The sequence below is a fragment of the Rhinolophus ferrumequinum genome, chromosome 25 (assembly GCF_004115265.2).
Source record: "Rhinolophus ferrumequinum isolate MPI-CBG mRhiFer1 chromosome 25, mRhiFer1_v1.p, whole genome shotgun sequence".
NCBI lineage: Eukaryota > Metazoa > Chordata > Mammalia > Chiroptera > Rhinolophidae > Rhinolophus > Rhinolophus ferrumequinum.
The window spans coordinates 25083088-25226527 of NC_046308.1; the positions used below are offsets into that span (position 1 = coordinate 25083088).

A 143440-nucleotide genomic window follows, 5' to 3' on the forward strand; every position below is an offset into this window, starting at 1 on the left:
CCAAGGACTCTGCACTATGAGGTAGATATTATTCTTCCCCATGTACAGATAAGAATGCTTAGAAGTAGAAAATTATAGAACTTGCTTAAGATCACAGAGTAAAAGTCAGAGTGGGAATTGAACCTCCCTCTGACTTCTGAGTCTTCACCTTTAACTACCACACTCAATGCCGAGTATAATACTTTAAACACAATTATGCTTCTTTATGTAAAAATGTAACCTACATTAATAATACCAGAGAAAGATGAAGAAACAGTATTGTAATCAATTTTATTTTTTAAAAATAGTACATACGTATGAATTAAAATTGTAAATGCCACTAAAAGGTTAATAATAAAGAGTGAGAGTTGCCTGCCCCAAGCAGCCCCAAGCCCAACTCTGTTGCCAAGAGGAAACAACTTTCAAATCTTTTGTCCGTTTCCTCTGGTATTTGCCACTGTATTTCTCCATTATGTGCTTACGGTGTTCTTTGAGATGTTCCTCTTTAATTATTATTCATAGCCTGTGATAGGACAGCTCACAATAATTATTCATAAATATTCGCTGAATGCAGTGCTTGCATTTAACCTAGATGCAGAGTCATCTATAACTTCCCCATCCCAATTCCTCTCGCTTGTCTCCCAAATAGTTATACTACAATTTTTGATTCTCAGTACTTAATGTCTGAGTGTTAGAACTCTAGCAATGCGGACTTCATTATCGTTGTTAATTCATCACTGCAGAGCCAAATATTGCACTTTTTATTGTGTTTAACTACTACTTGTACTACCTGAAATTTTTCCTGGAATTGTGATACTTGTCCGATACTAAGTATCTCTCCTTTATATTTTCACATGCTCCATGGTATCTGTCAAATACCCAGTCATATTATTTTCCAAATGTCCAGACATTTGGGAAAATGTACCAATTTCATATCTCTCCTGAAGGCCTCTGTCCTCCACCCATTCTGGACTCATGCTGCAGACGTGAGGCACGGCTTTCAGCCTAGAATTCTCTTTGCTGCTCTCCTGTGTCAGATCCCTCTGTCCTAGGTCCCTGTACTGTCACTGAGATGTCTGATGGCATCCTCGTCTCCTTTCTGCTCCTTTATACGTGATTCATTCTCTCTCCATTGATAAAGATATAGATGTAGATGTAGGTACAGGTACAGGTACAGTTGTAGATGTAGATATACAGATATAGATATAGATATAGGTATAAGTATAGATATAGAAACAGATATAGATATAGATATAGACATATATATATAACTGATGTTTTCAAAGACCAGTTTCAATTTCATTGATTTATTTCTGCTGTTTGTCTCTGATTTCATTGAATTCCATGCTTATCTATATTGTTTTCTTCATTATGCACTGTTTTTGGGGTTTTATTAAAGTTAAACCTTAGATTACTGATTTTAGAAGTTCCTTCTGTTCTAAAATAACCATTGAATGACAAGTTTCCCTATTAACATTGCCTTAGTAGCATTTTCAAAATTTTGATTCATGGATCTTCATGCTCATTCAGTTCAAAATGTTAATTTCTAACTTAATTTGTGACTTCTTCTTTGACCCCTGTGATAGTTAGGTGTGGTTTAATTTTCTAATATTTGAAGATTATCTAGGTGTCTTTCCATAACTTATTTATAGGTTGTATCTGTTTGGTAAGGATTTATACTCTACATGATATCAACTTTTTAAAGGTATGGTGCTTATTTTTGTCAAGAATAGGTTGTATCTAGAAAACTGTTCCATATGCACCTGACAGATTGTGCATTCTGCTATTTCTACTTGGAGAGTTCTAAAAAATGTCAATTTGTGAGTATTTTCTATGTCGTCATTAATTTTCCCACTAGTTCTATCAAATAATAAAAGAGGAGTATTTCAATCTCCAGGTAATGGTGAACTTGTCTATTCCTCCTTTCAGTTTTGTCAGTTTGTATTTTGAAACTCTGTTAATAGATTAACTCACTAGGAAAATTATGATGTGTTGATGAATTAATTCCTTTATTATTATGAAATGTCCCTTCTTATTTATACTAATATTCCTTGCTTTGAGTCTACTTTTTTAATAATGATATAGTCAGTCTACTTTCTTTTGATTGATGTTTGCATAGTATATCTTTTTCCATTCTTATAGTTTTAGCTATCTGTGTCTTTATATTTAAAGTGTGTTCCTGGAAAAGCATATCATTAGGTAGTTCCTTTTATCTAATATGACATTCTGTGCATTTTAATTAGAATATTGAAAACGTTTGCATTTAACTCAGTTATCAATGTTTCTGAGTTTAAGTCTAACATCTTGCTATTGGTTTTCTGTTTCTACCAACTGCCCTTTATTCCACTTTTTCTTTTTTCTTGCTTTCTTTTGCACTGCGTGTCTTTGAAGATTATATTTGATCTCCAGGATTGGCTTAATATATATAGCTATTTTTTATTACTTAGCTGTTCTAGGTTTTACAATATTCATCCATTCTGGATTTGTCCATTTGGAGTGTGGCATGGAAAGTTCCTATATGCAGGAAGGCTGGTGCAATCATTGAGCTCCCATTGTTTGTCTCCCTCTTCTAAGGAATCTGTTGGGGGCTGCCTGTTGTCAAATGTAGGAAAAAAGTTGTTTCATATGCCTTCTCTGGTTTTCTAGATGTTCATGCTGCAAATACAATTCCAGTAGAGTTCATTCTTCATGGGTGGAAGTAGAAGTTCACTCATTAACCATTCTGAATAACGATGTTTTGAAATCCTTCAGATTAAAAAAAAAAAATTACCTTTTTCTCCCACATGGAACTTTTCTTTGCTCATCCATAAGGTGGAATAATAAAAACTAAGGATTAGAATAATTCTTTTTATTAAAGTTTATTGGGGTGACAATTGTTGGTAAAGTTACATAGATTTCAGGTGTACAATTCTGTATTAAATCATTTATAAATCCCATTGTGTGTTCACCACCCAGAGTCAGTTCTTCCATCACCATATATTTGATCCCCTTTACCCTTGTCTACCGCCCCCCACCCACCTTACCCTCTGGTAACCACCAAACTATTGTCTTTGTCTATGAGTTTTTGTTTCTCATTTATTTGTCTTGTTCTTTTGTTCTTTTTGGTTTATATACCACATATCAGTGAAATCATATGGTTCTCTGCTTTTCCTGTCTGACTTATTTCGCTTAGCATTATATTCTCAAGATCCATCCACGTTGTCACAAATGGTCCTATTTCATCTTTTCTTACCACTGAATAGTATTCCATTGTGTATATATGCCACAACTTCTTTATCCATTCATCTATCGAAGGACATTTTGGTTGTTTCCATGTCTTGGCCACCGTAAATAAACCTGCAATGAACTTTGGAGCACACGTCTTTATGGATAAATGTTTTCAGATTTTTTGGGTAGATACCCAGGAGTGGGATTGCTGGGTAATACGGTAATTCTATTTGTAATTTTTTGAGGAACCTCCACACTGCCTTCCATAACGGCTGCACCAGTCTGCATTCCCACCAACGATGTATGAGGGTTCCTTTTTCTCCACAGCCTCTCCGACTCTTGTTACTATTTGTCTTGTTGATGATAGCCATTCTGACTGGGGTGAGATGATATCGCATTGTGGTTTTTATTTGCATTTCTCTGATGATTAGTGATGTTGAGCATTTTTTCATATGTCTATTTACCATTTGTATGTCCTCTTTGGAGAAATGTCTCTTCAGGTCATCTGCCCGTTTTTCAATTGGGTTGTTTGTCTTTTTGTTGTTGAGTTGCATGAGTTCCTTGTATATTTTGGATATCAGCCCCTTATCGGAGGCACTGTTGGCAAAAAACTTTGTCCCATTCAGTTGGTTGCCTCTTTATTTTGTCGATGGTTTCTTTTGCTGTGCAGAAGCTTTTAAGTTTGATATAGTCCCATTCGTTTATTTGAGCTTTTACTTCCATTGCCTTTGGAGTCAAATTCATAAAATGCTCTTTGAACCCAAGGTCCATAAGTTTAGTACCTATGTTTTCTTCTATGCAGTTTATTGTTTCAGGTCTTATGCTTAAGTCTTTGATCCATTTTGAATTAATTTTGGTACATGGTGAGTGATAGCAGTCCAGTTTCATTCTTTTGCACGTGGCTTTCCAATTCTCCCAGCACCATTTATTGAAGAGGCTATCTTTTCTCCATTGAATGTTTTTTGCTTCTTTGTCAAAAATTATCTGTCCATATTTATGTGGTTTTATTTCTGAGTTCTCAATTCTATTCCATTGGTCTATGTATCTGTTTTTCTGCCAATACCATGCTGGTTTGATTATTGTTGCCCTGTAGTACAAGCTAAAGTCAGAGAGTGTGATACTTCCAGCATTGTTCTTTTTTCTGAAGATTGCTTTGGCTATTTGGGGTCTTCTGTGGTTCCAAACAAATCGGATGATTTTTTGTTCTATTTCTTTAAAAAATGCCATTGGGATTTTGATGGAGATTGCATTAAATCTGTATATTGCTTTGGGTAATATGGCCATTTTAACTATGTTGATTCTTCCAATCCATGAGCATGGAATGTCTTTCCATTTCTTTGTGTCTTCTTCAATTTTTAAAAAAAATGCCTTGTAGTTTTCAGCATATAGGTCTTTCACATCCTTGGTTAAGTTTACTCCCAAGTATTTTATTCTTTTTGCTGCAATTGCAAAAGGAATTGCTTTTTGTATTTCTTTTTCTGAGATTTCATTGTTAGTATATAGGAATGCAATGGACTTTTGTACGTTGATATTGCAGCTGGCAACTTTACTGTATTCATTGATTGTTTCTCGTTGATAGCTTTTTGGTGGCGTCTTTAGGGTTTTCTATATGCAGCATCATGTCATCTGCAAATAGTGACAATTTAACTTCTTCATTCCCAATTTGGATGCCAAAGAATAATTTTTAAGGTCATTCATCTAATGACCAATTTTGTTGAAAACTTGAGAAAGTTCAACATATGTCAGGCAAGTGATCTCTCAAAAACTCTTGCTCACTACTAGACAATTAGTCAACAGAATCTATCAAATTACTTGTAGCCAATTTAATCAAATTATCAGAAGCAAAATACTATCTGCTTTATAAATTATGTTTTCTTCCTTTTTTTTTCTTTCTCATCAGGTAGAAAAGACAAATGAAGGAAAATCATCATAAGACAATGCAAAGCCCAGGGACAGGAGTTGCTTCTCAAGACCAACATTTAAGTGCCATTTGACTTAGCTGCAGCAAGATTCCTGCCAGGGAGTCTCTTGCGTATCTGTGTATAATTACCATCAGCTACAAATCGTTTCTGCATTGGTCATTAGTTGACATTAAAAACAGACAAACAATAAGTAGTAATTTGGAAATCAAAGGCATAGAAACAGAAATATGGTGAAACAATGAGAGAGAATGTGATGATTCAGAAGATACAGTTGGTGTAAAGAGAGAAATTGGCCACAGATAAAGTGACCACAAAGGATACCAGCATTTAAGGGTATGCAAAGAGGGGGCATAAGAGAAAATATCCATTTCCCACTCAAATCATTTGCAAATTGCAGTATATTGTATTTCTAATTCCACCTACTTACTCTGCATCCTGATTCAACCTGAATCTTCCTGAGGTTACTCAGCACATGGAAAACAATCAACCTCAAATTGTTCCTCAGTGTCTTTAATTTCCTCAGGATAAACTGCATTTAACGCCAAATTTTCAAGATACGAAATTACTCTAGTTCCAATAAACACAAAATTATAAAGAAAACAAAACCTTTACTATCTGTAGCTGAACTTTACCACCTGCCCAGAAACACAGAGCTCAATGCCCAGAAATACCACAGATCAATAAATCAGAATTACTATAGGAGGAACCTGACATCAATATTTTTTAAAACTCTTCGGGTGATTACTAGTATAACTAAAACTAAGAATAACTATCCTAAAATCCCAAGCTCAGTGAAAAATTAGAACAAATTCCAGACACCTAAGGAAAATTCATATCTGTATAGCAACAGAATGTTTGGAAAATATTTCCATGTATTTTAATCATGGAATAAAATTGTGAATTGATATTATAATTCCATTTATTCTCAAATGTGGACATTGATTTGTCACCCAGTAATTCCTGAGCTTTAACTACTGGACTATACTATCTGGTATTGAAATAAGCTTGGCACACGTTTCATTTCATGGTAATATTTTGGGATTGCCTAGATGACAAGGGACAGTCTCTTACTGGGACAAAAGTCAACTCGAAACCTATAAGTAAAACACACTTGTATTCACCTATAGGGTAACTGAGGAACATGAGGGTGGTAAAGCTCTGGGGGAGAGTGGGTTTCTCACCTTCATTTCATCTGAATCACAGCAAAATTGTCTGAATCCTAGAAAGCATTAGAGGGAGTACAGACCCAGTCAGGAAAGAGGTCAAGCTCACTCAATAAGGAACAGATGTTGGACCCTAGCCTCACCACAAAGGCTCAGATGTAGCCTTTCATAGGCTCTTCTCTCTTATCCCCACAGGGCTCCCAAAGGAGAATGGCAACAGAAAATCACTCTGCAGTGACAGAGTTCATTCTTCGGGGATTAACAAATCAGCCAGAGCTCCAGCTCCCCCTCTTCCTCCTCTTCCTGGGGATCTACTCGGTCACCATGATAGGGAACCTGGGCATGATAACTCTGATTTGTGTGAATGCTCAGCTTCACACCCCCATGTACTACTTCCTCGGCAATCTGTCACTCCTGGATCTCTGCTACTCCTCTGTCATTACCCCTAAAATGCTGGTGAACTTCGTGTCAGAAAAGAACATCATCTCCTATGCCGGGTGCATGTCACAGCTCTACTTCTTCCTCGTGTTTGTCATTGCCGAGGGTTACATGCTCACAGTGATGGCCTATGACCGCTATGTCGCCATCTGTAGCCCTTTGCTTTACAACATCACCATGTCTCATCTTGTCTGCTCCCTGCTGGTGGCTGTGGTCTACCTCATGGGCCTCATTGGCTCCACCATTGAGGTTAGCCTCATGTTAAAACTGCCCTATTGTGAGGTTCTCATCAGTCATTACTTCTGTGACATCCTGCCCCTCATGAAGCTCTCCTGCTCTAGCACCCGTGATATTGAGATAACCATCTTCTTTTTGGCTGGATTCAACATCATAACCACCAGCTTAGCAGTCCTTGTTTCCTATGCCTTCATCTTCTCCAGCATCCTACACATCAGCACCAGAGAGGGACGGTCCAAAGCCTTCAGCACCTGCAGCTCCCACCTTGCAGCTGTGGGATTATTTTACGGGTCAGCTTCGTTCATGTACTTAAAACCCTCCACAGCCAGTTCCCTGGCCCAGGAGAACGTGGCCTCCGTGTTCTACACCACAGTGATCCCCATGCTGAACCCCCTCATCTATAGCTTGAGGAATAAGGAGGTAAAGGCTGCCATGCAGAAAACCCTGAGGAGAAAAATATTTTGATGCAGAAGTTATTATTCTTGCTCACTTTTATGAGTAAGTTTTTATAAATGCCAGCAGGAAGTCCTCTGCATACCCAGCCATGATGGCAAAAAAATCACTTCTCTACATGGTTCAGTGAATGCCTCCTTTTCTTCTTTCCACTTCCTTTCTTCTCTCTACTCTTATTGCTGTTTGAAGCCAGCTGATTTCAAGTTCATATTTTCATTCTCTTGGGATCCATTTTCTATATCTCGAGCCCTTTGGTAAATATTTACTTTCTTAATTGTAACTTAATGTACATTTTAAACTTTCAGCATTAAGTTTAAGAGTCATTCATTGTTTTATTACCTTTAGATAGAAAATATTACTCAACTCAATTCTTACTATTTTTTATCTGGGCATGCACAAGGCAAAGATAGGTGAATCTGAAAGTCACCAAGAGTAATACACAGCCCCTTTTTCCTCTAGACTCTTCCTTTCATCTCTTTCACTTATCTCTACTTATTCCTGCCCAAGAACTTCTACTGATCCCTTTATGTCATATCCTTAGTTACCATAAAAAGAATACTGGCTGCTAACATAGTTTTGGGTGTTTATTCTGAGTCATATAACTCTTCTAAATGCTTTATATGCATTATTTCAATTATATAGCACAACAGATAGATATGATTATAACCCCCATTTCACAGGTAAGGAAAGTTGGTTTGGTCACATAGATGGTAAGCAAGGACACTAGGATTTAAACCCAGGCCTAAGTGATTCCAGACCCCACACTCCTGGCTCTCAATCCTCTTTGCTTTATGCTAACGCTCCCTTTGTACAGCCTATTAAGCCTGCCTAGTTGTGCTCTTCAAATTTTGAATGCCTCCTGTGAATAATTTCTCAGACCCCGACTTTTATCATCCACCTTAGCCGCTTCCCATTTACAGGGAACCTCTTCAAGATGACTAAGGAAAGACTAGTGTTAGAGTGACAAACTTAATATAGTTTGAGAACTAAAAGACCTACATCCTGGAAAACACCTCAGTCCCAAACAAAAAAGAATGCTTGTTCATCCCAGATTACATGTGCTGCAGAATCTCTTGTCCTCCTTAAATAACTGATAGATCGATGGGCTAACTCATCAGTAAATCCAGTGGCCATGGGACAAAATGTCCCACTGTTCATCTAGTTTATAACAATATCAAGGATACTTGTTTTAGACCCAGCACCCTGAGAGAGTGCCAAGGATTTGTGGTCATCCTCTTGTCATTTCTAGCTATTTTGGGTATACTATTGTGCCAATTACCAGCTCATTATGGAAAACAGAAATAACTCTAGTTTTTTCAAGCAGAAAGAGATTCATACTTGCTTACAATTTTTTGAATGACTGGAGGAGTGGTGAGGGAGCCCCCAAAGTGACTCCACAATAGAGATCACCTGCTGCCACTGTGACCCCTGCCATCATGAAAAATACCTCTTGCACTCAAAAAACTGGTAACTAAACAACTGAACTCTAGTCTAAGCACTACATGGAAACTTGTTAGAAATGCAAATATGGGGGCTCCACATCTACAGAATTACTGGGTGGGGCCCAGCAATATGTGTTTTAATAAGCCTTTGGGTGATTCTCATATATGAGGTGTGATTATTAACTTTGTGAACTTGTTGCAACTCTGTTGCTAAACTTTTTTGATATCATAGGGATTATTCATTATGAATTTGTACCAACTTGACAAACAATTAACCAAGTTCACTATTTGGAAGTGCTGAAAAGGCTGCATGAAAAAGTTAGACAACCTGAACTTTTCATCAACAATTCATGGCTCTTTCATCACGACAATGCATCAGCTCACATGGCACTGTCTGTGGGGGAGTTTTTAGCCAGTAAACAAATAACTGTATTGGAACACCCTTCCTACTCACCTGATCAGGCTCCCCATGATTTCTTTTTTTACCTGAAGATAAAGGAAATATTGAAAGGAAGACATTTTGATGACATTCAGGACATCAAGGGTAATACAACGACAGCTCTGATGGCCATTCCAGAAAAAGAGTTCCAAAATTGCTTTGAAGGGTAGACTAGGCACTGGCATCAGTGCATAGCTTCCTAAGGGGAGTACTTCAAAGGTGACTGTAGTGATATTCAGCAATGAGGTATGTAGCACTTTTTCTAGGATGAGTTCGCGATGTTAATTGTCATTCCTCGTATACTGAAGTGTGAGACCTACCTCACTCCCACCTTTCAAATCTCACACAAATGCATTTAGCTAGTGCTACAAAGCAATATGAGATATGTAATTTTTAGCTTTTTCACCTGACTAAAAGGAGGATGGAAAAAATATTGAGAAAGACATTTCCAAGTGGCTACTCTACCCATTTCTCTTGACCTTCCTTCCGCAAGAGCTGAGACCTCTATCACTACATATCCCTCTAATTAGAAGGAAATATAGGAAAATATTTTTGTTATCTAAAGATGAGAAACTATAAAGCCAAATACATTGGTGAATTTATATAAAAAATTAGGATTTTTGTGTTCAGCAATGGACACTGGGGATAGAGTTCATAGAAATATAACAGAATGGAAGAAGATACCTAACTAGCTTATATTAGAAACTTCAACATTGACAGAAAATAAAATGGGCACAATATATAGAACAATTTATAGAAGAGGAAGCCTGAAGTGACTCCCCGCATAGGAGGAGATGCTCAAGCCAATTACTAATCAGAGAAGTGCAAAATAAAATAACAGGATATATCTTTGCACGCATCATTGGATAAATAAAGAGATAAATTGCAGTGGAGACTTTACAGCAGTTAGAAGCAAAGGATTAGCTATAGGCAGCACAGCTCAGAGCTATAGTGCTATGTGAGAAAAGTAAGAAAGATAATGAGATATAAAACACAATGTTACTCATGTATATTAAAGTTACATATACACAAACAGAAAAAAAGCATATTTATAAAGGAAAAAATAACTAATAAAATACACATTAGTCAGGTTAGAATGGTTACCCAGAGAGATATGATGCATGGAAATAGGGGTGGCAAAAAGAGGAACAGAAACAAAAATGCTTTTTTCTAGACCCACCTCAGGTGTAAACCAGTCAACACACCCAAGAAACTCTGGAGCAGAGCAGCCACTGACCTGTTGGGTAGAGAGACAGGCAGGCTTGTCTCACTCAACATTGTGGGGCCTGGGGAAAGACCCTTTAAACATTTAAAAGTTAAAAATCAAGCTAACAAAATGCTAACTATTTTCTTTTTCCTACCTTGACATACATACCTTCCTAACAAGTAAAAGGCTCCGTTTAAATTTAGAAATCTCAGAATTCTAAGAGTTTCATACCAGAATACAATACTACAGTGTCAACATAAGACTGTGCAAACCTGTAGAGAATTTTTATGAGTCTGTTTGAGCCAAAACTGACAATTGCTAGGAAGGAAGATCTCAAATGCTCCCAGAAAAATGACAATTTTGTAGTTTCCTTTATGCATTTGAAATTAAAAGGGAAATGTAAGAAAGATTACAAGAAGGTGGGAGAAAACAAGGTGGAGATTGAACTACAGAATAGTTAACAAGACAATGTCTATTCTTAAGGTTAATCATGCTTTCGAAGGGGCGTTACTTCTGGCATTTCAGAGGTGTGTTAACCTAGATGCATAAGAACAACGGACAGGGCTGGCTTAAAAACCTTTCACTAAAGAAGTTACAGGCCTGGGGCCTGACTGTCCACCATGACGCTCCCAGTTTTTAATTTATGATTTATTACAGCACCATTTTTTTCATCCATACCCTCAGATTACAATTTGAAAAACAGCTTCTTTTAGAGTAAATTCAAATTTATATGCAGAGTCCATTCTTTATGGGAAAGTTATGGTAAGTTTGAGAAAAATTTTATTTCAGCTTTCTCGGGTTTTTTACCCCTTGTTATAGGTGTGGCATAGCGTTTCCTTAAAAACAGAGGAAGGCTGTGTGAGTGTGTATTTCATAAGCTTCTTATTCATAGTTCACCACTGAGATACAAGAAACATGGGCACATGGAGCATTCTTTCACATGTGTCCTCTGAGAAGTACACTCAGCTTAAATCTCAAAGGATCTCTTTCTTTTTTGCCTATACAGGTACTTAAAATTTTGATACAAGGGGAGATCTTATGTTGTGTTCTTATCATACACAAAAAAGTTTTTTTAAATAAAAAGAGCAAGAGTAAACTTTTGGAGGTGATGGTTATGCTTATGGCATTGGTTGTGGCGATGGTTTCACAGGTGTATATTTATCTCCAAACTCATGAAGTAGTACACCTTAAGTACATACAGCTTTTTGCATGTCAATCATTCCTCAATAATGCAGTTCTTTAAAAAAAAAAAAAAGCATCTTAACATTCAGTATCAATCAATGCACACAATCTTCTGAAATCATCTATATATTGTTTACAAATAAGAAAAATGGGGTTAAATGATTTGTCCCAAGTGTGGAATAGACAGAGACCACAAATGAGAACAAGCAAAGGTTATTTACTCAGAGCTTGCCATAGCAAGAGAGCCAACGGCCTTCGGGTCACTTGCCTTCTTCAGAGACTCACAAGCAGGCAGTGGGCGAGATGACAGAGAAGCTTCCAATATGCTCTGATTGGAGGTTGCTGGGAGGGGAAGCTGGAGGCAGGCTGACTAGAAGCTGGCGTCCTTTGTGATTGGTTTGGGGAGCATGTTTGCTTCCTCTGATTGGTTCCAAGTTGGAAGTAGGGGCAAAAAATAGGGAAGCTGGCATCAATGATAGAGGCCTGCCCGTTCTGGGCTGATTATCACAGAGGCTGTGGTTTGGCTTCTCGGGCTGGTTGTTGCAGAGGTTGTGGGTAAGAATTCTATTTTTACACAAGGTCTAGCCATTATATGTTTGTAAATTCAGTTTCTCAAAAGTCACATAGTGAAAAAGCTGGCATTACCATCCCTGGGCTTTTGACTGCAGCTTTCAAATTTCATGTTATTTCCACTTCTGTGTCCTGCCATGAATTCCAGAGCCTGTCAGAAGGATCTAATGTAGCTGGAACAGCTTGGGACAAGTCCAGAAAGGAGGCGTGGGAAGGCAGGCTTTTAACATCATTAAATGCACAGCAATTTTGGAATAGGAACCACAATCCAGAGGTAAAGCTTTCATTGGGAAAAGGAATAAAATGCAGGTGTAACAACCCCAGGCAGTCTTGGGGCTCCATTCTCATTCCAAACCACAAAATGAGAGCTTTCTATATACTAGGTGTGTAAAAAAATACAGTGCATGCTGTTGCCGAGTGCAATCCATTGGTAAGGCAGGAATCTTCAACAGGGGAAGCTGCGCATGGAACCGTAATAACAATGTGTGACAAGTTTCAACGTGTTTGGTGCAGTCAGTCAGGTGAGTTATGGTTGAGAGAAGGTGTGTTTTTAGTGTGCTGTAAATCATAAGTCACGAACATCGCATTAACATGAAATGGGCAACAGTTTCATCCTCCATCATGACAATGCTCCGTGTCACACATCACTTCTGGTATATAGCAATTTCTGTCAAATAAAAACATTACGGTGTGTCCTCATCTACCTTATTCACTGAATCTGGCACCATGTGACTTCTGGCTCTTCCTCAAAGTCAAAATAATTCAGGACATCGAGGCAGCCATCACAGTACAACTAAAGACCCTCACAAAAGAGGAATTCCAGAACTGCTTCAGAAAGTGGCAAGAATGATGGGATAAGTATGTTCCAAGTGAGGGGGAGTATTTTGAGGAGGATTAAAGGCAATGTGCCTTTTACTAAAAATTAATAAATTTTTTACAATTTAAACAGTCACTGTAGTTTTTTATCACAATTCATATGTAGAATCTAAAGTGAAAAAAACAATGAGCTAATAGACACAAAGAACAGATTGATGGTTGCCAGAGGTGGGTGGTGGTGTAGGGGTGGGCAAAATGGGCTAAAAGGGTCAATAGGTACAAACTCCCAGTTAAATGGGGATGTAATGTACAGCATGGTAAGTATAGCTAATAATACTGTATTGTATATTTGGAAGTTGCTATGAAAGTAGACCTTAGAAGTACTCATCAAAGAAAAATGTTTATAACTATGTGTGATGATGGATGTTAACTAGATTTGTGGTGATCATTTTGCAAAATATATATATATCGAATCATCATGTCGGACACCTGAAACTAATATAATGATATATGTCAATTATATCTCAAGAAAATTTTTTCAATTGTTATAAAGAAGCACATAAGAGAGAAGCATATATTTCTATTTATTAAGATAATTATTGCATCATCCATTCATTAATCCATACAATTGAAAAGTTATTTATGGAAACCGTCCATTCTGGCTAAATGATCACTGGAGACACATAAAAGTAGTACCGTGTTTCCCCGAAAATAAGACCTAGCCAGACAATCAGCTCTAATGTGTCTTTTGGAGCAAAAATTAATATGAGACCCAGTATTATATTATATTATATTATATTATATTATATTATATTATATTATATTATATTATATTATATTATATTATATTATACTGGGTCTTATAGTAAAGTAAGACCGGGTCTCATATTAATTTTTGCACCAAAAGATGCATTAGAGCTGATTGTCGGCGAGGTCTTATTTTGGGGGAAACACGGTAGATAAATAGCAAAGCAACTTTTGGTTACATGGCATAGTTTGTGGAAAAGTAAAGGGAATTGCTAAGAGGGCAACAACTACAACAACAACAAAAAATGAGAAAAAAGGAAAGTGACAGTGGAAATGAAGCTCTGGAGCCAGTGCTGACCTGGGATGTCTGCCACTCCTTGGAAGCCAGGAGTCTCCTTTTTCACACATGAGGAGTGAGAGACAAAACCTGGGGCCCAGGAAGCCCCAGATGGAATTTGAGGCCATGTAACCTCCCCACCACCCTCTTAAAGCTGTGCTCAGAGAAGGTGAAACCTGTGTGAATGAACGAGGAAAAAATTTCCCGGCACAGAGAGATGGTGAGGCTGCAGGGTGGTCTCAGCTTTGGCTCTGATGGAGCATGGGAACAAAGGGAAACCCTGTCCCTGAGGACCCCTAAACACAGTCAGCCCTCATATGTGAATGGTCTGGAATTCACACTGCCTCATGACTTGTAAAACCCCATGCCAAACATTTATTATAGAGAGATCCTAGATGTTACTACTAATAATGATTTACAATTATAAGTCCTCCAAAGGGAAGTTAGGGTTGTATGAAAGCACTAAATGGGAGAAAGTGAACTGAGTTTCCAAAGGTCAGGGATGGCCTCTCTGAGGAAGTGAAATTCAGAGACGTGAACGGATAACAAGGTCTCGTCTATATTTGGCTTTCCAGCCTCAGAATCTCCTTCTCTACCTAGAGAATCTGTCCTTGTTTGAATCTTAGTTGAAACCCCCAACATGGTAGTTACTAAGGCCAGACACTTGCTCCCTGGTCTTCTAAAAGCCTAGGGCAACACTCAACCTCAGCTAATCAGATGCTCCCACCCAAGACTTTATTTCTGGAGCAAGTGGTACAAAGAAGCAAGGAGAACTTTGAGTCCATAAGGAAAGACAAAAAAGACAACCTCTTGCACCCAGCTGTGTAACACAGTGGTATCAGGCTGAGCCAGTGGTAACAGCCAGTGCTACTTCAAGCAGTACATTCCTTGCTTGTGGCCTTGTGATTCTAGCCACCTGGTTTAGAATTATTTCCTAAACCTGGCTCCCTAGGCTTCTCTACAGTTTGGTGAATTACCCCATCTTTCCAATAAATTTCTTTCCTGCTGAAATTAACCAGAATCAGATTGTTTTTCGCAGCTAAGAATCATCACTGGCTATAACAGAAGGTAGCCAGATGGAGCGCAGGAGGGAAGGGTGTGGGGAGGACATTCCCAGGCTGGGAAGCAGCTCTCTCAGACCTTGTGGTTGGTCATAAGCCCCTCCACCACTTCCTGGTAAAGTGATAACAGCCCTTCCTTTTTGCTTCCACATAATACTCATGTCGTATTTATACTTGTTTTCCCTTCCTGGTACTTTCTGTTGGTGTATTAAGGGGAAAAATTGTATACATAGAGCATATTTGAGAGATTATTATTCTTACAGAGAGTAGCATCCTTGGGGAAGGGGACAGTGCATTTGTCTCACAAGAGCTATATTTTTAAAAGAATAAACCAATTGTTAATACTGTAATATCAGCAAAACATCTATAAACATGTTTGCCTGCAACATAGATATCTATATATGTATTGGCTCAAAATTGACTGGGGAGCTTCTTAAATAATTTATTACAGTGCCCAAATTATTTCCAAAATCAAATAAAGGAGTGATATCATTAGCATTTACATGTTTCACATGTGGTGTAATATGCATTTATATTTAAATGGTCACTATTATAGTAGAGGTCTTCCACGTGACACATGCACACATACTCACATATATACACCCTTTGTTGTCTGTTGGGGTGCCTTCTGTAATCAATACAAGGAGTAGTTCATTGCCCATTTCATAAAATTTGTTTCATGGTTTTGTTTTTAAATGATTGTAGCTTGTAATAAATGAGGTATCTTTACTTTTAGGATAAATAATTGGCCATACCTTTATTTATTTTATACTCAATCTTTAGAAACCATGTCCTATTTTTTAACATCACTACTCTGGAAATACATGATCAGTTTATGATATACTAAGAACTCATTGCTCCGAGTCCTGAATGTTAAGTAGAAGATGACCAGCCAAAGATGCAAGGGGGATTTCCAGGCAGAGAAGACAATATTTAAAAAAAACATGGAAGAAAACATAGGTACTAAACTTATGGACCTTGGGTTCAAAGAGCATTTTATGAATTTGACTCCAAAGGCAATGGAAGCAAAAGCTAAAATAAATGAATGGGACTAGATGAAACTTAAAAGCGTCTGCACAGCAAAAGAAACCATTGACAAAATAAAGAGGCAACCAACTGAATGGGAGAAGGTTTTGCAAACAGTGCCTCCGATAAGGGGCTAATATCCAAAATACACAAGGAACTCATGAAACTCAACAACAAAAAAGCAAACAACCCAATTGAAAAATGGGCAGAGGACCTGAAGAGACATTTCTCCAAAGAGGACATACAAATGGCAAATAAACATATGAAAAAATGCTCAACATCACCAATCATCAGAGAAATGCAAATAAAAACCGCAATGAGATATCACCTCACCCCAGTCAGAATGGCTATCATCTAACAAGACAAATAGTAACAAGTGGAGAAAAAGGCACCCTGAAACACTGTTGGTGGGAATGCAGACTGGTGCAGCCATTATGGAAGGCAGTGTGGAGGTTCCTCAAAAAATTACAAATAGAATTACCATATGACCCAGCAATCCCTCTCCTTGGTATCTACCCAAAAAATCTGAAAACATTTATACATAAAGACACGTATGCTCCAATGTTCATTGCAGCTTTGTTTACGGTGGCCAAGACATGGAAACAACCAAAATGTCCTTCGATAGATGAATGGATAAAGAAGTTGTGGTATATATACACAATGGAATACTATTCAGCGGTAAAAAAAGATTATATAGGAACATTTGTGACAACATGGATGGATCTTGAGAGTATGATGCTAAGCGAAATAAGTCAGACAGAAAAAGCAGAGAACCACGTGATTTCACTGATATGTGGTATATAAACCAAAAACAAGAAAAGAACCAGACAAAAAAATGAGAAACAAGAACTCATAGACACAGACAATAGTTTAGTGGTTACCAGAGGGTAAGGGGGGTGGGGAGTGGTAGATGAGGGTAAGGGGGATCAAATATATGTTGATGGAAAGAGAACTGACTCTGGGTGGTAAACACACATGGGATTTATACATGATGTAATACAGAATTGTACACCTGAAATCTATGTAACTTTACTAACAATTGTCACCCCAATAAATTAAAATAAAAAAAGAATAAAATTATGAATAATACAATGGCAAAAGCTACTTATTTATCAGCAATTACTTTCAATGTAAATGGATTAAATGCTTCACTCAAAAGACAGCAATGCTGAATGGATACAAAAACAAGGCCCTTACATATGCTGTCTACAAGAGACTCACTTCAGATTGAGAGTCACACTGAGATGGAAAGTAAAGGGATGAATAAAGATATTTCATGAACATGGAAATGAAAAAAAGCTGGGGTAGCAATACTTATACAAGACAAAAGAGACTTTAAAACAAAGGTTATAACAAGAGACAAAGAAGGACCCAGCAATCCCACTTCTGGGTATTTATCTGAAGAAACCCAAATGCTACTTCATGGGGATGTGTGCATCCATATGTTCAATGCAGTATTGTTTACAACGGCCAAGATGTGGAGGCAGCATGGATGTCTGTCGATGGATGAATGGATAAAGAGGAGGTGGTACAGATATACAATGGAATATTGGTTGGCCATGGAAGGGAATGGGTTTTTGCCATCTGCAGTGGCATGGATGGGCCTGGAGGGTATTGTGCTGAGTGAAGTATGTCAGACAGAGAAAAACAGATATAATGTGATTTCACTTCTATGTGGAATCTAAAGAACAAAATAAACAAACAAAACAGAAACAAACTCATAGATACAGAGAACATATTGATGGTTGCCAGAGGGGAGGGAGGTTGGGGGTGATTGAAAAAGGGGAAGGGATTGAGAAGTACAAATTGGTTGTTACATAGCAGTCATGAGGATGTAGGGTACAGCATAAGGAATATAGTCAATAATATTGTAATAACTATGTATGGTGTCATATTGGTACTAGATTTGTTGGGGTGATAGATGGGAGAGGATGGGGGGGCAGGGTGAAAAAGGTGAAGGGAGTAAAGAGTACAAACTAGTAGCTACAAAACAGTCACGGAACTGTAAAGCACAGCATAGGGAATATAGTAAATAATACGGTAATAACTCTGTATGGTGCCAGATGAGTACTAGACCAGTCAGGGGGATCATTTTTAAATTACACTAATGTCTGACCACTATGCTGTACACCTTAAATTAATATAAAATAATATTGAATGTCAACTGTAACTGAAAAATTAAAAAGTGTGGGGGAAGGTGAAGGGGAATAGAGGTCCAAATTTCCAGGTATAAAAGAAGTCATGGGGATGTAATGTACAGCATAGGGAATATAGTCAATAATATTGTGATGGCGCAATATGGTATCAGATGGTTGCTGGACTTCTCATGGTGACCACTTCTTTAGGTATATAAATGTTGAATAACTATGATGTATACCTGAAACTAATATAATACTGTATGTTAGCTATATTTTAATAAAAATCTTTTTAAAAAATAAAAAAAGATTCTTTCTATTCTTTACCATGCTGAGACACAGAAGGACTAGGTACCCAGTTATAAGGTCTGATTTTGGCCAGAGCTGATGGGCAATCATTTGCCCACAGCAGATTCACTTCTTGTCACATTTTAAACACTTGCTTGTAAAGTTCAACTAAGCAGAGTTTGGTGCTATGTTACTACCGAGATACACCTTTAATTTTTAAACTACTCCCAAGAAATAATTAGGAAACGTTGAGACATAGCTTCTTAAAAGGGCTGTTTCCATCGTAGCCTAGCTGTTTCTCTCTACTGGGCAGATTTTGGATCTGCTTGTGGGAGCCCACGTGCAGTTGTGGGGTAAACATGCAAAGTGTGACTCAAGTCAAGAGCAGCCTAGAGAACTTCCACCCAGTTTGGGGGCCTCTTGGAAGCTTGCTTTCCAAACAATCTAAGTGACTTCTAGAAGAGAACGAGTAGAGCAGTTCATCAGCATTTACTACTTTTATGAGATCCCAAAGTTCAGAGAAAAGATGGGGGTCCCTTTTTGCACCACTCTTTGTGGGGAAGGGAAAAAGAGAAGCAGTTTTTGTTTTTGGCTGCCCTGTGTCCTGTCCTTTGTTGGTCTGCGGGCTGCTGGGGCAGGCAAATATACCAGACAGGCAGATGAGCGTTTAGTGCCCTGGCCACGGCATGGAACATGCAGGAATCATTTTCCTGCCCCCTGGTAATCTTTTTACACAGTAGGGCCATAATCAGTGACTGGCGGGAAATAAAAACAGAATTTAGTTCCCAGAGAGGGAGCTAGTACGAGGCAAGGTTAGAGTCCAGGGCAAGGAAATTGAAGGCTTGCCCAAAAAGCTAAGACAATACCCCTCAGAGTCCCAGTAGAAAACAGCACATTCAAATTGGATGATTTACCTTGGAGATGTCAAGAGGATTTCGGAGGTATATGAATGCTGAAGAAGAGGGGAAGGGTGAACAGGAGAGAAGAAGAAAGAGGAGGAAGAGCAAGTAACAAGGATTAAGTGGAATCTGCAGATACTGAAACTTTGGACCTGCTCTCATCAAAGATGATACGTAGGATGATAAAGTAAATGAAAACATGAGATAAAGATGCCAAGACTGGCAACTACAAAGTGAATGCCCATGACTACAAAAGTCACTAGCTGTGACATAGGTGCTAATTCAGGAAAGGTGGAGGAAGGGATCTACGGCACACCTGTAAAAGTCTATGCTGTTGTGATGACAAAACTTGGTCAGTCCACGTCTTTTGGTCAAGCCATGGCTCTAGCAAACATTGTAACATAGGAACCAAGCATGAGCACAAAAGAGTCCTGAAAGAACATAGTCTCAGTAGTGACCACAGACCACTAGTGGTATCAAAACACAGTGATCACCAATGACTAAAAAGATGTAAGTCATACACTTCACATACATGATGATTAAAAAGCTCCATTATCATTTTGGGTGAAGTGAAAAAAATGAATAGAAGAAATCTATGAATGAGAAGCTAAAGACAGAAGAAGAAGAAGGAGAAGGAAAAGGAAAAGGAGGAGGAGGAGACGCAGAAGGAGAAGAAGAAGAAAAAGAACAACAACAACAACAACACGAGATGTTGGGTGACTCAAGAGTGTCGAAACCAACCGTGGCTTCCCTAAGATCAGGAAGAAGCAAGTGGCTTGCAGCTCTGGTTGTGTGTGTGAACTGAGCAGGAACCTAGTAGTCATGACTGAGCCACCTTCTTCTGGGTAGTGATCTCTAGGTTTAGAAAAGAAGAACCTTATTAAAGGTGGAACCAATTCCTTCCCTCTAGAATGAGAATTTCTATCTCCATATTAAGAGAATGGCGAGTTTTCATGTAAAGGAAGAGGAGCGAGGTAGTAATGTCGATCTCCTTTTTGTCCCTTTCCACGCCTAAGAGTGCCCTTCCGTTACAAATGCATCCACAGGTTTGAAGTGTCTGCAGGTTCTCAGCTTCCCAGGGCGTATCACCAGTCTAGGTTGGGCACCAGAATCCAGTCCTCACAGCATCTCAGAGAGATTCAGCGGTTGCCCAGGATACTCAGAACTCGGCCTTAAACCAGGTACAAAGACTGAGACCTGGGAAGAGACCTAGAGACATCATGATCTCCCCTCCCCTCCCCTGCTTCAGTCTCCCCCACCTCAGATGCAAACAAGGGGAAAGGACAAATCCAAACCAAAGTCCAAATCCAAAACATTCCATTGTACGAATCTAGGTTAAGTAGGACAAGAAGACACATGGTATATAGCCACTCTCCCACTGGTGTCACAAGAGCTGAGACTTACAGTCCCTTCTGTGCTGATGCTGGAAGGGAACAGGCTCAGGTAATGGAGGGAGGAAGGGACAGTCCTGAACCTGTCCAGTCTGGCCTTTTCCATTAGGCCAGAAAAAGAAAAGCCTAGTCCCTTTGTTTCTACATTATCCTAGCAGGAATTCTAAGCTAAAGACCATAATTTCTGATGAAGGCTGTGCCCTGAGTCTCCTCTCCAACTGAAGAACGGAGGCATCACGTGGCCATATCACTGTGGCCATCTCAGATTTTAAAAAAAGTTTTACTTTACATGTAGCTATACCAGAGGCCTAAGCCGTAATCAAGAGGAGGTTCCCTTGAATACTCTCCTGGAGTTATTATAGAAAACAAGAAATTGAGGACTTCGAGTTCACACACGAACCACTCTGTGATTATGACCATGCATAGTTTCTCTTCGCCCCTGGCACTGCTTACCCTGAGAACAGCAGAGAGAGGTTCCTACTCTGTCCCCTCCCGCCCTGGCCCTGGGACCCGGGGTTGATGCTAAGTGGGAATCCCCACGCTGGCTCTCTATAAAGATGACCAAAATTTAGTAACACAGTTTATGGACCTGGAAGTTGAGCATCGTTTTAACATCCGCATCACAAACTCTAGTGCTTGTTTTTATTTTACTTTTGAACATAAACATACATATATATAAATATGTATGTATACTACATATATATATATATTCCCCCATTAAATAAATTATATAGGTATATATGTGTGTATATAATATAATTATGTATATTTATACACATACAGTTTACATAGCGGGGGTGCCAGAAAAATCTATACAAGTGGACGCTTTGGTCAACGTTCCTCAAGCAGTAGTTCGCCGTAATCAGAAGTGTCTGGATGCTGATGGTAACCACGTTGACCACCTCTTGTAATTGCAGAAGTCAAACATGACTTGTAGTCATCTTGTTATTGGTATATATAGAGTATTGCAATTTTAATAGTGTTTTCCTTTCTTAAAATGTGTATACATTTTTTGCCACACTCTGTGTGTGTGTGTGTGTGTGTGTGTGTGTTTAATAAAAAGAAGTAGAAGATGGTATTTAAAAATCAACAAAGACCTGAACATTTTCAGTTTCAGATCAGACAGGATGACTCCTTAAGCTACTGCCACCTGCTGGCAACATGCTTAAAATTCAAGGACAGGAATAAATGTGCTCAGGAGCTCCTGCTAGCCCAGGAAAGACTGGACAATTAGACAGCAAGCTCTAAAACACATAGAAAACCCAGGTGTAGATTTACAGGTATATCTGTCCAGGAGTTGCGCTGTTGCACTGGGAATGAACAGAGGGATGGGCAAGGAATGGTATAACTGATTTGAAAATGAACACCATCCCTTGAATATAGACCAAAAATAAGGCATAAGTATACATTTCTATTTTACATTTTTTTTAACAATAAAAGAAAAAAAAGAGTTTTTTTTAGGGTAATGAAGGTATGCTTATTTGTATATGCACACTTATTTGGTATGCATACTGAAGAAATGAGTTACTGGAAAAGAGAATATTGAAAGTACAAGAAAGACAATGGAAATTTGAGAATTTGAAATACCTGAGGGGATGGAAGGGAGTGAGACCAAAAGAATGTGAAAAGACATTTGATCAAGTCCAATACCTACTCATTACTTTTAAATATTAACTGAAATAAAAATTAATAGACAATTCTTAATATTATGTGAAAACATTCATTAATAAAAATATGTGTTGCTGTTATGGTCTGAATTGTGCCCCTCCCCCAAATTCCTATGTTGAAGCCCTAAACCCAAGTATCTTAGAATGTGACAGTGTTTGGAGCTAGGACCTTTAAAGAGGTGATTGAGTACCTCAGTGTACTGAGGCTGTTAGGAGATCTAACAAACAGAAAGACATTACATGATCTTGGATTGGAAGACTCAAACAAAATATATCAATTCTAAGTTTGTTTACAAATATAACATATTAGTAAAAATAGTACCTGTTTTTCTGGAGTAATACAAATTGATTATAAAGTTTACCTGAAAGAATAAATAAGAAGAAAATCATGGAAATCCTGGGGATAAACCACACACATAAATAATGTGTAGAAGCTAACCCTAACAGATTTGAAAACATCATAACGCTTCCATAATTAAAACAAGGTGGTGTTAGCACATGAATAAAATGGTAGACCACTGGAAAAGAATATGAAACTCAATATAGACTCAAGAACAAGTACAATTTTTAATATTTAACAAAGGTAGCATCTCATATCAATAGGAAAAAAATATGTTTCCATTTTTTAAATAGTAAAGGTACAGCTGGACAGTCATATGAAAAATAATAAAATTAGATCAATTTCTCACACCATAAACAGTATTAATTTCAAATGTATCTGAAGGTATATATTTCAATTCAGACAAAAAGCTAAAGTCTTTAATATAAAGAACTTCTTTAAAATGAGAATAAAAAAATCTACAACCCAAGAGGAAAATGGACAAAAAATATGAATGTGAGTAGATTTCAGAGAAAATAGAAACAATAATAATTTTTAAATACATTAAAAGATGTTCAACCTTTCTCATAAGAGAAATGCACATTAAATGCCACAATGAGATATCACTTCACACCTGTCAGAATGGCTATTATCAATAAATCAACAAACAACAAGTCTTAGCTGGGATGTGGAGAAAAGGAAACTCTTGTATACTGTTTGTGGGATTGCAAATTGGTGCAGCCACTATGGAAAACCGTATGGACATTCCTCAAAAAATTAAAAATAGAACTATCTTATGACCCAACAATTCCATTTTTGAGTATTTACCCAAAGAAATCTAAAACACAAATTCAAAAAGATATATGCACCCCTATGTTCACTGTACCACTATTTACAATAGCCAAGACATAGAAACAATCAAAATGCTCATGAAGAGACAACTGGATATAGAAGTGGTGGGTGGCCAGATGGCTCAGTTGGTTAGAGTGCGAGCTCTCAACAAGGTTGCCAGTTTGAGGCTGGACTTGGAGCTGAGCTGTGCCCACCACAACTAGATTGAAAGACAATGGCTTGGAGCTGATGGGCCCTGGAAAAACACACTGTACCCCAATATTCCCCAATAAATCTTTTAGAAGAAGAAGGAGACGGAGGAGGAGGAGAAGAAGAAGAAGAAGAAGAAGAAGAAGAAGAAGAAGAAGAAGAAGAAGAAGAAGAAGAAGAAGAAGAAGAAGAAGAAGAAGAAGAAGAAGAAGAAGAAGAAGAAGAAGAAGAAGAAGAAGAAGAAGAAGGGGAAGTGGTGTATCTATATAATGGAATATGACTCTGCCATAAAAAAGAATGAAATCTTACCATTTGTGACAATATGGATGGACCTAGGGGGTATTATACTAAGTGAAATAAGTCAGACCAAGAAAGACAAATACTATATGACGTCACTTATATGTGGAAACTAAAGAACAAGAGTTCTTTAGTTTCTTGTTCTAAAGAAATGAAATGAAATCATAGATATAGAGAAAATTTTGAGGGTTTCCAGATGGGAGGAATGTTGGGGGGCTTGGTGAGAAAGGAGAAGGGATTAAGAAGTACAAATTGATAGTTACAAAATAGTCACAGGGATGTAAAATACAGTGGGGGGAATATAGTCAACAATATTGTAAAAACTATGTATAATGTCATATGGGTACTAGACTTATCAGGGGAATTACTTCATAAATTATATAAATGTCTAACAAATACACTATACACCTGAAACTAATATAAAATAATATTGAATGTCAACTATATAAAAAGTCATAGGGATATAAAGTACAGCTTAGGAAACATAGTCAATAATATTGTAATAACTATGTACCATGTCAGAGGGGTAATAGACTTATTGGGCTTATCATTTTGTGAGGTATATAAATGCGTAATCACTATGTTGTTTTTGTACACCTGAGACTAATAAAAAAATTCATGACATATTAAAAAAAACAACTTGAAAAAGATCAAACTGACCCTCAAAATACTTAAAAGCCTGCCAGATGAAAGCCCAACACACTTTAAAGAATACAATAAAATCCAGCATTCAACAACAGAAAATCTATAATGTCCACATCCAACCAAAAATGACTAGATGTGAAAAAGCAAAAAAAAAGTGACCTATAATCAGGAAGAACGTAGGTCAACAGAAACAGCCTAGAAATGACAGAAATAACTGAATTGGTAGATAAGGACTTTACAATTAGCTACTATAAATATACTCAATAAGTTAAAGAAAAAAGGAACATGATGTTAAAAAGAAATGGAAGATATAAAAAACTCAAATGGAACATCTAGATATTAAAAATATATAATATGTAAAGAGAAAAAAATCACTTGATTGTATTAACATTAGATTCATCACTGCAGAAGGAAATATCAATGCACTTGAAGACATAACAATAGAAACTATCTAAACTGAAACATAGAGAGGAAAAAGACTGATATAAAAATTAATAGAGCTGCATCACCCTGTGGAACAATATCAAAAAGGTGTCATTTGAGTACCAGGAGATAAGAGGAAAGAGAAAAATATATAAAGAAATAATCGCTAAAACTTTTCCAAATTAGATGAACACTATATACCCAGAGATCCAAGAAGCTCAATGGATCTATAATCAGAATAAATACAAATAGAACCACACTTTTTTTAAATTAAAGTTTATTAGGGTGACAATTGTTAGTAAATTTATATAGGTTTCAAGTTTATAATTCTTTAATACATCATCAAAAAAAAAAAAACAGAACCACACAAAGGTACATTATAATCAAATTGCTAAATATCAATCATAAAGAGACCATTTTAAAAGTAGCCAGAGGGAAAAAAACACATTACATATGGAGGAATAAAGATAAGAATGACCACAGACTTCTCATCCGAAATGATACAAGTAATAAGATACATGGAATGACACCTTTAAAGTGCAGAAAGAAAAAGAATTGCCAGTCTAGAATTCCCTATTCAGTGGAAATATCTTTCAAAATCAAAGGTAAAATCAAGGTATCTTTATACAAACAAAAGCTTAGAGAATCTGTTGCCAGCTGACTGCACTACAAAAAATGTTCAGGAAAGTTACCTAGACAGAAGAAAAGATACTAGATGGAAACTTGGGGAGCCCCTGAAATTGCAAAAAATAACCTTGGAGATATCATATAAATGTAAGCTTGGAGAGCACCTAAAATTGTAAATGTGTGGATAAATATACAGGCTATTTTTCTCAATTTTTAATGTCCTTAAAAACAAAGCAAGGAAAGATGATCAAAAGGGAGAGGTATGGACAGCAATTTTAAACAGGGTGGTGAGGTTAGCCCTCATTGTGACGGGGATATTTGTACAGATACTTGAAAAGGACATGGCCAGAGTTGTGCTTAGCAATATCAGCTACTCTAATGTCCTATTGGGTAAACGTGCTCAACGAAACATCCCTGCCAGGCCATACATTTTTATCATACACTTCAGTAACCAGGCCTTAACCCAAAGCACTGGTTCTAAGGGAGAAAAATCTTAGATAAAGTAAGAGTTTAGAGGTGCAAAGCCTTTTTTGAGCACTTTAAGAAATTAAAAATTATATGATAAAGGTACCTCGGTACACCCGATTCTGTTCTCCAAACACCCAGCTCTGGCTACTCTACATTCCATTCATTTTGTAATTCGCTTCAGGAAGGGGTCTAATGAGCTCATTCCTTCAAGGACGAATAAAGCTGGTATATGACCACATGTATTCCACATTACTTATTTAGAACACTTTTATTTTAAAGAGGAAAGACTTTTTAGCCAAAGCAGTAAATCTCAATTTGGAGAAATTCAAGCCTCAGCAAGCAGGGGGGTTAGACATATTTTTGGTCAGAGTTAAGGTCTGGAGTCTCCTTGGAGAAATCATAACACAAAGGCTGAAATCTGTTTTCTTCAAAGATTGTTTACGTTTATTAGTATATGTACACGCTTATTAGTGATTGCTGGTCTTTCTCTGTAGCCCATATTCAACCCAGACTCAGAAGTAATGGTGCCTTATTTATAGATTTTCACTTAGAATTTTGCTGCATCCTTCAGTATCATCATTAATGGATACGAATCTCTGTTCTCAGTCCCACTGCTCAAAATTTACAAATAGAGGAAAACAATTCATTACCACAAACTTTTAATAAGCCCCATAAGGCAGACTCTCCTTGGGATTCAAGAACAAATAAGACCTCAGGGGTTCATTAAAAGTTGGCTTTTCTCTAAGAACCTTTGAGGGTTCTTGCCTGGATGATGCAATACCATGGAAAGTTGCTCTGAGTTGATGTCACTTCAGAGACTATTACCATGGAGTCTGCGTTTCAAAGATATTAGAGCACACCTCTGTTTCATTTTGTTTTGTTTTGTTTTTTAATTTATTTATTTTTACTTTTTATTGAGGTAAAATTCACAACACAAAATTCACCATTTTCAGCATTTTAAAGTGTAGATACCATAGCTTTTAGTACATTCACAATGCTGAGCAACCATCAGCACTATATAAATTCAGAACATTCCATCATCTCAGAAGGAACCTTGATGCCCATAAGCAGTCACTCCCTATTGCCACCTACCCCCAGCCCCTGACAACCACTAATCTGCTTTCTATCTTTACTGATTTTCCTGCTCTGTCATTTCCTGTAAATGGAATCATACAATATTTGGCCTTTTGGGCCTGGCTTCTTTCACACAGCGTAGTGTTTTCCAGGTTTGTCCATTTTGTGGCATGTGTCAGTACATCATTCTTTTTTATGGCTGAATAATATTCCATTGTATGGATATACAATATTTTACTTATCCATGCATCAGTTGATGGATATTTGTGTTATTTCCACTTTGAGGCTATTATCAGTACTGCTGCCTGAAGGTCAGCCAGAGGTGAGAGCTTAGGGTCTTCTCAGGTCTTTTCTGAGCATGTGCCCAGGGCATGTGTGTTGCGTTCCCAGGAATATGTATGAGCTTATTTCCTTAAGCATCTCATTCCCTAGTCTTTCCTCCCAAGCTTTTTGGTTAATCTATTATTTGCCCCAATTACCTCTTGCGGCAGGTGGCAGTGACTAATACATTTGCTTTTAAACATTTCCTACAAATGGCCTTCTCCTCCTGTAGCTGCCTCAGCCCTGGGAGTGTTCCAGGTTAGGCAAAACAGAGGCAAGCCCTTTGAGTGGGTCTTTCAAAGAGCCACCAGACAGATCAAACAAACTATCATAATTCTTAGAGAATGATGTCTGTTATGCTCCCTCCAATACAGACGCTAATACCCGGAACACGGACTGTTGTCTCCAAAGCCAGCGCTGAGCTGGGAGCAGGGCAGGCATCCAGGATAAGTTAAAATGCCACAAAACTCTTACCAAGATTCAGCTCTTTTTCTTTATTGTGTTCTCCTAGTTGCTGCAAGCTTTTGATTAGTATCCAGAATTCCAAGAAAGTTGATTTTGAAAGTTTTTGCCAGTTTATTCATTGCTTTTCTGGATAGAAGGGTTTTGGGAGTTGCCTACTCTGCCATTTTTGCTAACATCACTTTTGAATCATCCCCTTTCACTCTCCAAAATATCCCAGTTGAATGGCAAATTATATGATCCCACTAAATATTCAGAGAATAAACTTTGGAATCAGTTTGATCTCAATACAAATCCTGGCTCTGCTACTTCCTAGCTGGATGACAGTGGTAAATGTTTTAAACCTCTCTCTGAATTTCAAATCCTTTCTCTTAAAATAGGGATAATAAACACAACGAAAAGAGTTGTAATTACAAAGAAATGGTGCCATTTCTGGCCCTGTAGTTTAAGGTGTCAAGCTTATGATACAGTGTGGATTTCCCTGTCTTTAGGAACATGGTTAGAGCAGGTGTTGTGGGGGGAAGCAGGAGGATCACATATTATGTATTTTAAAATGCAACACAAAAAAAAGCAAGTTGTAAGCATTACATATAATAGGGCCTTATTTCAGGGAAAAAAAAGACATATGTATCCATACAAAAATACCTGGAAGAATAGATATTACATGATTAAGAATGGTAATCACTAGATAGAGAAAATAGGGTGTTTTTATTTTCCCACTTTTTCTTGCCTACTTATATATTCTCATTTTCTTCATGCACATAAGCTGCTTTTGAAATTTTAAAAAACGCTTATGAAATACAGTAATAAGATCCCTCTCCTGTTTATCCCCAGAAAACCAATACATCAATTTTACTTTTAAAAATGAAGTCCTACACAAAAGTTAGAGGAAAACAGCACGTCACAGTGGAAGACACGGGGGCTGGTGGTCAGAAGTCCCGGGCTCAGGCCCAGTTCCGCCTCTTACCAGCTAACATAACCATGGTAACTTGAGTAACTTCTTGAACTTCAGTTTCCTAGAAGATGAAAAACATAATACACATTCCTCTTTCTCCCTATGCTGTGCTGATAATAAGACATTAAGAGTAAAGCACATGCATCTGCAATGCCTGAGACCAATATACAGACTTAAGAGGCTACAAACCAGAACAGTGGTTCTCAAAACGTTACTGTTCCTCAGAACCTTCTAGAAAAGTTAGCACCCAGATTGCTGGACCCCATCTCCAGAAGTTTGATAGAGCTTAGTGGGGCCCAGGGATTTATATTACAAGTTCCCAGGCAGTGCTAATGATACACGTCTGGGGCCCACATGTCAAGAACCACTGGACTAGAGGCAAGGTGAAAAAGCATAGGCTTTTCAGGTTCAAGTTCCAAGTCACCTTTCTTAGTTCTGTGACTTTGGGCACATCTCTTAATCTATTTGCACTTGAGTTTCTTCACCAATAAAAAACATAATTCCTGCTAATAAATACCATCTGCCCCCAAGATTTTTATGAAGATTAAACGATTTAAGTTTGTGAAAGGAATGCATAAACTCCACTGCATTATGTAAATAGCATTAATTATATAAGTCAGGCAACTAAACTAGCTTGAATTTAAATTATTTTTATTTTAGGAAATACATCTCAGACACAGATGTCTGTCATTTTGGATTCCCAACAATGAAGACCCATGCTTCCAGAAAGCATGTTTGACATTTGAGTACCTGCCGCTATGGAGCTAATAGTGCCTTGGTTAAATACTGTAATGTGGATATGTAAATAATAATAATAAACAACCCAAGAGTTAAAATTTATTGAATACTTACTATTTACCAGGCACTGTAATAATTTAAACATTACGATGAAGTAGGTGCTGCAGTAATTCCCAATTTGGAGCTAAGAAACTTAGGTTTCAAATGGTCAAATAACTTGCTCAGTCACACAGTAAAGATCAGAAGCAGGGTTTCTAAGTAGTACACATACAATGTTACTTCTTAATTCATTTAATTTAGATGTTACTCCTTGATTCAGGGCCTAGAATAGTATCTAACTCATAATAGTTATTATGAGTTATTTGCTAAGGGAATTACTGCCAATGAAATTTGGTTGGGATTTAGTTCTCTTACATTCCTGAACCCCCAATTCTTCTCTCCTATCCTCCCAATACAGGTATGTCACAATTTTTGTTTCTCAGTGCTTTATATTTACTATACTACAACTATGTTTCTCTACTGGCTCTATTTTACTTTTTCCAGAGTGAATACTGTCCCCATAACTTTCTATGTGCTTCTTCCTAATATCTCCACAAAATCCATTTTCCAGGGTAGAATGTGACATAAGAAGAGGAAGTTAAGGACAGACTTCTTGGGACCCCAATATAAAGGGTTCCCAGAGGAGGAGGATCTGGTTCTCCACTGAAATCATTTTTCTTTTCATCTACGAGAATGTTGTATTTCTACTTTCACCTACTTCTGAACTTGACCTAACCTAAATTTTCCTGAGCTCCTTTGAACACAGAGGAAGCAATAGATTTCATCCCTTTTTCTTAGTTCCCTTATTTTACTCAGGAAAAACTACATTCTAAGCCTAATTCGCCCAATTTTTTAAGCTACAGAATTATTGATTCTCCAATTTTTCAAGCTACACAACCCTCAGCTGATATAATCTAATCTTTCGTTAGTAGAACACTGCCTCCTGTCTAGAGTACAGATGCAGCTCACTTTTTAGCAATCACAGGGCTTAAGCACAACTACCAATCTACTGGATTCAATTTCATATGTAAAGCAAACCTAGTTATTGGCATAAACACACAAAGTGCTAGATCTTACTTCCTTTCCTCTTTTATTTTCATACCCACAAACATATATATAATTTATCATAAATACATAACTGTGATACCATGCATGTTTTTTGTGGGTGTGTACAATTCCTTGTTCTTTATTCTTTCACTTCTTCCTTGACTACGTTGTGTCCGTATCATAGACAGGCCACATGTAGGCACCTAAACCAAAGTTTCTTCATGGTCTTCCAACTTTATATCTGTGTGCATTAGTTCAGTTAGTCAAGTTCCAGTAATACTGATATGCACGGCCTGTTGGGGTGCAAATTGCAGTCCTTTCTGGAATGGTTTCTCAGAATCACTACTTGATGCTCTCACCCCAACTACTGCCCTTTGATTTAGCTGATAACTAACCTCCCCATAGTAGGAAGACACCTGTTTTGTTGGATTATAGAGCTTCAAGTCCAGGGAAAACCTAAGGTCAATTTCCAGATGCCTGACGATAACTCACATTTCTATAGCAACTGAGCATTTGAAAAAAAATATTTCCATATGTGTTATTCCATTTTGTGCTTACAACACACCTTAGGAGTTGATATTTTTACTTCTCATTTTATAATAAGGACCTGACTTGTCATTCAGCGAGTAGTGTAACCACACCACACTCTACTCCCTGGATTTGGGATAATGTCAGCTTCACAACATCATGCTCCGGTGAATATTTTGGAATTGAATAGATGAAAAGGGGGATTGAGTTACTGAAGCAAAATACGTGTCCAAACCCAAGAAGCAAAACAAAAATTTTATCTCTGAATGTATGAAAAAGTTGCAGGCAGTAGAAACTGCAGGCCTTGCCCATTTCCTCTAACCACGCTGATCTCTGCAACACTGAGTGGTCTGACTCCTGACAGACATTAGCAGTCGTGAGATGAGTGAAGCAGGAAACAGTTCAGTGGGGGGAGATGCTCCCACTTGGCCTGACCACAGGCTTACCCACCTGGAAGAGAACGGCTGCAGGAAATCATTCTGCAGTGACAGATTGCATTCCCAGGGAATCAACAAGGCCGCCAGGGGTCTGGCTCCCCTACCAGGGAGCACTATAGTGGGGAGCCCGGTCTTGATTGCTCTAATTTTTATTAAGTCTCAGCTTGATACTCCCATGTACTACTTCATCAGAAAGTCATCATTTGTGGATTTCTGCAACTGCTCTATTACTACCCCTAGCATACTGATGAACTTTGTGTCAGAGAAGAATATCACCTCCTTTGAGACAGCATGTCACAGCTCTACTTCTTGCCTGTATTTGTCATGGCTGAGGGTGACATGCTGACCAATGACTACTTTGTCATCATATCTCATCAAGTCAGCTCCCTGTTGGTAGTTGTAGTATTTGTACCGCGGCTGACGGGTTCAACAATAGACAATGTGTCTCATATTAAATTGTCTTTTTGTGAGTTATTCATCAGTTATTACTTCTCTCATCCATGAGCATGCATGATATTGATGTGAAGATTTTCTCTTTGACTTGACTCAACATTGGAGCCATTAGCTTAGCAGTCATTGTTTCCTGTGCCTTCTCTCCCTAGCATCCTCCACATGAGCTTCACAGAGATCAAGTCCGAAGCCTTCAGCAGAAGCTCTGGGATTTTTCTATTGGTCTGATACATTCATGCTTCCCTCTTGTTCTCTCTCAGATTGTTTGCTCTAAGAGGAGCCAGCTGCCAGGTGGTGAGAACATTCAGTCAGCCCTATGGAGAGGGTTATATGGTGAGGAAGTAAGGCTGCAGCCACCCTGAGGCCTTCTACCAACCGTCATGTGAGTGAACCATCTGGGACGTAAATCCTCCAGCCCCAGTCAAACCTTCCAATGATTGCAGCCCCAGCCAATCTCTTGATTTTAACTCTGTGAGAGACTCTGAGCCAGAGCAACCCCGCTAAGATGCTACCAAACTCTTGACCTACAGAAACCGGGAGATAATAATGTTTATTGTTTTAAGCTGTTAAGCTTCAAAGTAATTTGTTACAAAGAAATAGTTAATGCGCATATAAAGAGATACTCAACTCACAATTAACAAGAGAAATGCAAATTAAAATACCAACATATCACTTTATACCAACAGCTCTCAAACATTGTAGTCTCAGGACCCCTTTGCATTCTTAAAAAATATCAAGGACCCCAAAGAGCTTTTATGTATGTGAGTTATATCAGTTTATATTTACAGTGTTAGAAATTAAACCTGAAAATTTTTAAATATTTACTTATTCATATATTTTAAAATAAAAATAAATCCATTACATGCAAACAGATACTTTCGTGAAAAACAACTATATTTTCCAAAGCAAAACAAAAATTTAGTGAGAAGAGTGACAATGCTTTACAATTTTGCAAATGTCTTTAGTAGATGGCTTAATAGAAGACAAATGGAATCTCATATCTGCCTCTGCATTCAATCCATTGAAATACTATATATATTATGTAGCCTCTGGAAAACTGCACTCTACTCTCATGCAGGAATGAGAGTTAAAAGACCAGATAGTGTCAATATTAGCAGGAAAATAGTTATGACTTCAAAGACCCCCTAAAAGTGCCTCAGGGACTCTCAGAATTTCCTGGACCACACTTTAAGAACCCCTGCTTTACATTCATCAGACTAACAAAAATTTTAAAGTTAGATGGTGCTAATTGTTGGTGAAGATGTGGGAATATAGGAAACTATATGCACCATAGGTGTTCTAGAAAGCAATATAATACTACTGAGGACCCTAAGAAATAAGATTCCTACTAAGAACGACTCCTGGTGGCAAACTGGGCTCATATTAAAAACAAAAAAAAACAAACAAACAAAAAACAGAGCCTACCAGCCATTTCTACACAGGGTCTTCTCATGCAAACTGTACTTCAGGGAGAAACCTGCACTGAACTGCCTGCACTGTGTTCCGGACATCTGAGCCAGCCCTTATAAAGGAATTCCTGGAATTGTATTTCAATCAATAAGACCGAGACATTCCTTATCCAATCAAAGATATGTAGCTATATTTCCATTAGCATCTTCACTGACCAATAGAGTGGCTCTATTCTGACCAATCAGGACAGTGTTTTTTGGACCAATCAAACTGCAAAGATTTGGAGTCCTCCTTTGTATGAGGACAGATAATCAGGAAACAAGTGTGGGGACTTCTCTTTACATACCTCAGCTCCCCTCTGGCTAGAGGAGCACACTTTCCCTTTCCACCAAAGACTGAAGCCTGTGTTTCCCCAGTTGGAGCTGAAACACCAACGATGAAACACTGAAGATATCTCACCAGGCCAGAGTGGAGAAGAGCAGGACAGCACAGAGCTGTTTAGCCAGAGGGCCACCTTGCCCCAGGGCTTCCTTATAACTGCTGTTTCACAGCTGTGCTGCTTCATAATTGAGCTGTAACGTTATTGAACTGTCCCACAGCTGTGCTGTTCTCACAGCTATACTGTATCATAATTGAGCTGTTTGCACTGACTGAAGTTTCCTTCTTCGCTGCACCCCAAATTGGGGATTCCGGTTGGTGTGGAATTGGTGCCAACAACTATCAGTTGACACTACTTTAACACAAACTAAGTATATGCTGCCCTACAACCTAGAACGTCTAGTGCTTGATATATATCGCAATTGAATTCTCTTGTAAGACCACGGAAGGGTATATTATTTGTGGTATGAGAAGTACAGGAAAAATGAATGTTCATCAACAGGCAAGTGAGCAGATAAAATGAAATATTTTGTAGCAGTAGAAACAATGCCTTAGCTGTGAATATAGTAACACGGATGGACTTTAGAGGTACAGAGTGGTGTACATGAGACATAAAACACAAAATCACTTAGGTATATTAAAATTATAGTGCACAGACATTTGAGTAAAGTGCAGTATGGGATAGCAGGCAAATGCTCCTGCAGCAACAATTAGAAAAAGCTATATTAATTTTTAAAATGTGCTCTGTGAATATAATTATCAAAGAAACAAAGACAAGATGAATTAAAATTCCACAAGAGATGGAACCATTTGGGGATAAGAAGACAACCTCCAGGAATTTTTACGCTGGAGGAATTTTCTGCTTCTTGGTACCAACTCACCATCGGTCTTGTTCCAAGCGGAGGGTTTCTGTTGGGGAAAGATGAACCATCAAAGCTTTTAGTGGTTGTTACAAGGGTAAAGTGATAATTATAAGACTTCAAACACATGTCAACTCTTCCTCAGATATTTACTGAGCGCTAGGGTTGTCAGACTAGACGAAAAGCTTCTAAAATGCCAAGCGAAATGTCCTACGCCCTGTGGTGATTAGGAAACAAAGACACAGCAAAGGGAGGGAGCCTGCATTAAAGTCACTGATACAAACTCACTGAGCTAGTCTCTTCTTCTGGGAGGCTAAGAAGCAAGCTGAAATCCTCTGATGGTGATAATAAACTCAGTCTTTCAGAGGTTTTTAGAGACAAAGACTCAACAGATTCTCAATCAAAAACCCAGAAAGATCAGACTTTAGGAATAGAAAAAAATAAATGTAGACTGAAACTTACAAACTCCAGTACAGACCTAAGTCGGCTCTGAGCCTGATTGTATTCAGTGGCCAGATACTCACATTATATGCCTAGCTGAAGAAAGGGGAACCAGCATTATCTAGAGCACCTGTAGTCCTTATGGTTCTTTTATCCACAATGTTCAGCATACAATGCAAAATTACAAAGAGGTAAAACCACGTGCAAAAGTAGATAGTAGAAGCAGATACAGATTATCCCAATCCTGGAGTTAGCGATAAGGATTTTAAAATAACTCTGATTAATATGAACAAGAAAATAGAAGATGTATTAATTAGATGAAAGTATGAAGATTTTCACCAGAAAACTAGAATTTCTAAAAAAGAGTAAAATGGGATTTTTCTGGAGTGATAATAATGTCCTAATCTTGATGAGGTGTGGATTACACAGGCGTATGCATTTGTCAAAATCTGTGTGTGCACATTTAAGCTCTGTGCTTTTCATTGTGTGTAAATTTTACCTTAAAAGAAACAAACTGTAAACAATATTGAAGTAATGTTAGTGATGTGCATGGTGAAGTATTTAGGGAGAAGTATATCAGTGTCTACAATTTACTATAAAGTTTATCCAAAAAATAACATGGTTTGATGGGTAGATAGAGGTATGGATAGACAAAGAGATGGATAACAAAGCAGGCCAAATGAAATGCTAATAATAGAATTAACTGTTGCAGATGTTTACTGTAAAACTCTTAACTTTGCTCTATACTTAATTTTTTCATAACACAATATAATAGGATGTTATAAATAATGGTATGTGAAAAAATTGACAATTTGGTTGCAAAATGGACAACTTATTCAAAAATTTAACTTATCTGATGTAGTGGTTTAAAATATACCACAAATTCTTTGACACCCCCTTTAAAATGTGGAGCTTAATTCCCCTCCCCTTCAATATGGGCTAGATTTTGTGACTTCCTTCTATTTAATAGAAAAAAATTAGAAGTAGCAGTTGCAACTTCAGAGATTAGGGCATAAAAGGCACTGTGGCTTCCTGTTTGCTCTCTGTCTTAGATTACCTGCTCTGGGAAAATCATCTGCCATGTTGCCCTAAGGAGATGCCCACCTAGTGTGGAACTGAGGCCTCCTGCCAACAGCCAACAAGGAACTGAGACTCCCAGCCACTGATCACTGAGTCAGCTTGTAAGTCCCCATTAAGAAGTGGGAGGTCTGCAGCCCCAGTCAACATTTTCACTGAACCTCATGAGAGACCCTGTGCCAAATAACCCAACTAAGCTGCTCCTAAATTTCTGATTTACAGAATCTTTGAGATAATAAATGTTTGTTATTTTAAGCTTTAATTTTCAGTACAATTTTTATGCAGCAGTAGAAACTAGTGCATTTCAGTTACCAGAAAAGCTAGAAAATCTGAATATCCAAATATTTATTAAGGAAATTGAATCCACTAACCAAAACCTTCCCACAAAGAAAACCCCAAGCTTTGATGTTTTCAGTTGTACATTTGTCCAAATATTTAATGAAGAACTGATACCAATCTTGCACAAACTTTTCCAGAGAATAGATAAAAAAAAAATATTTCCTAACTCTTTTAGTGAGGCCAGCATAACCTGTCAAAGTACTTAGAAGAAAGGAAAATAATATCAAGCTTGTTCTATTTCATAAATACAAATGCAAAATCCTTAACAAAATTTTAGCAAACTGAAACCACCAAAAAAAAAAAAAAAAAAAAAAAAAAAAAGATTTTTATCAGAACCAAACAAAGTTTATTTCAGGAATGCAAGAATAACATTCAAAAACCAATCGATACATTTCATCACAATTACAAATATAAGGAGAAAAAAATCATGTTAACATCTCCAAATATGCAGAAAAAATATTTTTAAAAATTGAACATCCATTCAAAATAATCACACTTAGCAAACTAGGAATATAAAGGAATTTCCTTAAGGTGAAAACGAATGTCCAGAGAGAGAGAGAGAGAGAGAGAGAGAGAGAGAGAGAGAGAGAAGGAACACCCACTATCACTACTTACATTGAAGGTTCTAACCAGTGCAATAGGGCAAGAAAAAAAAATTTTAAAAAAGAAATGAAAGGCACAAAGATTAGAAAATAAACTGGTCATTTTTCATTGATGACATAGTTGGGTAGATAGAAAATCCAAAAGAATCTACAAACTATTAGAATCAATAAATGAACTTAACAAGTTTGCTGGATAAAAGATCAATATAAAAACATCAGTTGTATTTCCATATATTAGCAACAATCAGAAAATCAAATTTTTTAAAAGGTACTGTTAATAACTGTAACAAGAAACATCAAATACCGAGGAATAAATCATAACAAAAGATGTAGAAGACATCTACACTGAAAAATAAAAATCACTAGGAACAGAAATTAAAGACCTAAAGAAATGAAGGTATATACTGTGTTCATGAACTTAAAAACTCAATACTGTAAGGTATCAATTTTCCCCAAATTATGCTATAGATTTAACAGTTCCAATAAAAAAATTCTGGCAGGTTTTCATCCTGAAATTGATAATTTGATTGTAAAATTCACATAGAAATGCAAAATGTCAAGAATAGCCAGAACAATCTAGAGGAACAATAAACTGAGACATTTACACTACAGGTGAATAGAGCTTCATAGTAGTTAAGACAGTCTAATATTGGTACAAAAAAATAGACAAAATATCACCTGGTTTATGAAAACAGAAAACTGCATTACAATGAAATAGATGGTCTTTTAAATAAATTGTGCTGAGTTGACTGGATATCCACATGGAAGAACCCTGCCTTCTCATCATGTGCCTGAAGGAGGACAGCTTCAGTTTTGTCATTTTTGCCTCCAGCAAGGTTTCATGATTAATTTGCTCTAGGGCCCACTTATTTGTCTTTCTGATGGCTCAGGGTATCTGTAGAGCTCTCCGCTATCATCATATTTCAAATGAATCAATTTTTTTTTCCTATCAGCCTTCTTCACTGTCCAACTTTCACATCTGTACAAGTAATTGGGAATATGAGGGTGTGGATGATCTTAGCCTTGGTCTCTAATCTCTCTAATCCCTACTCAATCCCTGTTTATAGTCTCTAATCCCTATCTCATCCCACATGTTAAAAAAACAATTCCAGATGGACTGCAGATCTACATGATAAAGATAAAACAAAAATATTTTAGAGAACAGCTAGGAAAACATTTTAGGACATTGGAATAACCAAAAGTTTCTTAAATCGGACACGAAGTACTATATAAATGAAAAAACTTGATACATTAACTATTAACTATATTAAAAATATGAATTACTAGTCATTAAAAGACACAATTTACACAATGAAAAGTCAACCAATAGAGTAAGAGAAAATATAAATAAAACATATATTTGGTAATAGTCTCATATGAAAAATAGAAAAAGAACACCTGTAAATCGATAATCAATATAAGAAGAACTCCTGTAAATTAATAATCAACAGAAAAGCAGGAAAAATACTTGAACATGCACTTGACAAAAGAAGATATCTAAATGGCAAAGGTGGCCAACTGCACTCATCATCAGAAAAATGCAAGTTAAACCTCAACCCAATGCTACTACACAACTTCAAAAATGGCTAAATTGGTTTTTAATTGCAAATACATAACAGTAAGGTTGTGAAGCAAATAGGACTCTTACAAACTGTTGATGAAATGTAAATTAATATAAACACTTGGAAAACTAATAAAGATGAACATATACAAAGCATTATGGCCCAGCAATTCCAATACACCAATTCTCTTTGGTATATACCCAACAGAAGTGCATACATGCATTCATCATAAGACACAAATTAGAATGTTCACAGTAGCATTATTTTGCAATAGCAGGAAACTAGAAACCCAATTGCCCTTCAGTTGGTGAATGGATAAACAAATTATTGTATTTCTGAACAATAAAAGGAATGGAAATCTGATACTCACAACAACATAGACAAATCTCAAAAAACATACTAAGCAGACATGGATAGGAAGAATTACATCATTAAAATGTCCATACTACCCAAAGCAATCTATAGATTCAGTGCAATCCCTATCAAAATACTAATGACATTTTTCACAGAATTAGAACAAATAATCCTAAAATTTATATGGAACAAAAAAATTTATATGGAAAATAAAAAATAGCCAAAGCAATTTTGAGAAAAAAGAACAAAGTTCGAGGTATCATGCTATCTGATATCAACCTATAGTACAAGGATATAATAATCAAAACAGCATGGTATTGGCATAAAAAAAAAGACACATAAGTCAATGGAACAGAATAGAGAGCCCAGAAATAAACCCACACCCATACGATCAATTATTCAGTGACAAGGAAGACAAGAATATACAATGGAGTGAAAACAGTCTCTTCAATAAATGGTGTTGGGAAAACTGGACATATATATGCAAAAAAAATGAAATGAGACCACTTTCTTACGCCATATACAAGAATAAACTCAAAATGGATTAAAAACTTAAATATAAGACCCCAAATCATAAAACTCCTGGAAGAAAACAGAGGCAATAAATTTTTTAACATCACTGTTAGCAATATTTCTTTTTGGATATGTCTCCTTAGGCAAGAGAAACAAAAGAAGAAATAAACAAATGGGACTACATCAAACTAAAAAGTTTTTGCACAGCAAAGGAAACCATCAACAAAACAAAAAGACAACTTACTGAATGGGAGAAGATAGTCTCCAATGACACAACCAAAAATGGGTTAATATCCAAAATACATAAAGAACTCATACAGCTTAACACCAAAAACCACACAATCCAAATAAAAAAATGGGCAGAGGATCTCAATAGACATTTCTCCAAAGAGGACATACAGATGGCCAATAGACATATGAAAAGATGCTCAACGTCACTAATAATCAGAGAAATGCAAATTAAAACCATAATAAGATATCACCTCACAACTGTCAGAATAGCTACCATCAATAAATCAACAAATGACAAGTGTTGGCAAGGATGTGGAGAAAAGGGAACCCTCGGCACTATTTGGTGGGATTGCAAATTGGTGCAGCCACTATGGAAAACAGTATGGAGGTTCCACAAAAAATTAAAAATAGAACTACCATTTGACCCAGCAACCCCACTTCTAGGTATTTATCTGAAAAAATTCAAAACACTAATTCAGAAAAATATATGCATCCCTATGTTCATTGTAGCATTGTTTACAATAGCCAAGATATGGAAGCAACTTAAGCGTCCATCAATTGACAATTGGATAAAGAAGATGTGGTATACATATATAGTGGAATATTACTCAGTCATAAAAAATAACAAAATCTTACCATTTGTGATAACATGGATGGACCTAGAGGGTATTATGCTAAGTGAAATAAGTAAGACTGAGGAAGACAAATACCATATGATTTCACTTATATGCGGAATCTCAAAAAACAAAATAAACAGAAGGGAGATTCAAGATAGTGGAGTAGATAAACATTGTGCCTGCTTCCTTCCATGAACAAATTAAAATTACAACTAAATTATAGAACAATCAACCTGGAGAACCATCTGAAGTCTGGCTGAACAGAAGTTTCATAACCATAACTAAAGATATAATAAAGAAGCCACGTCGAGACTTGTAGGAGGGACAGAGACATGGAACTGGCTAACACCAAAGCTCCGTGTGGTGGTTGAGAAATGGGATGGATATCTCAGCTGTGGACATTCTCCCCAGAGGAGCAAGGGACCCCAGCACCACACCAACCTTCCCAGCCCACAGTGCTGGTGCTGGGAAGAGGAGCTCCCACAATATCTGGCTGTGAAAAACAGTGGGGATTCCAACCATCCAGGTGGAAGGGATGAGGTGGAAAACCTAGGCGTCCTCTTAAAGGGCCTGCGCACACTCTTTCGCTCCCAGGCACTCACCTTGGGCTCCAGCGGAAGGACAGTAACTTGGGGGGTGTCAGAGACTTACAGGGGGGCAGACTGAGTCATGTGGGTCAACAGCTGGAGGATAGTCAGCATTCTCCCTGTGAGAGGTTCTCTTCCTGTGCAGCCAGCAAGCTAGAGCCATCTTTTCTGTGTTGAGCCCTCCCCCTACGCTTACGGCCAAAACTGAATCTGATTGGTCTGGTGAGCTCTGAAGCTCCAACCTCCTGATTCACTGAGATCCCACCCCACCCAACTCCCCCAATGCCAGAAGCACTTTCTCCAATAGCATCCAGCTCTACTCGCATTGCACTCTTTCTTGGGAAACTATCAGAGTTTGACAGACCCCAAGCAGGCGGCGACTGGCCTCGGTGTGCTCTGACACTTTTGCTGAGTAGCTTCAGACTTAACACTGGCAACAACCAGAATTTGCATTAGCCTGGTGACCACAACTCTTCTCACTCACCCTGATACCCTGCCTCACCAAACCTGCATACTGCACGAGGCTCTATCAGTGGCTGAACCTTAAGGGAGCAGGCCTCAAGATGTCCTGGCATTTTGCAGAGCTACCCCAGGCCCAGTACTGTTGGCAGACATCCTCAGCTCACAGCATGGCCTCTCCCACATGCCTCCAGGATTAGCACAGGCAGCGAACAATTGTGGTTCATTTTGTAGCTCTTACCACATACTCCTTGGCCAGTCACAGGCAGTAGGAATCTTGGGCCTATACCAGAGCCCCTCCCAAGAGGCCACAGAACCAACATGTTTGGAGGTTGGCTTCAGACCACAGCAGAGCACTGCCCAATTAGCGCCACAAGCAACACACCCAAAGGGCAGTCTCAACAGACACCAGAGCCTGCTGGGGCGAATCCCACTCAGTGGGGTAAGCCACCCACACAGCAGCCTGTAAGCTGTGGATGTGGCCAAACCCCACAGCCAATCAGCCTGAGGGTCAATCTCACCCACTGACATGCCAATAGTAACCAAGGCTCAACTATAACAGTAGAGCACACACAACCTACACCAGGGCCATTCCTGGAACACCCAGTGCAGGTGACCAGGAAGACTGTGCCACTGAGCCCCACAGGGAACCTACTACATAAGGCTACCTGGCCAAGACTGGGGGACATAGCAGATCTACCCAATACATAGAAACAAAGAGAGAGGCAGCTAAAATGAGGAAGCAAAGAAATACATTCCAAATGAAAGAACAGGAGAAAACTCCAGACGAGGAAGTAAACAAAATGGAGGCAAGCAACTTACCAGAGACAGAGTTCAAAACAATGGTTATAAGGATGCTCAAGGAACTTAGTGAGAACTTCAACAAAGGTATAGCAAGCATTGAAAAAGGACATAGAAACCATAAAAAAAGAACCAGTCAGAAGTGAAGAATGCAATAACTGAAATTAAGAATGCACTAGAAGGAATCACCAGCAGACTAGATGAAGCAGAAGAGCAAGTCAGTGATTTAGAAGACAAGGTAGCATAAAACAATCAGAACAACAAAAAGAAAAAAAATCAAAAAAAAAAAAATGAGGATAGTTTAAGAGACCTCTGGGATAACATGAAGCATAACATTTGCATCAGAGGGATACCAGAAGGGGAAAAGAGAAAGCAAGGAATTGAGAACCTATTTGAAGAAATAATGACTGAAAACTTTCCTAACCTGGCAAAAGAAATAGACATACAAGTTGAGGAAGCACAGAGAATCCCAAACAAGATGAACCCAAACAGGCCCACACCAAGACACATTAAATTAAAATGGCAAAGGTTAAAGACAAAGAAAGAATACTAACAGCAGCAAGAGAAAGGCAACTAGTAACTTATAAGGGAGCTCCCATAAGATTGTCAGATGATTTCTCAACAAAAACTTTTCAGGCCAAAAGGAATTGGCACAAAATATTCAACGTGATGAAAAGTAAGGACCTACAACCATGATTACTCTATCCAGCAAAGATATCATTTAGAATCTAAGGACAGACAAAGAGCTTCCCAGACAAAAAAAAAGCTAAAGGACCAAACAGTATTACAAGGACCAAACAGTAAGGATCACCACCAAACAGTATTACAAGGAATGTTAGAGGAACTTAAGATGGGGTAGGGGATCCAAACTATGAATAATAAAATGGCAAAAGCTACATATCTATCAGCAATTACTTTCAATGTAAATGGATTAAATGCTCCACTCAAAAGACATAGGAGGACTGAATGGATAAGAAAACAAGATCCTTACATATACTGCCTACAAGAGACTCACTTCAGATGGAAAGACACACACAGATGGAGTGCAAAGGGATGAAAAAGATACTTCCTGAAAACGGAAATGAAAAAAAAAAGAAATAAAGCTGGATAGCAATACTCATACTAGAAAAAATAAACTTTGAAACAAAGGCTATAACAAGAGGGAAAAAAAGGACCCAGTAATCCTACTTCAGGATATTTATCTGAAGAAACCTAAACACTACATCAAAGGGGATGTGTGCATCCATATGTTCATTGCAGCACTGTTTACAACGGCCAAGATGTGGAGGCAGCCTGGGTGTCTGTCGAAGGAAGAATGGAAAGAGGAGGTGATACATATATACAATGGAATATTGCTTGCACATGGAAGGGAATGGGTTCTTGACATCTGCAGAGGCATGGATGGACCTGGAAGGTATTGTGCTAAGTGGAGTGTAAGACAGAGAAAGATAGATACACAGTGATTTTGCTTATATGTGGAATCTAAAGAACAAATTAAACAAACAAAACAGAAACAAACTCATAGATACAGAGAACATATTGATGGTTGCCAGATGGGAGGGGAGTTGGGGATGACTGAAAAAGGGGAAGGGATTAAGGAGTACGGATTGGTTGTTATACAATAATCATGGGGATGTAGGGTAATTCATGAGGAACATAGTCAATAATATTGTAATAACTACATACAAGTATGGTGTTATATGGGTACTAGATTTGTTGGGGTGATAGATGGGAGGGAGTTGGCGGGCAGGGTGTAAAAATGAAGGGATTAAGAAGTACAAATTGGGCCGGGCCCGGTGGCTCAGGCGGTTGGAGCTCCGTGCTCCTAACACTGAAGGCTACCTGTTCAATTCCCACAAAGGCCAGTGGGCTCTCAACCACAAGGTTGCTGGTTCAACTCCTCAACTCCTGCAAAGGATGGTGGGCTGCACCCCCTGCAACTAACAACGGCAACTGGACCTGGAGCTGAGGTGCGCCCTCCACAACTAAGATTGAAAGAACAACAACTTGATTTGGAAAAAGTCCTGGAAGTACACACTGTTCCCCAATAAAGTCCTGTTCCCCTTCCTCAATAAAATCTTAAAAAAAAAAAAAAAGTACAAACTGATAGGTAGAAAATAGTCATGGGGATGTAAAGTAAAACATAGAGAATATAGCAAATAATATGGTAATAATTATGTATAGTGCCAGGTGGGTACTAGACTAGTCAGAGGAGTCATTTTTTAAATTACACAAATGTCTAGCCACTATGCTGTACACTTCAAATTAATATAAAATAATATTGAATGGCAATGGCAAGTGAAAAATTTAAAAGTGGGGGAAACGTGAAGGGGAATAAGAGGTTCAAATTTCCAGGTATAAAATAAATAAGTCATGAGGATATAATGTACAGCATAGGAAATACAGTCAATAATGTTGTGATAGCACAGTATGGTGTCAGATGGTTGCTGGACTTATCATGGTGACCGCTTCTTTAGGTATACAAATGTTAAATAACTATGGTGTACCCCTGAAACTAATATAATGTTGTATGTTAGCTATATTTTAACAAATACCTTTAAAAAATAAAATAGAGGGAAAAAACAAAAACAAAATAAACAAACAAAACAGAAAAAAACTCATAGATATTGAGAACAAGCAGATAGTTGCCAGATGGGAAAAGGGTTTGGGGGGTTGGGTGAAAATGATAAAGGTATTAAGTAGTACAAATTGGTAGTTACAAAGTAGTCATGGGGATGTGAAGTATAGCATAGGAAATATAGTCAATAATATTACAATAACTATGTATGGTGTCGGGTGGGTACTAGACTTATTGGGGGGATCACTTTGTGAGTTGTCTGAATGTCTAATCACTGTGCTGCACACCTGAAACTAACATAAACTTGAATGTCAACTGTAATTGAAAAATTAAAAAATATAAGTCCCACATAAATCAGCGAGAAATGAAAAAAAAATGTATGTTGAGCAGAGAATCCAGCCACAAAAAATGCATACATGTGATTTCATTTACAAAAATCCAGAAACAAGAAATAAAATGGTTGATTCTCATAAATATGATGCAAAACAAAAGAAGCCCAACACAAGAGAGTATACATACGATTCCATTTCTGTCAAGTATAATGAGGCAAAACTAATTTATGCTATTCAAAGTTAGGATAATGATCACCCTTAGGGAAATGATAGTTCTTACAAAGGAGCACAAAGATGGCTTCGGGGCATTAGTAACGTTCTGCTTCCTGATCAGATGAAAGTTGATTGAACTGTACACTTAGGCTATGTGTATATGAATAGATGTGTATTATACTTCAATGAAAATGTAAACTATTTTTTAAAAAGCAAAAGAAAATACATGCATGCAAACCAATAACAAACATTTGGCAAAAACACACATAATGAAAAGATACAGAAATGGGAGTGTGGCGGGGCTAAAGGGGAATGAAATAAAAGATCGCTTCCCCTGCTCCCATGCCTGGGTGACTCCAGTTAGCACACACACAGCATCTCTGAATCAGAGTTGGCCTCTAGCCTGGGGATGGGGAGTCATGCCCAGCCCAAACATTTGTGGGCCCAGGGAAAACAGTTCAAATAGAGGCCCACATACTATATAGCTAAAAAATTAAACATTATAAATAAAATATGTTCTATCTGCCTACCTTGACATATTTAGACATACACACACACAAATACACACACACACACCCTTTATAATGATCAGGAATGCCAGGTTTGAATTTACAATCCTCAGACTCCCCAGGGCCCTTGTTCCCAACCCAGCTAAGTCCCACATTGCAAGAAACTTCACAGTCGCATGTGTGGGCACCCCAGGACTTCTAAATTCTATCCAAACCCCCACAGCAAGCATTCCCTAGTCCCAGGGGTGTACACACCAGCAGTGAGATCTGTCCATGGGAGGATGCACCTGAGAAAAAGGCTTGCACAAACCTTGGAGCAGGTTGCAGCCATCTGGGCAGGAAATGAAAGCGTCCTGCGTCCCAGGAGAGTGGTCTGAAGCAGGCACTTAGGCTCTGAATGGGCACGTCTTCTTGGCCCTACGGACTCCTTGGCTGTGGGAAGGCCAAAGCCAAAGGGGACCAGCATGAAGGCCAAGGTCAGTCTCTCTTGCCAAGTTTCAAGGCAGATGCCCTGTGCCCCACTGTTTGCTTTCTGACCCAACCCCACCAAATAGAAATAAGAGTTGTCATTTGCCCGACACTTTACAGTTTACAAAGTACCTTCACATGTAATACTCATAATCCTCACAATCTTGTAAGATTACAACATAATACCATTTGATAGATGAGACTACTGAGGCAAAAGTGACTTCCTGAAGTCACACAATAAAAAGAAAAAAAAAATAATTATTGCCAGGTCTCCAGTGGAAGACTTTTCCCTCCAAATTTCAAAGGTCATGTTCTTTCCATGACTCAACACTGCCATCCATCCCTCAGCTTTCTGAAGAACTGATGGGGTTAAAAACATTGTAAATACATGAAAATTATAAATATATGGTTGAGGCATGTTAGAAAAATACCAGAGGCAGGGAAGGAAATTTAACACCAAACACAGAGTCCTTTCTGGGAAAGAGGCTGGGCCAAATTCATCACTGGGACAAAGAAGAGTACGTAGGAGTAGAAAACCTAGCTGAGTCTTGGGGGCCTCATCCCCACCCCAAACCACAAAATGAGGGCCTTCAATGCAACTAAGCAATCTCCACCCAAATTCCACACCAATTACATGGGGGGCCTGGCTTCACAGCCTGCCTGCTCTCCACCGCCCCACCAAAAATACTTTATTAATGAGAGAGCAGCATAAAGCCACAGGCCTCCGTCTGCTCAGAGACAATCCAGAGACAGCAGGCTGGCACCAGCTCCAGTTAATGCCCGACCCTCCTCCAGCGAGGATCCACTAAGCTATGCCTCCCTCTAATTACCAGGTGTCTGGCTCAGGGCCTGGCCAGTTATTTAGAGAACCAGCGCCTGCTCCTAGCACAGATCTCTATGAGGCTGGGGCTGCAGGCACTCTGCTCAAAGCCAGCTGCCTGAAGCTGCCGTCTCCTCACTCTGCTATTCCAGGACCCCTCCTGCCGCCTCTGCACCCCAAAGCTCAGCAGCATCATGTCGCTCGCACACACAGCTGCAGAGTACATGCTGTCAGATGCCCTGCTGCCTGATCGCAGGGGCCCCCGCCTCAAAGGACTGCGCCTGGAACTTCCCCTGGACCGCATGGTCAAGTTCGTAGCTGTGGGCTCCCCTTTGCTGCTGATGTCCCTGGCGTTTGCCCAGGAGTTCTCCTCTGGTAAGTGGCTTCCAAGACCTACTGTATAGGAGAGAGTCCACTTTGTGTCACTCTTTACATGGGCTCTGAAGCGAGGCAGCTCCCACATTGTCCAGGTGTCATGACTGCCCTGGGCATTACCTAAAAGGCAGACTGTGCATGAGTTCAGCGCACCAGCAAGGCAGAGGCACCAAGAAATTTTGGAGAGTCATTTCCAAAATGTTGTAATAAAAAATTTAGTTTAAATTTCAGTATTCATGTATTTTATGTCATTGCAATAATTAAACTTGTATTTCGATTTTATATGAACGAGCGATTAGGGCCACATAATATTTTAAGGACGTAGGACCTCTGAAGATCTTGGTCATCCATGCTTTACGTAAGTCTCTTATCTTCTTGGAGCCTTCTTCCTACTCACCACCTCCAGGGTTACTGACTTGAGAACAGAGGTTAAGTGGCTGACAGAGCCCAGTACATCATAGGTGCTGAATAAACCCATTCCTTCCTCTGAAAACACAAACATTAACAAACACATGTATGTAGTGTTCTAGGTGCTGGATTAACTCAGCAAACCTGCCACCTCTATGAAAGAGAAGGTGGATTTCCCAAGAATTGGGATTTCGGGCTTTCTTTTCCGGCTGTGTGATTAGCTTACCACATTTCCCAAGGAAGTGTGTCAACCTCCCACTGCCTCTCCATTTACCTACATGATGGGGAGTACTGGTTCCCATTTCTGTCTCTTTCTAGAGAATGATGGGAAAACCAAAAACCAGAAACTCTCCTTCCAAGCCTACTTTCCTTCTAGCACCACTCCCCCACGTTTTCCCTGATGTGGGCTCAGAAGTCCAGTAAAATAATCCTCTAAATTTTAAAACCTGAAAGACATCAGCTCTCTCAGAAAAGTGATGTCCACCACACTGCAAGCCTTCTGGTGCAAAACTGCAAGAGCGCAGGGATGCTCCCCACCTCTCCCACCCATTCTCACCACCACCCACTGCTGCCTGCCTGTCTGGGAGTCCAGGGGGAGCCCAGAGAGAAAAGTACTGCGGGACATCAAAGTCAGTGCATGGGCAGGCCTGCGCCAGAGACTGGAGTACTGTCCCGTCATGCCCTTCCTACGGTCACACTGCCTTGCCAAACCCCGAAACTGGGGCCTGGGAAGAAAGTGCCTACCAGCTTCAGCAATTGGCAGAGTTGTGGAGGGGACCCCTAAAAGCTCTTAGCTGCATGTCTCCTGGATACCCATTCCTCATTGCAACCCGGGGTTGCCTCAAAGCTGTATTCCTGTTCCAGGGTCTCCCATCAGCTGCTTCTCTCCCAGTAACTTCAGCGTCCGGCAGGCTGCCTATGTGGACAGTTCCTGTTGGGACTCACTGGTTCACCATGAACATAACGAGCCTGGCCAGTACAAGCTGAAATCCCTCTGGCCTCACAAGGTAAAGGGGGCTGGGACTCCATCAGGCTGGCTTCCTGGCTGAATGGAGAGGGACAGAACTGCATCGTTAGACTCTCGCTTGCCTCTTCGCCACCCCTCCCCTTCCATATGTTGGTCACTGACTCTCATGTTTCCGGCATTCTTCAAATGTCTGATGATCTTTGGTTTCCCACTTTTATCTGATTGTCAGCTTTGTCCTGATGGATGAGGCTTGTTGACCAGCAGCCTTTAGTTTAAGGAGATGTCTTGGGCCATTTTATGGGGAAAAACCTCAAATATCAGTATCTGCAAGCCTGTCTCTAGGGCGGTTCAGTTTTCACGAGTATGATTCGATCATGAATTTGTGTAGAGAGGGCAGGTTGCAGTTGGCATCAAGTTCATCTGGGAACTCAGCATTCAGCATTAATTCAACTAAACCCCCACACACACACACAATCTCAACATGGTCCTCCCCCTCCCCCCACCCTCAATAGACCCAAGTGCAGAATCTCTCTGGTTTAATGTTTCCAAGACGTAAACCACAGCCTTCTGCCAGGGACAGGGAATTCGCTTGAGTGCATCATGTTACAGAAAGGGTCCGCAGGGCTGTTTTTCCAATATTCGTGTTGTTTCAGCCCCACCTGCAGCCTGTTTCACATGTACCTGGTATCTCTAATTCCTGCGTCTTTCTGGTTCTGTGGCACAAAACAGCTTGCTTACCCCTGCTTCCACTCCATATCCACCCCCAGGCTGGTATCTTGTCACAAAACTGCTTTGCAGTTTTCAGCATTTTGTTACTGTTGTCTCCCCTCCTGTTTTCTTTCTCTTTACATGATTATGTCTTTTTGACCTTTATTCTCATTTCAGTGGGGTTTTATGAGGGAGCAGAAGTCATACGTGCACCCAATTCACAATGTTTAATCAGCAGTCACTTATAGTATTTTGCAGTTATGACAATTTACAAGGCCTCAAAACACCACAGTTCTAGAACCCCAAACCAGGGACTTAATGCAGAGTTCACAGAGGGTTGGCAGTTGAACTTGATGCCAACTGGTCTTTGTCACTGGAAATGCGTAAGCAGGATCTGGAAGGCAGTAAGTTCAAGATATTGCAGAGGGAATTCATGTCAGACGAGTCAAATCTCTAGGGATGATGAGTTTGTTTTCAAGAAATGTCATTTTACAGACATGCGTGAAAAGCTTCTAGTTTTCTTTTGTGGCCTAGTATACCTTTCCTAACTGTGCTCTTTAGTTTAGAAACTGTCTCTCACACACACATACTCCTTTCTCCTCTACCTAGGTGCAACCAAGTACTATGTGTCCTCCCTCTTTTTCTTCAAATTGTCCTCTAACATACAAAGCACCCCTGGTTCAGAGAAGCTGTAGTCAAGTAGTCAATGAAGAAATAAGCACCAAAACCAGACTGCCGAGTTTCAAATCCCATTCACTCACCTACTAGATGTGAAACCCTGTAGGTTACTTAGTATTTTTACACGTCAGTTGCTTTTTCTGTAAAATAGAGATACTAACAGAGTACCTACCTCATAGCAGCCTTGTGAAGATCAAATGAAACGATGCATGTTAAGTACCTAACACAAACGTAGCTTTAAAAGGCCTTTACATGTAGAGTTTTCACTGTGACAGAATAGTGGGCCCACCCCGTTAGGTGTGGTGTACAATGAAGAAACAAGGAAAAGCCCCTTATCTCAGGCAGCACGTGAGAGGAGGCTGGGAAGGGAATGGGATCGGACCTCTTTTCTAGAGGGTCTAAGTTAAGTCAGCAATGTCAGGGATGCTGGCTGGACTTTGAAAGCTAATGGGCTTTGGGTGTCTGGTAATGAGAACCTGGAGCAGAGAAAGAAAATGGAAGGCTGAGAATAAAGACACTGTCCCCTGGGATGCCACCACCACTGTTGGCCATGCCTTCTGGTTAGCTACCCAGGCTAACGTGCTTGGGCACTGGGGAGCACCCTTGCTCTCCCCATCCACTCCCTCCCCTCCCTCCAACTTCCTTCCTTCCTCTCTGCCTCTTGCCTTTCCAGATCAGGAAAGTGGAGACGGGGAGCATGGAGATGCACCATCCCGTCCTGGGCCCTATATTCAGCCAGCTCAGTCAGTAGAGATCCGTAGGTCCTGGGCCGCTGGCAGCTCATTCCCCTTCTGAGGCAGGAGCCCCACTCAGAGCTCTCTCCACAGCTCACTCTCGCCCCACAGGCCCTCCCCTATTCCCTGCTGGCCCTGGCCGTCGTCATGTACCTGCCCGCTCTGCTGTGGCAGTACGCAGCTGTGCCAGCCCTCAGCTCTGACCTGCTCTTCATCATCAGCGAACTGGACAAATCCTACAACCGCTCCATCCGCCTGGTGCAGCACATGGTGAAGATCCGGCAGAAGAGCTCGGACCCCCATGTTTTCTGGGATGAGCTGGAGAAGTGAGTTGTTCCTTCCACTCCTTTCCGGAGGACTCCGTCAAGAATTAAAGTAATATCCGTGCAGAGTAATCTTTAAACTACCCTCTATAACCACCTTTCTCAAGAGTGCAAAGTGCTTAACGTCACATTAACTTGCTAGCATTTCTGTACCGGAAGAAGAGCAAGGACTCTACCCCTAGTTTACAGATGAACACACTGAGTCACAAAGGGATGGATCTCTTTAAAATACTTTCATATACCACTGCCCTGCTCAGAAACCTTGAATAGCTCCCCTCATGTCTACAGAAAAATATCCACGTTCTCCCAAATATTTTTCCAAGGCCCTCTGGCCACACTGTCACCAACTACTTTCTCAAACTTCTTACTATGGGACAGAAATTTTCCACTCTAGCTAGGCAGTCTCCTTTTCTCCGGAACAAGTCATTCATCCATGTCGGCATTCATCAATCGTTTATGAGTACCAGGCACTGTTCCGAATGTTTTCGATACGTGTGTCTTTGTTGGGGGGCAGAGATGGGGAGGAACAAAGCTACACCTGTCAACCCACGTGGGGCCTATATCCTACTGAGGGAAGACAACAAATAACACACTAAGTAAATTATATGGCAGAAGAGGTATGAAGAAAAAATAGTAAAGCAGGTAAGCGTGGAGGTGGACAGGAAAGGTTGTGGAGTGCTGCAGTTATTTACATATATATATATATTTTAAGGAGGGTGCCGCTCACAGGGGCCCATGCGGGGATCGAATCAGCAACTTCGGTGTATTATTAGCACCACACTCTAACCGAGCTAACTGGCCACCCCCGATGGTGCAGTTTTAAACAGGGTGGCCAGGGTGGATAGTTGAACCAAGAGGATAGGTGACCTATTTGCAACCATTTTTTTTTTTTTAAAGATTTTTTTCTAAGTCTTTTTTTTTTTTTTTTTAAGATTTTATTGAGGAAGGGGAACAGGACTTTATTGGGGAACAGTGTGTACTTCCAGGACTTTTTTTTTTCCCCCAAGTCAAGTTGTTGTCCTTTCAATCTTAGTTGTGGAGGGTGCAGCTCAGCTCCAGGTCCAGTTGCCATTGCTAGTTGCAGGGGACGCAGCCCAGCATCCCTTGCGGGAGTCGAACTGGCAGCCTTGTGGTTGAGAGCCCACAGGCGCAGGTGGGAATCAAACCGGCAGCCTTTGGAGTTAGGAGCACGGACCTCCAACCGCCTGAGCCACTGGGCCGACCCCTGCAACCATATTCTGTCTCGTGTTTGCGCACATACTCTTTCTGGACCCTATCTACCTTCTGGAGGCTGACTCTAGCAATCTTCTCCATGAAGGTTTCTGAACCTTCCAGCCCACACTGCTGTTGTCACTCTCCTAATTTATTACCATGGTTTGTAGTCATCATTTTGACAACAAATCAAGTGCTATTTTTATGTTTGCGTATCTTATCTGCCCCTTCCCCACAAGCCAGACTGGAAGCTTCTTCAGAGCAGAGACTGGCTTACACGTACCTGAACACCACAGTTCCCAACAAATACTTGTTAGCAAATTTATTTTTATAAAAGTGAATGAATTGACCTAAAAATCAGAGTATACAGACGAACCAGAATGCGCTTATTTAGACTCCCAGTCCAGTGCTACTTTAATAAGCCTTACTTCAGCTTACAGGTTTAGTCTGCCCTGCTGGGCAGAAATCCAGTGTGACCATTTATTATTCATTGATCATTCACTGGACTTACTGCATTGCACTCACTGCTTGGAGAATTAAGATATACTCACACACCTTCTTTTGGGGAGAGAGGTAGTTATGGTCAGAGAAGGGAGATTTTCATGTGAATTGAGAATCCCGTGTTGGATACACACGTTGTGTTTTTTTCCACATGGCTCTTTCAGTATATGGTTCTAAATGTCCCTCACCTTGTCTCCTTCCTTCCCCTCCCCAGGGCTCGGAAAGAACGATACTTTGAATTCCCCTTGCTGGAGCGGTACCTGGCATGTAAGCAGCGCTCACACTCACTAGTGGCCACCTACCTCCTGAGGAACTCCCTCTTGCTCCTCTTTACCTCAGCCACCTACCTGTACCTTGGTCACTTCCACCTGGATGTCTTCTTCCAAAAGGAATTCAGCTGTTCCGTCAAGACAGGGCTGCTCAGCGATGAGCCCCACATCCCCGACCTCATCACGTGCAGGCTGACCTCCCTGTCTGTTTTCCAGATCGTTAGTCTCGCCAGTGTAGCAATATACACCCTACTGGTTCCAGTGATAATCTACAACCTCACACGCCTATGTCGGTGGGACAAAGGACTTCTGTCCATCTACGAGATGCTCCCAGCATTTGACCTCCTCAGCAAGAAGATGCTGGGGTGCCCCATCAATGACCTCAATGTGATCCTTCTTTTCCTCCGAGCCAACATCTCTGAGCTCATCTCTTTCAGCTGGCTAAGTGTCTTATGTGTGTTGAAGGACACCACCACCCAGAAGCACAACATTGACACTGTGGTCGATTTCATGACTTTATTGGCGGGCTTAGAACCCTCAAAACCGAAACACCTCACTCATCGGGTGTGTGACGAAAACCCATAGTGAAGAAATCCTGGAACAAGAAATTTGATGGTAGTAAAAATCTCTCTCCTTCCTCACAAGCCTCACAGACTAATATACAAAAATATCTGTTTTAGAATTGCTACGCTTGGATTGAGCTGACTCAGACATTCTGTATCATGTTATCCTAAAGGTGAGAAGAGATAATCGACACATGGAAATAAATCTGAAAGTTGGATCTGAAGAGTCAAAGAACTGAAAAATTAGGTCTAGAGCACATGAGAAGAAAAACCTACAACCAAAATAAAGTCTAGACATTCTATAAGGAAAGAAGGTTCTGAAGGCTATTTATGGAGGCAGGTTCTTCTCACTGTATTTACTTCATGGCCCTTCTAGGATACACACACAGCTTATCCCAGAGAGCAAGTGGGTTAATCTGGTAGGAGAATAAAGACATGGAATCCCTCCAAACCCTCTGGTGGGGCCTGACATCCTAGGAATTTGCCCAGCTTGCTCTGTCGAAGCCATCAACCGTGCTCAGGCCTTCTGTGACCTGCAAAGTGGGCAGGAGGTAATGATGGCAGGAACCTGGAATCTGCTCTTTGGGCTTAAGGACCATGTAGAACAAGTCCAGGGCCGTGCCACAAACATGAGGTGTGCAGATACACCATTTCATCATCTAAATCAGGGACTCCCTTAACCGTGGGCTGGGATTATGGGCTGCGGACTACTTCACAACTCTTAACGGGCCCAGGTATGCTTTTAATACCCCAAGGGAGGTGATACTTCCACTTGCAGCCAATCACCGAAAAGCGACCACTTAAGTGAAGTGTTGTTGAGCCTCTTCTCTCTTCTCTGACTCATCACCCTATCTTAGTCGGTAACTTCCATTCCTGTGCCTGTATTTAAGGAGACCTTGATCTGACTCCAAAGGCCTCGCTCAGCCCACAATACTATGCTGTCTCCCATTTGATAGTTCTTTTCAGAGGTGCACATTGTTACACCCTACTTCATATAGGTAAACAGAAAAATTATCTTGCTCCTGACAAATCTGGGTAAGTTCACCTAAAACAAGCAAAGTGGCAGACAGACATTCATCAATGGCTTCCTATTGTCATTAGGTAAAAGTCTTACTCTTCAGTTGGTACAACCCCCTTCACTATCCAAATACTGTCTACTACTTCCGTCCTCTTGCCTCTCCCCATATGCATCTTTCACTCTATTCAACTACTTGCAGTTTCTAAGTTCACATGATGTTGAGGACAGCATATTCAAAAGCTTATGTCCCCCCTGCCCAAGATGCCCTCCTGTTCTTCACTGGCTGACCACTACCTCTCATTCAGTCAGCCCAGACATATTTCTTTCAAGAAATGTTCCTTATCTCCTCCCCCGCCCCCAACTAGGTGCTACCATATCATCCAATACCTACCTCTGAGATAAAACTTATTACACTGTGTTAATACTGCCCCTTTATTTGCCTGGCTTTCCCTCTTAAATAAGTTTCCTAAACATTCTGCCATACTGAGCACTAAATAAATATTCTCCTGAGCAAATAAGTGACTGCATGAGTTGCTTGGTAATATTACATTGTCTGGAGTGCACAGACTCAGCCTCTAAATAATCCTGTATGGAAAAAGCTTTGTGCGCAAAGATGCACTTTGCAGCAAATGGTGACCAAAAAATCAAATTACATTGAAAATAATTATGAAAAATTATTAGGCCATAACTGGAATATTAAGCAGCCATTTAAGATTATGTTTATAAAGAAGTCATAATAATACTGCAAAATGACTATACCGTGTTTCCCCGAAAATAAGACCTAGCGAGACAATCAGCTCTAATGTGTTTTCTGGAGCAAAAATTAATATAAGACCCAGTATTATATTATATTATTATATTGTATTATATTAATTATATTATATTATACCAGGTCTTATGTTATATAAGACCCGGTGTTATAGTAAGATAAGACCAGGTCTTCTATTAATTTTTGCTCCAAAAAATGCATTAGTGCTGATGTCTGGCTAGGTCTTATTTTCGGGGAAACACGGTAATAATGGTAAGTGAACAAAAAGGAAACATTATATCCGTATGATCTAACCTACATAAAGATGCATGAACATATGCACGAAAACATACATACCAACATGTTAAAAAAGGTTCACTCCATGTGGCAGCATTATGAATTTTTAAAATCTTTGTACTACATTTTCTAAATTTCTAAAATGTGCTTGGAATGTTTTACATATTGTAAGGAAATGTTTCTAATGAAGAACAAACAATAAACATTTTAATGCAAATGCCACTGAAATCCACTGGCCAGAGCAGTTTGCAAACTAATGCAAATGATAGCACTTTTCCTACCACTATGTATGACACATGTCTATCAAGAGGACTAATGATAATAAAGTCAGATCACAAAGCCTGCAAGGACAAAATACAGCTGTACAGCAAATAAACCAGGTTGTTAGCAAATATGGGATTTAAAAAAAAAAAAAAAAATCACCCACATCTCTTCCTATCACTCAGAACTATTTTCAGGTTCCAAGATAAAGTTCCAACCTGTAGTATCAAAGACATGAGTTGTGGGTATTTTGTAGGATAAAAACATTGCTGGCAGTTTCCAAAAACAAATCTATATGGCTGCCTTGAGTATGTTTGTGGAAACACATTGGCACCGTGAAAAGTTGCTCTGTTAAAACCCAGCCAGGTGCAAAAAAGGCAGCTTACAAGGTAGATGGACATAAAAGGACTTTCGCAAGCCTTCTCTCTGCGTTAAAACCATTTTGTCAAGACCCTGTCACTAGTTTTACAATTTTCTGAAATGATATACTGGGTCAATTCTAAACCTCTTTTTTTGAACTGTGTTACTATATTAGCGTTAGATTTTTCTCCAGTAATTCAATGAACTTATTAACTATGTATTTTCTATAATTTCGATATACAACTCTAGAAGTCTAAACTTGTAATATATAACCGTAACTATATTTTGTATCAGTAGTGCCTTACAGTTTAGAACTCTCGTTCACCTTCATTATTCTACAGTATGTTGTTTTTCAAAGGAAAATTCTGTCGCCAGAGGCTCACTCAGCTAGTTAGGGGCACTGCTGGAAGGAGAATGAATACAAGCCTCTGCCTTCCAGAGCGGTGCCCTTACCAACAGTGCATGCTAGAGAACTGTCTACCCTCCTTATGTGATTTTTAGCTGGACTTCCATTATGAAGTTGGAGCTACATAAATAAATGTATACGTATAGAAACATATTTTTGTGTGGTTAGCGTGTTATTAAAGCTGTGTGTTCGATCTTGCATCTCCCTCTTAGATTCTAACCGGACAGAGGCTTTTTTTTTCTATTCAGCACTGTAGTCCCGGCTCCTAGTAAAATCACAGCGTCATGGAAACATTTATGTCACCTGCATAAGGGAAGGAAATGAGGAAAGCAGCGGCAGCAGCACTTGCGTTCGAGCGGGACCGACAGTCCGGGGCGGACTGCGGGCACCGGGAGTGGAAAGCTGGTGGTGACCGCAGTGGGCTAGGGGAGCGCGTGAGCCTCGCGCCGCCACGGTTTCGGGGGCTCCCGCCTCGGCTCACCACCCCACTCCAGCTGAGCACGCCGACGCGGTCACGGTCGCGCACAAGGCTCGCTTCCGGCCGCCGGCCCACCCAGTCTCACCTCCTCTAGGCAGCTGACCTGCGCGGCTGAGACGGACCACGCTCTCGACCCAGAAGTTACGCCAGGCGGCGCCATGACGTAACTTCCGGGCAGACGCGGAAGTGCGGAGAGCCGCTGGGAGCCGGCTCAGCTGTGGGGTTTTTTTTGGCCCAGCAGCGCGCCTGGGGAGCGTTCTGGAGAGGTCGGCACCTCAGGGCCCGGTTCGGCCAGCGCAGACCGGACGAGGCCGCCGCCCCGCCGCCCCTCGGCTCGGCGTCGATGCCCGCCGCGCCCGGGAGGCCCCGCAGCGGGGCCGGGCCATGAGCCTGCCCCGCGGCCTTGCTCCATCGCTGCGGGCCCCGCTGCAGTCCGGCAAGACCAGGATGAAAAAGCTCCCGAAGAGGAGCCAGAACGAGAAGTACCGACTCAAGTACCTACGGCTGCGCAAAGCCGCCAAAGCCACGGTGTTTGTGAGTCTGACGCCGCTCGGCCCTTCGCCTCGACACTCAATTCGTGAAATCTTTCCCCAAACCGTCCCCCTTCCCAGAGTGGCAGGACTAATGCGGTGTTAGTTAGCTTTTGCGGGATACATCGCTTCTCGGTTGCCTTATGTCCTTGGACAGATTCCGTAATTTCTGTAATCTTATGTCCCCATCCGCGAATGAGAATAACTACCTTGCAGAGCTGTGAAGATTAAGTGAGGAAAGTAGAGTGCTTGGTACCTAAAAGATGTGCCAATAAGTTTTAGCCATTACCGTTATTCCCGCAGGACTCTTGGAAATGCGATAGAGGCAAGAGAACCCTGAGAATGAGGCACTATTTTTAAAATGACAGCACTGAAACCCAGAGAGCTAATCAGCTTTAAGGGCACTTGTGTCAGAGCCCTGACTGCAGCTCAGACACCCTGCTTCTAGTTTGTTACTTCCATCCACTTCACAGCCTTTCCCAAACACGCCCTGTACTCATAACTGACCCCTTCCCTAAACAGACACGGAAAGCTTTCAATAATTGATCTCCTCACCTCTTTTGAGCCTCTCGAATGGTACTGCCTTTCTTTTATTATAGAAGCACTGGGTTTATTGGATGAACTGGCTTGCCAGCCACACTTTGTTGTACAATGTTCTGCATCGCGGAAGCTTGCCTCAGTGATGGGAAATAGGGAGTGGAGTCCTCAAAGGCCCTCCCACGGCTGAATCACCACCTTAATTGTTTTTTACCAAAAACGTGAACATCTCACCTTTTCTGGAAGCATAAGGAACAGTTCGGAAATGAGAACATGCATTCCAAAACCATTTATTAGCACTTGCTGTGTGCACTGGAGAGAAATAAGGAAAGGAAAATTAGGAGGATTTGATAGCCAATTGACTGTTACCTTTTTATTCCCTCCACATCAAAGGTACATAAAGCTTGAAGCCTATGTTATTAGATTCCACTAAGTAGCCGAAGAAGGGATATTGTGTTGTACATTCAGAGTTTGAGGTCCCACCTATGGACCATCAGATCGGAGCATTCCCTTCAGGACTGATGCTTGGCCAATAGACTGAGTCATCAGTAAAGACAGATGATACTTGAATACACATAAATAGATTATGAATAAGAATTTTACATACTAGAGTTGATTTGGTTCCATCCAGTTTTGTCTTTAAGGTTCCTATTACATGGGAAGCTTTGGGTTAGGTTGGTTTTGTAAGATCGACAAGAGTCAAGGTACTTGGGAATGGATATTCCTTTATATAAGGACTGAATTTGAGCACCTGTGGATTTAAATACTATGCCCTTTCTCTGCCAGAGACTACCCTAATTAGGGTGACTGTACATCTTGGTTTGCCTAGAATAGCCGGAGTTCACCATATTGTTCTGGCATAATCATTAAAAGCTCCCCCTTTTTACTCATAGGTACCCGAGTTGTTATAAGTTCTATAATTACCCTGCCCCTAGTAGAACTTGACTCTACCTATAGGTTTTCTTATAGTTTACAACAAAGACTTCTTTAATTTGAAATACAACTCCTCTTCCCAGCATAATCTTTTGATCTTTTATTCATTTTATATGATTATATTCAAAATTTTTCTTAAAGGAAAATGCTGCTATTTGTGATGAAATTGCTCGTCTTGAGGAAAAATTTCTTAAAGCAAAAGAAGAAAGACGGTGAGCTGACTTCATTTTGTGTTCAGAAACACACTTTTGGTGATTGATATGGTGTTATTGCCCTGGGGATTTTTCTCCATGGTGATTTTTGTGCATTGCACAGTCCATTGGCCACTGATCAAGTACAGAGAAACTCACAGTTTGTGGTATTGGTCCCAGTTCATTTTGGATGACAGTGATGAGACAGCTCCTCTACTCATCTTTCTGACAAAGCCCTCTTGCCACAACTAATGAGTAATCTAATTATAACTCCCCAATTATAAAAGCCAAGGGATAAAAAGAAACTCCTCATCCTACAAATATTTCTTATGTACTACTCTGTGCAAAGCACAGAGGGTATGTACACATATGCAATTCATGGTGTATATATATACCCTTCAGAAGCCTAATACCTTCCAATGTCAAGGTAGAACAACCCTCAGATGCAAAGAGATAATGCTACAATTCTTTATCCTTGACTTCTTGAATATTGTCCTCTAGAGCTTCATTATTCCCAGGGTCCAATAAGAATGGTATTTTTATGAGCGTAAGAATCTTTGTATATAGTTCTGGCTTTTCCCAGTACTTAAGTAAAATAGTGACTTGAGATAAAACAGAAGTTCATACCTCTCTGCTCCTTTCCTTCCCAACCTCAGGTACTTGCTGAAGAAGCTCCTTCAGCTTCAGGCTCTAACTGAAGGGGAAGTACAGGCTGCAGCTCCTTCCCACAGTTCCAGTTTGCCCCTGACTTATGGTGTGGCCAGCTCTGTGGGAACTCTACAGGGAGCTGGGCCCATTTCTGGGCCTAGCACTGGGGCCGAGGAACCATTTGGGAAGAAATCGAAGAAGGAGAAAAAAGAAAAGGGCAAAGAGAACAACAAACTGGAAGGTACTTTGGAGTTACCCCCGTGGCTCAACAACTAATGACAAAGACCTGGTACTAACTGGTAGACACACACGCCACAGATCCACTTCACCTCTCATCTGGTCCTTTAGTAGCCCTAATAAGCCCTTGGAAAACAAGTGTATTAGAGCCATTTTGGGTGGAGGAATTCCAGTTAGACACAAAGGGAGCAGGCTAAGGCCTCCCCCCATTCTTCCCTGCCAACTCTGGGTTGCCTTCAGTTCAGTCTTTCCTAGAGGTAGAGAAATGAGGTAAGTGGCCTTTTGAATACACTGCTGGCTTGGGAAATTTCTGATCTTAAAAGTGAAGGAAGAGGCCTTAAAAAGTTTTAAGACTCTTAGGTCCTAAGCAATAATAATAAAATTGGTCACTGCCAGGTGGGCGGGTTAGAAAGCTACTCAGGGCTTTGGGGAAAAGTCCCATGTGCCCAGTCAGTGAGTGTGTAGAACCAGGATTGGCTAATTGCTCTTAGCATTCATGTGTAAATTTTTCCCTTCCCCTCAGCATTGGGAGGGGCTTAAAGTGGGTGACCCCAGATTTGCGTTTCAGTTCTGAAGAAAACATCCAAGAAAAAGAAAATGGAGGGAGGTGCTCGCAAGCTGGTTCAGCCCATTGCCCTGGATCCCTCAGGACGGCCTGTGTTCCCCATCGGACTGGGGGGTCTAACAGTATATAGCCTGGGGGAGGTGAGTGAGACCAGCGATACATAGACAGGAGAATCAGAAGCGTGGGAATGGGGTTGAGCCTTCCCTCCCTATTCCCTTTAGCAGCAGCCCCTTGCTGATCCAGACCAACCCCAGAAAACCTCCAGTCCCCAGGAACCAGGTCGGTTTTGTCTGCTACACAGCCTACACTCCCTCTTTGCAGCCCCAGAGTGGTTCCAAAGGCTACCTGCAGTACACTGGACTTCCACATTCTCCAGTGACCTCACTTGTAGGTTGGGGGAATCCTTTTTATAGATCATCACCGACCGGCCTGGCTTCCATGATGAGAGTGCCATCTACCCTGTGGGTTACTGCAGTACTCGAATGTATGCCAGCATGAAGTGCCCCGACCAGAAGTGTCTATATACTTGTCAGATCAAGGATGGTGGTGTGCAACCTCAGGTAGTTTTCTTTGCAAAAATTCATTGAACTTTCTAGAAAACTAGTCAAGGATTTAAGTTGGCTAGATAGCACTTTTTACAAAAATACTTTCTTGGCAAAAATTCCTATTAGAATAATTTTGATTTAACAATTTATAGTCAAGGTATTTTGCGATTCAAAAAAGAAAGAAAATAATGTGAAATGGGGGTTTGCAGTCAAAGTGGCTTGTACTCTTTCTAGCTATTATAAGGATAACCTAAGATTACATAGAGAATGATCTCATGTGTTTTAAAATAGCATTTGCATTTGAACTTCCAGATGTAAGTAAGTGGATAGAAAGGGTCTGGAAAGGCATGTAACAAACTGTTGACCTCTGGAGAGCAGTCAGGCCAGGAGTATAGAATTGAAACAGTCAAAGGACTTGCTCTGTTTTCTTTTTTTGTTTGAATTTTTAACAGCACTGTTAGGGCATTGTACCCACCTCCTAGTATGGATTATATCAGCTTCAAGTTCCAGAGTGAAGAATAGTACTGTAGTATGACTTTCTCTCTACTACTTCCTCCTTGAAGATTGGGCTCATGACTCCTTTATCTTTCTCAGTTTGAAATTGTTCCTGAGGATGACCCCCAGAATGCCATTGTCAGCTCTTCCGCAAATGCCTGTCATGCAGAACTGCTCAAGGCTATAGGCGCTACTATGTAAGTTGACCAACAGCTTGAAGGCATGCAAAAAAGATCACTTTTGGTACAGCGAGACCTTTTCGCTTGCTTTTAAAGAGCAGAGATCCCTTATTTTAGAGAACGCTATCCCGCATCCCTCAGTTGTCTTAGCAACTAGTTTCCAGCGTATCCAAGTCAAAGCTTACTGTGTGTGTTCATGCCCGCATTCCATTCCTAAACCCATTCTCATCTCCCTCTGAGGTCTCAAATTAAAACTTTCCCTCTCCTGTTTAGGGGGAAACTAGTGTCTAACCTGCTTCCATCTGGAGCTGACTTTTTTGGGTTTTCTCATCCAACCATCCACAACCTGATCCAGAGCTGTCCAGGAGCTCGAAAATGTGTCAAGTAAGTGTGGTCAAATCCAGTCCCTTGAGAGCTCTATGGTCAGTGGGGCAGGGACCTAAACTGCTTTGAGCTGCTTCTGTGCACAAGGCACGCATGCTCCTTGAGCAGTGTGCCTCAGTAGTGGTCCTCTTAGCCCTCTAGACAGGTGAGCAGAAGGCAGTACCCCAGTGGACTGTAATTACCATTTTTTGTGTATACCATGATAGCAAAAGGAAGTCCTACAGAATGGGTCACTAAAAAAACCTGTCTAATTTTTTTTAGCGTTTTTTTTTTGGGGGGGTGGTAATAAGTTTTTAGATGCATATGGGAGAGAGCTGCAGAAAAAAATAGCTGAGCCCTCTGGAGTAAGAAGGGGTTACGGCTAACAGACGGCTCTTGATAATGATTCCCTTTGATCCTACAGTTACCAGTGGGTGAAATTTGATGTGTGCAAACCCGGGGACGGGCAGCTACCGCAAGGACTGCCGGAGAACGATGCAGCTATAAGCTTTGAAGCCTTTCAGACACAGACCTTTGATGGAGGTCAGCATGATCCCATTCTACCAGGTACCGTTTAATTTTACCTTTCTGGTTTGAAAATTGACCACTTTTAGACTACCCTCCCCTCTTCATTCATAGCTGAGTACCCCAAATATCTGGGCAGTAAGTGATACAGGCTTTTCACTGCTCCACCATTGAGAGTCCTGAGTCAGCGGTCCTCGCAGAAGTCACAGGGCGTGGCTGTGATCACAGTAAGGCAGGGCTCCGCGGGAAGCTAGGGCTCCTCATTGCCTACCTAAGTAAGACCTAAGCAGAACTCCAGGTGAAAGTTTACTAAGATTCCATATGAGGCAAAGGGCATCAAGTCGTGGCCTTGGTCCTGCCTCTGGTCCACGGATTCCTTACCACAAAATGGGTAGAGCAATAGGAGGATCTGGCACTGGGATCCCCTGATACAGGGAGAGCTCTGGACTGGAAATAAGCAATTAGAATTAAAATTGTCCCTCTTTGCCTGATATACTATATAACCCAAGGCAAGTCACTTCATCTATTTCAGCCACAGTTTTCTTCATTGTAAAAGAAAGTATCAGTCCTGTCTTACCAGACAAGGGCACAGATACACGGGTGTTAAGGAGGTGAAAGAACATACATGGATCTAATCAGTCTCCTGAGATTCGCAGGCAGCACTGGAATTTAAGGAATTTTTTCCTCAGGATCATTGGCCCTCGCAGAGCTTCAGCCTACAGCCTTTGTGTCTTCTTACCGGCCCATGTTCTTGACGCGCGAACCCTTGGCGGATGATCACCTGCAGCACTTGAAGTCTCCACCGCAGTGTAGTCCAACGCAGTCTTCAGATTGAACGAGAAGGGATCAAATACCACATCATTTTCATCATGATGATTTTTTTTAACTTAAACTAAAACTTAGAATATGTGGAAGAAGGCAGCCATTCAGGAGTGAAGAAGATATTAAATGAACACATTCTGTCATGGAGGTTCCCATGGTGACAGTGTTCCCTGAGAAAACTTCACCTGCTTTATTTTTAGTAATAAATTTCTTTTAACAGTTCTTATTTTCATCCTGTTGTAATCAGGATATATTCTCTTTTGTTTAGCTCTAAGGTAAACTTCAGTCCTTTTTCAACCAGAGTAAGAGATGGCTGCTGACTCATGAAGGAGTTAGTAAGATTCTGACAACCTCGACCCTTGATTCTGATCCTAGTTTAAGGAATATTAAGTCTCAGCCCCTGTACGCCAGGCAGCTGCTTTATTTTCATGTCAGTATGATCAAAATCGAATCCTGCTCATCCCCAAGCTGGAGAGTCCAGTCCAAGGTACACTTCGTCCTTTTATTCACATTTCACATATCAAAAGGTCCTTTTTAATCCTTTCTGCGTCCTCTTTGTGGTTCCTTATTGGAGAATGTGCTTTTAGCTAAATACGTTGAAACCACATTAAGACAAATTTAGATATGTTTGGGGTTTGGCTCCCATCCTCCAATTCATTCAGTGCAATAACATAAATCCGCATTTAGTGTGACTGAATTGTCTGGACCGTGCGTATGGTATTAATGCGGAGGCTAATCTCGACCACTCCACAGCAGTTAGATGGATGGGCAGCGAGGCCATCCAGGTTCGGGTGCTGGAATGGGAAGGAACAGAAGGACTCCAGAAATAGAAGAATGGGGAAGGAGTGGTGAGAACTGGGTTGTTAACTGCTGTAATTCCTAACTGCTAACTGGGGACAACACAAATGCAATTAGCATTTTATAGGAGTGAATCTGGCCAGCCGATTCAGGAGGGGCTCAGACAGCACATTTGCACCACACCACACTGACCACTATAAAGTATCAGAAGCTAAAGGAACGTTAATTTTATGACTAAATTATAGTCTTTTTATAAGTTTGTATAGCTTTTACAGTGCAAAAAAATTATTAAAGTTTAGATAGTGGCAAATCAAGGGTGGAAAGGTATTACTTAGCTGTTAGTGTTAATATTTTTCTTTTTTCTCTATAAGTTGCCTAACATATCTGCACTTACACAGAAATGATACATGCTGCTTTTATCAGATAGCAAATATCTTTCTATTCTATTACAGCTTGAGTAAAACACATTAAAAGAGAGCCTCATTTTAAGAAAGACATTTAAGGTTTTTTTTTTTATTAGTGTGTTGTTTACTTTAGTAAGAGTATTCACTTTATAGCTTTCCTAGAATGGAAAGAACCCATTAGTTGTTATAAACTCAGAGGATCAAGACCTCCATCTTTTAAAATTAAATAGTTAGAAAGTATTGCACTGCATTGCATGTGGAAAGGTTGAAACTTTGGTTTCAACTATAATGTTTATATATGTATTTATATAAATATCACACGTCTGGGGATACGTGGAATAATGTTAAATGTTTTTCCTATGGATCATCATTTCAAAAACCTTGAAAAATAACTGCCATATTATACTTAAAATGTCTTTTCATTTACTGGATTGTTAAAGATTTTTAAAATTTGACAACATCCAATATTGAGAATGAGTTAAAAAAAAGGGACTGTACTTGGTGGGAATTTTAACTGTTGAATCCTTTGGAAGGGGTAAGCTGTAAGTATCAAAGTTTTAAACGTATCCTTAAACCTGTTATTCCACATTAAATTAAGTGTGGTATGCTGTTTGCAAGTAACATTATCACAGTATTAGTTTAATAGTGAAAAACTGGAAAATACCTGCATGTCAACTAATGGGAAATTGTGAGGAAACTGGCTCCCACGAACTGAAACACTAAATCTACGTTCAATTTACACAGGAAAATTATTTTGAAAACATAAGTCAAAAACACAGATTACACAATAATAATGTAGTGTGGTGTGTAAATTATAACCCAAACAAATCAAGTGACTTCACCAAATTATTAAGTGTTTCTCTCCAAATGATGAATTTTGGGGTGATTTTTACTTGCTTACACTTTTTACTAGCATCCAAATGTTCTACAGTGATTATAAATTTCATTTTTCAAACAGTAACATGTTATTTCATTTGAGAAATAAACTGAATTCCCACTGAATGTTTTAAATTATTCAACCATTAAAATTAACTTTCACATGACTTTTCATTAATACATCCACTCCCTAAACCTAATTTTTCACATTGCGTTCACTAGGTTATTGGGGATGAAAGGAACCTGGGCTTCTTAGCTATCTCTAGTTTATAAAGTAAAAAAGTTACAGCAAGTTAAGGTTAATTTATTATTGAGGAAAAATATTTTTATATAAATGGTAATGTAGCATAGGTGTACACTGTTTATAATAATGTCTGCAGTAATGTAACGTCCTAGGCCTTCACATTCACTCATCGCTCACTCACTCACCTGGATCATCTTCCAATCCTGTAAGCTCCATCCTTTCATGGTAAGGGCCCTGGACAGGTGTACCATTTTTTATCTTTTATACCGTATTTTTACTGTACCTCTTGCATGTTTGGATAGGTTCAGATACACAAGTACATATTGTGTTACAAATGTCTCCAGTATTCCATACAGTAACATGCTGTACAGGCTTGCTGCCCAGGAGCAAGAGGCAGTACCAGACAGCCCGGGTGCCGTAGGTTATACCACGAGGCTCGTGGAAGTACACTCATTGTGATGTTCACATGACATAATCACCTGATGACGCATTTCTTAGAATGTGTCCCTGCCAGTAAAGCGATGCGTGACTGTATACTTTTATTTCTAATTTCTAACAGAAACACACAATTATCAAGTGCCGTGAGCTGTTTTTAATCAACTAATAAACAGCATTATGATTTTTTTTTAATTAAAGTTTATTGGGTTGACAATTGTCAGTACAGTTACATAGATTTCAGGTGTACAATTCTGTATCACATCATCTATAAATCCTATTGTGTGTTCATCACCCAGAGTCAGTTCTCCTTCCATCAACATATATTTGATCCCCCTTACCCTCATCTACCTCTCCCCTCCCCCCTTACCCTCTGGTAACCATTAAACTATTGTCTGTGTCTATGAGTTTTTGTTTCTCATTTGTCTTGTTCTTTTGTTGTTTTTGGTTTATATACCACACATCAGTGAAATCGTATGGTTCTCTGCTTTTCCTGTCTGACTTACTTCGCTTAGCATCATACTCTCAAGATCCATCCATGTTGTCACAAATGGTCCTATTTCATCTTTTCTTACCGCCGAATAGTATTCCATTGTGTATATATACCACAACTTGGAGAAAGTGTCTATCGAAGGACGTTTTGGTTGTTTCCATGTCTTGGCCACCGTAAATAAAGCTGCAATGAACACTGGAGCATACATGTCTTTATGGATAAATGTTTTCAGATTTTTTTGGGTAGATACCCAGGAGAGGGATTGCTGGGTCATATGGTAATTCTATTTGTAACTTTTTGAGGAACCCCCACACTGCCTTCCATAACGGCTGCACCAGTCTGCATTCCCACCAACAGTGGATAAGGGTTCCTTTTTCTCCGCAGCCTCTCCAACACTTGTTACTATTTGTCTTGTTGATGATAGCCATTCTGACTGGGGTGAGGTGATAGCTCACTGTGGTTTTTATTTGCATTTCTCTGATGATTAGTGATGTTGAGCATTTTTTCATATGTCTATTTGCCATTTGTATGTCCTCTGGAGAAATGTCTCTTCAGGTCCTCTGCCCATTTCTCAATTGGGTTGTTTGTTTTTTTGTTGTTGAGTTGCATAAGTTCCTTGTATATTTTGGATATTAGCCCCTTATCGGAGGCACTGTTTGGAAAAATCTTCTCCCATTCAGTTGGTTGCCTCTTTATTTTGTCGATGGTTTCTTTTGCTGTGCAGAAGCTTAGCATTATGATTCTTAATAGTACACACAAAAGCCTTGCACAGCTGTCCCGTCTGAATTATTTTTCTAAATGCTTATGTAGCTTTCCTTTCAGCCTCACTTTTTTCTTCCATCTGGATTATCCTTTATATAGTTAAACCTCTACCTAAAAAGAGCCTGAGATTTATATTCAATTCTAATGACCTGTTAGCCTCTCAGTGACCTCCACTGTCATATTTCATAAGCTTGTGATCCACCCCCACCACCCTCCTGTTACTGGCAGCACGAGTGCCTTTCTGGGGCAGCACCTCCCAAGACGCCTGCATCTGGTTCTGTTTTGTTAGCTTTCAATATTCACATTATCATTATTTAGATTGAAGCAGCAGAATTGTTTATAGGACCATCTTCAGTTATCTGAAAGACTCAAGTAGTGGAAGAAAGATTTCAGTTCCACACAAGGAAAAACTGTTGGGAAATTCAGAAAGGAAACTTAATACTGAGATTCAATAACTACTTGTTAGATTTTGTAAAAAAAAAAAAAAAAAGAGAGAAAGAAAACACATAAATACTAGCTGGCCTACCTGGCCTTGAAAGGTCTTCCAACCCTAGTTCCCACGATTCTGGATGTAAGGGGACAAAGTGTCCGGCATTTCACTCTCAGTAACGAGGAAGTGAATGACAGTCAGGTCAGTGTGCTTGTGATTTGGAATGAGTCCAGTACAGCCACCAGCCTAACGGGAGTACAAGGACAGGCACTTCTTCGTCTGCCGGCCCTGGCTCATCTCAGAGTACAGAAACAGCCACGTGCTAGCTGGGAGCTCTCCAACGAGGCTTTCCTGTTAATTTCCTTTAAAAGCAACAGTTGTCATCATTTAAACTCCTAAATGCCCAAATCTAAAGGTTCCACACTTACGTCTTAGATATGCTCATACTGCAGCGAAATCATTGAGCAACCTTGTGATTTGCCTGCATCTGGTTTGTAATGAAAGCAATGAAGGGAGGAGCTGGCAGGGCACTGCTGGGATGGTACAGGGGACACTGTTTATATTCACAAGGCCATGTGGTCCAGGCATAGCGGAGAGCAACTGGAGTGCCACGACAAGAACTGACACTCAGTGCCAGGGTCTGGGTGGAGACAGTGTTCATGGGAGCTGGAAGCCACTTGCACTGATGGTCCTCACAACATGAGATCTAATAAGAGAATCATAAATAGGAAGGTCAGGTCAGGTAGAAGGATGTGCGAGGGGCTGGGAACTGCTCTTTCAGACAGACTGTAAGGGAGAGAAGGAGCCACTCTTAGCCAACGATCCACTTCCCACAGTAACCAGAGCAAAACAGTCCAGGCTGGGTCTGCTCAGTACAGCCACAGGTTGGTAACAGATGTTCATGTGATGAAATAAACAACTTAAACCACTAAAACATAAACTACTGAGGGAGACAAGGAAGCATTACACCCAGGATCTTGGGAAGGCTCCCCCCCAAACATCTGCTGTCAGCCTCCCGCCAAACAGCAAAGCCGGAATCTGAGAGCGAAGTAGCCCAGCTGCAGGTCCGCTTTGGCACTGACAATTGCTGAGGAATGACGTCGGGGCACAAAGGAACTGCGGATAGTAAGCCCTTCTCAAGTCAGGAAGCAATCCAGGCAAGGGAACATAAGTGATCCAGTACCCAAGGGTTAAATTCTGACCTGATCCCGACTGTGACCCCAGGTCCCGATGATGGACACACTGCCAGCAATTGACTAGAGCAGAGAACACGGGGTGCAGAAATTTCCTGGGAGCTAGAATTCACGAAAACCCAGGATCCAGAAGCTAAGAGGGTAAGCGCTGACTAAGCACCTGAGACAAGTGGATGTTGTAGTCAGGATTCCAGAGGAGAAGCTGCCCTAGATCAACTCCCAGGTGGTTAAAGTCTCTCTTAAATACTCTCATCTCCTCCGCTACCCTCTTTTCATATACCACCCCCACCCCAGCCAAATGACCTCATGGTTCGCAGACACTCATGTTAAGAAATGTTCCATCTAGGAATGCCTCCACCCCCAACTACAGAAGACTCCTAAGAACCTCTTTAATCAATAGCCCCAGTTCCACAGTGGAATGACCCTTGGTAGGTATTAGAAGAACATAGTTTCATTACATTAATTCACACTAAGTTACGAATCTCCAAGCCTAAGCCTCTCAAAGGAGACACTAAACCCAAAAGAATTTCAGAATTTAGGATAGTGTGACATAGAGACATCCAGGCATAAGCGAAATATTCTGGAACAAGGATCCTTTCAATAGTTAACCTACACATAAAGCTGCGGGCCCTGCCCAGAGCAAAGATAGTTGCTCTGGGCGGGAAAATACAAGAAGAATATTTTAATATGGACTCATTTCCCCTTCCTTAATTGACTTGGCTACCACAATTGCCTCTAAGTGAATGAAAAGCTGCTTATTAGCCCCTCTGAGACACACTCAGCCCCCCACCAACCAACATCTGCCTCCCAAGCATGTTATAATTCAAGAAATGGGTGTCCCTGTGGAGAAAATCCTGACTCTCAATACAGGAAGAACCCCTATTGTTGCTGCTATTCTTCTCACCTCAAATATCTTGTCATCTTGTCTCTGCAGCTGGATTTGCTGGGAATACGTGATGTTGAGCAGCCCTTTGACAGCTGAGAGCTTTATCTTCTCAGGTAGTGGCCCTTGAAAGGTCAGCTTCTCACCATAAGCCACAGCACGGGCCCCCAAGTGCAGCCTGTACGCCACAGTCTGTTTATCTCGAGGATGGATGCTACAGGATAAACAACAAGGAGAAAACTTTGGGTTTGAGCTCTTATAATAACCAAGTTTCAAAAAAAGCAAGTAATATACAAGCACCCTTCAAGAAGGTGAGAATAAAGTTGACTAAATCTAATAGACAGCGATCAGTGGCTAGTGAGCTTAAGATAAATAGTGAATGGTAACCATAGATGGGGCTCTGGGTCTTCTATAGGTTGGGAACCTTGAAATAAGAGATGACTTGGAAGGAAGAAATAAAGGGAGGGAGGGAGGGAGAGTGGGCACTGGAACTAACCCAGGAGAGCTAACCATTCCAACCAATATACCCTATGTTTCATCGCTGTTCATTACTTGGTCCCCTCCAGGTTTTATTTGTTCATTCAATAAATATCTACTCATTCAAAAATAAATAAATATTAGTTCAAGCTCCTACTATAATCCAGACGCTGTGTGTTGGGCTGCATGTCACATCTGAAAGCCCCTCGTATCCTACAGCTAGCATGTGACAGTCACCGGGGCCACTCACAACTACCAGTGCTCCACTTCTGAGTCCATGGCAGAAGCCCCTTTCCTGCTCTCCCTGAAGCTGGGGACGGCGACACGACTGCTTCGGCCAATGCAAGTGGGCAGAAGTGACTTGTGTTGCTTCCAGGGGCAGCATTTAATTGCCAGTGTGGGACTTCAAGGGGACAGTGGAAGCACAGATCAACTTGGTGCCTCTGTCTCTCTGGATCTGTGAACGACTATGATGGCAAAGCCTCTCTGGTGACCCCTGGACATGTAGAGAGAAAAAGAAGTAAGTTTTTGTGGCATCAAGGCTGAGAGGTGGAAGGGTTTGTTTGTTTTACTGCAGCACACCCCAGTGTAAATGATGGTAGATAATGCTTCCAACTCTCTGTCCCCTCACAAGTGAACGTCACAGTGAGGCCTCAGACAAGGAACATACATGATTACTACTCAAACAACGCCCAAGAAGCACTGATACCTGCCGAAAGGTGAGGCTGTGTCACAGAGATCCATAGCTACAGCCATGAAAGTGTTGGGCATCCTTAGGTTGGGGACATAGCCAAAGTCTGCTGTTTGATGCCACCGGATCTGGGGAAAGCCATCGTCTGAGGCTACACTGGACAAAACTGAAGACAACTAGGAAGGAGAGAAATTGTTGTATCAGAATTTTACTGCATCAGAATCCTACACTGGAGTCCTTTTCACAAGCAGACCCCAGTTCCACTTTCCTCATTTGTTCAAAGTGGTCATTCAGCAGGTATTTCCTGAGCCTGTCACTCTCATCCCACCTGCCACAGTGTGTAACTCAGCCAGCCCTCTCATCACGAGAAGTCTGTCTCCTCCCATTGAAGCTGGGCTCAGCCTGTGATGTTCTCTGACCAACGGAATGCTCAGACGTGATGCTATGCAGCTTCTGAGTCTTTGCCTCAAGGCTCCTGCCTTCTGATTTCATTCTCCTGGAACCCTGAGATGGCCAGGCAAACAAAATCCAGCTACCATGCTGGAGAAATGATGTGGAGAGAGGGGCCTTGGAATTTGAAAGACAGTGAGGGAGATACTTGTAAATGTCCCAGCAATCCCAGCAGAGGGGCCAGTCACGTGACTCCCAGATCCTTCAGTTTAAACTGCAGCCAGTGAGCAAGCCTGGTGACATCACATAGAGCAGAGGTGAGTCATCCCAGGTGAGCCCACCTGGCTGACGCACGGAATCATGAGCAAAAACAATGGCTGATGCTTTAAGCCACTAAGTTTTGCGGTAGTTTCCTGCAAAGCAATAGGTAACAGACACATCTGTATACAACACAGGGCTAGGCACTGTACGAAAGCACAGAGGGATCTGCCTGTGAGCATGTGGCAAATTGCATCAAAGACCCTAATTCTATACATCTTTCTATATCCATGCCCTCTTGCCACATAGCTTTGTGGTTTCTCCTATCAAGAGAAAGAGTATGCATTTCCCCACCACTTGATTCTGAGCTCAGCCATGTGGTTTGCTTTGGCCAACAGATGAAACAGAAGTTATGGTGTGTCAATTCCTAGCCTAGCCTTAAGAGACCTTGTATGGTTCCGCTTGCTCTTCTGCTATCACCATGAAAACGGCATGCCTGGGCTAGCCCACCACTCTCGAGAGAAGGATGACAGCGGTGGAACAGAGCTAATCCACTCCAGCCAAGCTGGGACTGGAGCAAAGCCCTCCCAGTTGAGCCACAGAGATATGAAAGTGTCCAGTGAAGCTCAGCCAACATCAATCAACCCCCAGCTACTCAGACATGTGAGGTATAATAATAAAAGTTATTTTAAGTTATGGAGTTTTGAGGTGGTTGGTTACCTAGCAGTAACTAACTGGTACAAGTACTTCACAGCTTTTTTGGGGGGACAGACCTGAACATAAGAAATGTTAATAAAAACAGTATACAATAGCATGGATCAAATACTACATCGGTAGCTCTAAATTAGAACAAAGTTTATTATTATAAGAAAATACATCCTCAGAATATGTAAAAAATTTGGATGGGTATAGAAAATATGAGAAGTCACTACAAATTAGACTGCTCATATGTCACATATTAGAACCTTATGAGATGCAAAGGTAGGAAGGACAAAGGCAGTTTTGAGAGACAGCAATCTAGTTAAAGTGGAGGGTTTCTGTGGGAAAGACAAGGGTGGAAAGATAGTGAGGCAAGTGTTTGGAGGGAGTTTGTCCAATAAACAACAGGGAACCAACAATGGGTGCAGAACACTGTGAATATACTAAATGCCACTAAACTGAACACTTTAAAATGGTTAGTTTTATATTATGTGAATTTCACCTCAATTTAAAAATTAGAGAGCCACTAAAAACTATGTCTACTGTCAGATGGGTACTAGGCTTATTGGGGGCATCTCTTCATAAATTATATAAATGTCTAACCACTATGCTGTACACCTGAAACTAATATAAAGTAATACTGAATTTCAAGCATAATTTTAAAAAAATAATCGCGGGGATGAAGGGACAGCATAGGGTACATAGTCAATAATATTGTAATAATTATGTACAGTGTCAATGGTAATAGACCTATTGGGGTTATCACTTTCTGAGGTACATAAATGTCTAATCACTATGTTGTTTTGTACACCTGAAACTAATAAAAAAGTTCAGGAGAGTTTGGAAGACAATCCAGTAGAACTTACTAAGTTAAGCTAACCAGTGTCTTTATAATTCTAGAGCCTATCCCAAGAGGAGAAACTAATGCTTTAAATGCACAAAAAGCTCATATTATAGAACATATTTTAAAAGTATGCTCAGTTGTATTGACATTTGCATTTAATACAATTCAAATATTATAGTAATATAGTGGGAAAACATACATATGTATGTACATACCTATATGTGTGTGTTTGTATAAAATTTATTCCTAAGCTTCATATAGTTATTGTTTAGAAAAATAGTATGTACTAAGATTTAACTTATGACAACAAGAACAATAAAGCATACTTTTATTACATAGAAAAAAATTAGAGAGTCACTGAAATTACTGACATGATATAAAGACTTTCAAAAGACTACTTCAATGATCATACAAATGGTTCTGTGAAGGAAAAAAGTCTGAAAGCAGAGAGACTGATTAGTTCGGAAGCTACTGTGATCTTCTAGACACAAAGGAGAAAGGTCCAACCTAGAGGATAGTACTGGAAATGGGATGGCTCGAAATAAGGCAATCTGAAGGATAAACTTGGCAGAGCCAGGCAGCCAACTGGACATGGAGCACGAGAGAAAGAATGATATCCATCACGCAGAATCTGTAACATCTGAATTATCTGCTTGGAATTTTGCAGATGTAAGTTAAGGTCCCTTATCAGGTGACATCAAGATAACCAAAAAGAAGAGGATTGTGGGGAACCCAACCCAGTCAGATAAGCCCTTTAAAAGACGGCCTGGAAGTCAGAGATTTTCTCCTGCTGGCCTTCATTCAAGTAAGCTGCCATGAGTTCTACAGCTTCGAGGAAATGAATTCTGCCAGAAGACACACGAGTTGGGAAGAAAACCCTAGGCCTCAGATGAGACCCCAGCTCCATCCAGCATCTTCACTGCAGCCCTGAGCAGAAGACTCAGCTAAGCCATCCATACCCAGACTCCTCACTCACAAAAACTGTGAGATAATAAGCTGCTAGATATGCAGTGATTTGTAATGCAGCAATAGAAAACTAATATACTGGGGAAAGAACTTTCCAGGCAGAAGGAAAAGAAAATGGTGGGCCCTGGGGCGGGAGTATACCTAGTATGCTTAAAGAAAGTAAGGCAGAGAGTGTGGCTGAAGTGGCTTAAGCCAGGCACAGAAAATCAGAGGCAAAAGGAAGCAGGAACAGATAAAACAACATATGGCTGGCTGGTTAACCTCAGTCATAAGAAGAAACCAATGGAGCCTTCTGATGTGACACACACTTCAAAGGATCACTTCAACTAATATATTGAGAATGTCCTAAAGGGGAAGAAAAGGTAGAAGCAGGAAGACCAGTAAAGAGGCAATAATTCAGGAAGAGATGATGGAGGCTTGGACTCGCGTAGGAGCAGTCAGATTCTGTACACATGGTAAGGAAATAGGATCTGCTTTCATCTAGACTAAAAGTTAATAGACTCCTACTCCTGCAAAGGACAGAGGGCTCTCAGAAAAATTATGTCATATTACTGTGATGCATGTGGTCCCACTATTTCTTCTTTCCTTACTTCTCTGCTCTTTGTATCACCCTGTTCTCTGATTTACATTGCACCTTATTCTTAGCCCTAGTTCCAGTCAATGAGAGGTATCAATCTATTATCTCTCTTTACAAACCATGATCTAGCAGTTAGGTCAGACCACAAATTAGGAAATAGTCTGGGCAGGCAACCATATTGTCTTCAGACTCCATTCCAAAATTTCTGTCCCCATCAGAGGAGCTGCATTAGGAATACACTGTTCTTCCCAGTCACATAGCCCAGGAAACACCTGAGACCATCCCTACAAATGTGGCCAAGTGAAGCTTTGAATAGAGGACCTTTCCTACTTCTTGAGTTATTCCAAGAAGACAGGAAAATCATCAGGAAAACACTGGAGAGGCTGCAATAACAACAGCAGAAGTGATATGGAATAAAGGATATACTACGGAACGTAAGGGATATTTCCAATTCTCTCATTAAAATCTCTTGCAAATCGGTTTTAATCTATGAAATAATAAGAGGTACTGAAGCTTCACAATGGAATCTCATGAAAACTAGAAAATGGGATAGAAAGATCCATGGGTCATTCCACTGGTTCCCCCATGACACCCAGAAGACCATATTTAACAGTCAGTGCCATGATGGGGATCAGAGCAACAAAGCTACCAGAAAGATCTAGGGTATGTACCGGCCTGAAGCGCAACAAGGAGAAATGTTAACTAAGGCCAAGGAAGTTTTCTCAAAATGGCAGTTGGCTGAGAATTCCTGCAGCAATTCTCCACTCCATTTCACTGGCTGCACTACTACACACTGGCCACATGGGGGCACCAGCATATTCCACAACCAAACGAATTCCTGTGTTTTTCCTAATCTGAGATCTTCTAGTAGGGTGCTGTCCAGTCTCTCATGGTGATTAGTACAAATATTGCTGCTAATGAAGGCATATAATAGCCAAAGAATAAAAAGTGGCCACATTCAGAGGACTATACAAATAACATACTGTAGTGTGCAGTCTGTTCCACTGGCCCTGTAAACCCCTTTTAAGAAAGCACAGTATTAAGGACTGCAGTCTCTAGCCTCCTGCTCGCTTTCCTTCCCACACTTCAGGTCACCTCTCTACGAGTAATTCTCAGACACAAGTGTCTGGCGCTGGTCTCTCCACTGAAATTGAGGACTTCATCTCTAACTGTGCTCCAGTTACTGCAACCATCATTTCAGACCTGACACTTCTCTAAAGCCAGCTCATCTTTCCTTACAGACCAACTGTCCTTCCAGATTTTCTGACTTCTCTTGTTAATAACAAACACTAACATTATCTGGCGTGTGCCAGGCTTTACGTGGGTTAACTCACTTAATACTTCAAATAACAAAGAGGTTCGGTATCTTGTCCAAAATCACATAGCTAAAGAAATGTCAGAGCTGGGATTTGAATTCAGGCAGATTCATTCCAATCCATGCTCTGAACCATTATATTGTCATGCTGGATATTTCCCTTTAAAGGTGAATGTTTATATTCCCAGTTTTCCACAAGTAACCAACATATTTTTGATGATGGAGTTAAAGCCCAGAGACTAAGGGGCTTCTACTAAATTGTAAGGCCTAAGAACAAGGACCAGGTCTCCGATTCATGTTATTTCTGCACCTCACACAGTTCATGGCATATAACAAGCACTCAACACATAGTTTAAGTTTGAGTTGGCTGAAATCACATTCAAATCACCATATACACAGACCAAGAGACAAAAAAAAGTGCCTCAAAAATCCAAATGTAGTCCCACCAACAGTAACACAGAGCTGGTGACAGGAGTTGCTATTTTGATAATAATGAGCAGAATCATCTTGTTTCAAAGTCAAAATAAATGTAAGAAAGAACACGATTGTAAAGTAATTATAAGTGCAAAGAGTGTCTATAAAAATTTTACCTAAAAAAAGTATGGTAAAGTAGGACAAGGTAGAGGAGATGGGCGGATGGTTGGAAGAAGGTATCGTGAACAGTCAGAGGCAGCTCTCTAGAAGTATTATATCCAGTTCAAATATTAAAGCCCATTCCATTATTATGTTGTGAGTGGGGCCTCGTTTTTGTAACACCTTACTTGTTTAACTTCCTATGTTCCAGGAAAGTCAGAAGAACTACCATCCTACTACAAAGTCGAGGTCTCGGAGGGGTCCTATGAATACGTGAGGCACACTGAACTTCGTTAAATATTCTTTTTAGGCAATGCTGAAAGCAGAATCTTTCTGACTAATTACCACTAATTAAAAGTATGGTTTCTCCTGCTATGTTTTTTATTTGTGTGTTTGGTCATATTTAATAAGTGCCAACCAGTTAGGTACTGGGGACATAAAAGTGACCCAGGACAATATGGTCATGTGTGCAACCTACAGGTGAGTAAAAAGGGAAGTAAAGGGCGTTACGGAATCCCCCGTCGGGGTGAAGGGGGTTTCTAACCCAGACTTCGGACAGTCACAGAAGGCTTCCTAACTGATCTCCAGGCTGAGACCTAAAGGATGATGAAAAGTTAGCGAGGAAAGTATGGGAGAGAAAGATTCTTCCAGGCAAAGAGCAGGTGCGACGGGCTGGGGGTGAAAGAACAAGGTTCATTCTACCGAGTGGCGGGGATAACGAAGACCAAGTGAGGGAGGGTGTAGGGAAGTGGACACTCTCACACGTTCCCAGGAGTATACATTATTACAAAGTCATAAATTTCTACAGAGAAATTTGGGAACATGTTCAAAGCCTTAACAAGTATTCAATTTAACCCAGTAATTTCATTTCTTGGAATTTGTCTTACGGAAATAATTAAGCATGTATAATGATTCAGCTACAAGAAACATAAACCTGCCACTGCTTATAAAAGCAAACTGTTTAAAGCAACCATCTATTGAGGACTAGTGAAATGAATTATAATACAACCATATTTCAGAATACTCTGCAATCATTATAAATCGTGCCTAAGGTTAATATTTATTGACCTGAAGAAAAATGTTCACAATATGACAGTATGAGAAAAAGCAAGATATGGTATAGTATTATGGTGTGGGTCTGATTTCAAAAATACATGAGCAGAAAAGTCTGCTTACTTCTAGATTGTGGAACTATAAATCTTTTTAGCTTTTTTGTGTGTATCTTTTTAGTATTTATTTAATAAATATGTAATGCTTTTTGAATAAGAAATACTAGTTACTTATTAACTTTTTAAAAAGATTTAATTGTCCCATCAGTGAACTGAGATGAATTAAGTCTTACATTCAGTTCTTGACCAGCCAGCTATGAGAGCAAAGAAAGGAATATGGATTCCAGGAAAGAGATCTCAACAGCACATTCCCACACCAAAGTCCACAAACCCTCTTCCCCTCGACACATACCTGGACAAATCCAAATGGAAAGAGACGCTCTGTCTGCCCGTGGGAGCCATAGTGGAAGGTCTGACGCCAGTCTTCAATGAGTGCAGGGAACGTGCAATTGTATAGGTCCCTATTAAAATTTACATTGGATTCCCCTAAAAAACAGTCCACACTGTCAGAGGAGTTTGGCGTAGATGCAAACATGGCCACACATTACTCCCCAGCCTCTAGCCATGCACTTAGGAAGTGGGCCTTCCTATAGTCTCTCTGGATTGGCTTAGTGACTTGCTCGGGCCAATGGGGCATCAGCAAACATGATGCAAGCAGAGGCTTGGAAAGTGCTTCAGTTTGGGGGTCTGTTCTCTCTTGATACACCTGGAGCCCTGAGGTTGCTATGGAAATAATAAACACAGCTGAGCTAGCTTGCTGAAAGATGGGAGGCCACATGAGAACCCCGACAACCCAGCAGATAGCTCCCAGTCAACACACATGAGGGAGGGGTCATCCTAGGTCATCCAGCCATTAGACAACCTGCCAGTGGCCAAAGACACCTAAGAGATGCCAGCAGATATTAGCTGAAACAGTCCAACCAGAAAAATCACCCTGCTAGACCACAAAATAGTGACCTAAATAAACTTGTTTTTAAGTCACTAAATTCTAGGATGGGGTGTGTGTACGCAGCAAAGCTAACTGATACAATGGAGAAACAGCAAATTGAACACTCACCCTGGTACCATATCACGCCTTTCAGAGTCATATTACACAGTGGATGGATCATGGCATTCCAGAGAACAGAGTGCCCACTGGGACCAGCTGTAAAATCGGACAAAATGAACCTGAAATCAATAAGATGCACAAGTGTCACGAGAAAGGTAGTAATTGATCATATCATGATCCCTAAGCTGGGCGTCTATCCAACTTTCACTTGTGGCCAACTTTGATGAAAGCAACACAGAATTAAACTGAACCACTCTGTTTCACAAGTAAACGTGTGAACAGTCTCTGAATTTCACCTCCAGGTTCTTCCCAGGATAAGTGTATTAGTCAGTTTTCTGCGAATTCAAAGTAGGCCATCCCAGCTTCCAGATAAGGTCATTAAAACCAGAGAGGACGAATATTTTTTTATGAATCTCTCACTCGGGCAATAAATTTATTTAACCTGCACTCAATGGATAGACAGTCAATGGATAGATTGTTTTAAGCTTTTGCCACGATTCTCTTTCTTAATCATTGCATACAGGCTTAAGTATTTCTTTAAGATAAATTCCCAGAAATGAAATTGCTGGGTCAAAAGGCAATTTTTTTAAGGCTTTGAACGTGTTCCTACATTTCTCTGTAGGATACTTGTATGAATTTATACTCACAGCATCTGTGTAGGGAAACGCCCACTTCCCCACACCCTTGGAATTGTCCCTGCCATGTCCTCAGAGATGGGAAGCCTGGCTCCAGATTCCTCCCACTGTACCACAGGCAATTCTCTCGGCTCCAGCGCTGAATGTTTTCACTCCCCCACAGACATGCCTTTACCCAAGCTAAACTAAGAGCTCAAGTCCACCCTCTCCCCAGAGGCCTGCCCAGAACTGATGAGACAGTGTCTGTGCAATCAGTTCACATATCGTCAATCTTTGTTAGTAATAGTAACTAGTCCTTTCCCCACACACATCCCCAGCCCCACCAAGCATTCTTCCGGATCCAGCTTGTGTTAAGTGTGCTTTCCTGATCAGTATGCTATGCACCTCTTTGATTACATGTGTATCTGTTCTTCCCGTTAGGCTGCTTATGCTTGTAAGTGATACAGCCCAGCGGTTAAGAGACAGACACTGAAGTTAGACTTTGCCACTTACTGGTCACGTCCATGAGCAAGTTACTCGACTTCTCTCAGACTTAGTATCTTTAGCTACATGTGTTAATAGTATCAACATTTCAAGAGGCTGTTGTGAGTATTAAGTGAGTTAATACATATAAACTGCTTACAACATTTTTTGGCATAAAGCTTTCAGTAAGTATTATCTACTATTATTATTAAGAAAAAGAATCATAATTGCTTCTTAATATATTCTCAAATGAGTGTGGTGGTGATGATGGTGAAAATAATACTTTCCCTGTGCATGGAATAAGTTAATACATATTTGGACATTCAATACATACTTGACTCCCCAAAGGAGACTATGGTCCTTCTCTCTTGTATAATTTCCTGGTCAGCTTTCTCTAGAGGATGCTATCTTACCCTTGCTTAGGGACCCCACAGGCTTTCAGTGACCTTCTAGATGACCAGGCTTCAATGGGTGTGCCACCCCACGAGGAGGAGATCAGCCCAATGGGATACCGCAGCGTGTCATACAGGTAGCGCCCAAAGAGCCAGCACATTGCTGACATGTACTCGAAATTTCCATGGCCTAAGTTTTCTGTTCAGAGAAAACAGTTAAAGAGAAAGAGTCAGGGAAACAGCAGATGGATACTGTAGGTACACGATGGGTCTAGGTGAGAAGAACGGGTGTGTGTTATCCCTTGCATTCCTTTCTAAGACTTTCCAAAAGTAGGATAAGATCGAGGGGCAACTGTCTCATCAGCAGAGAGCCGAAGCTCCCTACCTCGCCAGGCAGGATGCTTCCCATCAAGCTCCCCCGTCACTTACAGGCTTCTGAGAATCGAGGACTGTTAATCGTCCTCCTCAGTAGGCGAGGGGCAGGAAGGTCACTGAGTCCCTATACTAGCCTCACCTACACTTCTCCTCCTGCCACACCTTCGTCTCCCCTCAGCTCTGTGGAAGAGAATAAGCAAGTAGGGAGCATGTCGAGAAGAAATTTGTATTTTTTCTGGGTAGTTTTATACCTAATTTTACAGTTATGGTCATGAAAACATGGACAAGTAAGTGACGGGAAGTTTGGCCAAAAGGGAGAGCAACAGAAACCAAAACCAGTGTTTGAATTTTCAGTATAGTCTAGCTCATTTGTCCATACAGCCCAGTAACCAGCACAGACCAGAGTGGGCAACTTCCATGTTAGAAGAAAGCTGATGAAAAGACGAACGCACACACACAAAAAAACTGATGGGATCATTCATCCTAATATATATTAAAGAACTACTTACTATGTGTAAGTCACTGGCTTGGCCCTATTAGAGATTCAAATTCAATACAGTCCTGGAACTCAAAAAAGTTGATAGTAGGCGTGGGAATTCACGTCAATTAAAATTGATTGAGCACCTAGTAAGTGCCAGGCACTAAGTGCTAAGCACCTACTAAGTGCTTAGCCAGATGGTTGGGACACAGCAAGCAAAGAAATATGGAGAAACATGGAACCTCTCCTCACAGGTCTTATAGTCTATGGAATCAGACATCTATTCAGTTGAACAAAATACATGGCAAAATATGGTTAAGTGCCTCAAGAGGTACAAACAAGTGGTAAAGGGTTTTAACTGCACAAGAAAGAATAGCACATGGAGGCAAATCATTCAAAGCCTACTCCTCCCTGGTGCTTCCATGATACTCTATGCAGTGCTCCCCTTATCCCACTAAACTATTAGCTACTTAAAGGCAAGGACTTCGTCCTATTCAGTATCTGGTACCTAACGGAGAGTCAGCAGATGTTCGCCGGCTGGTGTGGGGTGGCTGTGCGTGACCGTTACCAGGCTGGATTCACCGATGAGCAGGTAGAGATAAAAGGTAAGAGGAAAGGGGAGAGGGGTGGGGAAGCCATGAAGGACAGACACAAGTTTAGTAAGCAGAGCTGGCATTCGAGGCAGAAGAACCAATACATAAAACGGCACATAGGCTAGGAAAAGTTCTGAACCTGTTCGCCTGGAGCATGGATTACAAAAGGAACAGAAGGCTGGAGGGGAGGCGGGAGTCGCACTGGGGAGTAAAGATGGAAAGTCACTTGAAAATGCTTGCGAATGAGATGGTGTGTAGGCAGAACAGGCCCCCCTCAAAATGTCCACACCCTAATACCTGTAATCTGTAAATATGTTACCTTGCGTGGCTAAAGGGACTTTGTACGTGTGACTGGGGTAAAGGACCTTGAGACGGGAGAGGGTCCTGAATTATCCAGGTGGGTCCAATCTAATTGCATGAGTCCTTCAACTCACGGAAGCTTCCCAGCTACAGACAGAAGAGGCAGGAGAGACCGGAAATGTGAGCGGACTCGGCCTACTGCGCTCTTCCCCACGTACCTGCGTCGTCTCACCCCTTTCAGGTTATTACTGAAATGTCGCTTTTCTCAGTGGAGCTTCCATGGCCACTCAAAACTGGAAACCACTCTCCATCCCAAACCCAAGAGTCTCTGCTGCCCCCCTCCCAATCTATTTTGTCTCATCAGCACGAATCTCCATCTAACCTATCCCTTATACCTCCAAATTTATTTGGTTTCTGAAGTCAGAGAGTGAAAGTCAGCTGACAGCAAGGTACAAACACATTATCCAAATCTAACTGATTCCTAAGTTTTGGATAACATGTAGTAAGAGTTCATAGACCAAAAGATTCACCCACAAACTTACCGAAATAAATTTAGTTCCCAAGTTCTTATAGGGAGAGTTCAGATAGCATGATACTAAATAGTATCAGATACTTCATATATAATTAACTAATTTTATCATTCATTTTCTGTACTTCCCTGCTCTAGAATGCAAGTTCCATGAGATCAGGGGTTCTTGCCTGTTTTACTCACTGTTAAACCCCCAGCACTGAGACCCATACCTGACACATACCCTGTTTCCCCGAAAATAAGACCTAGGTGGACAATCAGCTCTAATGCGTCTTTTGGAGCAAAAATTAATATCAAATAATATAAGACCAGGTCTTACATTATATTATATTTTATTATATTATACCTGATCTTATATTATAGTAAAATAAGACCGGTCTTATATTAATTTTTGTTCCAAAAGATGCATTAGAGCTGACTGTCTGGCTAGGTCTTATTTTCAGAGAAACACGGTAAGAGGCACTCAAATATTTGTTGAATGAATTAATACCTGAGAATGTAGGAGCAATTGAGGTTACCAAGGTAAAGCATGTACAGAGAAAAAAGAAAAGGGACTAGAAAGAGCACAGGGGGCCACATGTGGAGGAAGGGATTGAAGAAAGCAATGACAAGCAGGGAGAAGACAGAGGAGGAGAAACGGGGAAGGGAGAACGACACGAGCGAAGAGGAATATACAGCTCCTAAAAGGGGTGGTCAGCAGTGCCGAATGCTGTAGAAGTATCCAGGGTGTGTAATTAGAAGAACAGTAGTCACTCTGAGGTGAGGAAGTTGTTGAGATGGAAGCAGAAGACAGATTATAAAGGGTTAGAGAGTGAGCACGTGGAAAGAATGAAAACAAAGTATGTTCTGGAAACCACTATCCATCCCAGACCCAAGAGTCTCTGCTGGCCCCCTCCAATCTATTTTGTCTCATTAACACGAATCACCATCTAACCTATCCCTTATACCTGCTTTGTGTTAACAAAGCAAAGGGGACAGGTAAGGAACCTTGAGAAGGGTGTTGTCATGTTTAGTTTTGCTTTGTTTCATTGTAATAAAAGAAAAGCTAAGCTCCAAGAGTAGGGACCATGTCTATCTTGCTCACTGCTATCTCCTTGGGGCCTAGTACAGAGCCACACAGAGCAGGCATGAAATAAAAATTTCTGGCTGAATAGACAGTGTGTGAATTCAGGGACAAAAGACAGCCCTGGAGGAAGTAAGAGCCCGCATCAGAGGTAGCTATGAGAGGACACCTCTCAGTTGTGTGCAGACAGGGAAAACAGGGAGGAAAGAAAAGGAGAAGAGAGCGCTGAAGAGAGATGCTGGCAGACCTCACGCTGATCGGCCTCAATGTATTGAGTGAAACTGAAGGAACAGTTGCCTGCTCACAGCAAGGAGGAACACTCACTGGTGGAGTCTTGGGAATAAAGCTGTGGAATGGCTACCATCGGGAATGGGGCAGAGAGTCAATAAAACAATGAAAAAAAGGATGACTGGATCCTAATCAATAGATAAGAATCCAATTCAGGATTACAGATTCCACCTGGAGCACTAACCCTCTACATAAGAGATGGCACGTGTTCCCGCAATCACTTACCTGAGGTGGGCTTAGACCATCGCAAGTCAACCTCAGCTAGGTCCTCCAGCTCCTGCTCTGCCTGAACGAGAGACACGGAGAGGATGCGGACCGACTGATAGGCAGCGGTGTTAGACAGCTCGCTTGTGGCATTAAATATCTAGGGAAGAAACAGGAATGTCATTTCTTACACCAACCTGCTTAGCGGGTGGTCAACTATCCTACTGCGTCTGAAACACTAGCAACCCTCTGTTTCCTTCTGAGCCTCCAAAATACCAAGATCAAATGAATAACCAAAACCAATGATGCGCTGGTGTGAGTCACCTAGTTCATCTTGACCATGAAGAGTCATGTCCCCAAAGAAGGCAGGAATGCAGTGAAACCTGACATCTCAAGGAGCAAGTCTGTATTATTAGATGAGAGGAGCTAAGAGTGGTTTGGGCTAAAGAAGATCAACTCTCAGCTAGACCACTGTGATATCCTGAAATGAAAATACTTCTATTTGGAAAACGTATCTGATAACATAAAGCCATGGCATTAACTTCTTTGAAAAATGGAGCCCAAAGGGCCGTGGGGAGGTAGATTTGTGTAATCCATACGCCATAAGAGAGGTGTACCCAAAAGAAACACAAATGAGAAATGATCATTGAACTACTGAAACATGCTGAAATCAGTCTCAAAATGCTTATGTTCTCATCTGGGTCCAGGCAAATCACCAAAGAAAAGCTTGGGAAACATGGCAATCTGAAAGGTAGTACTCAGAGTGACTGCTGAGCACAGTCCCAATGAAACAAAGAAAATGAGACAAAGAAAAGAGTCCATCCAAAGACACTTCACTTTTTCCCAAATCCCTCTACGAATGCTTGGCCGTTGCTGAGAGTACGACAGGAAGGACATGGGTTTTTCTAGACAAGAATGTATATGCTCTACTGTGTAGTAGATCGTTGTTGGTCCTATTGGGCATCATTCCTCTGTGAGCTTACACAAAGCGCTATTTCTTTTCATTCTGATTTTTTCAGTTATTTTATTTTTAAAAAGAATGTATCGTAAATACATTGTTTTGCTTTATTTGTGTTTGTTTTTTGTCTTCTGTCTATCCCCTTGGACTAGTCCAGTTTTCCCAAAACAAAGGGCTAACAGGAGCATCAGGGAGCCCAGTTATGACTGGCCTCAGGGAACAAGCACTCCAGCTGAGGCAGGACTGGAGAAGCACAGGAGGCTGGATACCTTCCATTGGCCGCTAGCCGCGGAGCGTGCAGCTGGCTCGCTTTCCCTCCTGCGCACCACAGAGAATACAGCTGGCCTTCCAGCCCACAGAAGAGAAATGACAGAGCAGCCAGGGTGCCCCCACAGAGTATTTCACTGAAATATGCTCCCCCGAATCGCCTCTTCACTTGCCACCGAGCCTGTTGTGGCCCATAAGATGACCAGATGCAAATGAATGGCTCTTTTGGTCACAATGGGAGCCACAGCCTGAAATGCTCCCTCTGTGGCAACAGCTCTAGCCTGTCAGGGTTACTGGGCTTTCCACTATCAAGACACAGGTTACATATGGTTGCAGGAAAATTCCATAGTAAATCCAGATCTGTTTGTTCAGGATCTTGCCTGGCAAGTTTAATGTAAAATAAACATTAAAGAGTAAGAACAGGCTAATGCACTCACAGTATATTCTGGCAGGGAAATTATTTTTCAGCAGCAAGTACCTGTTAAAAGAGTCGCCTCCCTTGAAATTCAGTTCTTCACTAAGCGCTAAGGATCGTCTGCTGCTTCCATGGAAACAGTGCATGGCACGGCTTCCATTCTTGCCACCCACACTAGCTTCCGCACTGACTGGGAACTCAAGTGCCTCATCGCCTGAGATGGCAGCTTGGGGAGGCAGCATGGGTGAACACACTACTTGTCTTTTCCACCTGGTGCTAACACTGCAGAGTACAGCAAGGCCAGCAGGTCGGGGTGGTTGACGGTCTCATCTATTATTACCAGCACACCAACTGGATTCAAAACATTGCCTGAAAAACTTATATTTTCAGACTCACATTTCTGTATTATTTCAAGTCAAACTTGAAAGCCACAGCAAGTGTTAAAAAAAAAAAAAAAAGGCGGGGGGCATGGGGGGAAAATTTTTGCTCTACCTGATGACAATTACTTCTTGGTATCCTTTCCCGATATTGCCAAGCCTTTTTGATGGAAGCATTTCCTCAGGGATACGGGCAGCAAACTTAGGAATAAAGAGATTTCAGGAAGATTTTCATTTAAATGACACTTGGTTTCCCTGCTGATGAAAGGGGAAGCCTTACTCCATCTGCTGAGATCAAATTTCATCTCATCAAACACCTCAGTGTAATTATTTTTCTACCAAGGATTTAAATGAGGATGTAAATGAATACCGAGGTATTTGAAGCCATTAAGGCTGCTGCGCCTGAGAGGGACGGCCACTGCCTCTCTGGGGACCGGCAGTTCGCCATCAAAGCAGCTGCTCACTAGTGTTCATTTTGTAACCTTTACACCACGTTCTTGAATTAATGAAGAGACGTCAAGAATCTATTTCCTCAGAGAATCTTGGCATGGGGTCTGCACAGGGAGCAAGGCATGTGTATGACTGTGTGTGTGTGTGTGTGTGTGTGTGTGTGTGTACGCACACTAAAGGACATAGGAAAACTTTACTTAAAAGAATTTGGATTCTGTAAGTTAGTTTACCTTCTACTACAGTGTAATTTTGCAGTTTTTAAAGTTGAGGAAATAACTATAAATAAGCCATCCGTCAGGACTCCTGTGAATCTCTTAGTGTAATGTGCAACTGAACCTTCTCTATCTGGATTTTAATTTCTCTACTTGTAAAGTAGAAACGTGGGGATTGCCAAAATATTGAAAAATGGGTTTCCTGTCAAACAGTGGCCATTTTCTCCTGAGCTTAACTAGAAATATCCAAGTCTTAAGACCTACCCTGTCTTAGGAGGAGACAGATGAACATCTAGACTTTTCTCCATTTATAAACATCTCACTCAGTGTTATAAATAACACTCAATTTTAAAATTCCACTTTACCCTAACAAGATGGCCATACAATCTGCCATTTCCTTCATTTGAATATGAAGAGTGGTAGGTTATAGTGGAAAACTTATCTCCACAGAAAAGTCACATGGAGGGAGGGAAGGAAAAAGAACAAGACAGACACTAAGTATGTGTGTGGCGGAGGGAGTCTTTAGGAGAAAAGGAACAAAAAGGAATAACAGAGGAGTCACATACAGCACCCTTTTGATCAAAAATAAAGTTCTCCAAAATGTTAAGAGACTAAGAAAACTTGGCTTTTGGTACTGTCAGCACCTAAAATGCCATCATATAAACTAAGTGCATCATTTAAAACCAAAAAATAAAAAATTAACACTTGGCTGTGCCAGATGGAATCTTTTTTCTATTTCCCTGTATCTTAGAGTTTATAGCCTTTGTTTAATAAAGATGATACTAAAGAGTAAATTCTAGCCAGAAAGAATGTGTTGACTCTTTAACAATCAAAATCTGACTTCATTTGACAGAAAATGGGATGAGATCCACTGGCATAGATTGCTATTGAGAACCTGACTTTATAAATACAAACAGATCTGGTCCATGCCTTTCTGTGTAAACAGAGAAGCACAATTAAAGCATTACGAAAGAACTGTTTTCCTTAATGAGTTAACAGCAATCCCACTTCTATACAAAACCATGCTTTCTATCAAAAGCTAAAAACTTCAATTTTGCTTCCATTCACTTATGCTAAAACGGAGCCCAGTTAAAGTTCACTTTAATAAACATTTAAATTCAAACAGTTTACATATTTTTAAGTAGGGCAGGAAGCAAGAGTAAATAAAAAAGGGTGGCCAGTTAGCTCAGTTGATTAGAGTGTGGTGTTGATAACACCAAGGTTGCCGGTTCAATCCCCGCATGGGCCACTGTGAACTGTGCCCTCCTTTAAAAAAAAAAAAAAAAGAGCAAATAAAATATTGGTTGGGAAGACATAAACACAAGAATTTAGATTTTGAATTAGAAAACTAATAATGAAATGAAGTACCTAGGTCCAGAGTAGAATCTTTTCAGTAGCATTATTTATTAATCAGTTAAAAAAAAAAAAGAAAGAAGAAACTATAAGGACTATAAGGGGTAGAAGCAATTCAAGCAAAACAAAAAATAAAGTACATGAAAGGACTCAATTATAAATTGTTTTAAAAAGAAATTAATTGAGTTGATGGTCTAGTTGTAGAGATTTTTAAACCTCAAATTTAAACATTTCTGAAAGACAGAAAAGCAGATAATGAAAGAAAGGCAGTAAAATAAAAATCGACTTGAAAAGAAACTGAGTTTTACAGAAAGCGCTAGAGAAGACAATAATCTTTCCAAGTTCTTAACCTATTAAAGGAAACAAATCAAAGTACACAGAACATATTAATGGCAATCGATAATGCAAATTATGTATTCCTGAGAGCCTCATTTATATAATGTGTCTCTTTATTGTACAATGAGCCTTTGATAGGCATTTAAGAGATTAGTTAAGTCAATACCAATTTCTTGTTTTTCAAAACTTTCTTTTTAAAATTATAGTTATTTCATGCTTAGTATAGAAAAATACAGACAAGCAAAGAAAATCAGTCCCGATTTCAAATGTGCCAAAGAACTTAATTCATGCTACTTCTCTGGAGCTCTGATAGACAGTGACAAAGGTAGTACTGATCTTTCAGCAATATTTTAAGCTGATATAATTTAAATATGTCTATGAACTTGCTATTACACTGTCTAGCCCTGATCCTAATTTAAATGAAACAACGGTCTCCCTTACTTTTATTTTTAAATCAGACAGCTGCCACTAAAGAAACAAAGCAGTGACAATTCTGAGGCCTACAGCACTAACTCCAATCACACTCTGTCCAGAAATCCACTCTTCTTATTCTAGACTGTTTTTTGTGTTTAATTAGAAAGTAGAGTTGACCTCAAAAAGAAATCTGAGTGCTAAACACATATAGCACCAAAGCTTTTGTTCTCCCACAGATGCCTTGCTATAATACCAAACTATTAAGAGATCTTCTTCCCTTGATAACTTTTCCAATATTCTTTTTATCCACCTTTACTTAGCAGACCTCACTTACAGTCTATCAGAGGGGCCCTATTGTCTAATAGCAATGGAGACGGGAACACTTCAAGGTGAGTTTCATCATTGACCGACATATCAACAAGTTGGCATCCTCTGGATCTGTCCCACCTGATTCTCCATGTACTGCACAGCGGTACCTCGGTTTTCAAACGTCTCCATTGACGAACATTTCGGTTTACAAACGCCGTAAACCCAGAAGTAAATGCTTTGGTTTTCAAACACGCCTCGGAAGTCGAACATGTCACGTGGCTTCCGCTGAGTGCAAGATTCTGAGGCCTAGCTGTCGGCTGTTTTCAAACGTTTCAGAACTCGAACAGTCTTCCGGAATGGATTACGTACAAAAACTGAGGTACCACTGTATACGCTGCATTCCCTACTTAGGAGCCTACACAGTGCTCTTGCTCTTGACACTCTAGCAGGGAAAAATGATCCCACTGATGCCTCTGTATATTCATAATAAAAGAGAAAAAATACTAGGTCTCAAAATTTAAGAACAGTTAATTTTCAAAGGCAGTGACTGAAAAAGAGGAAAAAAAATTGATACTAACAAAAGAAACCATAGGCTATGAAAAAGCTGAGCAAGAAAGGTCATTACTGGCATACTATTTTTTCTATGTGAATAAAAAAATGTATATTAATTTGATATATGAATATTTATATATCAACTTGATATATGACACCTAATTGAAGTATTGAAGTATTAAGATATCTGTAACTTACCTCAGATGGTTCACCAAAAAAAAAAAAAAAGATAAACCAAATATGTCAAAATATTAACAACTGTCAATCTAGGTGATAAGTAGACAGACGTTTATAAGTCTCTCAACTTTTGTGTCTGTTTGAAATTTTTTATAATAAGAAGTTGAAAAAATAATGACATATTATATTCAGACAGCAATAAAGGCCTTTTAAGAGGCAAACAAAATAATTTACTCTTCCATAATGGTCCCGTAAAACAGTTAGGTCAAATATAATCTCTGCACCATACAAACTAAGCCTCAGACATTTAACAAAATTCAACATACTTTCATGAGAGAAAAGCCCTCAACACAATAAAAGGCATTTATGAAAAGCCCATGGGTAATGTCATACTCAGTGGTAAAAAAACTGAAAGCTTTCCCCCTAAGTCCAGGAATAAGATAAGGATATCTGCTCTCACCTCTGCTATTCAACATTGTACAGAAGTTCGAGCCAGAGCTATTAGACAAGAAAAAAGAAATAAAAGGCATCCAAATTGTAAAGAAAAGGGGTAAAACTACCTCTATCCACAGATGATATGCTTCTATACGTAGAAATTCCCAAAGAATCCAAAAAAGCTACTAGAGCTAATAAATGAATTCAGCAAAGTTTCAGGTACAAGATAAACATGCAAACATCATTTGTTTCTATATACCAGAAATGAACAATTCTAAGAGGAAAATAAGAAAGAAATCCCATTTGGAATAGCATCTAAAAGAATTAAATACTTGGGAATCAATCTAGTCAAGGAGGTAAAAGATCTGTACACTGAAAACTATAAAAAAAAAATGCTGAAAAAATTAAAGAGGATCTAAACTAATGGAAAGAAGTCCCATGTTCATGATAGGAGTTAAAATGCCAACACTACCCAAAGCAATCTACAGATTCAAACACAATACCTATTAAAATTCCAACAGAATTGTTTTCAGAAATGGAAAAGCGTATCCTCACAATCGTAAGGAATCCTAAGGAACCCTAACTAGTCAAAACAACCTTGAAAAAGAAGAACGAAGTTGGAGGATTCATACTTCCCAACTTTGAAACTTACTACAAAGCTACAGTAATTAAAACAGTATGGTACTGGCATAAGGAGAGACATATAGACCAATAGAAAAGAATAGAAAGCCCAGAAACAAACCCTCATATATATGGTTAATTGATTACTGACAAGAGTGCCAAGACCACTCAATGGGGAAAGGACAGTCTTTTCAACAAATGGTGCTGGGAGAACTGGATATCCACTTGCAAAAAAAAATGAAATTAGACCCTCACCTTATATCATATACCAAAATTGACTCAAAAAGGAATAAAGACCTAAACTTAAGAACTAAAACTATAAAACTCTTAGAAGGCAACACTGGAGAAAATCTTCATGACATTGTATTTGGCGACAATTTCATGAATATGACACCAAAAGCAGAGACAACAAAATTAAAAAATACATAAACTGGACTTCATAAAAATAAAAAACTGTGTGCATCAAAGGGCACCCTCAAGAAAGTGAAATGACCATCTACGGAACAGGAGAAAAATATTTTCAAATCATAGACCTGACAAGTGATTAATATCTAGAATATATAAAAAATTCCTACAGCTTAACACAAATAACCCAATTCAAAAATGGGTGAAGGACTTGAATAGACATTTCTCCAAAGAAAATATACAAATGGCCAATAAGTATGTAAAATAATAGTCAACAACATTAGTCGCTAGGGAAATGCAAATCAAAACCACAATGAAATACCATCTCACACCTACTAATATGGCTACAGTCAAAAAAAATGGAAAGTAACACATGTGAGGATGTAGAGAAACTGGAACCTTCGCATATTTCTGGTAGAAATGTAAAATGGTACAGCCCCTGTGGAAAACAGTTTGGTAGTTCCTCAAAAGTTAAACATAGGGGCAGACGGATGGCTCAGTTGGTTAGAGCACGAGCTCTGAACAACAGGGTTGCCAGTTCGATCCCCACATGGGCCAGTGAGTTGTACCCTCCACAACTAGATTGAAGACAAGCTGCCGCTGAGCTGCCAGAGGGGCAGCCGGATGGCTCAGTTGGTTAGAGCACGGGCTCCAACAACAAGGTTGCCGGTTCAATTCCCACATGGGATGGTGGGCTGTGCCCGCTGCAACTAAAGACTGAAAATGGCGACTGGACTTGGAGCTGAGCTGTGCCCTCCACAACTAGATTGAAGAACAATGACTTGGAGCTGATAGGCCCTGGAGAAAACACACCGTTCCCCATTATTCCCCAATAAAAACTAATAAAAAAAATGTTAAACATAGAACTAACAGATGACCCAGCAATTCCAATCATAGGTAGATAGCCAAAAGAGTTGAAAAAAAGGACTGGAACAGGTATCGACATACCAGTCTTCATAGCAGGATTATTCACAATAGCAAGAGGTGGAAACAACCCAGGTGTCCATCAACAGATGAATGGATAAAAAAAAAAAAATGTGGCATATCCAATAGAATATAATTCAGCCATAAAAAGGGATAACATTCTGATACGTGCCACAACATGGATGGACCTTGAAAATATTATGCTTAATAAGTCAGACACAGAAGGACAAATACTGTATGATTCCATTTATATGAGGTACCTAGAATATGCAAATTCATGGAATGAAAGCAGATAGAGATTACCAGGGGCTGGAAGAAAGAGCAAAAGGGGAATAATCGCTTAACAGGTGCAGAGTTTATGTTGGGGATGATGAAAAAGTTTTGAGTACAGATAGGGTGATGAGTAAACACAGCATTGTGAATATATTTAATGCTGCTGAATTGTACATTTACCAACAGTTAAAATGATAAACATTACATTCATGCAAATACATTTTTTTAAAGCATGTTTTAAAAACTGTCTCAAAAATACCAAGTGATCTGCTCCAAGACGTACCCTAGTAAAAGGCAAAGACAACATTCAGTCTCAATTTTTCAATCTCTATGACAACAAAAGACATATAGTATATTAGCTGTTCGGCATTAAAACAAAATTTAATTGTTTTGATTTCCTAGGCTTTTCCCAGAAGCTCATCTTCTAAGACCAGTCCAAAGGAAGAATAATCTACTTTGTCTTCAATTTGTTAAGAAATCGTCATTACCATCACATAGGTTCTAGCTTTTGCCTTCAATGTAGCCCAGGGAGGTGGGAAAAGAGATGCCGGGCACCTGGTGCCGGGCACCAGCTGTGATTAAGACAGCAGGCTCTGGAGTTGCATGACCCATTCATATTCTGGCTCCACTATTCACCATGACCTTAAGCAGGTAATTTAACCTCAGTGGGCCACTTGCCTAGTCTGTGAGATGTGAATAACAGCACTTACCTCATAAAGTTGTTAAATCAAATTAATTAATACGTGCAAAGCACTTAGAACAGTTCTTGGCAAATGGTAAGAACAAAGGTATCTACCTCCTTGCCCCTTGCTCCTCCTTTTTCTCCTTTTTCATCATCAACATTATTTATTATCACTGAGACTGCAAATTACCTGTGAAACCGTCATCTGCATGTTACTCTGCCCACTGCAAAGCCAGACATCACCAAATAAGACATCACGAACTTTCAGCGTTAAGTTCCTTCCCCCGAAAGTCTGTTCTGCCATGACTTCATAAGGTCCACCAGCTTTCATAGGATCCAGAATCACCATCCAGCTATTGGAGTATGCTGAAATAATAACAAGCCTCCAAGGAATTAGTCAATCAATTAATTAAACTGAAATTAAAGCCCAATCTTGTCATGCATCATACTCATTTGTGGCTATTCCCAGCCTCAGTGATGAACTGAAATCAAAGCTATGAAAACTGGCCAAATTTCAGACAAGCAAATAGAAATAATAAAAGCAGCCACATTTCTATCCTTAACCTGTGCCAATCCCTCCTTACTATTAACTGGAGCATTTATAAAAAAAATTACCCAGTTATATTCCTAAACGAGGATAGACAAAAATACAAAGAGATTAAAATTCAAGGGAGTTTAATTAAAAAAAAAAAAGAAATTCTTATTATACTAGCCAACTGTCAATATTAACATAATCATAATCTAACCGATTTACACAGTGCCCCAAATGTGAGCGCAGGTGAGAGAAAATCATTTATAATCTGAAACTTCCCCTTACTTGATGGTATCATCCTTCTCATCAATCCCCCCAACCTCCTCCGGACATTGCTACCAAGAATTAATACTAGCAGTGGTGTTTTTGCTCCAAAAGACACATCAGAGCTGACTGTCCGGCTAGGTCTTATTTTCGGGGAAACACGGTATCAACAGTTAAATAGGTGAGGGGAGAAACTGGCACGTAAAGAGGTAGTGGGAGGCATATAAATTAATCTCTGTGAAAAAGATATTTAGACTTTTCCAATTAATTGTTGTCACAGAGTTATTTACCAGACTTAAGGTTTGCAGGCTGAACTAAGGAGATGAAAAGCTATCCAAAAAAGACCCTGTTTCAGAGAGTCATAGCATATTCTTAGGAACCACCCCCCTACCACCTTCCTACATCTCACCCACTCACACCACCACCCCTGCAAACATCATACTCAGAAACTTAAGGAAAATGTCTTCAAAATGGCAAACTTATGCCTAGGAGAACCAAACATCATGAACAAAGTTGGAAAAAAAATGAAAGTGAGAACATACCTAAATTGGAGAAATTATCATTTAAAAATAAATATTCTTGGGATAACGCAGAAGAATAGGAACTGATTTATAACTTGTGCCCATCAGATCCACGTAAATTCAAAGGAAAAGTAACGGTAAGAACTGGAAATGGAGCATCCTAAAGTGATTATACCAGCCTGGAAAAAATAATTATAAAAATACTAGCCATGTGCTAAACAGCATGCTAAATTCTTTCTAACCAGCAAGAGCAAAGCAGAAGCATAAGAAGTCTGGATGCACAACAGGAGCTCAGTGAAAGTTCAAACTATAAAGGGTTACTCAGTTTTGGGGGAAATATCCAAAACCCCCCAGGTATCAGTGAAGGGGTGCATGTTTGCTCCTCTCTAAAGCACAGCTGACTGAGCTTGCTCCTCCAGCCCTAAGCGGTCAATTAAGCCCGGGACCAAATGTTCACGATTGTTTTTAAACCACTAATAGCCAGACATCAACATATTAAATGTATAAGTCACCTAAAGTGGAAGAATCACTGTTTTGGAAACAGTGGGCAGCTAGTACAGATTGTGTCCCACAGGTGCGTGCGCTCTGTATGGCTCACACTTCTGAGCAGGCAGACACTCCAATCTGTCCCAAATGCAGTCTTGCCAAGGTCTTCCCAGGCTTCTTGCACTGACATCTCTTACTGGAGCTCTGTCCTTCTGCTACCAACATGACTCATTCATAATGATCAAGTCAACCCCCAGAAAACCTACCACAAAACTATGTTTTAGCCTTCTACGACTACACCATTCCTCCTCGTCACTGCTGTTGACTCCGTATTTACACTTTGCCTCAAGTCAGGCAATATGGCTGGTGAAGAAAACGGCCTTCACCAGAGCTTCTGAAAGTTTAGCTGCCCGGCAATAAAAAGACAAATAAGGGAAGGGGGACATTTGGGCAAAACAGGACAATCCCATCCTGTGACAATCAGAGAATGAGCTCCCTCCACGGAGGTGAAAAGAATTACAAATCAAGGCCTGAGCCTTATTCCCAAGAATCGTTCTCCAGAGGAAGCCTGTCAGCTCACTCAAAGACCCTGGAGAGTTTCCTTCTGTTCTACTCCTCAAGTTCTTTTAAGTTCTAGCTCTTCCCCTCTCCTACTTTATAGAAAAATAAACTCTGATACAGTAATGAGTGTTAAATGAAGTTTAACTGCCAGGAGGGGCAGAGGTAATCGGATCCACTACAGAAAGGTGCGTGTCTGCCTGAATTTATCATCACGATTGAGGTAAACAGATGTATTTTCTCTAACTTAGGAAAATACAAAAAGACTAAACCCCTTAGAAAAATAAAGTCCATTAGGTTGAATCCAAATAATAAAACTGAGTCACTGACCACAAAGAGTTGAAGTTCACCAACCAGCTGGCTTCCTGCTGATTCTGGTAGGCTTTCGGAGCAACACCCGTTGCTCTGGTTCCTTCTTCTGGGCCCTAATCATTTGCTATTTTGTAACCTCATTTCCCATCCAGGCCTAGGTTTCTGTAAATTGTCTTTCTATTCAAATCTCTGCTTCCTCATATCCTTTTTTCCCCCATCTAGGAAGATTCACCTCCTACCTTCATTGCACAGCTACTTGGAGTGTTTACTGTGTGCCAGGCACTCCCTCATGTAAATGACAGAAACACCCCACCCCACACCCCCAGGGTTATACTGACAAGAAAGCCTTGCAAACTGACTAGGGCTTTGTGTGTTCACATGTAATGGTTAGCATCCCTAGTGGCCTATTCCTTACAGTTCATCTTCTCTTCACATTCCAGCCAAGAGCACAGGCAAAGAACTCCGTGTCCGTTTCCTCTCCATCTCCCTGACCAACCCCCATCTCAAAATGGGAAGAACGAACAATTAAAGGGAAAAAAATTAAAATAATTTGTCTAGAGACATGATTAGTCATAAAGTGCTTTCTCTTTTCTTTTTGCTATTCACATCAGATGTTAATTATTTTTCAGGTTGTTGTGCCAAATTTCAGATGCCAAGAACAGAAAAAGGAAAATCATCCATGACCTTTCCCTTCTCTAGAGGAAAAACCTGGAGCTGGAAAAAACCACCCTATTCATTTCCTCCCCTACAGAACCCTGGCACTTCACCAGCTGCAAATCGGTTCAGTGGTTTGTGGAAGTGACTTGGAGGTAAAGAAGGCTTTACTGCCCAAACTGCCCCTTTCTGACCTGTGTTTATTCTGTATAATATCCATCTCCACCACCACCAAACATAAATGTGAAAAAAAAGCTTGCTTTTCAGTCAACAAAACGGTTTAGGTAAGTTACTTAACCTGTACCATGTTATGGCAGACACACCCACACCCTAACGTGACCCCCCAGTAAGTCACACCCTTTTATAATCCCCTCCCCTCAAGTGCAGGCAGTCTGTGATTTGCTTCCAACCAACAGAAATGGCAAAGGGCACGAGACACCATTCTCATGATTAGGTCACATTACCTGGAAAAGATAAAGGGATTTTGCAGATGTGATCAAGTCCCTAGTCAGTTGACTTTAAATTAATAAAAAGCAAGAGTATCCTGGGTGAGCCTGACATCATAAGGTGAGTCCTTCAAAATTGCGTCTAGAGGTCGGAGGTTGGAAGCAGCTGAGATATGGCCAGGAAAATCCTACAGGCAGAGGGAAATGAATCTGCCAGTTAGTGTGAAGGAGATTGGAAGTGGATCATTCCCCAGTCGAGCCTCTGGATGAGAACACACCCTGGCTGAAGCCTGGATTTCAGCCTGCGAGACCCTGAGAAGAGAACCCAGATAAACAACAGCCAGGCTACAGATCTACAGAAATTGCGGGACAGTAAAAGTCTGTCATTTTAAGCACTTAAGTTTGTGGTAACCTATGACGTAGCACAGAAAACTAGTATGCATGCTAACACTGCAACCAGGAGCTTTTTATTTTTCTAAGGGGTTTAGTCTTTTTGTATTTTCCTAAGTTAGAGAAAATAAATGGGTACCTCAATCATGATGATAAATTCAGGCAGACACAACCTCGTTTTATCACCCACATATGCATCCCCCATATGAGTAAAAGTGAACGGATGTGCTATTCTTCCCAATTTGATTCCTTGTGTCTGAATTGTCATGCATCATTTGACAACATGGTTTGAACAGGCCCAGTAACTGACCATATTCCCAATCATCCCTCAGGTTTTAATTTTCCCAATGCTTCAGTGTCAGTCTGCTGGACAAAAACCTTTACGTTGTTAAATTCCACTTTGTTGTGGGCACCTAGGGGATTACAGGTAATAAGTTAAACGTTAACAGAGATAGACAGAGTGGCAAACTGCAGTAGTCTGGCTGAAAAATCCCCGAGTCCCCATTAATATTTAAATAGAAGTCAACCCTGCAGTATTCCCTGCAGTGTCTCTTGTGAGAACCATTTTGTTTCCTCCCCTGTGAAATTTCCTACATGTCTACCTTCTTTATTCCAAATAACACTTTATCCATTTTGCTTCATGGGCAGGACACAGCAAGATGCCCACTGAAGCAGGTTTGTGGGTCTGTACAAACTAAAATACCTTTGTTCTCTACCAAGCAAATGTAGAAAGCCTAAGAACAGATCTGCCCCCGCCACCGTATCTTTAACTCTTCTAGACAGAGGCTCCTTTGTAGGGACTCTGCGCATGAAGGTTGCTAATTCCCACCTTCTTGACCATCCTCACATGACTACCTTGGGTCAAGCCTTCACTGTCTGTTGCCTGCATATCATAATAGCCTGTTAACGGGTCCCATCACCTCCACTCTGATCGATCTCCAATCTGTCTTCCACAGTGCTGCCAGAGTAATCCTTCTAAAACAAAAATCTGATTGTTATTTTGCTGCTTAAAATCCATTGATCCAAAATAGCGTATCCACTCCTTAGCAATGACAAACAAGCCTCCTACAATTCCAACCTTGTCTCCTGTCATCCACCACCAGTCACATACCCCAGTGTTCCAGACAAACACACCTACTTACCATTTCTCCAATGACCCATGCTCACTTGTGCCTCCAGGCCTTTGCCCAGACTATTCCCTCTACCTGGTTTGCCCTACTCATCTTTCAAGATGAGTCATCAAACTTAGACTAAGTTAATTATCCCTACGAAGCACGCCCATGGCACCCTGTACTTCCCAATTATGATACATATCACACTTAATTGTAATTGCTTATTATTTTTCTGTCTCCTCCCCTAATCTATAAGCTTTATTAGGGGAGAGACCACATCTATTTGTCTTATCACTGTATTACATTATCTAACACAGTATCGAGCACATAGAAGACATTCAATAAATGTTTGAGTGACTAACCAAAATAAGGACAACAACAGCAACAACAGCTAACATTTATTCAGTACTTATTGTGTGCCAGGCACTGTTCTGAGTACTTTATATGTGTTAACCCATTGAATCCCCACAACAATCCCAAATACTATTATTATCTCGCTTTTCAAATAAGTAAATTGTGACACAGAGATATTAAACAGTATGTCCAAGGTTATACAGCCATTAAGTGAGGGAGTCAGGACCTCAACCCAAACAGTGCATTCCAGAGCCTAGGTTCTTAACCAGTCCTCCATACTGCCTTTCCTTTATATACGATTCAGTTCAAGTGCCCCCTTCTGTAGAAATCCTCCCTTACCGTCCAACGTGAGGTAGATGTTTTGCTTCTGTATCCCATGACACCCCTTATGTAACTGCCTCAGCGCAGTTATCACACTGCTCTATGTGACTTGGCGTCTATTCCCGTTATTCCATGAGGTCCTTGAGAACAGGCACTTTGACTTAATCTCAGTTTTCTTTGTATTCTCAGTGCCTGGCACACAGTAAATACTCAAATAACTTTTATGGATGGATGAATGAATGGACGGCCTGAGCTGGAGCACAAGCATTCATTTTCAGATAATCCAGCAGATGGCAGAAGAAGACAGAAGCTGAAGAGAGAATGGGCAGCCTTACTTTTCACAGTGGTCACTTTCTTCATGATGGTTTCCTGATGTCGGCAAAGGGTCACTGTCACTGTGGCTCCAGATATGCCATACCCCCAAATCACTGCCCCCGCAGGCTTCTTCTGCAGCACCATGTGATGATCGATGTATGAAGCAAATCGAAAACGAGCATCTAAAAAATTTAGCAAACACTTAGAAGAGCATCCCCAGGAAGACCATCATGGATTGAATCTGGTTGAACAGCAAGGAAAACACAGTCTTTATACAAGAGAATTTCAATATACCCAGTCGTTTTAATCTTCTAAAACTAGATCTTACTCCTCCTAATTAGGTAAGCAACATAACAAGAACAGCTTCCAACAATACGCAGCCCAGTACAAGACCAATAAGGAAAACATGAAGAGCCTAGAGCAACCAATGTGCCACAGACCATGTCCCCTTCAGAGCTCTTGATTTGCCTTTGCTCTCAGGCTTGGCCCTAACACACTCTCCCCCAAAATCATTAAAATGCTCCTTTTATGCACCCCATAGGTGGTGTTTATGAGAAAAATAAACCACTTCCCTTCCCCTACTTTCCATTGCCACGCCCACTTCTAGCAGCTGGGAATAAAGCAGCCTGCCTCTCTCCAATAGTTCTATCTAATCATGTCTCCCCTTTCCATCCTACCAGTGTGAATTTCCCTCGAATAACTCCCTTCACTGTGGTTTTTTTGACAACCCACTGAAAATTCTAAATAAGCACTTATGAATATCTGCGACAAGCCTGCTTCCTTCTAAGGTAAATTCAGATAAATTAAGACGTAAAAAATAAGGTCGGTGAAAGGCAGAAGGTCAAAATGTCTGAACAAAGGTCTTTTGTCCCCATTTTACCCATTTCACAAGCTAAATTATGCAAAAAAGAACAAGAGGAAAAGCACTAGAAACTGGGTTCTATTCTAGAGTCACTAACAAGACTGAATAAGAACTCACTTTAACAAGATCGTTCCTATTTTTAACATCCAGCCTATATCGAAGTATTTTATTAATAACAAGTATCTATCCAAATGATCTGTGAGTTCCTCATCACAACTTAAAAGGGAAAAAACAACTTAAGTTACATCCCAGTTTGTCTGAACAGAACAGACAAAAGTCCCTAGAATAATTAACAAAAATTAAGATTTTTTTTAAAGGGTTTTAAACAAAAATGATAGGCAGGAAAGAGAATCAGACCTAACAAGGCTGACATTTTCCTCCCTGGAAGCTACAAATGATGACAGCCCCTTAGGCTATACAGAGCAGCACAGCTAATGGGGCCTCCTACACAGAATCGGTGGCCTATTTGTCCCGTGCTTCGAATAACAGCCCCAGTCCCTAAATATTCACAGTTCTCTTATGAATTAGTTCCATCATGAAACCTACATGACAATCAAAGTTCATCCAGAAGGCCCACTAGGCTGGAGATGCACGGCTACCAGGAACAAAATGCTCTAAGACACCCGGAATTGCATAAGCTCGTTGGCAGCCTGCAGTAGGGAAGGGGAGAAGCACACACTTGCGCATGTGTGTGCATGTGTGTGTGTGTGTGTGTGTGTGTGAAGGCCTTGTCTCTGGTAGGTGCTTCTTATAGAACAAAACTGAAAACCAACGGCCTTAGAGCTAAGCAGAGGGAGGGTGGGGAATAGGGGAATGGTGTGAATAAAACTGGCTGCTGCTGGCATATGAGCCCATGCAAATGGAGGGCTCTAGACTTGTGCAGCCACTGTCTCAGAAGCTGGGGGAAATGCCTTTCCAAATCAGTATGTTTTCCCCAACACACATTTACTGAACCTCTTTGTGCATAGCTCTATTCTGAGTAAAAGAATAGTAGAAGTGGAAAGGATCTTTCACACCCTGGGGTATAATCATGTTACTTACTGATCAGTAGACTGAGACCCTAGTAGATTACATAATTTAAAAAAATACCTTGAATATTAATTAATTAATTCAACAAATATTTATTGATGCCTATGTCCCAGGCACCATTTTAAGCACTGAGGATACAACAGTAAAAAGACCAAAAAGAAAAAAACCAGACCAAATCCTTGCCAGCAGGGGGCTTACGTTCTACTGGGGAGCTTACCTGTGGCAGGCACACTGCAGACATTACATTTCTTTGGCCTCAAATCACATAGGTAGTTTATGACAGGAATGGAAACCAAGCCACTTGATTCCAAAGTTACTGTAATTTCCACTCTGTCACAGTTCGAAGTGGTAAATCAAAGAAAAGTCTTATTCCCTGTCCTCACATTCTAAGCTGAGTAGACAACAGAACACTACCAAGGAATGGAGCAATGGACAAAACAGGAGAACAAGAAAGGAGTAGGGATTGGTAACTGTTTTTGTCAAACACAAGACACACTTAATGTTTGAATTGTTTTTTTTTTTAGGTCTTTAATTTTTCATTTGGGTGTTGGACTAGAAAAACAGGAACTCTGTTCTGGGGAAGAGACAGACCATCATCAAAAATTGGCTGACAAAATTAGGGCAGTGGTTACATCTGGTGAGGAACCAGAGGATGCATTGGGGAGGAACACCCAGGGAATTTCAGTAAAATTGGCAATGTTCTAGTACTTAAGTTGGGCGGAGCACCCATAGGTGTTCATTTTATTGTTTCATTGTTACATATAGGGCAGAGCACACATTGTTTCACTGTTACATATGCTTTGTACATCTCAAATATTACATGATAAACATGGGCACAGGAGTAACAATTTGAAAGAAAGATGCCAGGATATGCAACCAAATAAGAAAGAAGGAAAACTTAAATCATTAATCAATGAAAAATATAGTCAATGTTAACAGTGATGCAACAACATGACCCAAAAGCAAAGATAAAATACTCAGTTAACAGCCTTTAACAGAAAAACTAATAAAATAATGGCCCTACTCTCCTTTTTATCTTCTCCCCACCTCATATGCTAGATTCAAAGGTGGGGATGAGTCAGAAAAAGATTAGTTTACACTTTTGTTAAACCCTGAAAAACCACATATGGGCTGCAGTTTGTCTAAACCTGGGTGCTTTTTGGATTCTTAGGTAAAGCAATAGTCATTTTTCTGCACTGCAACTGTTCTCCCACCTCAACTTTCATTTCTTAACAGAGACCTTTGTGGTCCACAATTTGCGTGTTTGAAGGAAAAAAAATAGATCCAGCATTATCACTTAAACTTTGCATTAGCAGACAATATTCCACCCTCTGGTTTTTCCATGGATGTGACCCAGTGTCCAGCCCCGCATATTCAAATGACAGGATATCATCTGGACAACAGCCAAAGTGAGTCACCCTCCTCCCCAATGCCGCGAATATTATCCCACCACCAATATCTGTAAGCTGCAGCAGAAACCAAAGCTGAGCCTTAAATATTCTGAGCTAGTGAGGGGGTTGTTACTTCTTAGCCCTAATCACCATTTAAACGTAAAATCTAATTTCCAGCCTGAAGCAAACCCTCCCCCAGGGTACCACTGAGGAGGCAGCACTGAAATGTTTTGGATGACTCAGTCACCTGTTTCCAAATATTGTTTAACTAGCTTCGCCCCTCCCCTGCAGCTATCCAAATACCCCGAGGGCCTCTCCACTCAGATCAACCCAACTCTCCCTCTGCCCAGCGCGCTGCATTCTAACAGCGGTGGATCGGAAGGAGGAAGCTAAGGGCTGGGGCACCAGCCCAGCAGAATCTGCGGCCCACGCCTGTGTCGGAGACCCCTTCCGGGATCTCGACTGGGGGCGTTAATGGAGTCCTCCAAGCATGGGGGATGTCGGAACCCGCGCAGGCTGACCCTTGGGGTCGGGCCAGGCCGCCTCACCTGCACCCGGGTGGGCCCGCAGTATGAATGGCAGCACCAGCCACAATACAAATTCCGGGCCCACCATGTTAGGCGAGATCCGTCCTCCGGCGCGGGCCTCGGACCTCTGACTCCGGGCGGGGGTGGGGACTGAGCAGGGCGGGGCCTGAAGGGGCGGGGCCTGCGTGGGGCGGGGCCGTGGGGCGGGGCAGGCCTGACCCCATCCTTCCAGGCCTTTGCTCCGAGAAGCCGCTGGCGGCCGCCCGCCAGGTCATATCTCTCCCCTTCTCGGCCGCCATAGTTAAGTAAAAAACAACAACAAACGGTTCCCCAGCAACGAGAAAAAGAACAACCAGAACCATCGGCACCAGCTCTGGGAGAACTAAGAGGTGAGGCAGTTTACCCCACTTCCTCCCCGAAACCGAGACCTCACCTTTTCTCTTCGCCCCTTGTATTCTCTCCGGATCCCCGACACATTCCGGGACCCCTGGGGCAGATTGGGAGCCCAGGCAGCCGGATCTGAAGTCCCAGATCCTCGACGACCGGCCCCCTTCAACCGCCCTCCGCTCCCCCGATGGGTTCAGGGTCTAACCAGTCCTTTTCACAACCCTAGAATGATTCAGTACCTCATCTCCTGTTCCCTCGAAAAACGGTGGTGGGGGGGATCCTCCATAGAGTGGGTTTTATAAGACCGTCTAGTTTCCCACCGAGACCCCTACGTACCACAGCTCCCGGCCTGTTGACTGTCGAACAGGCCAGGGCCTGGAGTGTTGTGTGCATACTCCGTAGCCCAACCCGCTGCTTGGCCCCTATCGTTAATCTAGCCCTTGTATTCCAAGATAGAAAGACAAAACTTGGTCAAGACAAAACCAAAAAATATAAGAATCGCAAAACATTGGATGCTGGGTCTGCAAAATCAAGACTGCCCCTGCCCTACTGCCTCCGCTGCCCCTTGCTGCGTATACCAGTGTTTCGAGGCATTGTTTCAGAAGTGGAAGCTAAGGGAAAGGCTAAGTGTAAAACTCCTTCATTTAACAATTAGAGTAATTTCTAGAACCAGGACTAGTTTCTACTTATTTTTTCAAATTTTAGACCCTAAACAGGATCTTCTCAGTAATTTATTACGAAATTTTAACAATCATTCTCTCTTAAAATCCCATAGGATAGCAATGTTACACTCACGTTTTAAATAACAGAATAGGGACAGAAAAAAAAGTACTTAGTGTTCTAGTGAAGAATCTGTGATTTTTGTTATGAAAAAATGATTTAGCCTATTAAATAGGTCTGTATTTGTAATATTCTAACTAATAATGGAGAATTCAAAACTCTTCAGAAGAAACGGGTGGACTTGAGTTGTGTTGATTTAAAAACATTGAAGCCCAGGAAATTTGGGACTCAAATAATTTGTTGCCAAAGTTGTGATTATGTAAGTCAAATCAGACAAATTTAAAGACAGTACTCTTTAATGAATCTCTAGGTACAATAGGCAGTTTCTTCCAAGGAGATGTCGATTCCATTCTCCAACACCCACTACCGAATTCCGCAAGGATTTGGGAATCTTCTTGAAGGGCTGACACGTGAGATTCTGAGGGAGCAACCGGACAATATACCAGCTTTTGCAGCAGCATATTTTGAGAATCTTCTAGAGAAAAGAGAGAGTAAGCTTTTTAAACATAAGCATTTTAAAAAAATAAGAGACTAAGTAAGCATTTGGTTACGGTGAAACTTGCTTAAGATCATCCCTGTTCCACAGAAAGCCTTTATGAGTCAGGTAACTTCAAATAACAGTTCTTGCTATTTGAAACAACATGTGCCTTTTTTTACAGGTTCTCTTAAATCACATTACTTCACATTATTGATTATCCGCTTGTTATTCAGACCTTCTTGGTTGTATTTCTCATGGACACACTCAGTAGAAGGGGCCCTCAAGAGATCATCCAGTCTCGCTCTCCATTTTCCAGCAGGCTGTTCCTATGCATCCCAGGCAGTTGACTGTGTATACTTACTGGGAGGAGAGTTTGTGGTGGTCTTTACATTTTGACTCTTCTTAACTGAAAGTATTAAAAGTATTGTAAAAAATAACTCAACACTTCTTAGATTAAATATATTGGTATTTGCCGGGGGATGTGAAACTGTTCTACAATAAAGGCACCAAGAACAGCTTTGAAAAGTGAACTTCCAGCTTGGGAAGGTAATTTACAGACTTTCTCTATACTCTCAAGGTTCCATCCAGCCCAGAAACTAAGATTCAGGCTAACAGTGACTCTTTGGTTGAGAGCCAAAGGAGAGTTTCTTCACTTCCATAAATAAAACTTCCAAATTCCCAGCCTTGAAGGTTCATTACTATCAAGACGGGATCCAGTGGTCAAAATGGAAATGATCACAGCCATAAGTTTTCATTAATAACCTATTCTTGACTGGAACAGACATTTTTGTATAAGCTTTAATCATTACTTTTGATTACAGTATTCCAAAAGGGTGTTAAAGGCAACTAGAAATAGCCTCAAGCAAATAAACATTCCATTTTAAACCATTTTACAGAGGGAGGAAACCTACCACAAGGCTTGAACTGAAACAACTCCCGTCACACTGCACAGCTCCATCCTGATATCTTCTTTCCTGTACTCCGGCAGAGTTCAAAATCTGCCAGTTTCCTGAATATTATTGGTCTTTTCCATATCCAGTCACTGCGAATATTTGTTGTACAATCTGAAATTTAAGTGCCACTAAATACTATTAAGAGAAACCCTTAGGGCAAGAGGTAAATTGTCATGAGTATTAATTTAATTTTGTTACTATAACTTTAATTTTACAAATATATGAGTAAAATATCTTTAGTCATTTATTTAATTTTAGACCTCAGAAACATCAAAAACATTTGAGTCATTGTGACCAGATCATAATTAAAGCAATTGGTGATTCAGAGTAATGGTCTCAGAATACTATCTCTCTTGCTAATAAAAAATGGGTGAAACTATTTGGAACAATTTTAAGGACCACACCCATTTCCACTCGTGTAAACCAAAGGTGAATTATCCAACTGATAGAAGTATTAGAATTCAGTCTCTCCAAAAGGGAAGAAAAAAGTCCTCTAGGCCAGTCTCTCACACAATGCAAGAATTTCCTTACTAGCGTTCCTAATAGGTAATTAATAGTCTTAATTTTTATTTTTGTGACAGGAAATATGTTAGTATATGAAATAAGTGGTATCTCAAATCACTGGAAAAGGTGGGCTTTTTATTCAATGATGTGATAAAGATGGAAAAAGATAAAATTGGCTCTATTCCTTACATCATACACCAGGATAAGTTCCAAATTGATTGGAGATTTAAATATTTTTTAAATGAAATTATACAAATACCAGAAGAAAACATGGATAAATTTCTCTATAATATAAAAGAGGAAAACATTTTGCTAGCTAAGTTGCTATAATTACTTTGAAAATCTAAGAGCAATTAGGGAAAAGATGGATAAAATTGACAGTATTACATGACAAAAATTGCCATAAGGATAATAAAACTACACATGATAGATAAACTGGGAAAAAGTGTTTGTAATTTATGTCACAATGGGTTAGTAATCCTAATAAAGAGCTTGTAAAAACAGTGAAGAAAGAAACCAACATCCTATATAAAAAATGGGCAAGTGATATGAACAAACAATTGACAACAAAAAACTGCAAATGGCCCTTCACATATTAAAACATACTCAAACTAACCCATAATATAAAAGCCCATGTTAAAACTACACTGAAGTACTACCACCCACACCACCCCTACTCATCAGATTGGCAAAAAGCCAAAATTTGCCAATTTATTCCAGGCAGCGCTAAGGGGAAGTAGGCACTCAAGTACAGGGCTGGAGGAGATACAAAATGATACAATCCCAAAGAGAAGAAAATGGCAATATCCACCAAAATTATATATGTATTTAACCTTTGACCCAGAACTTCCACTTCTTCACTTTTCATTGCATTTTTATTTGAGGAAGCAACCCAAATATCCATAATGGGATTTATTGAATAAACTGTAGAATACATCCACACAATGGAATAGTATAAAGCTTTTTTAAAAACAATGGGGAAGATCTCTATATGGTGGTATGTAGTGATCTTCAAGATATATTAAGTGAAAAACATGAGGTGGGAACAAATTGTTTAGTATGCTACTAATATCTAAGAGGGATATTGATAATGAATATATAACTGTTCATTTATATTTTTTAATGGAAGAATAAATCTTTTTAAAAATTAACATTTACCTCTATGGGGAGAAAGAATAGAGTCAAGGGAACAAGATAGAAGCTAGATTTCTCTGAATATATCTTGAATTCAAAATCATAAATGTTTAACATAGTTATAAGAATAAAATTTAAAGATTGTTAAACAATTTCTAAAATTTAAAAGCAAAGTAAAACAGACTTAACTAGTATTTACAGGGTAAAATAATCACATAGAAAGGAATTATTTCAAGTGACTATAACACAGTAAGTTGATGGTACCTCATGGTGGACATAGCCTAAACACACAAAATGAAGTGAAAAAAAATCTTAAATTATTTTCAGTAATTGTTAATATTTAGCAAACATTCTGAAATTATTTGTTATATATTATAGGACATAGCAAATAAGTAACTCTCCTACTGTCCTTAGGAATAAGATTTTTAATGTAAGAAATATGACTAACAAATATAAAACTAAAATTAGTAAAATCCTGTAATCCTAAATTTGAATTGACAAATATCAGTGTAACCTCATGATATATTTTTTATTTAAAAAAGGAAAGAAGTATTTTCTAGCTCTTCACATTTTTTTAAAAGGCCTCAAAACATGACTTACCCCTGAGCACCTAGCCCCTAGACTGTGGATTCTAACTACCATTTCCCAGGAACCAGGCCTTCTTGGAGAACTAAGTAATTCCTTGAACTGTGCAGGAAAAATGAACATGCACCTGAACATGTTGCCATACCAGAAAATAAGGAAAGTATCAAAGATTGCTAGAGTTGTTTCCAAAGGACTAAAGAGCATCTGAGCATGTGACTAAGCACTTACTGGCGAAGTTTGGACAATTAGAGCATCAATAAGAATAATAAATGCAATGGATTGAAATTCTTCCAACTTGTTAAATATTCATGAGTTTCTGATTAAAAAAAGAAAGTTCCTTGAGAGACGATCCTAAGGAACCAAATGGTTATCCTAAAAACTGGTAAATAAAGGGAAAGAATCAAAACTAACCTGCCTTATTTATAAGGAGTGTATTTCAGGGTAACCAAATAGTTGATGAGGGAAAGTTTTTTTATTGAGTACTCCAGAAATGAAGAAATGATCAAATTAGAACATTGCAATTTTGCAACCCCTAAAGAAATTAAGCAATCGTCAACGGTCTCATAAAAATTATAAAGAGAGACAACCAGGTATTATACATCTCCTGACAGAATTACACTGCACTACCTATAGTCAGGCGAAAAAACAAAATCAAAGATGAATCAGATCGAGCTGTAGATATAACTAGCAATCCACAGGAAATTTAAAGGCAAAGGAAATTGTTAAAATCATCATAGGAATGTAATAAAAAATAAACTGGAAAACTCCGTAGAAAAAATGGCCCAATTTCCTCAACAAATTGTCAGGGAAAAAATGCAGGGTGGGAGGTAGGGGGCTTTCAATAAAAGAGATTTAAAACATAATAAAAGGCTGTACGTGCCCATTGTTTGGGTCCTGATTTGAATAAACCAACAGAAATATATATGTATTATCCAAATATATTGATGATATTAAGGAATTATTGATAGTATTTTTAGGTGTGATAATGGTATTTTGGCTTTATATTTTAGAGATGCATACTGAAAAATATTTGTAGGTGAAGTAACGTGATGCCTGGGATTGGCTTGAAAATAATCAGAAAGGGCAAGAAAATGAGTGAAATTTCAGATAAGATAAATCATGAGTTTATAATTGTTGAATCTGATAACATGCACCTGGGAATTTGTTATACTATTCTCTATTTTCTAAATTTGAAATTCTTCATAATTAAAAGTTAAAGAAAAATTCTTTCTCAATGTAAATACTCCTTCCTGTCTGTGTCAACTGACTATATAATAACATGCATGGTTTTTTAAAAAAACACCTCTCTCATTCTTCACTTTTCCATACTTCCTTACAATTTAGCATTTATTTTTATACATATTCCTGTGTTTACTAATTCATGTTTATAGGTTTTCATACTTATTTATACTTAAGTATTAGCATTTGTTCTGTTTCTACCATTTTATTATAAATTTTATGAAGGCAGCAATTTCAGTTTTTACTGTCTTTCTAAATATACCCAATGGCTCATCTAATGTTTAATTCATCATATATTTAATGATCACTGGTTATATCTGCAGTGCTAGGCTTTGAACAACATTAGTAAGATTTTTAACTGACAGTTACAAACCTGGATCTTGAAAAAAAAAAACTTCTGTGTTACTATTCTAGATTTATTTTAATGAATGCAAATAAGTCTAAAATTATATTTTTATTACTTAGAAACCAACTTTGATCCAGCAGAATGGGGGACTAAGGTAGATGACCGCTTCTATAACAACCATGTGTTCAAGGTATGGCCTGTGAAGCTATTGGATTTGGAGGTTTCTTCTCCCTGGCCTCCAAAACAGAAATTATTGGGATTTCCCCAGAATCATGGAAATTGTGAGAGGCATCACAAATATCTTATTGAACCTTTTTAATTGTGCTGTTCTTTCTGATGAAAAATTCTTCTGATGAGACATATCTGAATCACATACAGAGACATAGTTTAAATTTAAAGATGATCAATAGGAGAATGTACTTGAAAGTTATAGAATAATTACTCTCATTTATCCAAGTTTTATTGCGTATTACAGTGCTTAGCAGTAGCAAATAATATATATTTGTTGAATTAATGAATGTTATTTCATAAAATAAAACTATCCAATTATTTCATTATCATTGACATCCTACAATAGACTGATTAGAATTAAAAATAGTGGTATGTAGACTTTTCTCTATAAAGCTAATCTGTTCAGAAACTGAACCTATTTTCTCTTTGGTAGCATTTTTAGAACCAGCCTTTCTCAACCAAGGTTCCTCAGAATAATTAAGCTCTAAGCTAAAGGCACTCGTCGCATGTAAGGAATCAATGTCTCTCCTTTATATCTAGAATAATTCTGGTTATGTACCGTCCTTGGGAGAATTGAGACAATAGTCACTCAAAAAATTCTGTGTTCTGTGGTCCAGATAAGGAATACTGGTTGAGAAAAGCTGTGTGGCAACCAGCATCATTGGCATCAACTGGGAGCTTAGGAAAATTCAGTCTCAGACCATACCCCAGGTCTACAGATCAGAAGTTGAATTTTAACAAGGTCCCCAAAGAAAATTGTAGGTACATAATAGACTGAGAAAGCACTACTTTAGACAACTGTGATAAAACATTAGCCACAAAGCACCCTCAGATATTTGAATTAAAAGGAATTAACAAAATTAAAGTTTTGATGGTGTTCCACAGTAGATTTGGGGGAATATCTGTCATTTATTCCATGAGTTCACAAATGAAGTTCCAGGATGGCAGTTAGTTCAGTTGGTTAGAGCGAGGTGCTCTTAACAACAAAGTTGCTGGTTCGATCCCCACATGGGTCATTGTGAGCTGCGCCCTCCACAACTAAATTGAAACTACTACTTGACTTGGAGCTGATGGGTCCTGGAAAAACACACATGACATAAATAAAAGTTTAAAAAAAAAAAATGAAGTTCCATCCATTTGTGCCTGCCAGATAATGGGGGTGTTCTGTTTATTTCTATTTAACTACATTCTTGGTTGTTCATGATTTATTGAAGTCAAAGGGAAAATGTTGAAAATTTTAAAATATTTGTGTCATATAGCAATTTCAGGTGTTTCCCTTTTTCTCTTTTGACTTTTAAAGGCTTTATTTGATTAGCATATATGTCCTTTCTGTTTTATGGATTAAGGAAGCTCTCCCATAAGTTGTGAATTATTAATAGTTCCTCTGTTTTGGAGCAAGATTTCAATCACCATATCAAAACAGGCAGAGCTGGTTTCACTTTTTCTATTGAAATCATTCCCCACAACAAAACTTACCTTTTGACTTAGTTTTTAGTCTACAAACGTCATTAAAAAGTTGACTTGACCTCACAATATGCAACACAATGATATTTATTTTGTTTTATTTTAGAAACTGTTGGCATCTCTTCTTTATACTATGTTCAGAATTCATTATAGCATCTTACCAAATTTTAGTATAACACAATGATTTGTTTTTAATACAAAATAATGTCACATACATTCCAAAAGCAAAACAACATATTTTTTTTATCAATTCCTTGGTCTTTAATATTTGTTTATGCATATTCCCTTGAGAGTTTTCATTTATTTATTCTTTTTCCAACCTATTTTCCTTGTTGAAAAATCAGTATGTATTTAATTCCCACTACTTCTCAATAACGTAAAGTAATATTTAATTAACTCTAAACAGTTTAATCCAAGACTTTACTATTTTGGAAACATTGCTTATTTGGTCCTCATGATTCTTTCTAGGAGCAAGAACCACCTGAGAAAGGAAAGTCTCAGACAGCTACGAAGGAGACACTAGTCACGGCCTTAGTAAGTTCTATTTTTCATGTACTATTGGATTCCTAGAAAGAATGATATTTAAATTACTCGATTTAAAGTTAAACTCTAAATATGAATCTAGTCTGTTATTCATATTCCTAAAATTATGATATTGCTTTCTAGATAACTAACATCAGTGATAAACTAACAGGTGCATCATTTTTAATCATGCCTCTTATAAGGAAAAACTCATTCTTCCCCTTAAAAATAAAATCTTCTATCTCCCAAGATTGACATTTTCCATGTCAATAAATGGAAAAATCTCCCCAAGGGAGAGAACAGACAGAACTCACAGTCCCAGTCTGTGTTTTTTTGTGTTTTTTTTTTTACCAAAAATATGTATCTTTTAATTGTTTACAAATTTTATAGCAATTTTTAAAATAACTTTTTGTTTTTCAATTACAATTCACATACAATATTTTATTAGTTCAGGAGTCCAATAGAGTTATTAGACATTTATATAACTTACAAAGAGGTCACCCCAATAAATCGAGTACCCATCTGACACCATACATAGTTATTAAAATGTTATTGACTATATTCTCTGTGCTGTACTTTACATCCCCATGACTAGTTTGTAACTACCAATTTGTACTTCTTAATCCCTTCTCCTTTTTCACCCATATCCCCAACCCCCTCCCATCTGGCAACCATCAAAGTGGTCTCTGTATCTATAAGTTTGTTTCTCTGTTTTGTTTGTTTGGTTGGTTTTTTAGATTTCATATATAAGTGAAATCGTATGGTATTTGTCAGTCTCTGTCTGATTTATTTCACTTAGCATGATAGCCTCTGGGTCCATCCATGTTGTTGCAGATGGCAAGATTTTGTTCTTTTTAATGGCTAAGTAATAGTCCTTTGTATATTTGTCCAACTTCTTCTTTATCTATTCATCTATTGATGGACACTCAGGTGGCTTTCACATCTTGGCTATTGTTAAGTAATGCTGCAATGAATATAAGGATGCATGTATCTTTTTCAAATTAGTTTTTGTGTTTCTTCAGATTAAAACTGGAAGTAGAATTACTGGGTCCTTCTTTGTTTCTTGTTATAGCCTTTGTTTTAAAGACTAGTTTGCCTGGTATAACTATTGCTATCCCAACTGTTTTTTTTCCATTTCCATTTTCATGAGATATTTTTTTTCATCCCTTTGCTTTCAGTCTCTGTGTGTTTCGATCTGAAGTGAGTCTCTTGTAGGCAGCATATGTAAGGGTCTTGTTTTCTTATCCATTCAACCACCTTATGTCTTTTAATTGGAGTATTTAATCCATTTATATTTAAAGTAATTGTTGATAGATATGTAGTTGTTGCCATTTTATTATTCACATTTTTTAAAAATTGTTTTGCCTCTTCATCTTAAAGAAGTCCCTTTAACATTTCTTGTAATACTGGTGTAGTGGTGATGAACTCCGTTAGTTTTTTTTTGTCTGGGAAGCTCTTTATCTGTACTTCCGTTCTTTTTGCTGGGTAGGAGTAATCTTGGTTGTAGGTACTTGCTTTTCATCACTGACTATTTCATGCCATTCTCTTCTGGCCTGCAGAGTTTCTGTTGAGAAATCAGTTGACAGTCTTATGGGAGCTCCCTTGTAGGTAACTACCGTGTTTCCCTGAAAATAAGACCTAACCAGAAAATAAGCCCTAGCATGATTTTTCAGGATGACATCCCCTGAACATATGCCCTAATGCATCTTTTGGAGCAAAAATTAATATAAGACCAGTCTTATTTTCAAGGAAACACAGTAACTGCTTTTCTCCTACTGCTTTTAAGATTCTCACTGTCTATAACCTTTTGACGTTCCAATTTTGATGTGTCTTGATGTGAACCTCTTTGGGTTCATCTTGTTTGGGACTCTCTGTTCTTGAGCTTGTTATGTCTATTTCCTTTGCCAAGTTAAGGAAGTTTCCATCATTATGTCTTCAAATAGGTTTTCAATTCTTTGCTCTCTCTTTCTTCTCCTTCTGGTACCCCTAGTATGGAAATATTTATAGGCTTGATATTGTCCCAGAGTCCCCGTAAACTATCCTCATTTTGGGGGTGGGGAATTATTTTCTTTTTGCTGTTCTGATTGGGTGTTTTCTGATACCTTATCTTCCAAATCTCTGCATCAGTCCTCTGATTCATCTAATCTACTCTTGATTCCTTCAAATGTGTTCTTCATTTCGGTTATTGTATTCTTCATTTTTGACTGGTTCCTTGCTATGTTTCCTATCTCCATTTTTGTGTTTCCTATCTCTTTGTTGAAGTTCTCACTGAGATCATTGTGCATACTTATGACCAGTGTTTTGAACTCTGTGTCTGGTAGATTGCTTGTCTCCATTTTGTTTAGCTCTTTTTCTGGAGCTCTGTTCTGTTCTTTCTTTTGAAACATGTTTCTTTGTCTCCCCATTTGACTGGCTCCCTGTTTTTGTTTCTGTGTATTAGGTAGAGCTGCTATGTCTCCCAGTCTCAGTAGAGTTGCCTTATGTAGTAAGTATCCTATGGGGCCCAGTGGCTCAGTCTCACTGGTCACCTGAGCCAGGTCCTCCAGGTGTGTCCCTTGTGTGGGTTGTGTGTGTCCTCCTGTTGAAGTTGAGCCTTGATTGCTGTTTGCACATCAGTGGGAGGGATTGACTCTTGGGCTGATTGGTTGTGAGGACTGTCCATTATTACAGTGGAGAAACTGTTGTGCAGGGGCTGACCCTATGAAGGAGGATTCACTTTATCTGGGCCCTGGTGTCTCCCAAGTCTACCCTTTGCAAGTATCACTTGTGGAGATGGTTGGGTGGTGCTCTGGTGTGGTCTGAAGCTGGCCATCAGGTGTACTGGTTCTGAGGCCTCTTGGGAGGGACTCTTTTGTAGGCCAAGTTCAGCTACAACCTGTGCCCTGGAGCCACTTAGCATGAGCTACAAAGTGATCTGCAGATGGTTTCCACTTGTGCTGCGCTTGGAGGTGCCTGGGAGAGGCTAGGCTGTGAATCAAGGCCAGTTGCTGCTAGTGCCAGGCTTAAGGCTGCTTAGCAAGAGGTATGGGGCACACCAAGGCCAGATGCTGCTTGTAAGTTGGATGGGGTGCATCTCGGAATTACCAGGGCATGGCGAAGAGTGTTAGCCAGGGTGATGGAGGCTCAGATATGGCACCCACCTTTGTCTGCCCACTGGGTGGTGGGAGGGCTCAATAACAGAACAATGGCTTCTGCCAGCACTTCTGTCTGGGAGAAAGCTGCCCCTTCAACCCTTGCCCTGAAGACAGACAATTCATTTCTTCCCCATATGTCCCTGGGGACTTTTGCACTGCTGCCCCAGTACTGGAGTTCAGAGCAAGTGAGTCCATCACTGAGTAAATCCGTGTGCAGGCCATTTAAGAGGAGCACTTCAGACTGCCGCCACCCTCATCTCACTCAGCCCCAATCTCCACTGGTTTTTACAGCCATAAGTTGTGAGGACTTCTTTCCCTTGCACTGGAACCCTGTGCTGAGGAGCCTGGTGTGAGGCTGGGACCCCCTAACTTCTCAAGGGGGATCTCCACAGCCGAGATATTCCTCCCGATTTTTTAACACCACACACAAGTGTAGGACCAGCCCGTACCAAGTCTTCACCTCTTCTACAAGTCTCGAGGTGTCTTCTTCTGTATGTCCTTAGTTGTAGGATTTCTGTTCTGCTAGACTTTAGGCTATTCTTGACAATGGTTGTTTTGTAATTTAGTTGTACTTTTGAAATGGTCCGTGAAAGGAGGAAAGCACAGCATTTATCTACTCCACTATCTTGACCATTATATATTTTTGAATTAGTGTTTTAGATTTCTTTGGATAATAAAAGGAAATTCACAGGGAATTACATACAACCAAATGAGATGGCTTTACACAATGTGTCTTACTCACTTTCTATGCATTGCCCTCAATAAAAATGACTTCCTGCCTGACAGCCTACATCTAAGCAGGAATGACATGGGTAGATACCTGAACTCAAAGATACCTATGTTCAGTGGTGTGCTAGAGCCAGCTCTCAAGAGAGGATTGTGAAGATCTCTACACAACCTATGCTCAGTAATGTCACTTTGGTAGCTTGAAATCAGCCACAGGAGGAGTATTAAGACCAATGACAAATACCACAAATTAGGCCTTTTTTTTTTCCTGGAGAGCCTGTTTTGAAGCATTCACCAGCATATCACTGTCTATATTCTTCATAGTCCAGGCTCAAGAAGACCAAGCCTAGTGAGAAAGAACTCACACTCCACAATATTGAAGGCCAAACTTTTGAGTTCCTTTTCATGTCTTAATGTCCCAGTTAGTTACCCAATAATCGACACCCAAAATGGATACCCCCTCAAGGAATACCTTACTTCCTACCCAGTGGGGCATAACTTTATCCTATAACCTTTATAAATTATTCCAGAATTATATCAATACATCCCAGTCACCTAACACTGGAGTAAGATGCAGTAGGTGGTCAGGGAAGAAGGAAGGGAGTGTTATTTCCTTACATCTTTAATCAGTGTCCTTACACAGGTTTTCATGAGTTTGAGTTGAGATCCCATTGATTTCCAGCTTCAGAATAATTTATTTGCCATATTGGGCATCATCTCAGAGGATTTTATACCATTTTGTTTGCATTTAAACCTTTAAGAGCTAGATTTGCCTCATTATTTGTGATAGGGAGAGAGGGGAGGTGAACAACCTGAAGGCCTATAAATAGGAGACTGAGTAAATAAATCAAAGTTCATCAATACAATGTAATACAATAATATTTTAAAAAAAGAGTGAGTAGAGTTATAGAGTTATATACTGATAATAACATAGGTGAAGAGAACCAAGATATGTTGTTACATGGAAAAAGTAGTTGCAGAATATTGTGAATAGCATGATCTCAATTTTAAAATAAAAAAGGCATGTATGTACCCATGTGAGTACTTTGTCTATAGAAATTTTAAAAGGATATATACACTCAACCTATAATAATGGTCACCTCTTAGGAGTGAGATCTGGGAAGGTGGAGAAAACTTTCACTACCAGTGATACTTAAATTTTTAAGTATTTATGTATCACTTTCATAATTTATAAAGATATAAGCTATATACCTATTGAATTGTACACTTAAAATCTGTGCATTTTACTGTCTGTAAATTATACCCAAATATAAAAAGCAACAAAAAAGCTAGCTATGAAAGTTAAACCAACCATGTTAAAACTGACATTGTTGGACTAAATAGGTTTTTAAATGTATGTTTTTGGTTAGCTAGTCATTGAGAAATTAGGAAGTTAACACTTCAGTTCATTTTATATAATTATTATTTGGAAACAACCCATTTGCTATTCTCAACATTTTTACCAAGCTTCAAGGATTCTTACTTATCCCGCCCCCCCCCCAAAAAAAAATGTTATAGCTTGGGAAACTGTTAAATAGGAGCTATTTGGGGGAGAAAAGTTGGCAATGATCATTTATTGCAGAGACATATTAAAGAATGACAAAACAAAATGCTTATTTTGGCATTTACCATTTGGCACATATACAACGTGACAATACCGGGGGTGCCAAAAAAATGTATACAAATGGACACTTTAGTCAACATTGCTCAAGCAGTAGTCCGCAATAATCAGAAGTGTCTGGACGCTGATGATAACCACTTTCAACACCTCTTGTAATTGCGGAAGTCAAACGTGACTTGTATTCATCTTTTATCGGTATATATTGAGTATTACAATTTTAATACAGTTTTCCTTTCTTAAAATGTGTATATTAGGTTGGTGCAAAAGTAATTGCAGTTTTTGCAATTATTTTTAACCTTTTAAACCGCAATTACTTTTGCACCAACCTAATACATTTTTTTGGCACCCTCTGTATATAAAATTCCCTCAGGAAGCAATTAGATCTCAATTGTTACATCCCTAAGTTGATTAAATGTATGCACTATTTTTATGGCATCAAAATACTGTATGGGATGTTTATGAAGTCTCTTTTTTCTCCTTCCCATGAAGGAATCTTCTGAAGAAGATAAGGAAAAAGAGGAAAATGCTGCTGTCAAAATCCAAGCAGTCTTCCGGGGACACTTAGCCAGAGAGGAGGTGAAGAAAATGAAAAAAGGTGATCTTCAAGAAGAGATAACACAGGAAAACAACTGAGGAGACTGGTTTTGTCCCCCACCTCAACCCGAAAACATGAAAAAATAATCCAAAGCCATCAACCTTGTTGTGATTGTCGTTTTTGTTTTCCTTAGGGAAATTTGATGTAGTGAAATAACACTTGTTGCTATTGTGAAAATCTGTCATGAGCATTTGTTTAATAAACATGCCATTGAACACATGCCTCTTGAAGATTTCTCTGAGATCATGTCTTATTTATACTTCTCCCAAGTCTATGTTTAGAGACCCTTGGATTTAGAATTATACAAGTGGAGTATCTGAGTTTTCAGAGACCTCAGAGATTATGTGGTCTAACCATTTATCTAATGAATAATTCCTCTCTATCACATCCCTGAAAAATGGGCTTTTGGCTTCAGTTGTGCTCCTAGTGACAGAGAATTTCACTGCCTTTCAGGGGTAGTCAACTTAATTTTTGAATACCGTGAATTTTTAGAAAGATAAGCTGAGGCAAATATCTGCCTCCCTGGGTGGCTGGGTGGCTCAGGTGGTTGGAGCACCGTGCTCCTAACTCCGAGGTCACCAGTTTGGTTCCCACATGGTTCCAGTGAGCTGCACCCTCTACAGCTAAGATGGTGAACAGCAGCTCGACCTGGAGCTGGGCTGCCCTGCGACCGACTTTCTCAGTCGGGTAAAGCATAATGCTCATAATACCAACATGGGTCAGGGAGCTGTGTCCTCCACAACTAGACTGAGAACAACAATGGCTGCTTGGAATTGAGGGAGGAGGAGGAAAGAAGGGGGAGGGGAAAAATCTGCCTCCCTGTATGTTTTCATCTATCATGCCTGCACTTAGTCATTTACTGAAAAATGTATTGAGCACAATTCATGTGCTGGGATTTACTGGTGAATATCTGTTCTTACATTCAAGCAGCTGACTGTTTCTATTATTTCGCTCTCCAGAACAACACAGAGTAAGGCTAATACGTCATATTTGGGGAAAAAAAGAAAGCTATCATAATATCATAAAGACTCTTTTTCAGCTAAAACTTCCCACATTTCTTTGTAAATGGTAGTATCTTCATCACAAACTCACAAACTTTTTTTTTTTCAGTGAACCACTCAAGTCCCACCGCCTTATTTTTAGAAAGTTCAGTCTATCCTTTTTGAGGCCTCCCTACCATTGAATATTCAGGAAACTGCAGGGTTCATCTCTTAGACCAAAAGATACAGTTCCCTTCCCAAAAGAAAATGGAGAGAAAGTGGGTTCTTACCATTTAATCAATGCTGTTGCCTTCTACCACAATATGTAGCGTAGGCCAGCAGGCTGATGTAATGTCCTGGCTGGTTCAGATTCCCATCTGCACTGCAGTGGATGTCCCAGACTTTGATTCTAGCATTATACCTCTCAGTTCACAGTCACACGGCCATTGTTCCCCAAAGCTCAATAACATGCCTGGATGACTGTCTTGAGGAGCTTCTAAAAACAGCCAGATGTTAACACATAACAAGTGGTCTCCTGCAAACACTTAGGTTTTCGTCTTAGACTTTCTGCACAGGAGTGTTATTTCAGGTGCCACATTGCCCTTCCCTGTCACTGACCCTTATCAGGCTCCACAACAGAAGTTCACTCAAGTATTCTCCACTCAAATACAGATTATTTATGCCAATGCTTTCAATATTACGGCATTCATTCTCTAATCTCTACTCACCTCTGGGCAGTCATCCCCTTTCCAAGGTCTTCGTGGCACTAGAGAACTGCATGCCAGCTAAACACAAGTGTCTAATATCCATTGGACCCCTTCCTGTCATCCTTAACCAAAGGGAAAAAAATAAAGTCTCCTCCAAGATTCCAGCTATTCATTCCCCCATTGCATTCAAAGCACCAGCCTGCTTTTTATCCTCAAGCAAAGCCATCCTGTTTGGGGGATTATCAACAGGACCCAGAATTAATGTAAAGACTTAGCTTCCCTGTCCTGAAACGAAGACCAGAAGAGAAAAAGATTTTTTCCCCCTTGGGGAAAAAAAAAAGAGAGGCCAGTTAATTTTTTCAATAATTGTTACGCATGTAAAAGTGATTCACAATGTGCATTCCATTACACACACACACACACACACACACACACACACACACACACACACATCTAGTGGTGGTGATGTTTTTGGTGAAGGAGAAAAAGGAAGAGGAGAAGGTAGGGAGGAATGGGTGTGGTATTATAATAACACATAGGAATAGCACTTACTAGCTCTTCTGGTCTTCCTTTTATCTCGCTGGCTGCTCCTTCTCAATCCCCTTTGCTGGTAACTCTTCAACTTCCCAACTACTAAATGCTAAAGTGACCCCAGGCCCAGCCCTTGGACCCCTTTTCAAGTGACCACACTTACTTATTGATCTCATCCAGTCTCATGGCTTTAAAAACCATCTACACACTGATTACTCCCAGATGTATACCTGTATCCATTTGACCTTCACTCCCACTCCAAACTTGTATATTCCATTGCCTACTTTAACATCCCTATTTGGATGTCTGGAGGCAAACTCAGACTTAACATGTCCAACACCACGTTATTGCTCCTGAGAACAACTCCTGATATTACCCCTCAAATCTTTAATTCCCTCTGTTTTTCTCATCTCAGAAAATGACCATTCTATTCTTCTATTTGCTCAAAACAAAAACCTAGAATTCATCCTCAACTCCTCTCTTTCTCTCACACCCTATTTACAATCTGTCAGCAAAGTCTGTGGGCTCTATCTACATAACATGCTCAGAAGCTGACCACTTCTATTATTAATACCCTGGTCCTAGTTGCCATCATCTCTCTCATGAATTATTGCAATTACCTCTATATTGGTCAGTCATTGCCTCATTGCCACATTAATTCTGCACAACCCATCCCAAAGCCAGGGATTTAAAAGAAACAATTACTTTTTCTCTTGAGTCTGCGGGTCAGAAGCACTTTAGCTGAGCGAGGCTGGACTCCAGGCTTGAGATTAGCTTCAAGCCTGCTCTAAGCTGAGGGTTTGTAGGTTGGCTGGGGAAGGTCCACTTCAGGCTCTGAGTCCAAGGATAAACTGCAATGCCTGTTGCATGTGTCCTATTCAGAGCCCATGCTGAAAATGCTACCAACGGCATGCTCTTCTCATCACAGAAGCACAAAAGCCAAATGGAAGAATATTTCAAGCCTTTGCTCATAATACTTCCACTGACATCCCATTCACCAAAGAAAGTCATTTGACCCAGCCCAAAATCAAGAGGTGAGAAAACGAAGGCACTGCTCATCATGCAACCATAGCGAAGGCGTCGTGTACGCCTGCCGCTACCACAGGGCAGTGAAGAATTGTGAAGAACCGGTAATGCACTCTACCGCAGTCTGCTCTCTGGGCTATAATTATCCACTTTATTTTCACATGTAAAACACTTTCGCACCTATCCCAAGACTCCTAAAAGGTCCATCAAATGTTTGAAATGCAGGATCTACATTAGGTCCAGATGGGGCTCTTCTTGATGTAGAGACCTATAAATTAAAAGAGCGAGTAGGTATCTTCTTCTCATACACCCAACATACAACAAATGATGGACAGGGACCATATAGCCACACACAAACCATACTCTGAAAGCAAACCACATTCACTGGTCCATAACAATTATTAAATCCCACTAAGCGAAGGTATCAGGCTTTTCTGTTTAGGGGAGAGGGGATAATGTTCCGTGATCCGGCATTGGTTCTGCTCCCTTAAAATAGCTCTCCAGGCTATTCTCCATAGCTCTTGGTTCTACAGTCTGGGAAATCATTTTTTCCATCATCTTCCTTAGACATTTGAAAAGGGCATTGGAAAATATTTCCTTCTTGGTGGGTAAATGGGTTTCTCAACCTAATTCCTGCCTGTAGAAAAATTGAGAGCCCAAGGTCTGCTTGTATCTTACATACCTTCAGTCTCTTTTAGTTGTTGTTAGTTCTTTTGCCCATAGACTTTTCTTAAAAATTTTGTGAATTTTCTGTTTGACTCCAGTCAACTCCATGTGCCAAAAGCTGCACCTACAATTTCTTTCAAGATATGCCTCCCCCTTTCTCTCTAGATTTAATTCTATTAAAAGGGGTGAAAAATTGGAACCAATATTTCAATATACTAAAGCCTCATAACTGTCATAAGTAGTCTCCTGCCTCCATCCTTTTCCCCTTTCAACAGAGCAGCCAGAATGTCCTAGTAGTTTAGGTCACATCATGTCATTCCTCTCCTTAAAACCCCCCAGTGGCTTCTCATCTCACTCACAGTAAAAGCTAAAGTCTTCATAATGGTTTACAAAGTTTTATGTGGATGTTGCCTCCTGTTACTTCTCTAACCCCATTCCCTTATCTTTTTTATTTTTCTTCTTGGTTCTGAACACCATCTAATATATATCTTGTTTACTGCCTGCTTCCTCCTACTAGAATATATGCTCCATGAGGATTGATATTTGCTATTTTGTTCGCTGCCTAGTACCTTTTTCACATGCAGCAGGAAAGAGTGATCATTTCTAGTGGCTCATACAGAAGTGGGAGGAGCCCTAACAAATATCTTCTTCGATCAAGTTAGCTTTGATTGGGTTATATATGTATCCATCGCTTAAGGAATCATTGAGATCTCGGAAAGAATATGCTAATTAGCTTACGCCTATCACCACCAGAACTTGCCTCTGAAGCAGGGGGTTCAGTTCTGCCCAAAAAACCTGGTTGAAAGTCAAGAAAGTTTGAAGTCCTTTGGAGGAAAGAGAGTAATATTGTCAGCAGGAAGGGATCGTGAATGCTGAGTAGGTAACCAACAAATACCCAACAAAGTACTTTAATCATCACATGGCTTCTCACGGCACTGTTTATTAAATTATTTGTCAAAACCAAAGGCTAGGGAAGTATCAAGAAAGAAAGGAAAAACTTAAAACAGCAAATGAGGGGTTAACAAACATGGGAATGTAGAGATTTGCATGGCCTGCCACATAAATTGCTATGTTAATACTGCCCCTTGGAGTTAGGCAATGTGAACATGGCAATCTCCCACAAGAATGAGCTTTGGGGTCTGGGAGAGTAAGAAAAAGCAAGTGAGAAAGCACTGAAACTGTTTTTAAAATATGTGTAAAAGTTGCTCTGTGGGAGGCTAAGTGTGAGAGTTCATGAAATGTTCCTATGAACACTGTATAGAAAAGGAGTCTTCTGTCAAAATCATCAATCAGCCCTTTTTAATAACTATACGTCTAACGTAATCTGGAGGGACCTGCTCTCTGTTGCACTGTGATAGGAGCTTAGTCGGGGTCTCTGCGTGAGAGATAAACCTAAGAATCTGAACGGTTGTTGTCCTTCTGCCGCCAAACTTATGACATCATTCTCTTCTGTTATCGTCCTCAAGCCAACTAAACAGTGACTTCCCCAATTTGTGAATAAAATTAGCCCAGTAGCTTCTTTCTATTCTTCAAAACAATTTCAGTTTTCTAACCCTTGGAAACATTTCACCAGATACGTTATTTTCTTCAAACTGTGGGTTTTCACCTGTGAAATTATTCCCATGTTCTTATTTTATGGGAGGAAGAGGAGGTTATACAGGAGCCACGTACTAATTTCCTACACGCAGCTCTCTCGGCCGGAGGGTATTTCTAAAGAGCAGGTTACACACGTAAGACTAGGACTCTGGCTCTTCATTTTCAGTCCTGCTTCCCCTCTCCCATATATTTGCAATGAACATATAATGATGACCCACTTTGTATCAATTTATGATGTGGATAAACTCATTTCCAAGCTGAAGTGCTTTTGACAAATATAGCTACTGGGATTGACAATTATTTATGCCTTGAGGCTCTCAGAAGTGACTGAACATGCAAAATACAATACTTCAGAATGTGAAATTATTTTTGTGAATGAAATGTACTTGGGAGTAAGCAGTCTCTGTTGGGCAGAGCCAAAAAATAAAAGTCTGCTGGATGGTGATGTTGTTGTTCCTAAAATCTCAAGAGCTCCCACACCCATTACCAATCACCTTGGCAAAGGATGGTCAACACTCCAAGACCAAAAGATCACCACGGGCAATGTATAAACATCCTATCCCAAAGGGTCAGATATAATGGACAAGGTGTGAAGTCTGCCATTATTCTTTCCCTGAAGACACCTGTACCTGTCTCAAAGGCTTCTGACTGAGAACTATCTTGTTACTAAGGATTCTGACCAAGAACTATTTTGTTACTATTTTGCATTTTGTTGCTAAGAAGTAGGGCTCAGTTTGATAAAACAGGCATTAAGCCAAGTTTGGAAGCTATCAGAAAAACTTGGTTTTGACATCCTTGAATCAATAGGAAATATGCTGGCCTGGAGAGTCAGAAGCAATTGGTAGGGGAAAATAACCACTGTGGTGCTATCCCAATAATGAGTTTAGAGTCCCTTGCTTTTAGATTGGGTAATGTAGTGAAAGCTGTGGTATGCTGCCCAGACCTGCCTCCACCCCGCCCCTCTTTTCCAGGACTAAAGGAATTCCTTTCTAGCAATTGCCTTCATCATTGAGGAGCTGCCTCATCCTGGGTTTTACCCTCCCTGGAGGCAGTTTGCATCTAATGACTAGCCACTGCCATGGTACAAGGGCTTGGCCCCTTGTCTCAAATTGAGACAACTCTGCAGGACCATCTCAGTTCTCAGCCATCCCATGGGATTTATCACAGTTCAACTGCATCCTCTATCCAGCCCTGCTGCCCTACCATCCTTACAGGTGTTGTCCCAGAATTTACTTTCCAATAAACCACCTCTACTCAAACTCTCAAAACCATTAGTCTCAAAAACCATTCCCGGGAATCTGACCTATGATAGGTAAGTTGAAAATCTCTGACATATCTGCACATTTAAAAACCATTTGCTTCCTCTAATGCCATCGATATAAAAATTCAGTGACGAGCATACCTGCCGACCTGGGGTTGATCTATAACAGAAAAATAAACATTTCTCTTTCTTCTCTAAATGAATTATAATTACCAAAATTCCAAATATTAGGTTGGTGCAAAAGTAATTGTGGTTTTTGCAATTATTTTTAACCTTTTAAAACTCAATTACTTTTGTACCAACCTAATAGTAACACTACGGAATGAACTACATCTGCTCCAAAATTCATATGTTGAAGCCCTGAGCCCCAATGTGATGGAACTTGGACGTGGGGCCTTTGGGAGGTAATTAGGTTGAGACGAGGTCATGATGATGGTGTCCTTATGATAGGATTAGTGCCCTTATAAGAAAAGACATCAAAGTCTCTCTCTGCCCCGACTCTCTCTCTGTCCCATCCTCCCTCCCCCCGTTAGAATGGAAGAGCTAATGGTGAGGGCTTAGTATTCATTGATTATCAGATAATAAAGTGAGAGTAGAGTAGCAATGGTTACTTACCTACCACTTTGAGCCTTATATCAGATTTTTTTGGAGTGACCATTTCTTGACTATCCAGTATCACTTCCACCTTCTCCCTTGCTGCTAGTACTTAGGTTTCCTTTTTGGTTTCTACTCTTTGTAAACACAGAACAAATGTTGATCCAGCTCTAGAGATAAGTCCAGATTGGCTTAAGTCAATCAGCACCTTCCAGCCCCCAGCAGGCTTTCATTATTTCTGGACCACACATGTGATGTAGGGCCATCTAACAGCTCTCAGCCAGGAGAGATTTCACCCACCTACCCCCAGAAGACATTTGTCAACGTCTGGAGACACTTTTGGTTGTCACAGCTCCCTGTGGGGAGGAGTACCATTGATATCTAGTGGACAGAGGCCAGGGATGCTTTCTAACATCCTACAGTGCTCAAGACACACACCCCCACAAAGAAAGAATTATGCAGCCCAAATGGTACTCGTGTCAAGGGTGAGAAACCCTGAATTTAGCATCAAAAAGTCATGGAGGAGAACAAGCTTTAGAGTAAAACTGACCCAGTAGGAAGGAGGGGGGAAAAGACAGAAAGACATGTGTCTATTCCTTTAGTGATCATGTCAGTGACCGGCTGAATCAAAGCTGAATCCAAGGACTTTCCACTTGTATGAGCCAATTAATCCCCTTTATTTCGAACAGTTCTCAGCTGTAACTGATATTCTTCTAAATTTGTGAGTCCTGCGTAAAAGAGTGGAAAGGAGAAATATAGATATGAAGACAAAGGAGAAGAGAGGAAAAGACACAAGCCAGTGACTGCAGGGAGCAGCCACCAGAGATGGAGATGCAGAGAAAGACAAGGTGCTATCCACCAGTTGGGTCCTTTTGACCTACCATTTGGGAGTTACTGGAATTAACATCATAGAGGATGAAAGATCCTTTCCTCCAGGGAACACAGACATTCATCAGGGAGGTCAGACAGACATTCACAACAAGAGTACAGAAAAGATAGAAAAAGAATTTTTTAAATATAACACAAAAAACACAAACCATAAAAGAAACATCTGATAAGTATGATCACATTAAAATTTTAAATTTTCATATATCAAAAACACCATAAGCAAAGTGAAAAACACAGCACAGAATGAGAGGAGGTATTTGCAATTCAAAATGCATAAAATTAACAAAGGATTAGTATCCAGAATATAACTCCTACTCGGTATGAAGCCTTTGCATGGGAATGGAAACACTAAATTCATGATAGTGATTATTGTGGGAGGAATGGAGGATATCAAACATATATATATATATATATATATATATATATATATATATAGTTTTATTTTAAAATCTGAAAGAAATAAGACAGTGAATGAAGATAAATAAGACAATTTAATCAAGCTAGGTGACAGGAACATGAAGATTTTTTATATTATCCTCTGTTCTTATCTATATGTTTAAAATATGTTTTACAAAAAAAATCAGTGAATTCCTGCGAATAAGTAGGAAAAAAATTAGAAAAATGGGCAAAAAAATATATATATATAAGCAGAAGAGGAAATCCAAGTCCAATAGACATATGTAAAAAAGATGTCCAGCCTCCCACATAAGAAAAACATAAATTCAGCAATAGTGCAATACAATTTCTCATTCATAGATTGGCAAGATCTAGAAGTTGGACAGTACTAAGTGGATGAGGTGGGAAAACTGGAACTCACTTATACGGCTCTTGGGAATGAATGTGAATCGACACAATAGGTAATAAACTTCTTGATGGCAAGTGTATACCTGTTAGTGTTTAAGAAGGCCAACGTACAATACCCTTGTCTTCCCCACCCAAATTCCAAACCATTTGAAGGACACTAAGGGGAAAAATTAGGATCCAATGGTAGTGTTTAGAAACAGAATGTTCAGATGGGACTCTAAATGAATTCGATCAGTAATTCATATAGCTCAGAAATAGTGCGACTATCCCCCACATATAAATACAATCGCTGCCGTATTTGGACTTGTGTCTCCTCATTTTGGAGAGAGAATGAGGAGGTTTTATAAGAAGGTGGAAACATAGAGTTCATTGTGTTGTTGTATGGAAGTTCAAATATGCTTAGTAGCAGCGTGCCCGTGAATCTGAGGAGCCAAAAAGATAGACTATGCCAGTTATAAAGATAGTGTCCCTCAGCCTCAAGCCCACCTTCTAGTTGGCTTTGCGACACTGGGCTTGGGTTCTGCACACCACATTTCTCCTTTTCCAGCTGGATCTCTCTGGGGATCTGACAACAAGGCCCATAGGGAGAGACTTCATGGCAGGAGCAGAAGGAGGGCACATGCTCCTTTCTGTTTAACTTCCTGTTGGCTTCCTCTGCCTGTCCAAGCCACTCAGCATGGCGTCTTCCTCACTCCAGAGCAGTTCAATCCAGAAGTAGCTGAGTCCAGCTTTCCACCTCTCATAGCCAGCCTCTTCATGCTCCCTCAGAGACACCAGCCCCAACCAAGCAGTGCTTCTCCTCAGAGATCTGAGTTTCAACTCGCTGAGGCCCTTTCACTACATTTCTAGGTATTAGTAATTCCAACTTCTTCTCTTTGTTCCTCCAAGCCTAGGAGTGGTAGCTACTTCCTGCAATTTCTAACTCCATAAAAACTGAGTTTTCTCTTTTAGCTTTTTCAGTCAGTCACCATATTAACCATTCTTGATAATAAATTCTATCTGTTAATATAAGTATAGTGGTTTCTGTCCCCTGATTAGATGGTGACTAATTCGGATAGGAATTAGTTTGGGTTGTTTTTCTGTTTTTGTTTTCGTTTTTTACTTAGAAGGGGGGATTGGAGACTTCTAGATTAAGATAAAAGATTGAACACGTGCATCTAATTTTGCATCCTTCAGAAACGCCATTAAAACAACCAAAAAATGAATTTTTAAAATTAAGACATGGTTAGCACAACAGGAAATGAGATAAAATCAACAAGTTTTGGAAGATGTTAAGCAGATTCTTCAGAACACAGAGCGTGAAACACCAAGCCTCACGTGAAGAAGGCTGAGCACGAACACAATTTGCACCACAAAAGTAACAAAAAAAAAAAGCACAAGAATAGGCAGTATCTGTTAGCACTGGAACAAGAAGTAAAAGAGAGAGGGTTAAATTAAAGAAAACTGTGTAAAAGCTGTTGGAGAAGCAGCGAGATCCTCAGATTCATTTTCCACCTCTTGCCACTGGGAACCTGCCCCACCCCCCACCCTCGCAGAACTCCGGAGGTTTACAGTCTAGAGAGAATAGATTAGCCCCTAGACTGCTAGACCGGCAGATAGCAGGCCCATTTGAGGACAAAAGCACCAGGTCCCAAGAGGAGTACGAGTGACCATGTACATATCAAACCGCGAGTCCAGAGACTTCCAGCCCTCTTTCCCACTCATCCCCCAAGCACAGGTTGAAAGATCTTAACTTTCCAAATGAAATATTGGAAGCTGCTTCTCTGAAGAGTCTGACCTACATAACTGATATTGGGGATTCTCAACAAATAGCCCATCAAATCACTTTGAAACTCAAAGTCAGCAAGACTATCCACATGATAGAGAGCATGACACAATCAGCTTTTTGGTTCCTCATTCTTAACAAAATCACTCTTGATCAACCAAGGATTGTAAGACATAGGCATTTGGGCAAAGTCTCTAACATAGAAAAACAGAATTTAAAAAAATGTATTTAAATGAACTTTATGAGACTGACTATGCAGGGAGAAGAAGTCTTCAAAAAAAAGTGTCATTGATAGCCTCGGAGAGGAGAGATGTTACATTCAATTTTTTAAAAAGAGAAATATTCAGAAAATAAAAAAAGGGGGGGAGGTCTGAGAATGGTGGTAGAATTTTAAAACTCAGTGGAATTTGGCACTTCTTCAAAAAGTTAAACATAAAAAAAAAAAAGTTAAACATAGAATTGCCATATGACCCAGAAATTCCACTTCTAAGTGTATACCCAAGAGAACTGAAAACATATGTTTACATAAAATCTTGGACTTGAATGTTCATAGCAGCATTATTTATAATAGCCAAAAAGTAGAAACATCCCGAATGTTTGTCAACTGATTAATGAATAAACCAGATGTGGTATAGCTATACAATAGAATATTATTTTGCCATGAAAAGGAAAGCAGTATTGTTACATGCTAGAATATGGGTGAACCGTAAAAAAACTATGCTAAGAGCAAGAAACCAGACACAAAAGGCTACATACTGCATGATTTCATTTATATAAAATGTTCAGAATAGATAAATCCATAGAGACAGAAATTAGATTAGTGATTTCCACGGGATGGGACTAGGAGGGAATTGGGATTAACAGCTAATAGGAACAAGGTTTCTTTTAGGGATATTGAAAATGTTCTAGAATTTGATAGTGATGATGGTTGCACAATATAGTGAATATACTAAAAATCACCAAAACATACACTTTAAAGTGGTGAATTGTATGTTATGTGAGGTATATCTAAATTTTAAAATGCTGTTAAAATTAAACTCAATAAAAGGATTGACAGACAAAGTTGAGAAAATCTCCCAGAAAGAAGAGTAAAAAGACAAAGATGGAAACTAGGAAAGAGATAATTAGAAATTTAGGGAAAAGGAGAGCAAGAAATCAGGATAGGTTAAATTATTATTTTTTATTAGTTTCACATGTACAAAACAACATAGTGATTAGACATTTACACCCCTCACAAAGTGATAACATATATAGCTGTTACTATACCATTGACTATATTCCCTATGCTATACTTTACATCCTGTGACCATATAGGATAGGTTAAATTATTAATAAAATAATTCTGGAAATATTTCCAGAACTGAAGGACATAAATTTACAGATTGAAAGCACCCTCTGAGTGTCTATAAGAACAGATGAAAGTAATTCCACTGCAAGGCACATGGAGAAAATTTGTGAATATTTGGGGACCAGAAGAAGATTCTACTCACTGAGAGAGAGAGAGAGAGAGAAAACAGCTCACACATAAAAGATAAGAGGTCAAAAGAATTTCACACCTCTCAATAGCTACACTGAATCAGAAATTTATTTGAACTTCTGAAGGAAATCATTTCAAACCTAGAATTCTGTATTCCACCAAACTATCATACAAGTATGAGGGTAAAACAAAGACATTTTCCATTTTCCCTTCCAGACGGTCATCCTGCTTTGTGCACCAGGAGAACTTTTTTAACGGCCTGCCTCAATGGGCGCCCTTGCCTTCTAGGTTTGAGAATAAGAGAGCAAGGAGATAATATTTATTCCCTTTACCTCCCTCCTCAGTTTCTATGGATTGTTTATCCCTCTGTCAAAGGCTCTTGTCAAACATCCTCTCCTATAGTTGATCTCTCAGGTTCTAGTAACTTCTTCCTTTCCTTGAACCTGTAAGCCTACCATCAATATCTCCAAGGATCTGCCCTGTCTCTTGTTGGTTTTTATTTATGCTAGTGTATCAGCTAATTACTGATACACTAATACTGCACATTCATCACTCCAGGGTCTAATGTCTTAAAGCAGCCACTTGTTCTCCTAGATATGCAGGTCAGCTATAGAACTTGGCTGACTTAGGCGGGCTCAGTTGGACATCTTTACTTCATACTTTGGTAGCTAGAGCAGCTATGCTTCACACTATAGATCTATGGAGCAACTCTCTTCCACATGTCTTTCATGCTCCTTGGACCAGTACGTATGTTTCTCTCATGGTGGTGGCAGAGGCTTAAGAGAGCAAACAAAAACATCTGATTCTGCTTAAGGCCTAAACTTTGAACTGGCCTGCTCTCACTTCTACCCACATGACATTGGCCAAAAAGTCATATGACCAAGCCCAAAGATGAGAAGCAAGGAAGTACACTCTACCCACAATGAGGACAAGAAAGGGTATATAATGATAAGTATGAAGAACTGAACTCAATTATTCAATCTACCAGCCCTGCCTTCATCTTTATAAATAGTCCCTTTGTTAAATCTACCTCAATTACATTATTTGAATGTGCCATACGTTGCCTTACAGGCTCTAGACTGATGTAACAATAGATACCAGGAAGGGCCAAAAAAAAACAGACCTCAAAACAGGATCCTGATATTCCATTGTTCTCATGTTTAAGAAGCACACAACTAATCTCCTTACCAAGTGAAAATGATTTAATGGCAACGCATGGCATTCAGTGGCATCACAGTGACTCAACTTATCGTTAGTGGTGGCAAGGAATAAAGTTCTGGTGGAGGTAATAGAAATAAAGTGACTGTGATACTTAGTCACCGTGGTGACAATAGTGATTACAAAGATTGTGGAGTCAGCTGGCTGCTTCTGATGGATCCAAAGAGAGTAAACAGGGAAAAGGACATATTAAAAGCCTTAAATACCCAACTCTGAGCCAGGTGGAAAATGAGAAAGTCTCTATGGTAACATTAAAGGACTCCTCCTGTAGTCTCTGGACTGATATGGATGACGACCAAGTCTAGATAAGGATTTTAATGGTCGTAGAGTTGCAAACCCAATTAAATACTCAGATACTTCAGTTTTAGTCTCTCACAGTAATCTGAGGGTACTGATGGGAAAGAATTGGAACCTCAAGATATGTGATAGAGACATTTGTGCAGGAACAGAAGAGACTGGGAACTTGAATGCTCAGATCCTCTTAAACCTCCCTGAATATCCTGCAACCCCATTCACATTGAATAAAAACATTTCAGTGATGGCACCCAGGAAATTCTAGTTTCCTCTGAACCCACCTTCCCTACCCTCATTGCTTCCAGATCCTCAAAGAGAGTTAAATGACAGCATAGCTCAGATTGTAAAATATAAGATCTGGGCCTGGAGAAGATTGACAGTATGCCAAAAGAAGTGCAGGACTTCATTAACTTGTATCAATAGGAGTTTGGGGAGCATGTATTTAAGTGGATTCTAATGTGCTTATACCAAGAAAAACATAACTTAAGACTTGATTAGCTAATTTTTTTAAATGAGTGCACAACTAAGAACTAGGATTTAATGCCATTGTTTGAGCATTTGGGAAGTAATATCAATAGCCCACTAGGTTGGCCAATCTCAACAGTGAGCTGCAGCCAGTAAGTTTGAAATGCCAGAACTTCCATGGCATACTATAGACAGAGAAGACGTCTAAATGCTAAAGAACACAAATGCCAAAATGGATCTATTACAAGCAACCTGTTCGACCACCCCTAGCCATATTCCCTCAGGAGGTCTCAGAGGATGCTCCGTTCTTTGGGGTATTAAGAAATGAATTGAACTGACACTAATCCTAAAACCTGGAAATGCCACCTTGGTTCACTAGTTAGAGTGTGAAAGTCAAGTAAAAAGATGGAGGGGCCGGCCCAGTGGCTCAGGCGGTTGGCACTCAGTGCTCCTAACTCCGAAGGCTGCCTGTTCGATTCCCTCATGGACCAGTGGGCTCTCAACTACAAAGTTGTCAGTTCAACTCCTTGAGTCCCGCAAGGGATGGTGGGCTGCGCCCCCTGCAACTAGCAATGGCAACTGGACCTGGAGCTGAGCTGCGCCCTCCACAACTAAGACTGAAAGGACAACAACTTGAAGCTGAATGGCACCCTCCACAACTAAGATTAAAAGGACAACAACTTGACTTGGAAAAAAGTCCTGGAAGTACACACTGTTCCCCAATAAAGTCCTGTTTCCCTTCCCCAATAAAATCTTAAAAAAAAAAAAAAAAAGACGGAGTTTTCATACAAGTCCAGTGGGGCCACGGATCTATTTCACGGTTCCCAAGTTTCAGAAGGTATATTTGGAATAGTTATACTTAGCACCTAGAAGAATCTTCTTATTGGTTCCCTGATCTGCATAGTGGGGTCTATTATGGCCAGAAGAGAGGTCTAGAACTGCCCTGCCCCACTTCCCACTTTCCACCAACACACTTCCCACTGTCAAGCTAGTAACCCACGGGCAAACCCACTATCCTGGAAGAATTACAGAGTTAGTGCCACCATTAAAGGTTTGAAAGAGGCAGAGGTGTGATTCCAATCACATCCCCATTTAACTTCCTTCCTGGCTCTTCCAAGATGGTCTTAGAGAATGGTTGCAGATTATCACACACTTAATCAGTGATGCCACTTGCAGCTGTGGTAACTTGCAGTGATGCCACTTGCAGATGTGGTAACTTTGCTGGAACAAAATAACAGGAGCCCTTGGAAACTGGTATGCAGATATTAGGCTAACAAATTATCTCCCACTCCCAGTTGGTTGCATCTACCCACAAAAAAGAGGCATAATGCTTGGCAGGACTCTATGGATTTAAAGGCAACATATACCATATATGAGTGTGTTGCTCCTACCCATTTATCAGGAAACTCATAATAAGGCTGTCGGTTTTGAGTGAGGTCTAAACAAGAAAAGACTTTGCAACAGCGGCTGATTGAGCTATCCTGCCACTTTTAATTGTATAGGACAAAGCTGATCAATGGTAAATCAATGGGGTGAGTACTGAATTCTTCACAAAGATTATTTTGCACAGCTATGGTCAAGGAAGTCTTCTTGGGGGAAATGAATCATATGTCGGAAAGGAGTAGTGAGTCCATCCTAGTCAGGGAAACAGTTTAAAGCGTCATGTATTTGCCTTTAGCTTTGTTTCCAAAACCCCCAGGCTCAGGAAGAAGTATCATTCTTAAATTAGAAAGGTTTCATGAAGCTCAGAGTTCCCTGTCCTCTGGTGACACAACCAGGATTAGGGACCATGGGTGTGCGGCTACCCAAGTTCTTCCAAATCCCGAGGTAATCTTGAGTATTTTAAGACTTTGCCAGCAGTGCCACCTCTGTCTAAAATCATATCAGGCAGTGACCCAAAATGAGGAATGTGATGTCCTGGGTAAATCTGCACAGTGTAGTGGCTACAGCCTCTCTTACCTGACATATCCAAGGATGCTTTTTAAAAATTGTTTTTCAAAACAAAACAATGATGGAGGTATCACACTCCCTGACTTTAGCTTGTACTACAGGGCTACAATAATCAAAACAGCATGGTATTGGCAGAAAAACAGACACGTAGACCAATGGAATAGAATTGAGAACTCAGAAATAAAACCACATAAATATGGACAGATAATTTTTGACAAAGAAGCAAAAAACATACAATGGAGAAAAGACAGCCTCTTCAATAAATGGTGCTGGGAGAATTGGAAAGCCATGTGCAAAAGAATGAAACTGGACTGCTGTCTGTCACCATGTACCAAAATTAATTCAAAATGGATCAAAGACCTATGCATAAGACCTGAAACAATAAACTGCATAGAAGAAAACATAGGTACTAAACTTATGGACCTTGGGTTCAAAGAGCATTTTATGAATTTGACTCCAAAGGCAAGGGAAGTAAAAGCTAAAATAAATGTATGGGACTATATCAAACTTAAAAGCTTCTGCACAGCAAAAGAAACCATAGACAAAATAAAAAGGCAACCAACTGAATGGAAGAAGATTTTTACAAACAGTTCTTCTGATACAAGGCTAATATCCAAAATATACAAGGAACTCATGCAACTCAACAACAAAAAAACAAACAACCCAATTGAGAAATGGGCAGAGGACCTGAAGAGGTATTTCTCCAAAGAGGACATACAAATGGCAAATAGACATATAAAAAAATGTTCAACATCACAAATCATCAGAGAAATGCAAATAAAAACCACAATGAGATATCACCTCACCCCAGTCAGAATGGCTATCATCAACAAGACAAATAGTAACAAGTGTTGGAGAGGCTGTGGAGAAAAAGGAACCCTCATCCACTGTTGGTGGGAATGCAGACTGGTGCAGACACTATGGAAGGCAGTGTGGAGGTTCCTCAAAAAATTACAAATAAATTTACCATATGACCCAGCAATCCCTCTCCTGGGTATCTACCCCAAAAATCTGAAAACGTTTATCCATAAAGACACGTGTGCTCCAATGTTCATTGTAGCTTTATTTATGGTGGCCAAGACATGGAAACAACCAAAATGTCCTTCGATAGATGAATGGCTAAAGAAGTTGTGGTATATATACACAATGGAATGCTATTCGGCAGTAAGAAAAGACGAAATAGGACCATTTGTGACAACATGGATGGATCTTGAGATTACAATGCTAAGCGAAATAAGTCAGACAGAAAAAGCAGAGAACCATATGATTTCACTGATATGTGGTATATGAACCAAAAACAACAAAAGAATAAGACAAACAAATGAGAAACAAAAACTCATAGACACAGACAATAGTTTAGTGGTTACCAGAGGGTAAGGGGGTTTGGGGGAGAGGTAGATGAGGGTGAGGGGGATCAAATATATGTTGATGGAAGGAGAACTGACTCTGGGTGGTGAAGACACAATGGGATTTATAGATGATGTAATACAGGAATGTACACCTGAAATCTATGTAACTTTACTAACAATTGTCACCCCAATAAACTTTAATTTGAAAAAAAGGAAGAGAAAAGGAAAAAAAATATATTTTTCATTGTACGAGGTCAGATAATTAAGTTTGAGAACTCATTCTAGAACAAGTGTTAGATACCTCATTGCTAAAAATCACTACGATCACCTTCAAAGTACTCCCCTTGGGAAGCTATGCACCAACACTAGCACCTAGTCCACCCTTCAAAGAAATTTTGGAACTCTTTTTCTGGAATGGCCATCAGAGCTGTCATCGTATTACCCTTGATGTCCTGAATGTCATCAAAATGTTTTCCTTTCAATATTTCCTTTATCTTCGGGTAAAGGAGGAAGTCCTTGGGGGCCAGATCAGGTGACTAAGGAGGGTGTTCCAATACGGTTATTTGTTTACTGGCTAAGAACTCCCTCACAGACAGTGCCCTGTGAGCTGGTACATTGTCGTGATGCAAGAGCCATGAATTGGTGAAAAGTTCAGGTGGTCTAACATTAGTTTGTTTGTTTGTTTTTAATTTATTGAGGAATATTGGGGAACAGTGTGTTTCTCCAGGGCCTATCAGCTCCAAGTTATTGAACTTCAATCTAGTTGTGGAGGGTGCAGCTCAGCTCCAAGTCCAGTTGCCCTTCTCAATCTTTAGTTGCAGGGGGCGCAGCCCACCATCGCATGGAGGGAATTGAACCGAAAACCCTGTTGTTCAGAGTTCAGGCTCTAACCAATTGAGCCATCCTACTGCCAAAGGGGCTAACTTTTTCATGCAGCCTTTTCAGCACTTCCAAATAGCAACTTGTTAACTGTTTGTCCAGTTGGTACAAATTCATAATGAATAATCCCTCTGATACCAAAAAAGTTGAGCAACGTAGTTGAAAACAAGTTTGCGAACTTAATATCAGACCTCATATAACAACCACTGTGCTCTGAAAAACAGACTCCTTCCTCCGAGCAGAGTATGGCTGTCCTAGAGGTGGTTTCTCTCTGGGCTCTTCCCTAACCTCGGCACTCAGAGGCCAGAGGGAGGGGAAGCATGGAAAGGGCGCACTCTCTAGCTTTGCCTTCCCTCTGGCTGCAGCCGTGGCTCGTGTTCCCATCTCCCTGACAGCTTGGAGGGTCCAGCGAACGGTCAGTGGATACCAGGTCTCATTTGGGGACCAGTAGAGAGGAATAGAGACACAGGCTGCAGTCCACCCCCACACCGCCCCTGCCCTTGCCCGGATTTTTCCGGAGAGAAATGGATCAGAACCTTGTTTGCCAGTGGGTGATGCGGGTGGCCGGGGAGGCGGGAGCGCAGTGAATCCCGGCAGAGCGCCCCCTTGGTGGTGGGGGCGGAGGAGATGGGTTTGGAGAGCTGCAGGGGTCGGGCGGCTGAGCATCATTCCTGCTCCTGCTCGGAGGAAAAGGGCCCGGCTTGCCAGTGCTGCCTGCGGACAGGGCAGCACCTCCTTCCCTGAGGGTCCCCAGCTCCTCGCAGCTCAGGGACAGCGGGGGACCGAGGGGACAGCGGGGTGGCTGCGCATTCCTGGTCAGGCCCAGGGGAGCGAGGGTGAAGCCCTTTGCTCAGGGGCTGTTCTGGGTGGAGATGATTGGGGGAGGGGTAACATCAGGCAATGCAACGGCTTCTTTCTCCTGGACCACACAATTGTTGGCGGCGGCGTTTTTGTTGCCGTGGTTAGCACGTGGCAGCTCTCCCCTCCCTCAGTGTACGGCCCTCGCCCTCTCACAGCCCTGGCCGCAGGGACATGGGCCTCCAGCGGGCCTCGGCTCTGCCCCGCCTTCCCGTACCCATACCAGAGACTGCCACTGCGGACAGAGGCAGGCCATGCCAAGGTACTAACTGTATTAATGAAAATGGCAAACACATCCTTTCCATCTGGCAGCACAAAAGGAGAGGCTGTTTGGGGAGCAATTACCCACTATTAGAGAGCGGAAAATATTTGTCAGGTTTAGCCATAAAATTAATATGCCCAATTACTAGAACCTCACTAATGAGATGAATACAAATTGCCCTTCCTGGTTGCAAAAGGAAAATCCTGTCGCATCAAACCCAAAGAGCCATGTTTCTCAGGAATCTCGGCCTCTAAGACAAGCACGTTCATGTTTGTGTATTTACAGTAGTGAAGCGGGGGACGATATTCAATGGTTGGTCACGTGTACCCTGACACCACGCACTGGGGTTTTGTGTGCAGGAATGTCATCTGGAGCCTGTGCTTCCAGGACTTCCGAGGGCTCTGGACAATCCTTGGACATGCATAACCAGTTGGCCAACGACCCCAAGCCAGCTGGCCACCCGTCACTTTTCCCACACCGTCTGCGCAGCCTTCCAGATCTCCTGCAGCAAGTGGTTGTAGCCCACTTATGGCCAGATATTTCTGTAATTTCCGACATTTTTTTTCCTTCATGAAATTTGTATATAGCAAAAGCCGAGTTTGCTTTAGGCAAAGCATATGCTTCATATTTATTGGAATAAGTTTTCTAGTTCCTTAGCATTCTGTTCACTGATATTCCATATGTTAAAAATATCTCTGCGTTTTCCCCTGATATTCAGTAGTAGGCAGCCACAGTTTTTCTTTATAGTTTTTCTGGTAGAAACCAGAACCCACTCTCTACGGCCCAGGGGAGTACGCTGAACCTTTGGAGAGGATGACCTGATTTCCCGCCCATGAAGAGAAATTTGATTTTCTTACTCTCCACCAGCTTCGTGGATAATGATATCAGGGAGCAAAGACCTTTATTTCAGAAATGAAAAAGCTAAGGCCAAACACTTTGTCTCCCATTTAGGGATTCTGAATTCTGATTCCTCTTGCAGATCTATGCTGTGTTCCGTGTAGGAAACAAAAGAGGATCTGAACACTGCAGTGCATATGGGACTCACGGAGGTTTCGAAGAAGCTCAGCAGGTGCACCCTTCCCGAGGGGAGTGGGCTGCAATCCCCTGCGGACCTCACATGCCGAGCCCACAGCTATAACAGGCGCTGTGATTTCCCAGAGGTCCAATGGAGAGGCCATCTTCCCTGCCGAGCCCCCAAGAGCCAGGGGGAGCTACTGTCTCAGCAATGGGAAATGACTTTTATGACAACTCCAGCAACAAGAGAACAATGGATAAGCCAAAACTATTCACATTTAAAAAACAGAATTTGGAGTTAAGGGTAGACTCAATGTCCAAACTCCTATGCGTGTGTGTGTGAGTGTGTGTGTGTGTGTGTGTGTGTGTGAGAGAGAGAGAGAGAGAGAGAGAGAGAGAGAGAGAGAGAGAGAGAGAGAAAGAGAGAGAGAGAGAGAGAGAGAGAGAGATAAAAGCAGAGAGACACTGAGATGGTGGGGTGGGGTGGGGAAATGTTTACAACTAAGAGGCAAGAACAAACCACTCCTTGGAGGAGACCTCAGTTGTATACGCTCTCTCTCACCTGCTGAAACAGTGGGATAGAGATGAAGTGGCCAAGGTCAAAGCTGACTTTCCACTGTACGGGCCACAGCGGCCTCTCAGAGATCTCCGGGGAAGATCTCTCAAATCCATTTCTAGGAATGACTGCAGCTTGTTGTCTTGTCTGGCCCAGGAAGCTGTCCAGACCTGGGCTACAGGTCATCGCCGGGTCAGGTACCCACACTGGACCCCGACCTACCTTCTATGGGCTTGACCTCAAAGAGAGTCTGTAAGCAGCTCAAACTTAGGAACGTTTAAACATTCTTTTGTAAGCTGGTTTTCTTTCACTTAAAATGCCTTTTCTCACATAAACAACGTGCTTGTTTATTTAGTGCCTACTCGAACCAGGTGCTGGGGACACAATGGCGAAAAACAGACATAGAGGTTACATTCCCAAATCAGTCCATAAAAAAAGCTATTTAATCAATAATGAAGGCAAACTAACTTTTGTGTGTGGGAGAATTATATTCTGAACTCCATCTTGGGCTACCTGGAAAATAGCATTCCCTGTCTTGGCAATAGCAGTTGCAACTCCCACCTGGTCCCCAAGCAACTGCAACCACAGTAAGAAGCGCAAAAAGCACGATGTGTTGAGTATGTCGGGCTGTGCTAGCACCTTACGTACAGCTATGAGGTATGACTCCATGAGACACACACAATTGCTCTCGGTTTACAGATAAAGAATCCAATTCTCAGGAGCTAAGTAAGTTGCTTAAGATTATACAGTGATTTAGTGACTAAACTAGAATTTGAACCCAAGCTGCTGACACCAAAGACCATGTTCTTTCTTCTAGTCTTCAACTGACGGCCTCAGCTGGGGCTTTGGCCAAGGCCGGGCAGATTGGGAAGGTGGAGACTGAGGGCACCTTTCCAGGGCTTTGGCCACGGGGAAGGGGCAGGGGACAGGGAAGTGAAGCATGCAGATTACACAGACCATTCGTAGTCAAGGATTCTGAAATGGGGCTCTGAGTACAACAGCCATTTCCCCGACTTGGTTTGTGGCTATAATCTCCCTGCTGGAACTAAGAAACTTTTTCTTCCACTGTGTTTTCCGGGGGAGGTGTTGTAGGAGACTGTCTGGGGCACGGACTTCTCCCGGAGCCAGGGAGCCAGGATTGCAGGGTTCTGTTTCAAGTTCTACCATACTTGGATCTGTCCCCTTGAGTAAGTCACCCCACCTTCCCCAGTTTCCTCCTAGGTAACCTTGACAAGGTGATGCTCTTCCTCCCCTTTCCCATTGAGAGACCCCACAGAATGCTGTGCACAGGGACGGCCAGCAGCTGTGTGCAGCCTGACATCCTTCTGTTTCTGCTTCCAGCCAATGTCTCTCTCATTGTCAGGCGCTCACTTAGCATGACATTTCACAGAGGTGGCTACCATTTAGCTCTCACATGTCTTTAGACTTATTTGATTGCCTAAAATGACTGGGTTTCCCCCCGCCCAGGGGCCCAGCAAGGTCATCACGGCTTCTCATTGTTTAGCTGTGTACAGAGGAGAGCCAACAAGCTTCAACTTAAAATGGAATGAGTCTCGACGTGGGCATGTGTTTTCTAGTTCTACCTCTGCCACTAATCAGATCTGTGTCCTGGGCAAGTCACTTCTCTGGACCTGTTTCTTCACCTGTAACGGAAGGAGATTAAACCAAGTGTCTCTAAGAGTCTATGCAGTTTCCCAGTTTCAGTCCCCCACCTAGGAACCTGAGTCATCTTACGCTTCCTTATATTTCATAACCTTAGGAATGACAAGGACCCAAGGGTTGATGCAAATGGAGACAGAGAGACAAATCCAGGCCCTTCTCAATCGTGCACCTGGTTAGACCCCTAGCGAGAAGCACCATTCCAAACACTGCCTTCAGGTGCTGACTTACACTAGGGTGGGGGCTGTCTCCCCTGCCCTGCACCTGCTCCCCAGCACACAATCCTTTGCCCCAGTCCAGGTCATGGAGGGTTTCTTCTGCATAGGAGGTGGCTTCCAGCCAGATAGCCCTGCTCTGAAATTAGAGGGCCAAAGCTGTCACAGGAGACTTCCTCACTTCAGCCACCCGCGTCTCAGCCCCTGGACAGTTTTGCTCTGCTCCACCAGCCCTGCCCTGCGTAGGCTGGCTCCTGTTGCTAGGAGAACCTGACCATTTGCATTTCCGCTGCTTTTATTTAGATCAGCAGCAGCACTGCTGCAGGAACACAGGGTATTTTAAGAAAGACAGAAATGGGAAGGGTGAGGGGAGCACCTAGCGTGGGACCTCCTTCCCAAATGCCTCCAAAACACTCAGACCAAGGTGGCACCGAACCCAGACCCCTGCCCCAGTCAGGCCTCTTTCCTCTTCTTCCCGACTCAGTTCCGTCTCCCAGTGCGGACACCTTCACGAGCACTTTCAAGTACAGGAACGAAACAACACAGTATTCTTCCAGAAAAAGGTCAGGCCGTGGGCTCAACCTAACAGGCACAGAGCACCAGTTTCCCCCCCGTGAGCACAAGTAAATAGAAACGCTTCTAGGTTCCGCAGCAATTCTCCAGCCATGCTGAATCTCCACAGACGGCTCATGTTTTCTCCTTTCTCCTTGCCGCCTTCTCTCCCAGTCACGGCCTGAAAGATGGGGCTTGACTTTTATTTCAAGGCCTCGCACAAATCAGTGGCTTGACTTTTATTTCAAGGCCTCGCACAAATCAGTGTTACCTTCCCAGATGCCCCTCTAGTCTATTAATCTCTCCCTCCCTGTTCTAAAAATACAGCACCTTATCACAATTACCTGTGTTTCAGATGTGTGGTCTTCTGCAGTCTCCTCCACCTGACCATGAACTCATAGAAGCCAATGTCCCCACAATTTTTATTTTTTAATCCCTTTCTTATCTCTAGACTATTTCGTTCACAGTAGATGCTCATTAATACTTTTTAAGATTTGTTCCTCTGTATCAAACCCGTATTGAGCCCTGCCAAGAGCTGCATATGATAGGTAATCACGAAACAGACTCTTACCTTTAAGGAGCTCTTAGACCAGTGAAGGAAGACAAGTACACGATTTTAAACAATGTGAAGAATGCTGTAATGAAGATATGTT

The 143440-nt window shown here is 40.4% G+C and overlaps 5 protein-coding genes across 7 annotated transcripts; 4 read left to right on the plus strand and 1 right to left on the minus strand.

Moving 5' to 3' along the window:
* The first annotated feature begins 2970 nt into the window (after positions 1–2970).
* LOC117017720 (olfactory receptor 8A1-like) lies at positions 2971–9643 on the plus strand. Of its 2 annotated transcripts, none has more exons than XM_033098244.1 (2): positions 2971–2987; positions 6469–7411. In XM_033098244.1, exon 2 carries the CDS (start codon positions 6482–6484, stop codon positions 7409–7411), a length of 930 nt encoding a protein of 309 aa, XP_032954135.1. In that variant the 5' UTR covers positions 2971–2987; positions 6469–6481. The 2 variants fall into 2 exon arrangements, with proteins under 2 accessions (XP_032954135.1, XP_032954136.1); XM_033098245.1 differs by lacking the exon at positions 2971–2987 and adding an exon at positions 9626–9643 and having other exon boundaries at positions 6461–7402.
* Positions 9644–47617: 37974 nt separating this feature from the next.
* Positions 47618–55624, plus strand: PANX3 (pannexin 3). Its single transcript, XM_033097949.1, has 4 exons — positions 47618–48003; positions 49276–49418; positions 51610–51824; positions 53749–55624. The coding sequence occupies exons 1-4, from the start codon at positions 47823–47825 to the stop codon at positions 54386–54388; spliced, it is 1179 nt and encodes a 392-aa protein (XP_032953840.1). The 5' UTR covers positions 47618–47822; the 3' UTR covers positions 54389–55624.
* Positions 55625–58107: 2483 nt separating this feature from the next.
* TBRG1 (transforming growth factor beta regulator 1) lies at positions 58108–66194 on the plus strand. The gene is made up of 9 exons (XM_033098111.1): positions 58108–58468; positions 60076–60146; positions 60782–61014; positions 61579–61715; positions 61989–62135; positions 62715–62812; positions 63068–63178; positions 63582–63724; positions 64372–66194. The coding sequence occupies exons 1-9, from the start codon at positions 58319–58321 to the stop codon at positions 64515–64517; spliced, it is 1236 nt and encodes a 411-aa protein (XP_032954002.1). The 5' UTR covers positions 58108–58318; the 3' UTR covers positions 64518–66194.
* A 2163-nt stretch (positions 66195–68357) lies between these two features.
* On the minus strand, positions 68358–104659 carry SIAE (sialic acid acetylesterase). 2 transcript variants are annotated; one of them, XM_033098517.1, is made up of 10 exons: positions 104544–104659; positions 100734–100895; positions 94639–94814; positions 85310–85448; positions 81480–81657; positions 79979–80088; positions 79274–79407; positions 72209–72366; positions 71044–71236; positions 68358–69652 (listed from the first exon to the last, which is right to left on the minus strand). In XM_033098517.1, the coding sequence occupies exons 1-10, from the start codon at positions 104608–104610 to the stop codon at positions 69404–69406; spliced, it is 1566 nt and encodes a 521-aa protein (XP_032954408.1). In that variant the 5' UTR covers positions 104611–104659; the 3' UTR covers positions 68358–69403. The 2 variants fall into 2 exon arrangements, with proteins under 2 accessions (XP_032954408.1, XP_032954409.1); XM_033098518.1 differs by lacking the exon at positions 72209–72366 and having other exon boundaries at positions 79274–79382.
* A 77-nt stretch (positions 104660–104736) lies between these two features.
* SPA17 (sperm autoantigenic protein 17) lies at positions 104737–119442 on the plus strand. Its single transcript, XM_033097234.1, has 5 exons — positions 104737–104911; positions 106000–106180; positions 111048–111118; positions 113092–113157; positions 119116–119442. Exons 2-5 carry the CDS (start codon positions 106027–106029, stop codon positions 119257–119259), a joined length of 435 nt encoding a protein of 144 aa, XP_032953125.1. The 5' UTR covers positions 104737–104911; positions 106000–106026; the 3' UTR covers positions 119260–119442.
* The last annotated feature ends 23998 nt before the right edge of the window (positions 119443–143440 follow it).

What these genes read in the sequence shown, in the direction of transcription:
- SPA17 (XM_033097234.1), top strand. Translation starts at nt 106,027, where the DNA reads ATGTCGATTCCATTCTCCAACACCCACTACCGAATTCCGCAAGGATTT. An exon ending in ATAACAACCATGTGTTCAAG is followed by an intron (nt 111,119 to 113,091) that starts GTATGGCCTGTG and finishes GATTCTTTCTAG; the next exon opens with GAGCAAGAACCACCTGAGAA. An exon ending in AGACACTAGTCACGGCCTTA is followed by an intron (nt 113,158 to 119,115) that starts GTAAGTTCTATT and finishes CTTCCCATGAAG; the next exon opens with GAATCTTCTGAAGAAGATAA.
- LOC117017720 (XM_033098245.1), top strand. Translation starts at nt 6,482, where the DNA reads ATGGCAACAGAAAATCACTCTGCAGTGACAGAGTTCATTCTTCGGGGA.
- PANX3 (XM_033097949.1), top strand. Translation starts at nt 47,823, where the DNA reads ATGTCGCTCGCACACACAGCTGCAGAGTACATGCTGTCAGATGCCCTG. An exon ending in TGCCCAGGAGTTCTCCTCTG is followed by an intron (nt 48,004 to 49,275) that starts GTAAGTGGCTTC and finishes TTCCTGTTCCAG; the next exon opens with GGTCTCCCATCAGCTGCTTC. An exon ending in AATCCCTCTGGCCTCACAAG is followed by an intron (nt 49,419 to 51,609) that starts GTAAAGGGGGCT and finishes CTCGCCCCACAG; the next exon opens with GCCCTCCCCTATTCCCTGCT.
- TBRG1 (XM_033098111.1), top strand. Translation starts at nt 58,319, where the DNA reads ATGAGCCTGCCCCGCGGCCTTGCTCCATCGCTGCGGGCCCCGCTGCAG. An exon ending in AAGGCTATAGGCGCTACTAT is followed by an intron (nt 62,813 to 63,067) that starts GTAAGTTGACCA and finishes TCTCCTGTTTAG; the next exon opens with GGGGAAACTAGTGTCTAACC. An exon ending in GGAGCTCGAAAATGTGTCAA is followed by an intron (nt 63,179 to 63,581) that starts GTAAGTGTGGTC and finishes TTGATCCTACAG; the next exon opens with TTACCAGTGGGTGAAATTTG.
- SIAE (XM_033098517.1), bottom strand. Translation starts at nt 104,610, where the DNA reads ATGGTGGGCCCGGAATTTGTATTGTGGCTGGTGCTGCCATTCATACTG. An exon ending in GAAAGTGACCACTGTGAAAA is followed by an intron (nt 94,815 to 100,733) that starts GTAAGGCTGCCC and finishes TTATTATTTCAG; the next exon opens with CATACTCCAATAGCTGGATG. An exon ending in ATGGTCTAAGCCCACCTCAG is followed by an intron (nt 81,658 to 85,309) that starts GTAAGTGATTGC and finishes TTCTCTGAACAG; the next exon opens with AAAACTTAGGCCATGGAAAT.